This window comes from Misgurnus anguillicaudatus, chromosome 15, assembly GCF_027580225.2.
Source record: "Misgurnus anguillicaudatus chromosome 15, ASM2758022v2, whole genome shotgun sequence".
Taxonomy (NCBI): domain Eukaryota; kingdom Metazoa; phylum Chordata; class Actinopteri; order Cypriniformes; family Cobitidae; genus Misgurnus; species Misgurnus anguillicaudatus.
In genome coordinates, this window is record NC_073351.2 from 18,935,001 (window position 1) to 19,055,678 (window position 120,678).

The following is a 120,678-nucleotide window of genomic DNA, read 5'->3' on the forward strand; positions in this document are numbered from 1 at the left end:
AGGCTTTCTCAAGCCAACATAAAGTTTGTTCACAAACTTTAACCTCATCTAGTTATTATTATTATGTTGGCTTGAGAAAGCCAACATACTGTTGTTGCACTTAAACTTATTATTATTATTATTATTCTTTTTCTTCTGAGACCAAAATTTCTAACTCTAACTCCTCCTAGAGCTTTTAAGCTACAGCCACCAAACTTTGCACAGACCTTCAGTCTGATCTGAGGAGGTGTGCTATATCTTTTCTAAGGGATCGGACTTACGGTTCTCCTAAACCGTCCGATCAAACATCCCAAAAAAGTCCCATAGACTTACATTCATAGAATGTTTAGGCTGAGTGTTTATTTTCAAATTCTAACTGTCAACTCTCACTCATACAAATACATTACATCATCTCTCAACCTCTCTCAGTCTATCTCTGTCTCACAAAACTCACTCAATAGCACAGACAAACAAAACTACACACACACACACACACACACACACACACACACACACACACACACACACACACACAACCACACACACACACAAACACACACAAATACACACAGACACACAACTACACACAGACACACAATTACACACACAAACACAAAATTATATTTATAACATACTGTCATAAAAACAGACATGCACACATACATACTCACACACACACACACACACAATCACACACAGACACACAACCACACACAGACACACAACTACACACAGACACACAATTACACACACAAACACAAAATTATATATAACATACTGTCACAAAAACACAGACATGCACACACACACACACAATCACAATCACACACAGACACAGACACAAAACCACACACAACTACACACAGACACACAATTACACACACAAACACAAAATTATATATAACATACGTCCACAAAAACACAGACTCACACACGCACACACACACACACACACACACACACACACACACACACAACCACGCACAACCACACACACACACAGACACACAACCACAAAATTACACACACAAACACAATATTACACACCCAATCATACTCACGCAAACACACACATAAATGTCCCAACTGCCCTAAATGCCCCATCTGCCCCATTCTGCCCCAAATGCCTCAAATAACCTAACCGCCCCATTTTGCCCCATTTGCCCCAACTGGCCAATTCTGCTCCAAATGCCTCATCTGCCCTAAATGCCCCATCTGCCCCAAATGCCCCGTCTGCCCCAACTACCCAATTCTGCCCCAAATGCCCCAACTACCCTAAATGCCCCATCTGCCCCAAACACCCAATTCTGCCCCAACTGCCCTAAATGCCCCATCTGCCCCAAATGCCCCGTCTGCCCCAACTACCCAATTCTGCCCAACTGCCCCATTCTGCCCCAACTGCCCTAAATGCCCCATCTGCCCTAAATGCCCCATCTGCCCCATTCTGCCCTAAATGCCCCAACTGCCCTAAATGCCCTAAATGCCCCAACTGCCCTAAATGCCCCAACTGCCTCATCTGCCCCATTCTGCCCCAACTGCCCTAAATGCCTCAACTGCCCTAAATGCCCCATCTGCCCTAAATGCCCCATCTGCCCTATTCTGCCCAAACTGCCCTAAATGCCTCAAATGCCCCAACTGCCTCATCTGCCCCATTCTGCCCTAAATGCCCCATCTGCCCTAAATGCCCCATCTGCCCTAAATGCCCCATCTGCCCTAAATGCCCCATTCTGCCCAAATTGCCCTAAATGCCTCAAATGCCCCAGCTGCCTCATCTGCCCCATTCTGCCCCAACTGCTCTAAATGCCCCAACTGCTCTAAATGCCCCATCTGCCCCAAGTGCCCCGTCTGCCCCAATTATCCAATTCTACCCCAAATGCCCCAACTACCCTAAATCCCCCATCTGCCACAAATGCCCCATTCTGCCCCAACTGCCCAATTCTGCCCCAACTAACCCATCTGCCCCAACTAACTTAACTGCCCCAACTGCAGCTCCATCTATTACTCTCAGACTAGGCTTTCTCAAGCCAACATAAAGTTTGTTCACAAACTTTAACCTCATCTAGTTATTCTTTTTCTTCTGAGACCAAAATTTCTAACTCTAACTCCTCCTAGAGCTTTTAAGCTACAGCCACCAAACTTTGCACAGACCTTCAGTCTGATCTGAGGAGGTGTGCTATATCTTTTCTAAGGGATCGGACTTACGGTTCTCCTAAACCGTCCGATCAAACATCCCAAAAAAGTCCCATAGACTTACATTCATAGAATGTTTAGGCTGAGTGTTTATTTTCAAATTCTAACTGTCAACTCTCACTCATACAAATACATTACATCATCTCTCAACCTCTCTCAGTCTATCTCTGTCTCACAAAACTCACTCAATAGCACAGACAAACAAAACTACACACACACACACACACACACACACACACAACCACACAGACACACAATCACACACAACTACACACAGACACACAACTACACACAGACACACAATTACACACACAAACACAAAATTATATATAACATACTGTCACAAAAACAGACATGCACACATACATACACACACACACACACACACACACAATCACACACAGACACACAACCACACACAGACACACAACTACACACAGACACACAATTACACACACAAACACAAAATGATATATAACATACTGTCACAAAAACACAGACATGCACACACACACACACACACACACACACACACACACACACAATCACAATCACACACAGACACAGACACAAAACCACACACAACTACACACAGACACACAATTACACACACAAACACAAAATTATATATAACATACGTCCACAAAAACACAGACTCACACACGCACACACACACACACACACACACACACACACACACACACACAACCACACACAACCTCACACACACACAGACACACAACCACAAAATTACACACACAAACACAATATTACACACCCAATCATACTCACACAAACACACACATAAATGTCCCAACTGCCCTAAATGCCCCATCTGCCCCATTCTGCCCCAAATGCCTCAAATAACCTAACCGCCCCATTTTGCCCCATTTGCCCCAACTGGCCACTTCTGCTCCAAATGCCTCATCTGCCCTAAATGCCCCATCTGCCCCAAATGCCCCGTCTGCCCCAACTACCCAATTCTGCCCCAAATGCCCCAACTACCCTAAATGCCCCATCTGCCCCAAACACCCAATTCTGCCCCAACTGCCCTAAATGCCCCATCTGCCCCAAATGCCCCAACTACCCAATTCTGCCCAACTGCCCCATTCTGCCCCAACTGCCCTAAATGCCCCATCTGCCCTAAATGCCCCATCTGCCCTAAATGCCCCATCTGCCCCATTCTGCCCTAAATGCCCCAACTGCCCTAAATGCCCTAAATGCCCCAACTGCCCTAAATGCCCCAACTGCCTCATCTGCCCCATTCTGCCCCAAATGCCCAACTGCCCTAAATGCCCCAACTGCCCTAAATGCCCCATCTGCCCTAAATGCCCCATCTGCCCTATTCTGCCCAAACTGCCCTAAATGCCTCAAATGCCCCAACTGCCTCATCTGCCCCATTCTGCCCTAAATGCCCCATCTGCCCTAAATGCCCCATCTGCCCTAAATGCCCCATTCTGCCCAAATTGCCCTAAATGCCTCAAATGCCCCAACTGCCTCATCTGCCCCATTCTGCCCCAACTGCTCTAAATGCCCCAACTACCCTAAATGCCCCATCTGCCCCAAACACCCAATTCTGCCCCAACTGCCCTAAATGCCCCATCTGCCCCAAATGCCCCAACTACCCAATTCTGCCCAACTGCCCCATTCTGCCCCAACTGCCCTAAATGCCCCATCTGCCCTAAATGCCCCATCTGCCCTAAATGCCCCAACTGCCCTAAATGCCCTAAATGCCCCAACTGCCCTAAATGCCCCAACTGCCTCATCTGCCCCATTCTGCCCCAAATGCCCAACTGCCCTAAATGCCCCAACTGCCCTAAATGCCCCATCTGCCCTAAATGCCCCATCTGCCCTATTCTGCCCAAACTGCCCTAAATGCCTCAAATGCCCCAACTGCCTCATCTGCCCCATTCTGCCCTAAATGCCCCATCTGCCCTAAATGCCCCATCTGCCACAAATGCCCCATTCTGCCCAAATTGCCCAATTCTGCCCCAACTAACCCATCTGCCCCAACTAACTTAACTGCCCCAACTGCAGCTCCATCTATTACTCTCAGACTAGGCTTTCTCAAGCCAACATAAAGTTTGTTCACAAACTTTAACCTCATCTAGTTATATCTTTATTCTTATGTCGCACAAATTTCGGCGCGTAACTCGTCCCACACGGTTTGTCGTAGACCCATAAAAGAGGGCCCAAATTGACCGGTTTATTGAGGAATGGTGTGCTATATCTTTTTTAAGGGATCGGGTGCAGGATTTTCGAAAGGGGGGCGAAAAACCACCCGAAAAATCCCATTGACTTAACATTGCGCCCAACTTTGACCAGTCATAGCTCCACTCGAGGATTTTGTAGAAACACGTGGGTTACAACATTTGAAGAGGGTGGTAGACTCTGTAAGACCATGGATCACAATGGGGTGTAAGTTGTACCCCTGGGGTGTAAGAGGCACCCGAAATTGCCCATTGACTTATAATGGGGCAGGAAACATGCCCATATAAGGGAATAAAACAGTTCCAGATGGGATATCTTTGCTTTACAGTGTCGTAGAGATAAGTGGGTGGGCTCATTTCACTCGGGCATCCAATCAGTCTCTCAGGATCATCCCAGAGCTATTAAGCCACGCCCCTAGCAACAATTTTGGGCACCCTAGCAACATCTCCCATAGACTGCCATTATAAAATGCCCAGATGGATATCTTTGTAACACAGTGTCATAGAGACATGGGGGTGGGCTCATTTTACTCAGGCATCCAATCAGTCTCTCAGGATCCTTACATAGGTATTAAGCCACGCCCCTAGCAACCACTTTTGAGCACCCTAGCAACATAAAATTCAAACAGTTATATCTCGACATCCGAACATCGTAGAGACACGGGGGTTGGACTGTTTGACTCGTGACTCAGAGTGTAATCATTATGGGATGCCAATTTTTTCCCTAGCAACCAAATACAGTACCCTAGCAACAGAGTAAAGAAAGCCTTATATCTCCGCATCAGAGCATCGAAGAGACACTGGGGTTGGACCGTTTGACTCGTGACTCGGCGTGTAATCATTATGGGATGCCAATTTTTTCCCTAGCAACCAAATACAGTACCCTAGCAACAGAGTAAACAAAGCCTTATATCTCCGCATCAGAACATCGTAGAGACACGGGGGTTGGACCGTTTGACTTGTGACTCGGCGTGTAATCACTATGGGATGCCATTTTTTCCCTAGCAACCAAATACAGTACCCTAGCAACAGAGTAAACAAAGCCTTATATCTCCGCCTCAGAACATCGTAGAGACACGGGGGTTGGACCGTTTGACTCGTGACTCAGAGGGTAATCACCAGTGGATGCCAATTGTCCCCCTAGCGACCAAATAGAGTACCCTAGCAACGGTGTAAACAAAGCCTTATATCTCTGCAGAAGAACATTGTAGAGACACAGGGGTTGGACCATTTTACTTGTGACTCAGCATGTAATCACTAGTGGATGCCAATTTTTTCCCTAGCAACCAAATACAGTACCCTAGCAACAGAGTAAACAAAGCCTTATATCTCCGCATCAGAACATCGTCGAAACACGGGGGTTGGACCGTTTGCCTTGTGACTTGGAGTGTAATCACCAGTGGATGCCAATTTTCCCCCTAGCAACCAAATACAGTACCCTAGCAACAGAGTAAACAAAGCCTTATATCTCCGCATCAGAACATCGTAGAGACACGGGGGTTGGACCGTTTGACTCGTGACTCAGTGTGTAATCACTATAGGATGCCAAATTTTCCCTAGCAACCAAATACAGTACCCTAGCAACAGAGTAAACAAAGCCTTATATCTCCACATCAGAACATTGTAGAGACACGGGGGTTGGACCGTTTGACTCGTGACTCAGAGGGTAATCACCAGTGGATGCCAATTGTCCCCCTAGCGACCAAATAGAGTACCCTAGCAACGGTGTAAACAAAGCCTTATATCTCTGCAGAAGAACATTGTAGAGACACAGGGGTTGGACCATTTTACTTTTGACTCAGCATGTAATCACTAGTGGATGCCAATTTTTTCCCTAGCAACCAAATACAGTACCCTAGCAACAGAGTAAACAAAGCCTTATATCTCCGCATCAGAACATCGTCGAAACACGGGGGTTGGACCGTTTGCCTTGTGACTTGGAGTGTAATCACCAGTGGATGCCAATTTTCCCCCTAGCAACCAAATACAGTACCCTAGCAACAGAGTAAACAAAGCCTTATATCTCCGCATCAGAACATTGTACAGACACGAGGGTTGGACCGTTTGACTCGTGACTCGGCAGGTAGTCACTAGTGGATGGCAATTTTTTCCCTAGCAACCAAATACAGTCCCTAGCAACAGAGTAAACACAGCCTTATATCTCCGCATCAGAACATCGAAGAGACACGGGAGTTTGATCGTTTTACTTTTGGCTTGGAGTATGATCATATATGTTCCCCAGAATTTTGCCACGGCAAGCACCACTCACATTTTCTTCAGGAAATGTACCTATCTAGTTCTTTTTATATCTTTATTCTTATGTCGCACAAATTTCGGCGCGTAACTCGTCCCACATGGTTTGTCGTAGACCCATAAAAGAGGGCCCAAATTGACCGGTTTATTGAGGAATGGTGTGCTATATCTTTTTTAAGGGATCGGGTGCAGGATTTTCGAAAGGGGGGCGAAAAACCACCCGAAAAATCCCATTGACTTAACATTGCGCCCAACTTTGACCAGTCATAGCTCCACTCAAGGATTTTGTAGAAACACGTGGGTTACAACATTTGAAGAGGGTGGTAGACTCTGTAAGAACATACATCACAATGGGGTGTAAGTTGTACCCCTGGGGTGTGAGAGGCACCCGAAATTGCCCATTGACTTATAATGGGGCAGGAAACATGCCCATATAAGGGAATAAAAAAGTTCCAGATGGGATATCTTTGCTTTACAATGTCGTAGAGACAAGGGGGTGGGCTCATTTTACTCAGGCATCCAATCAGTCTCTCAGGATCCTTACATAGGTATTAAGCCACGCCCCTAGCAACCACTTTTGAGCACCCTAGCGACATAAAATTCAAACAGTTATATCTCGGCATCAGAACATCATAGAGACACGGGAGTTGGACCGTTTGACTCGTGACTCGGAGTGTAATCATTATGGGATGCCAATTTTTTCCCTAGCAACCAAATATAGTACCCTAGCAACAGAGTAAACAAAGCCTTATATCTCCGCATCAGAACATCGTAGAGACACGGGGGTTGGACCGTTTGACTCGTGACTCGGAGTGTAATCATTATGGGATGCCAATTTTTTCCCTAGCAACCAAATACAGTACCCTAGCAACAGAGTAAACAAAGCCTTATATCTCCGCATCAGAACATCGTAGAGACACGGGGGTTGGACCGTTTGACTCGTGACTCGGAGTGTAATCATTATGGGATGCCAATTTTTTCCCTAGCAACCAAATACAGTACCCTAGCAACAGAGTAAACAAAGCCTTATATCTCCGCATCAGAACATCGTAGAGACACGGGGGTTGGACCGTTTGACTCGTGACTCGGAGTGTAATCATTATGGGATGCCAATTTTTTCCCAAGCAACCAAATACAGTACCCTAGCAACAGAGTAAACAAAGCCTTATATCTCCGCATCAGAACATCGTAGAGACACGGGGGTTGGACCGTTTGACTCGTGACTCGGAGTGTAATCATTATGGGATGCCAATTTTTTCCCTAGCAACCAAATACAGTACCCCAGCAACAGAGTAAACAAAGCCTTATATCTCCGCATCAGAACATCGTAGAGACACGGGGGTTGGACCGTTTGACTCGTGACTCGGAGTGTAATCATTATGGGATGCCATTTTTTTCCTAGCAACCAAATACAGTACCCTAGCAACAGAGTAAACAAAGCCTTATATCTTCGCATCAGAACATCGTAGAGACACGGGGGTTGGACCGTTTGACTCGTGACTCGGAGTGTAATCATTATGGGATGCCAATTTTTTCCCTAGCAACCAAATACAGTACCCTAGCAACAGAGTAAACAAAGCCTTATATCTCCGCATCAGAACATCGTAGAGACACGGGGGTTGGACTGTTTGACTCGTGACTCTGAGTGTAATCATTATGGGATGCCAATTTTTTTCCCTAGCAACCAAATACAGTACCCTAGCAACAGTGTAAACAAAGCCTTATATCTCCGCATCAGAACATCGTAGAGACACGAGGGTTGGACCATTTGACTCGTGACTCGGCGGATAATCACCGGTGGATGCCAATTTTCCCCCTAGCAACCAAATACAGTACCCTAGCAACAGAGTAAACAAAGCCTTATATCTCCGCATCAGAACATTGTACAGACACGGGGGTTGGATCTTTTTACTTTTGATTTGGAGTATAGTCATATACTGTCGCCCGAAATTTTGCCACGGCAAGCACCACTTCACATTTTCTTCAGGAAATGTACCTATCTAGTTATATTTTATTCTTACATCTGCACGTTTTTTCGGCACCTAACTCGTCCCGCACGGTTTGTCGTAGACCCATGAAAGAGGGCTCAAATCGACCGGCTTATTGAGGAGAGGTGTGCTATGACTTTTATAAGCGATCGGGTGCAGGATTTCCGAAAGGGGGGCGAAAAACCACCCGAAAAATCCCATTGACTTAACATTGCGCCCAACTTTGACGAGTCATAGCTCCGCTCGAGGATTTTGTAGAAACATGTGGGTTACAACACTTGAAGAGGGTGGTAGGCTCTGTAAGAACATACATTACATTGGGGTGTAAGTTGTACCCCTGGGGTGTAAGAGGCGCCCAAAAGTGCCCCAATGAAAAGTCAATGGGGGAAAATCCCATAGACTTAACATTGCAAAAACTTTGACGGGTCATAGGTACGAGCGAGATTTTTGTAGAAACATGTGGGTTAATACATTTGAAGAGGGTAGTAGGCTCTCTAAGAACATACATCACATTGGGGTGTAAGTTGTACCCCTGGGGTGTAAGAGGCACCCGAAATTTCCCATTCAAAGTCAATGGGCGAAAATCCCATAGACTTAACATTGCGAAAAACTTTGACGGGTCATAGGTCCGAGCGAGGATTTCGTAGAACCATGTGGGTCACAACATTTGAAGAGGGTGCTAGACTCTTTCAGGACGTCCCCCACAATGGGGTGTAAGGTTACCCTAGCAACCATTTTGGGCACCCTAGCAACCTATCCCATAGACTGCCATTATAAAATGCCCAGATGGATATCTTTGCACCACAGTGTCATAGAGACATGGGGGTGGGCTCATTTTACTCAGGCATCCAATCAGTCTTTCAGGATCCTTAAAGACTTACTAAGCCACGCCCCTAGCAACCACTTTTGAGCACCCTAGCAACATAAAATTCAAACAGTTATATCTCGGCATCAGAACATCGTAGAGACACGGGGGTTGGACCGTTTTACTTGTGACTAGGGGTGTAACAATTGGGCACATAATTGGCCACTCCCAAGCCACGCCCCTAGCAACCAAATTTGAGCACCCTAGCAACCGAATAAACTAAGCCTTAAATCTCCGCATCAGAACATCGTAGAGACACGGGGGTTGGACCGTTTGACTCGTGACTTGGAGGGTAATCAGTAGTGGATGCCAATTTTTTTCCCTAGCAACCAAATACAGTACCCTAGCAACAGAGTAAACAAAGCCTTATATCTCCGCATCAGAACATCGTAGAGACATGGGGTTTGGACCGTTTGACTCGTGACTCGGAGGGTAATCACTAGTGGATGCCAATTTTTTCCCTAGCAACCAAATACAGTACCCTAGCAACAGAGTAAACAAAGCCTTATATCTCCACATCAGAACATCGTAGAGACACGGGGGTTGGACCGTTTGACTTGTGACTCAGAGTGTAATCATTATGGGATGCCAATTTTTCCCCTAGCAACCAAATACAGTACCCTAGCAACAGAGTAAACAAAGCCTTATATCTCCGCATCAGAACATCGTAGAGACACGGGGGTTGGACCGTTTGACTCATGACTCGGCGGGTAATCACTAGTGGATGCTGTTTTTTCCCCTAGCAACCAAATAAAGTACCCTAGCAACAGAGTAAACAAAGCCTTATATCTCCGCATCAGAACATCGTAGAGACACGGGGGTTGGACCGTTTGACTCGTGACTCGGCGGGTAATCACTAGTGGATGCTGTTTTTTCCCTAGCAACCAAATACAGTACCCTAGCAACAGAGTAAACAAAGCCTTATATCTCCGCATCAGAACATCGTAGAGACACAGGGTGTGGACCGTTTGACTCGTGACTCGTAGGGTAATCACTAGTGGATGCCAATTTTTTCCCTAGCAACCAAATACAGTACCCTAGCAACAGAGTAAACAAAGCCTTATATCTCTGCATCAGAACATTGTAGAGACACGGGGGTTGGACCGTTTGACTCGTGACTCGGAGGGTAATCACTAGTGGATGCCATTTTTTCCCCTAGCAACCAAATAGAGTACCCTAGCAACAGAGTAAACAAAGCCTTATATCTACGCATCAGAACATCGTAGAGACACAGGGAGTGGACCGTTTGACTCGTGACTCGGAGGGTAATCACTAGTGGATGGCAATGTTTTCCCTAGCAACCAAATACAGTACCCTAGCAACAGAGTAAACAAAGCCTTATATCTCCGCATCAGAACATTGTACAGACACGGGGGTTGGACCGTTTGACTCGTGACTCGGACTGTAATCACTAGTGGATGGCAATGTTTTCCCTAGCAACCAAATACAGTACCCTAGCAACCGTTTAAACACAGCCTTATATCTCCGCATCAGAACATCGTAGAGACACGGGAGTTGGATCGTTTTACTTTTGGCTTGGAGTATAATCATATATGGTCCCCAGAATTTTGCCACGGCAAGCACCACTCACATTTTCTTCAGGAAATGTACCTATCTAGTTATTATTATTATTATTATTCTTCTGGTCCACACTTTTTCTCACAGTAACTCCTCCTAGAGCTTTCAAGCTACACCCACAAAACTTTACAAAACTTTTAAGACTGGTACGTAGATTGGTGCTATGACTTTTCTAACTGATGGGACCTACCGAATTCCTAAACGGGGCGCTCAAACACCCCAAATTTTCCATTGACTTAACATTGCGACAAACTTTGACGGGTCATAGCTGCAAACGAGAAATTTGTAGAAACTTGTGGGTTATCACAGTTGAAGAGGCTGGCAGGCTCTGTAAGAACATACATCACATTTGGGTGTAAGTTTCACCCCTGGGGTGTAAGAGGCACCCAAATTTCCCCATTGACTTATAATGGGGCAGGAAACATGCCCATATAAGGGAATAAAAGCGTCCCAGATGGAATATCTTTACTTTAGAGTGCCGTAGAGATATGTGGGTGGGCTCATTTTACTCAGGCATCCAATCAGTCTCTCTGGATCGTCCCATAGCTATTAAGCCACGCCCCTAGCAACCATTTGTGTGCACCCTAGCAACATCTCCCATAGACTGCCATTATAAAATGCCCAGATGGATATCTTTGCAGCACAGTGTCACAGAGACATGGGGGTGGGCTCATTTTACTCAGGCATCCAATAAGTCTCTAAGGATTTTATTGAGGTATTAAGCCACGCCCCTAGCAACCAAATATGAGCACCCTAGCAACATAATAAACAAAGCCTTATATCTCTGGATCCGAACATCATAGAGACATGGGGGTTGGGTCTTTTGGTCATGTTAGCTTCATGCTAGCTTCATGCTAAGTCATACTAGCTTCATGCTAGTTTCATGCTAGCTTTATGCTAATTTCATAATAAATCTTGCTAACTTCATGCTTATTCATGTTAGCATCATGCTAGCTTCATGCTAATTCATGTTAGCATCATGCTAGCTTCATGCTAATTCATGTTAGCATCATGCTAGCTTCATGCTAATTCATGTTAGCATCATGCTAGCTTCATGCTAATTCATGTTAGCATCATGCTCGCTTCATGCTAATTCATGTTAGCATCATGCTAGCTTCATGCTTATTCATGTTAGCATCATGCTAGCTTCATGCTAATTCATGTTAGCATCATGCTAGCTTCATGTTAATTGATGTTAACATCATGTTAATTCATGTTAGCATCATGTTAGCTTCATGATAATTCATGTTAGCATCATGCTAGCTTCATGCTTATTCATGTTAGCTTCATGCTAACTTCATGCTAACTTCATGCTAATTCATGTTAGCATCATGCTAACTTCATGCTAATTCATGTTAGCATCATGCTAGCTTCATGCTAATTCATGTTAGCATCATGCTAGTTTCATGCTAATTCATGTTTGCATCATGCTAGCTTCATGCTAATTCATTTTAGCATCATGCTAACTTCATGCTAACTTAATGCTAATTCATGTTAGCATCATGCTAACTTAATGCTAATTCATATTAGCATCATGCTAGCTTCATGCTAATTCATGTTAGCATCATGCTAGCTTCATGCTAACTTCATTCTAATTCATGTTAGCATCATGTTAGCTTAATGCTAATTCATGTTAGCATCATGCTAGCTTAATGCTAAATCATGTTAGCATCATGATAGTTTCATGATAATTCATGTTAGCATCATGCTAGCTTCATGCTAATTCATGTTAGCATCATTCTATCTTCATTTTAATTCATGTTAGCATCATGCTAGCTTCATGCTAAATTATGTTAGCATCATGCTAGCTTCATGCTAATTCATGTTAGCATCATGCTAGCTTCATGCTAATCATGCTAACTTGATGCTAGCTTCATGCTAATCATGTTAGCTTCCTGCTAGCTTCAGGCTAATCATGCTAGCTTCATGCTAAATCAGGCTAGCTTCATACTTAAACATACTAACAGCCAGATAGCCTACTAACCTAAACTTCTGTCAAACCGTTTTAAACGTTCAGGCAAGGCTTTGTCAAGCCAACATAAAGTTTGTCAACAAACTTTTCTATCTAGTTAATATAAATATTACTCGGAAAATAAAATAGACAGAATGTTGTCAAAATTTGGATAATTTCTACTGGGTTGAGGAATGTAAGAGATTAATTTTATTGCGGTCATATTTTGCCTACTGAAGTAAAGAGCAATAACATTTCAGGTTGTCCTATGTAGGCCTTGAAAACGTTACCATATGATTGTTGTAAATGAATATTTGTGAATCGCTGCAACGTGTATGTGTCCTGTTTGAATCCTTGCAACAACAGGGAACGCAACAATTAAATTAGTGTACATACAACCTGTCGGCAGATGGCAGCAGAGAGATTTAGATAAAACTTCAGTCAGCTTCAAATGCCTGTCCATCCACTTGTTATTAGTTTTTATGTATGCAGGACGAGACTTTAAATATATTTTATATATTAAAAGCTATTATTTATGTATAAAAGTTATAGTTCCTTTTAGATATCTCTTTGGTAATGATTTCCAATAATTTCCATTAAACATATGTAAAAAACTGCATGCTTAGTTCATGGATAATGTGAATGTAGAGGCAATGTGGTTTTGTTTGACAAATTCAGGAAGCAGTTAACATGGTTGCTCTGCTCTCTGATAGCACTGTCCTATTGAAAGGGTGTTTTCTTTCAGAAATAATACTGATTAGAGGAAGATCCCATGGGATAATGAAGCTCCCTTTTAAACAATGACTCATTTCCGCTCTCTTTTGTGTTCTGCGGTTTACTGTAAAGGCACTACTCTTAAACATTTACTGTCCTTTAATGTCTATTGTACCAATGTCACATATGGGCTGTGGCAATTTATCAAGTTTTCAGCAAGTCACAGACCCATGTGGCTGTTTTGACACCGCTTTGACTACGAACAAACAACTTTTCACACAAACTTTTTGAAAAGGAGCCAACAATAGTTCAATCTGAGATTAAACAGGAAGCAGTAGCCTGACTATTGCTGTTACAGAGTATGTGCTATCAGAGAGCCAACAACACATCCAGGCTCTGTCCTTACAGGAAATAGGCCTTACTGTGCTTACTCAGCCTGTGATGGATCAGTTGTTTAGTAGGCTAAAAAGACCATAATTAAAACATCCAATAATAGGAGGTTTATGGATTTGTTTTAGTTTTTTGCTTATTGAATGGTAGTGTAAACGATTAGTTAATAGAATAGGATTTCTTATTTATGTGCTAAATAGCATTTGAGAGATTATTTGAATGATAAGTAGGGGATATGGTCATTCAACAAATATTATCAGTATCAGAACTGTATGCCTTCCTTTAAAATTGAATACTGATTAATAATATTCATATGGCTTTACAACTGGATTATGGAAATAAAAGCATGACTATTTATGCTTTTTATACACATAAGTTTAGAAAAGTGTTCATTAGTTATGGCTTGCTAATTGCAAAAGCTAGGACAAAAGCAACATTTGCAGTGTCTTACTAGATCTATTTTCATAGCATTTTTCTGCTGGCATGGATGTATATGCAAAAAAGACCCCCAGAATAATATAATGCAGCCATGCAAGCCATGTTGTAATACTGTATCCCCAACCATTTCTAAAGGAAGTGTACCCTGAACTTGGGTTTTCCTGCAAAGTAGATGAGTTGACAGTCAGTGGTTTTTGAAACACTGTCTGAAATGCCATTCTACTATCAAGGGGGGCCATCTGGAGTTATCTAACCAATCAGAATCCAGCTGGGCGATCAAGTGAAACGGGTAGGAAGTCAGCATGGCTCATACAACCCCTGGCAAGGTTCATCTTTTCACTTCCTGTACATCCTCTGGCTTTACTGTGTCCAATCCACAGGAAATGGTGGACGCCTTACACAAATTTCTAACAGCTATTAAAAAACTGTTGAAACATGCAATGTTTTATCTATGTTAACACCTTGGGTAAATCTGCTTAGAAAGAAGCATTTAAAGACAGCAATTCTTAAAACACAAGTTTCGAACACTCTCTCCATCTGCCCTCAAAATGATTTACATTTATACACTTTTTATCTGTTAGGAACTGTTCCATTTGATGATAAAGTAATATGCAGAATAATCTGAGCTGAAGGGCAGTCATTGACCTTATAGGGACAGATCGGTGTAAACACAGCCAAAATACATTATGGCTTTTAAACTGCCACTGGGATGGACCTCTAAACATTGGCACAATGATTTTTTGGCCACATTCAGTGTCCCTGGAGCGGTTAGGCAGTGTTTTATCTCCTTGTCCAGTACTGCACCAAGCACCTCTGGTAGGAGATAAGAGGAGTTTTTCCCAACGACATCAAGCAGAAATGGGTGTGAGGAGAAACATCATTAGTAAACGGTTTAAAGGGGCCAGTTGGTGTCCTTTTTAGCCTATATGGAAAAATCAGATGTAATGTGTTTTTTTACAACTATGACTTTCAGCTGTTATGTGGTGCACAAGATATTTAACATTTATATTAAAAAGCACCTATTTCATTGCTTAAAACAACATTATTTTGTGTATTTGGTATAATACAACATGTTCACATTGTTTATGGTAAAAAAGACATTATTTTCCACATATTGTACATTTTTGTAGCTCCAGATTTCACTTTCTTCCTGAAACACATGGATTTGAAAAGTGTGATTGGCCTGAATACCCACGTCAGCCGGAAATGTGATGCTCCTCACCATGTTTGAAAGATTCGGTCACAATGCAATGCTAACAAGAGTTAACTTATAGGCTGTGAGTCTGAAGCCGGAGGAATGATAATGTCGGACTTGTAAACATCACCAATTCCAGGAAGTAAACTGTTGCCTACAATCTGTGTGTTTGTTGTAGTCCAAGAAAAGAGATTTACGTTGGAGACTATATCTCGCATCATCGTTTACTTTGGGGTTTGTACCTTTTGCATATCGCTAACATGTACTAATCGGACAACAGGTGCTCTTTAAGTGTGGTCATTAGTGGAAATGGCTGATTCACTGGGTGTAGTTGGGAACATGTTTTATACTTTTAAATTACCAATGCAGAAAAGCACACTATATATGTGTATGAATTGATATAGTGTTTGAAGGCTATTGTTAAAAAAATGAAAATCCTCTACATGTTGCACTGGAATTTTATCTTCCACCCATTTCCAGCCCTGCATGTGTGTAAGGTAATGTTAATGTTAAGGCAACAATTCCTTCATTTACAGTGTTTTCGACAGGCAATTTAATAAAGTAATAGATAAATTAATTAATTAATTCACAATAAGGTGCATTTATTGGGTTTTAATAATGTGCACAATAGACAATACATATAATTTTGGTTCACATCAGGTCTGATCTTCCAGTAATAGTATATGGTTAGCTCAAGACAAAGAAAAACTGAGCACACTTGTAAAATATTTAATTGTAATCAGTTATGCAGTGGTTCTCAAACTTTTTCAGCCTGCGGCCCCCCTTGTGAACGGTGTACGGTATTCCTTTACGCACCCCCCCCCCCACAAAAATAATTTAAAACTTAACATTTTAATTAAGCAAAACATTAAATTATACAAAGTATTGCTTTTTAAGTTTAATTACACAGAATTCATGATAAAAAAATGTCGTTAAACTGGGGCCCTCTGGCACCATCTCGCCCCCCCCCCCCAGTTTGAGAACCAGAGTTATGTATTATGCATAATACAAAGCATTATGTCCGTCGCTTTACATCTTTATGAAGTAATTAATTTGCTGAATAGATGCTGCATTAGCAGAAAAACAACAGATTAGATAATCATTAAGTGCTAAAACAGAAGCAAATATATATTCATTTATGCAATTTAAATTTACCAGTGGGAGTATTTCACAGAAGTATTTACTTCAATGCTTAATAATATAATTTTAATATAATAATTATTTAATTTAGTACATTTTCGTTCAGTACTGTTGTTATATTACTTTTGTAATACATTTCAGCACTGTTTCACTTTGAGTATTATGTTTTTTATCCAGTATCCATTTTAAAAACTATTGGTCGATTAATCAGTTATCGGCAAGCAAGGACCAACTTAGTATTTTTAAAATCCACTATCGGTGGACCGCTAGCTAAAGCTTTTATAGCTATAGCTGTATACTTTAGTATTTACAAAAATGTACTGTATAAAACACTGAATAATAACCTGTCTTTAAACCTTCAATAATAAATATTAAAGTATATGAATGATCAACTTTAATAAACTACTACAGTTAATACTTATACTATAAATAATTAGTACCATTGTTAATGATTATAGGCTACTATAGTAAATACCATAAAATAGGCCTATACTACTATGTGCGTGCTTGTGTGTGTGTTTATAATAATAATAGAGAGATAATTATAATAATTTATCCTATTGTTTATGGTTAGGTCAGTTTGAACTAGTATTTCGGCCTCAGGTATTTCATGTATAATGAGTCTGTCGTGAGCTCGTGACCCCTTGAGTCACGAGTCCACGGGTTTTATAATTGACTGGAGAGCAGCGGCGTCAAGGAGCGCTATTTCCTCTCATTGTCGAGAGGTCGTGAGCAGGAAGTCGGAAAAGAAAGCAGAAACAGAGGGGGCAGGGCCATTTAAAAATACCTGCTGCCCTACAATAACGGGACCAAAAGACAGCAGCTCATACGGGACAGCGCGTCGGCGAATGCGTCGCAGAGGAGATGCCGTGCTTCACGTAAACCCTACATTCATTATGCACGTGCACTGCTGTCATGAAACAACGGAGTTGTGGAACATCAGTCTGTCAGCACTTCTTTATTCAGAAACAACATATTGCATGAGGACTGCATGCGTGGACTGCATGGTTTAGGAAAGAAGATATTAATTCTGCACATTCATTCTTGATTCAACTGAATGCATGTTGTGTACGTAAATGACGTATTCTACGGGCTGTTCTCTCTGAAAGCAAGGCAGGTGCATTTTATGCGTTGTAGCGTTTTTGGATATTTTTTACACTGATGGTCTTTCAGCAGCACTAACGTCGGGTTTGGGACATACTGAAGTGCGCACATCAAATGCACTTGATAATTGCCTAACCATATATTTAACATGGCATCTACAATAGAGAGGAAGACACTGGAGGCAAACGAGTAAGTGAGCAATTATTCTATTCATAATTTGTGTTTGCTTTTATTGATTGTAATGTATTTAAACATGCAATACGTAGACTGACTTATGTAGGCTATTGGTTGTTACAGTATAACGTCTGAGCAAGTCTAAGATATAGTGACCAAACATTCAGCGCGCAGTTTTTCATACACCAATGCACAGTGGGTTTATAACTAATAAAGTGCATTTTATCAACTGAGTTTAAGGTGGTTGACAAGGGCCTCCAATAATTTGAAGTGAGCCAGTCTTAATTTATCCCAGGGTGCAGTGGCCCGGAGCGCCTCATTTGCCTATTGCGCTTTAACGCTTCTTTTCTCCCCTGGGGCTGGGGTGAAAGCCGTTTTAGCAGTTAATGCAAACAGTTATAGCTGGTGGAGGAAAAGGTTGTAACAAATATACATTCAGATAATGTTATATATCAAAACCGTTAGCTAGCTATATACATGCTTACAGTTTGTATTGCGCGTATAACATAATACGCAGTGGTGCCACCTGGCGTTTAAAATGATTTACACGCTTAAAACTTCACTATCATGTCAATATCTATGCATATTGATAAAAACATATAATTGATAATAGCCTGTCAAATGCATAACTGTAAAAAAGTGCTTATTCGCAGTGATGCCACAGAAGAACCATTTTTGGTTCCCTAAAGAATCTTTTAGCAATCGGTTCTTAAAAAAAACACTTGTACGACAAGAAACATTTTGTGCGATAGAACAGATATTAAAGATAACAAATAACTTTTTTAAAGAGTAAACACTATCAGGAAAAAAAATCAAAATGATCCCTAGCTGTCACTGTGGAGATACCCTTTCAAAACTACACTTTTGCACCTATATTAGTACCATACTGGTACCAAATGTACATATAACCTATATCTGTACCTAAATGGCACATATTATGATCTTTTTAAAGGGTACCGCCCAAGTGACAGCTTGGGAACATTTTCTGACCACTTTTTCTGACAGTGTAGCACAAACAGAACATATTTTAATGTAATGCTAAATTGCAGGGAACCCGTGGATGAGGTGCTTCAGATGCCACCATCACTCCTGACGTGCGGCGGATGTCAGCAGAGCATCGGGGACCGTTTTTTCCTTAAGGCCATCGAACAGTATTGGCATGAGGATTGTCTTAGCTGTGACCTCTGCGGGTGCCGCTTAGGAGAGGTGGGCCGCAGGCTGTACTACAAACTTGGCAGGAAGCTGTGTAGACGAGACTACCTCAGGTAAGATGATGTGGTTTTTTATTTCAGATATTTAAAGTCTCATATATTAATTAAAGGGTTTGGATGTGGAACATGTGCATTTAAGTTGAAGAATAATATTTGCATAATGCAGTCATGTGAATTTTCAAATTCACAACATATATCTTTCTTTCTTTGCAGGCTATTTGGTCAGGATGGGCTCTGTGCTTCCTGTGAAAAGAGGATCCGGGCCTTTGAAATGACCATGCGAGTCCGTGATAAAGTATACCACCTTGAATGCTTCAAATGTGCCGCATGTCAGAAACACTTTTGTGTTGGGGATCGCTACTTGCTCATCAATTCGGACATTGTGTGTGAGCAGGACATTTTTGAGTGGACCAAACTGAATGGCAACATGGTCTAGTCTACTCCCCATCAAACATATCCCTTTATGCAGTCAATTCTAAAAAGCACAGAACTTGAGAAAAAAAAGCACCAGCAACATACAATTTATTTTCTAGTTTAAGGATTTTTGTAACAACAGAGTTTGTGTTGTATTGCAATAAAGGCTGAATGCTCTTTGCTACTTTAATAGAAAGTTAGATTTAAAGATAGGGTGGGCAGTTTCTCAGCAATAGCAAAATATCTTAAAAAGCATAAAAGGGATAAAGATCCCAAAATCATTTCAGAGCCAACTCTACTCCCAAACATATGAATGTAAACAGCCAGCAGAGTCTGCAAAGCTTCACAAGAGACGGCTTTAGTGGAGCATGGAACCCGGCGCTTTCAAATGACCTCATGTCTCATTCACCAGTAAAAGTATATAACATTACAGTAATAATGAACGTAATAACACTCTGTGACTTTAGCAATGTATCTACAACTCTGCACAGCCTTATAAAACACTGATAATGTGTGAAGTCTGCTCAAGCACGGTGCACGAAGTTTTGTTACGTACATAGACAGGCAGGTATAGGACATCACTGGCTCTCAACCTGTGCATAGCTTCATGCACCTGATAAACATTTTAAGGGTCTTGAGACTTCCACAGAGGACATAACATTAAGACCACTTTACTTATTTATTGCTATCAGGATATGAAGAGATTTTCAACCAGTATAACAAACAATTTGCCTACCCAAGCTTTAAACTTTAAGAAATATTATTTGTTAAGAATATTTTGTTATTCATACTCTGGATTTTCTCCCCAAACTGTTGTGATGCAGAATAGAGGCTTTTTTTCAACACTATAACATCTGTATATGTATATATGTGTGTTTGTTACATAAAGGTGAATAACTGAGCAATAAATTACTTAAGAAATTTATGCCAAAAGTGATAAATGATTAACATTTAATAAACTGTTTTATCTTTATCAAAAACAAACAGGTATTTTTGGTATTTTAGATCTGTTTTATGATTGTTTATAATCTTCGAGTTCAGAAATTAGTATATCTTGGTTTAATGAGATAAAAGACTAAAACAATGAAAAAGAGCAAGTCAGGGTAATTCTCAAACGTGTTTTAATTGATTTGTAGAAGATAAGGTAAACTAAGCAGTACAAACATGACAAATGTGTTAAATTTTTACCTAATCTGCCTCTAAAAAATGTTGTTATGACGGGCACTTATTTTAGACCATAAAGTAACAGCCAAACAGTTATCTAAAGTTTAATTCAAGGAAACAATGGGGCATCAAAACAAGCTTCTAATGGGAATGTGAAACTGAAATCAGGGTGTTACATTTACTGTAAACATCTAGATACTGTATCTTATTTAAAAACGAGAACAATGGTTCTGATACCATCACAGCCAGATTAATGATGCTAAATAGAGAAATTCCTCTATTTACATTTTTTTGTACATTTCAAAAGACGGCAGTTAAAATGTATTGATAAAATTCTTATGAAGCCTTTAGAAAATACAAATAAAGTTTAGAGAAGGAAAGCAACCTACACTCTTTGAAAAAAATACAAGAAGGTAAAAAAGTTGTCACTGGGGTCTGGTGGTACCTTTTCAAAAAGTACATTTTTGTACCTTCATGTGAGTGTTGACCAACATGCAAATTGAAATAGTCTGTGAAACGTATTAAGGTTGGCTTTAGTTCTGAGTTTAAACAGAGGGGGGCGCCAGAGACCAAAATACATAGATGTTATTCACATCCAGCACAGACTAACAGCCATACAGTGAAATAGTGAAATAGATTGTCTTAAGTTTTAAATATGTAAACATTTAGTAGAGAAAATGGAAACACTTTCTTCACTGTTAAAATTGTTGCTGTAGTTAAGCAGCTGTTTGCCAGTAACTTACTGTAGATTGAAATTTATGTTATTTACTGGTTGGGTAAGTTACTCAAAAAAAGTAATTAATTACTAGTTACTAATTACATCTTCAATCATGTAATTAGATTACTTTACAAATTACTTTCTCCAAAAAGTATTTAAATACTTATTACTAATTACTTTCTAAATCCTATTTAGTACATGATACAAGGATAGGCTTGAAATGGCTCGAATAAATAATATATAAAAATACATAAAATATTCTGGTCCCACTTTAGGGTCCAATTCTCTCTATTAACTAACTATTAACTACTTTTGCCTCAATATACTCCAACAACTAATACTAAAGAAGTTATACATTTTAAGTATTGGTAGAAATGGGGAGGGTTAAGGATGTAGAATAAGGTTTTGCAGAATCAGGCATTAATATGTGCTATTAAGTATTAATAAACAGCCAGCATCTCATTAATATTAATGCTAATAATCAACCAGTTAATAGTGAGAATTGTAAACTTAAACATGTTAAATCCACTTTTGTATTATAGTATATATATATAATTGTTTAGAGTCCATACACAGTATTTAGTTACATCAGAAGTAACTGTAATTAGATTACAAGAAAAATAAGACTAATCCCTTACTTTACTTTTTCAAAGGAAAAGTTATTTAATTACAGTAACTAATTACTTAGTAACTAGTTACACCCAACACTGTTTACTGGCAACAATTTGTTCAAAGTTAAATAAACATTAAACATTAAAGTCTTTATCTTTACAGAATAAAACTAAAATAACAGCCTCATGCAAAGCATTCTGGGAACCAGAAATCCTCATCAACCTTTTTCTGTTTTTTATCCTTTAGATTTTGATTCCCGACTTCTTTCCATAAGGGTTTTAGTTTAGATTTATTCTGTAAAGATAAAGACCTGTTAATGTTTAATGTTTATTTAACTTTAAACAAACTGTTGCACACATAAACTTAAATCTACAGTAAGTTACTGGAAAACAGCTGCCAGTAATACTGTAATTTCTACAGAACATTTTAACAGTATTCCATCATTGTTTTTTACACATTCAAGTTAGCCTACAATGCTTCACATGTGTGCTGCATGTTTCTGGACTGGACTGACCCACAACTGGATCTTCTTCTCTAAGACCCTGCCTGATGACATTGATTAAAGGCTTGAAGGCCCACAAGAACATCTAAGCCACCATCTCTTTGAAAAGTTTCAGTCTTTTTGGACCTGAATCGTATCTTGGGTGCATCTCTAAAAAAAGGCAGTGATGGCAAATAAAGACGCTGTCAAAGAGGACAGAAGACTCGGTCTGGGGTCCAGCTGTCTAATGTTTGAAGGCTCTATTAGACCTGAGCTGCTGACTGAAGACACATCCATCTATGGGGGAATATACAATTTAGGACTGAAGACTAAAATAGTTTCAATCTGATGAGGAACTTAAAAGCATGTGAATAGTACTGCAAAACCAAAAAACTTCTCAAGATCAAACCTCTGTCTAAAGTGTCTTCACATAAAGTGGAACTGTCTTTTAAATTTGCAAATCTGGGCATTGAAAGTACATAAAGAATCCACATGTGCATCTGAAGCCTATTATAAAACTGACTTTGTTCAAAGGTACTGTCATTTGGCCTTTTGAAACTACATATTGATGTACCCACTGCGATCCATATTTGTTTTTTGCAGCAATTATTTTTGTCTGGCAACCACTTGGGTATAATTTTGAAAATGTGGATAAGGAAACTAATGTTTGATTCGTGACTTTCAAACGTTCCAGCCAAGCCAAAAATGACAAGCTAAATGTTTTGTGAGAACAAAACTGGCTTAGGTTAATATTAAGAAATAGTTTCAATAAACGAAAAAGGTGATAAGAGATCATTAAATCCAACCCTATTTAACACAGGGATGAAATGTTTTTCATTATCCCAGGAACGTTCTGCAATCCATTATTTTTACTCTACAGTATCTGTCATCAGGCTTTTTGACTCGAGTGCATAACTCATTTCTGTGTGATACCAAAATCTGGATGTATTCTGTTCTTCTATATGCATGTTGCCATATTTTGCACAGTATTGTTTACATATAACCATTAATATAAACTTTACAGCCAGTCACCCTTATCTTTAATGATTGAGTTAACAGAAATACTTTTAAACCTTACATTACATATTTATCTAATGCTTTAAGACTAGTGGCACTCACTTAAAGTATTAGCTTAACTCATTTAAGCCAACAAACAAGACTGGGAATGGGAATCGATTATTTTCTGTTCAGGTAGGTGATGGGAAATGACAACAGTCTGGATGTAGTATTTAAGTTTGATCCAGTTTCCCTTTAGTAATTGCCCTTCCCATAACAGGCCTGCATTTAATCAACTTAAAACAGCCCTAAGCTTTGCTTCAAGACATTTGGCCTTCAGAAGAAATAAAAACTAAACATATTTCTCATTTGCCCTAAAACAAGCTTGTAATATACTGTATGCTACAGTGTGATGTCATGCAATATTGCTTACAACTGAATGGTCAGGCGACATATAGTTTGGTATACATGTAAATTATAGACTACATTAATATAAAGAATAAATTTTTTTGAGAAACAAATCTCAGATATACATCCAAAACTCCATGAAATAAATTCTGATTTAAAACATATCACAAAACTCTTGACTTTTTCTATGTTTAAGTGCTATAATTGGGCCCCCAGTGTCTCTATCAACCTAGAAAATGTGAAAAAGATCACACAGTAACTTATTTTTGGTAAACTGCAAGCATGTGAAAAAATAGGTAATTGAAGTTTGGCTCCCCTTGTGATGTCAGAAGGGGATAATACCGGCCCTTAATCTGCACTATATCCAACCACAGCCCTGCCATTTAGGGCAGAGATCAGCTCATTTGCATTTTAAAGGACACACCCCAAAACGGCACATTATTGCTCACACCTACAGTGTGTCATTTTTAACATGTTATAATAAATTATCTATATGGTATTTTGAGCTAGAACTTCACATACGTACTTTGAGGACACCAAAGATTTATTTGACATCTTAAAATGTTACATATTTAACCACATTTGGCAAACTAAAAGAAATATTTTAAGCTGCACATCATTGGTTTAATGGGTTTATTGTGAAGACAAGCTTTGCTGCCGAACCACATAATCCATTTTGACTGACAAGTTCAATAAAATTTTAGTTGTCTCACAGTATAACTTTTCCCATTTTGCCAAAATGGCACATTCTATGGCCACACTCTATACAGACTTTACAGTCTTTACATGTAATAACTGCAAATAATATTTACATTTTAATATAAAAAAGTCACATTAGAGAGCCTAAACGGTATGTGAAGAACTTATAAATTGAGATGTTTTATGTAATAATCAATGAGCACGAGTCTAAATGTAAAAATATTTCAGAGGGTCTTTTGTTTTCATCACTTATAGCTTTAACAATTTCTAAAACCAGTCATGCCTTTCTGACTCACTTAACTGCACAATGAATGTCTATTTAAGCCCTGACCTAAAGGATATTATTAAAAATAGGTTATGATTTACTTTTCTTTACTTTCACTTCAAATTCCCGGCCTCAGGCCATTCACCGGTTTGTTGGCAGAATCTATTAAGAGTCTAATTAACAATAAAACCATGTAAGACACACTTGGAAGGTTTTGCATTGGAACTTTTCATATGACAAATGACAAACAAATGGTACTTTTTGTGTTTCTTCAGAACTCGTAGTTAATAGTTAAACATGTGTTGGACTTTACTGTCTTACCCATTGCATCCTGTCGATTTGTTCAAGTGTCCTAGGGAGTGATGGGAGAGTATGACTTTCATTAGAGTATGAAAGAGCCTCAGTCTTGTCTCTGTCACGACATTCCACATAATTACTACTTGAGAAGGTCTTCTGTTTCCTCAAACCCAACGGTCAGTGTTGCTGAACCACCTGAAGAAGTGCATAAAATGGATGATCTACACTGAAAAAAAGATTCTGACCCTAATTAAATTTAACATAATTAAAATTTGCTCTTTTGCTCCATTACAATATAATTTTTGATTTTAATGAAAAATAAGTGGTTTCTATCAACAATGAGCTCAATCCAAATTTAGCAGATGAATCACAATCAATGTAAAACAACCAACCAACAGCGCAGGCTTGTTTTTAATAAAAAAAAATTTTATCTCTTTTCAGTAGTGCTCTTGTAGCTCAGTTGGTAGTGCATTATGTTTGCGATGCATGGTCAAGGGTTTGATCCCCAGGAAACAAACTCAATGTATTGTAAAGTCACTTTGGATAAAAGTATCTGCCAAATGCATAAAATGCATAATTGTAATGAATTGATCATGTCAGTTAAGAGGTGTTGGTTTATTTTCATGCAGCCAGATTGCTTCTCTGTGCTGACATGTTTAGCTCATTTAATTAAGCACAGCCTGTGGTCAATGATTCAGAAAGACTGTTCTTGATCAAGGTAGACTTGGAATCACAGCAGGCATAAAAAAGTGGAAAATTAAGAATGACCTCTGTACTATGGTATGAATTGCTAGCGAGAAATTTCCCAGATAGAAAAGCTATGTATATGACAAAAGCTTTTGGCAAAGTCTTAAAATCATCTTAGATCCCACAGATGCTCTGACTGAATTATTATACAATCTTGTCTTTGCTGAAATGTAATACACACATCATATGAACAGAGTTGACTAAGGAATCTCTTGAAACAGATTGAAGATCAATCTAAAAGGTCTAAAGTGATCACCATTTCTCTCAAAACATAAATCATGATTTCATCACAGCTCCTGCAGCCTGCAGATGAAGTTAAGAGCTTCTTGACAGGCCCAGTCAGCACTATGTTTCATTTTTAATATTTCTGGTCTGTATGTATGTCGTTCAAATCTGTATGTTTCAGTTATCTATAGCACAGTCATATACATCTGAGCATTATGTATTTTAAAAGTTCTGAGGCAAGTTATCTGAACAGTATAATTTCTCATTAACAGTAAATTTATTATAAAGATTGCATATTTATAACAGTAATTACTTACTTCATAATAATTCACTATTGGAAAATGTCTATATCAATATATAGTCTAAAATAATAAATAGTATGTAATATAATTTCTGACATCTTTTTTTAATGACATATAGAGTGATTTAAAAAATAACTTATTTTATTAGGAAATGTTATATACATTTTGTAAAACGTTTATAGACTTTGTCAAAAATAAATCGTTACAAATAGAAAGATCTTTTATATATTGTATATTTTATTTGTATTTTAAATGCATGTAAAAGGTGCAAGTAAGGGAATAAGAAACAACAGCCCACGACAAACAAAAAAATCAAATTCTTAGTCCAAAAAGACACCGAAAAAACATTTATAAACAGAACAAAAATTCACACTACGCAATAATAATTTTGGTTAGAAATGTTTCAAAATCTTAAAATTGTATCAGATAGATATCAAAGAGCAAATATGTTTTTTTTTAAACAAAAATGTTACTAAAAGCAGACATGTTTGAGGAAGGAAGAATGTTATAGGCCTAAGCTATATTCTGCACGCTACACTGCAAAAAATGATGTGTTAATTTTTTACACATTGTGTGTGTCATGCCATTTAAGGCGTTATTTCATGTTAAAATAAATGAAATGGCTAACACAAGTTGTGTTAAAAACAGTGATGGGAGTAACAGGTTACAAAGTAATTCCATTACTGTAATTCCACTCCTTTTAGCGGTAATTAACATGTAACGAAGTCTTTTTTTAAATCAAGTAACGCAGTTACAATCACCGAAATTTAAATGAGTTGGTTACTCGTGTTACTCTATTTTGTGATGAATGAACACTTGCAGACAAGACATTTCTGATCTAATGTCGCAGGGCCCTGGTGGGCAGCACAATGAATAATAACACACAAGGTTACTCCCATCACTATTTTTAACACAACTTGTGTTGGCCCTTTCATTTATTTTAACATGAAATAACGCCTTAAATGGCATGACACACACAATGTGTTAAAAATTAACACATCATTTTTTGCAGTGTAATTGGTCATAAATAATATAAATATGTCACTCTGAAAAAGGCCTAGTGGGAATAATTATCCTTTTACTCTATCGCTGTTATTTCTATTTTTTAAACAATTTTAAAGGATCAAAGCAATATTGTTCATTAAAAATAGAAATGTTACTTCGTTTGGAAGATAAAGTAACGCGCAGCCCTTATTAAAATGCTAATTTAGGGATTCATAGACAGTTATTCAGTAAACTCACTGAGTTGTTGGATGACATCATAGTAAGTCAGACGTCTTAATGCTGAAAGCAAAATAATTACAAATAAATTGCAAACTTAGAATAAACACATCAGACAAAATAAGTTGAAACATGTATACATTTATTTGTTTATACCAATTTATCGGAACTTTTTATTGTGATATCTAATGCTAAGCAGTGTTACTGTTTCATTGAATTCAAAAATAAAAATCAATTAACATATGTTTAATTCTGAATCATAATTAGCCTATTTGAAAAAGAGTAAATGAGTAAAAAAATAACCGGCATGTCTGAATACATTTTGTGTAACTTCTGAAGCTTATTTTTCAGACTTTTTGCAAGTTGAATTTTAGATATGATAATTAATGTGGTGTGCCAAAATATCGTAGGTGTATTAACATTAGTTCGGCTTATATATTATTTTACAGCAATAGAAAATTGTTGATCTATACAGAGTTTTGCTGCTCAGTTTTCTTGTTCTGTCTTTTGTCATTGTGTGTGTGTAACTGCACAAATGTTATCATAAGTTGTGTCTTCCACGTGTGAGTTAAAAAGCTTTATCCTCTACTGTTAAGGTAGGTTATCCACAGCTTGGTCTCTTACCGGGACCAATGGATCTGCCAGTAGTGAACACACCAGGGCAACATCCTCCATCCTCTCCTAAGCATAAAGTGGCTTTTTAGCATTCGCTTTGCCTAGTCTCTGGAAAACATCTGAATCATTTTAACTAACTCCAGCTGTCGTCTTGCTGTGGGTGTGTGAGAAAGTGCATGCCCGTCTCTGAATGAGAAAAAGGAGTTACGTTTTGATTTACCCCCCCTCACAGAAAGTTTTTAGTTTTGTTTTTAGTCAGTTTTTTTTCTCGGGATGAACTCAGATACGCGTGTCTCTTATCGCGATATGACATCCATGGATTCATATTATTCATCATCATCAGGTCAAGGGAGAATTCAGCAGGCCAACCCTTACAGGGCTTTACAGCCGAGCGAGGCAAAATACAACCACACTTTTCTGTCCGCCAAAGGTCAGCCTAACGAAGACAAATCGCGGAGTCCTCTCCGACAGGAGTGCCAGTCTCCTGATGATATCACACCCGAGAGCGTTTATAACAAATACCATCTTTTCATACAGAGACCCTTATGTAAAACACATCAAGACAGCAAATTACTTCAGGACGACTGCTATGGTAAGTGGCTTTTATATTTTGTAGTGATTTAAAGGTGCTAAAGGAAAAAAGGGTTCGTGTGATAATTTATCAACATATTTTAGGTAGATGGGTGTTCTTATTATAAAAACATGTTCTTCTTATTATAGGAGGCCTGTAATAATCTGAGCACAAGACATAAAAATTAGTGTCAAAAGTTTTTTGACAGGCTAGTGCACTGGTTTCTTGAAAGCCAGTAATAGTATATTTTAGGCTATCAACATTTTTCATTTGGTGCATGAGCTGAATCAGTAGGTATTAAAAAAATACATTATCTTAGACTTTAAAAGCTCAGAAGGCCTACATGTTAAAGTTAATTTACTTATTTAGTCGCGCATCTTGCTCGGTTTCAATTATTATTTTTTTTGGAAAATTAAAGAGTGTTTTGTCGAAATTCACACTCTTTTAGTTTAGCTTATTTGTCGAAAACATAATATACCATTACTTTGTATTTTAGCGAACAATGCGTTTGATAGATCATACAAATTAAAGTTATTAAAGCACACATAAGGCACTTTACAGTATCGCCTACAGGTGTTACGGTGCGGTGTCTACAAATGAATAATTGTGTTTTGACCTTAAGCAGTGGCATAAAAATCCATCTTTCTGGTTGTAAATCGAGTATGGGCTTTTAACAATGGATTTAGTAAAGGCCAATGAAAATGGACACTAACTGTTTCCTCAATAGTTTAATTTAACTGGCTTTAGACAGATATACCGTCAACCTTTGTAAACTTTTTAAAACCAATTTTTTTTAACCTACATACTTTCTAATGCACAGTTCATTTGTAATCATTAGAAAAACTAGTTTAAAAATATTTTGAGAACATTTAAGAGACAATATCAACGAATTTCGCACATCCCAAGCGTTATATAGGCTTTTTGCATCCATTAAGGTCGGAACTTGCGTTTACTTATTCACTTATCCATATCGTTGTTGTTTTTTAAACATGCAAACGTCATGGTGCCTTGTTCAGTCCATACAGTGTGTTTGTGTCAAGGGAGGCAGCATTAAGTATGGCATAATAGCAATAGCTTATAGGCCTAATACAAAGGGCCACAATGTGATGTCGACGTAAAAACTAATGTTCACGTTTTCAGTAGCCTATTTTCCGCTCATTCTTGGTAGTCACAGCTGTGCTTTATTGTTAACACGCTCTTTTAATGAATTTCCAATTTTGTTTATACATTTGATTCCAATTACACGAAAAAGTTAAAGATTTCTCAACATCAATTTTAGCAATAAAATATAGTTTTTTTGTGTGCATATAAATCAAACTGCATTTTAGTTTGTTTTGATTTTAAACCTTAATAACAAACAACAAAAAATACAGCTAAGAAGCACAATAAAACACAATAAAAAATAATAATAAACATGTTTTGACAAAAATATATATTAGGCTAGTAGTCAAATATTAGGACAAAAATAACTTTTTAACGTTGTACATTTTTTTTAGTTTGTAATATTTTTTATTATTATTTATTTGAAAAATATATTGAAGCCAGATATGTGCTGTCTAATTACATAGACTAAGTATGGAATAATATTTATTTATTTGAAATTATTCATAGAGAAACTGTCAATAAGACCTAAGTGTGACTGTCATGAATACATTGGAAATATAAGAAATAGCCTAAGGACTTCTTGCATACAAATTTTAGATGATGCACAGGTTAAAGTTATTGAGAGTTGTTTCTGTCTGTGGCTTGAAGAGCACTGTGCTCATCCCACACTAATGTTGCAGTGAATTTGTAGTCTGTGCTAGACATCTAAGATCAAGCCTTACGCAGGCCCACTAAGACATATAGAGAAACTGGGACATTGCATTTTATCATCTGTTAGAGAAACAGAGAAAGAAGATGTGTTTGCTTGTGAGAACACTGTATCAGTAGGTTGGTCATGGGCCAAAAACGACTTTTCATGCATTTTATAAACAACTAACTTGAGTTATATGACCTCTGGTCTAATTGATACAATTTCCAAAAGGAGAAAATACCAATAGTAATATATGACATCTCTGTGACGGGGTGATTTATGGATTGCAGTATTAGGGTATTATTCAGAGTCTGATGTGTTGTAAAACTCACAATGTTATTATTCATGTTTTATTACTCAGTATGATCAGTATACCGCTGCTGGACCTATAATGAGAACCAGTGACTGGTTTACATAACCTCTTCTTACAAAATGACCTGTATAAGCAAACCAGTAGTTCAATTGATGAGCTATAAGCCAGGGCTTTGTTTAATTATCTAGACTATTTCAGCTGAGCAGAAATAGAGTTATGACATTCTGCTTTATCCCTAAGATGCGGACACAACCTAAAGTTACATATTTAACTGGTGTTTCACAAAGAAGTGACACTTTATGTTCATCTGGAAGAGATAGAAAGTGATGATAGTGCTTTTACCAAATACTGAGTCAGCTGCTATAAGAAATTTTACAAAAACACAATTGAGGAGCTCATGCAAAAAGTGCATCTCACATGTTTTTTTGTAAATGAGCACTATGTTTAGGTTCAGTAATTTCAATTTAATGGCAATGGAAAGGCTATTGGTCTGTAACTGAAATGCCTTATTTTCTCAAATGTCACTTTAGTCATTTCATTGGTATTTATCAAATTTTACTTTTTTTCGCTGCAAAACCCTTTAAGTGTATGCACGTTTTTGGCAAAAAAAAAATCCACTTCTGTGGACAAGACATAGTTGCAAAATCACTAAAAACGCTTCTAGAAACATTGAAAATGATGAAAATCAGAATGTAAAATGAAAAAAAAAACCAACCACACATTAGAGGACGCTATAATTCATGTGACTGCCATATCCGGGTTGTATTCAGAACCCAAGTTTGAATGTGATCCAGGTGGCATTTAGTGGCTAAATTGTCTATCTCTCTTCTATTGAAATGAAACTTAAGAATAGATAAATACATTCAAATGAAAACAAAGAATTTGGTAAAAACAATTCACTGTCAGATTATGTTAAACATCAACATGTGCAAAAATTCTAACATATGTCCAGGATTTTCTACAGTTTCATCCATGCATAAAAACACTTTGATGCTCCTCAATGTATGTAATACAAAGAATATTTACATCCCCTTCCCTGAGCTATTTTAAGCTACAGTGAGCATCTGGGAATGAAATCCTGGTTTAGTTTATGTTATGCAGTGTATGGGACTGATGTGAGGTAATTTATCAGATTTAGGAAACACTGTCCTGATTTCACAGTATCCAGATTCCAGGGCGGCTTGTAGCCATTGATCTTCTAAGAAACATCTGGACATTTTTTGCCTTTGCATAGATACCTGCACTCTTAAAAATAAAGGTGCTACACAATGCCATAAAATTACTGTTTTTGGATACATGGTTCCATTAAGCCCCTTTAACATTTGAAGAAATGTGTTACGAAGGTCATGTTGTCATTTGTAGTAGAATAAGGTTCTTTAAACTGTTAAAAGTCAACAAAGAAATTGTTCTTTTATGGCATCACTGCAAACAACCTTTTGTAGCACCTTTATTTTTATGAATCTATATCTTCCATAATACAGTAAGTTACCCTAACATTTAATCAGATTACAAAGTTGTTAGTAGAACACTCAATGAATGATTAATATCTTCGTTTTTTACTATTGAGTGCTACATATGTGGTTAATAAATGTATACAGCTGTATACATTTTGGTACTATACAGTAGTTAAAAAAATAAACATTTGTTGGTTTAAGATTATAATTAAAAGATTTAATATATTCCTTTAAAAATACAGAAATTGCCATGCCAATTTTATTTGCAAATAATAAAGTTTTTTTATAAGATTGATGTTCCATCATCAATTATATGGCCATGTAAATCCCTCTTTGTCTTTAGTCAATAACAGCATTTTGTTGTGATTGACAATCTGATTTATAGTTTGTTAGTTATAACCAACCACAGTCTGATTTATAATGTGTCTTACAGCTGAAGCTGACCCAGACTATCACATTCTATAAAATCTAACAGGGTCCCTGCTGCTTTACAGCTGCTTAAATTACACTTTGATGTTTCTTGCAGTGATTAAATAGCAGCCCCTAGTAAACATTTGACCTCGGCTAATTCAAAGAGGAGCCAAGCCTCTCAGGTGAATGACTGACTGGTACAAACACATGCTCCAATTAAAAATCCTTAGTGTAAAATCATTTTCAAAGTATATGCGTTCAGAGTGATGCAGAGAACAACATTATAGGCAACATATACATGATTTAAGGAAAATCACATTTAATTGTTTTATTCTTTATACAAATATTGGGTGTTTTGTTTATTATGCAAGGGGACCAGGGTTTAAATACTGACCTGACAGGCAGTGATCAGTGTTCATTAGCAGTGTGTGGATAAAGCTATTTGACATTTTGCTGATGAGGTTTGAGTGATGTAGGGAATAACAACAGAATTGTCAGTTTAATGCAAATTATTTATTGTAGGTGCAACTCCCATCGACCCTTAAGCCTGACAAAGGACCTAGGAAACTTTATTAAAAAAAAAAAAGGTAAATTATGTGACCATGTCTGTGATTTTCAGGCTAAAGTCTCATAATCCAAGTCAATATTAAATATAGGCCTAACAATGTTATATTTTCACTGAATAAAAACAGTAAATCACAATAAAATGAGTTTAGCTGAGTTTTATACACATGGGTCACATATCATCTGTTAAAGGGTGGGACGCACTGCCTGTATGTAAATTTGGCTTTCAGCAATGTTTCTGAAAACTCTGCAACTTTTAAATAGACTTTTATCTCATGAAACGTGCATCTCAGTGGCAAGGGTTAGATTTTGTGTTCCATATGGCAAGCAGAAAAAAACACCACACAGCATCATTGAAATCTCTAAACATTTGGACAGTTATCAAATCCAGACTCTTGCTGTCAGTGCAAAAATGGCAGCCAAACCCAATAACTTTGGCTCTAAAAGACAAAATATGCAAAAGCACGGTTTAAAAACATTGCTGGTAGGCAGATTTCGCACAATAAAGGCTACAAAGCCAAGAAAAGACAGCAGGGAGGGGCATACAGTTTCACCACAGATTTTCTTTGGGACTTCTCTCACAAGCAGAGCAAGGTGAGACAGATGAACAAACTCGGGCCTCTGTATCAAATATGGCTGAATGAAATACACTGCAGATTTCTGGACTTTCACACCTGCAGTTTAAACTTTAGCACACAGAATGAAACCTTAAGGATACACTTAGAAATCAGAGTGTATATGATAATAGGTTACTTTATAACTATAAAGTGAATGTAATTTTGTATTCTTAAAATACTAAAAAATACTAAGTCACACCTGCAGATTATTTTCTGAAAATCCTGTCATCATCTAACATGCATGATTTTTTTTGTGGTGTCTTTTCCATAAAACAATAAGACATGATTATCACTGGCTATATTAAAATTTCCTCCTGAGACACAAAATGCTTATACCTCCATTCATAAAATCTATGTGTAAGGGGCATAACCCACCAAATAGTTGTGTTAAACTGACATTTTACAACTAATGCAGACAAAAATGTCTCTTCACAGGTAAAGATGGTGCTGGACTAACAGACACCGAGCTGTCTCAATCTCGTGGCACAGGAATGGATGCTAGTTACCTCAATGTGAAAGACCCTGGGGTCAAAAGCTCATCAGAGCGTCCTGTCTCTGAGCTTGGAAGTCATCTGGAAAAGAGCAAACTAGAAAACAAGAGCAAAAAAAGGCGTAACCGCACCACCTTTACTAGCTATCAGCTGGAGGAGCTGGAGACGGTTTTTCAGAAGACACACTACCCAGATGTCTATGCCCGGGAGCAGCTGGCTATCAGGACAGATCTCACAGAAGCAAGGGTGCAGGTCAGCTTCACAAGAACCCACATTGTAAAAAAGTACAACATCAACTTAGCAAATTAAGTTAAACAATTTCAACTTGTTTTTATAAATTATGTCAAAACATTTTTGACTTTAAGGTCTTTACAGCAGGGATATACATATTTAAGAATATTTGGTTTAGTTAAGAAAGTAATAAGTTATATAACCTATATGGACATTTGTGGCTTGCTGCAAATCATTTTGACTCATGCCTCAGTTACAAACATTTAGAGCTGCAGTCCGGCTGTAAGGGATAAGCTAACATCGCTTTTCCTAAAATCTACGTCATTTACCTTTCCACACTAATCTGCACAATACTTTAGGATGCTAAGAAAGGAGAAAAACATCAAAGCTCTTTAGGTAGGTAAAACCAGTTTGGGTTGACATAATCAATTTCCATACACAGAATGAAGCATTGTCAGAAGCTTGGCCATGTTTTGAAGGTACAGTGAAATAACTTCATTCATCCTGAGTCCAAACAGAACCAATCCTATCCTACACACATGAATCTAATTACCTCTGTAGGCTGACAACACAGAGCAGACCCTGTTGAGTTACTACAGTGTTTGACCTGTATTTCAAAAACATACCTACAGACATACGCAATTGAGATGAACCCCTCCCGTTTCCCTCCCAAAGTGCTGTTGTTTAGTGCTGGCTGTCACTCTTTATATTCCCTCTCTCTCCATCTCTCTATTTGAACAAACACGACATTGTCCCTCAACACACTTCGATAGAAACTTTAAGTTTAGCAACACAAATGAGTATGTTTCTTCATGATATAACTTTGCTAAACTAAAAACTATTTTGAGTGAAGTAAGCAAGCAATAATATAATTTAATGAACAGAAAAAAGTGTGTTTTTAAGATTCACAAAAAAAGCGAATTAGGTGCGCTTCCATCAAGTTGTTTGAGCGAATGACGATGGTACAGTATTGGTAACCTAGTAACCTTAAACAAAACAAGGCAGCTTAGAAAATGGACTGCAGTCACAATGGGAAAAGTTATTAATTTATTAGCAGTGCAGCTTATAATTGCTGAACTAAATGCTTTGCTCAGAAGAAGAAATGCAGCATTTTGATGAAGGCACCAGCTGAGCACCAGCCCCATCTATGGTAAAGACAACGACAGCGGAAACAGCTAAGGTCAGTCCCGTGGGTTTGGTGTTCGCTACGTCGGAGTTGATTCGACAAAGGTTTCCATCTCGCATTATTGGCATTTACTTTTAACGCTTAGATCAATTTTTTTTTTGGGGGGGGGGGATTAAAGGATTTTTTAATCGAAATTTGGCGTTTCCAACTCCGAAATGCGCATAAAATCATGGTAATTTTATGCATAGGGTTTCCATCCACACGTAACGATAATCTTTTCAAGATTCGCAAAAAAAAAAGAAAAAACAAACAAATGCGAATTAGGTGCGCTTCCATTAAATTGTTTGAGCGAATGACGGTGGCACAGTATTGGTAACCTAGTAACCAACCGTAAACAAAACAAGACACGCTTAGAAAATAGACACAGCCAGGACTGCATGTAGTCACGATGGGGCAAGTTGTTAATTTATTAGCAGTGCAGCTTGTATTTGCTGGACTAAATGCTTTGCACAGAAGAAGAAATGCAGCATTTTGATGAAGGCACTAGCAGCAAGGACATGAAGACGACGTCGAGCTCCATATATGGTAAAGACAACAGCTAGACGGTCAGTCCCGTGGGTTTAATGTTGGCTACTGCGTAATTAATTCGACAAAATTTTCCATCACCCATTATTGGAATTTAATTTTAACGCTTACATCAAATAACTTTGGGGGGGATTTTTAATCGAAATTTGGCGTTTCCATCACTCGTATTTGATGCAATATTCCGAACTGCGCATAAAATCATGGTGGTGGAATAATGGATAGGCTACTATGGTGGATGGGTTTCCATCCAAACATAAAGAGACTCTTTTCAAGATTCGCAAAAAAAGAAAAAACAAACATATGCGAGTTGGGTGCGCTTCCGTCGGGTTGTTTGAGCGAATGATGGTGGCACAGTATTGGTAACCTAGTAACCAACTGTAAACAAAACGCTTAAGAAAATGGACAGGACTGCATGTAGTCACGATGGGGCAAGTTATTAATTTACTAGAAGTGCAGCTTTATATTGCCAAACTGAAAGAAATGCATCATTTTTGATGAAGGCACTAGCAGCAAAGACATTGCGACGACAACCCGACGACGTTGAGCCCCATATGGTAAATACAACGATAGCGGAATCTCCCATTATTCGAAATTTGGCGTTTCCATTTTTTTTTATGCAATTCTTCAAAATGCACATAAAATCATGGTGATGGAAACATATATTGAGCAAATCTCAAATGTTTCCATCACCATTATTTTATGCACATTTTGAAGTATCGCGTCAGAAACGAGTGATACGCCAAATTTCGATTAAAAACCTCTTAATTCGCAAAAAAAATGTATATGCTTGCATGAGGTGGTTATAACTTATGCGATGAAGAGATCATGCGAATAATGGGGGATGTAAATGCATTTGCCGAATAAATTCTGACGTAGCAAACAATAAATCTAGTCTATGTCGTTGTCTTACCATATATGGGGCTCGACGTCGTCTTCATGTCCTTGCTGCAAGTGCCTTCATCAAAAATGCTGCATTTCTTATTCTGTGCATAACATTTAGTTTGGTAATTACAAGTTGCACTATTAATAACTAAATTAAAAACTAAATTAATAACTTGCCCCATCGTGACTGCAGGCATGTCTCCATTTTCCAAGCGTGCTTCGTTTTGTTTACGGTTGGTTACTAGGTTACCACCAATACAGCCGTCATTCGCTCAAACAATTTGATAGAACGCACCTAATTCGCATTTGTTTGTTCTTATTAATTTTTTTTTTGGATGAAACCCAGCTAATGTTTCTTCATTTTGATTATCTTCACATTTAGGGAAGCATATGCAGGCAATTCTTGCGTATATGTGAGATTCACACATAACAAAATAATAAATACACCAACTGGATATTTTTAGCAGTTCAGAATTTATTTGTAAATCGGTTAATTAAAGACCCCCTAAATCTGATTTACTCAACTGCAGTGTTGGGTTAGTTACTCAAAAAAATTAATACATATTACTCATACCATGAGCCTGTTGAATGCTTTATTCTGATTGGTTGGGGACATCAATATGTGTTTGCTGGGTTTGAACCCATTAACATTTTTACACCTATATAAAAAAACGATTAAATACCTTTTATCTTTGGTCATGTCTCAAATCTTTCTCATCTAGAGCACAAGTTAAGTCAGTTGACTGCCAAAGCAAAAATATTTGTGTATGACGTCCCTGTTCTGAAATATAATACTTGCATATAAGTAAATGTACAAAACATCAAATCACTGTGCAGAGGAAATGCGTCACTATGATTGATCCATGAAGTATCGTCATATATGGCAGTCTACGAGTGTGTGTCTGGGGGTCTCGGAGAGGTCAGAGGGGATGGCTCTGGAAAGCCATGGGCTTAAGCGACAGGAAATTAAACATGAAATGTAAACAAAATCCAGCCGGAACATTCTCCAGTTTCACTTTCCAACATCCTTATTTCCTCACAGGCTTTAAGCAAGAGAAGAGAATAAAAAGAATTAGGGCATGAGGAAAAAACATAAAGGCTGGTAAAGTTATGGATGACGGATTACTGTCAATTCTTTTTCTCTGTAAAATAATTTAACATAATATTTAATCAACTTGATCTCACAAAAAAATAGTTATAGTCACAAAAAAAATTGATTCATTTATTCGTGTCCATGGCATGAAATTTTGCTTTTTTCGTGCCTTGAGCACGAATGTCTTTTTTTTCATGTCACTCAGCACGAATTTCTATGAATGGTTTTTCGTGTCTGTGGAACGACTTTCTTTTTCGTGTCATTTTGGGTATTGTTTTCCCTTTCCCCCCCTATTTTTAAATCATTGTAGCTTGGGGTTGGGGTTAGATTTGGGGTTAGGGTTAAGATGTACTTTCATGTATTGATGTTTTTCTTCTGCTTTTAAAACTATTCTCGCCTGGAGTTGGGGTTTGGGTTAGGATGTCTAAAAATGAAACAAGAAGTGATTCTAACGCCAAGCGACAATGGTAAGAAAATAGGAAAAAAGAATGAGAAAACAATACATAAAATGCCACGAAATAGAAAGTCGTGCCACGGACACAGAAAGCTATTTATAGAATTTCGTGTCATGGACACAAATAAATATATCAAACTGTATATATATTATACTATAACATGACTTTCCGTGACATCAGGCTGTGTTTAATTGATAAACCATTTAATACGATACAAAATAAGGTACAACATTTTAGCTTGTAGACAAAATAAATACAAGATTATAATAAAGGTTCAAAAAATAAAATACAGCAGGGGGTTATATTGCAAAAACTCTGAAAGACCATGAAATTAACAAGCAAAATGACTTTTAACCAGAAATATCAAATTGTTTCATATAACAGGTTTCCATCTTTAGAGCCCCAATGTGGCATATGTAACTTTGGTTCCCAATTTATAGACTATGACAACGAGTGTTTTTCTGGCACAATGTCTGCATCTTATAATGGAACTCTTAGAAATACATCTCACAAATCATGCTATGATGAGACCGAATCTGCCTTTGAAGCAGCAGGTTTGTTTTAAACCACAGTCAATGAATGCATACGCACGCCTTAAAGCATAATTGCTTAACCAAGAGAGTAATCTTCTGTCCCCAAATTACACACCAGAGCCCTTTCAAGGGGTAGAGATAAATACATGAGATACAGTCTGTGAGTTTTTGGTCCATGTAAACATGCTAACGCTTTTCTTATATATAACCAGGTAAAAACAGGATCCAAAATCCTCTCTTTCATACTGTGAACTAAGTCAGCATAGCCAAAAGAAGAAGTTGTCTATTTTTTAGGAACTAGCAACCGTAACAAGAAGCATTAAACCAAATCATAAAATAGAGGGCACAAATGCAGTCAGTTGTGGTTTGAGGTTGTTGGCTTGTGTCATGCTGTGTTAACATGGCTTCAGAGCCAACCTTATAGTGATTGATGAGGTGGACCTGCTCCAGACAAGATCCAGGTTGATCCTGCTGGCAGCGGAGACAGAAGAACAGCTATGAAAATGCACCCCTGTGCTGGCAGGGAAGAGTTCAAATCCAAAGTATGGGCAGCACATTAAAGACGTCAACGTGAAGATCTGATAAATGTAGCACATTTATTTCGCAAGAAAGAAAGATCATGAAGTTGTAAGCAATACAATATGCAAGATATTTGCCCCCAGACATTTGGTCCCATGATCATGTTTTCCATTTGCTTCAGGTGTGGTTTCAAAATCGCCGGGCCAAATGGAGGAAAAGAGAACGATTTGGACAAATGCAACAAGTCCGGACGCACTTCTCAACAGCCTATGAACTGCCACTGCTAACACAGCAAGAAAATTATGCACAAGTAAAAAATACATTACTTTATGTACATTACTTTACCATTACTATTTTTAAAATTCACATGTACATTCATCTGTGTATTTGTTTTAGATTCAGAACCCCTCATGGTTAAGTGGAAGCAGCTCGGCGTCACCGGTGCCTGGATGTGTGGTACCGTTTGATACAGCAGCGTCCTGTATGAACCCTCACCCTCATTCTGCTAGCGGTGTGTCCGATTTCCTGGGCATGGGACAAACACACCTCGGCAGTCTATTTGGCAAGCCTGGAGCAGGTGGAAACTTTAATGGCTTTGAACTTAACGTCGAGCCGGATCATAAATCCTCCAGCATCGCCAGCCTGCGTATGAAAGCGAAGGAGCACAGCGCTACGATCTCGTGGGCCACATGATGCCCTCATCTGGGACACAGAAGACCAGACAACCTCAGCCCTGAGCTGTCAGCACTAATGAGGTGAAAGTTTATGCCATCTGGAGCCAATATGGACCAGAGGAATCAAGGCTAGGAGCGAATAAGAGCCTTAACTTTGAACATTTTGTAGAGAAACTGAATGGTGGAGCAGGACAGAGAGCTTAAATGCGAGAATCTGACGGACCAGTTACAAAATGTTAACTTTTATTAAGAAACTGAATTCCCAAAATTAGATTGCAGTATGCATTATGTTGCATAATATGCATTTATATTGACAGCAGTCGGAATCAAAATCTGATCAGGACACATTAAGCGATTTCCAGTCTGGTTTGGCACGGCACAATTACTTTATTAGGCACAGAATTCTTAGCACGGTTAGTATTAATGCCAATAGGCAACCTTTCGGTATCTGTCTTGGAAGTGGCTTAAACTGCAAATTCATTGACTGGGCACTCCAAAAGGGAGTTAATCCCATAGACCCCACATGTTAAAATGCCTTTAGAGCAGAAATAAATTTGTTTACTGCCTGGTACAAAAAGTATTTTTGGTCTATATAGCTAATTTTCCCCTTTATGACAACTGTGAGGGGGGTGGATTTTTTTTGTAACTCATCCATTTCAATTATATTAACCCTTAAAGTTCTGCATAATTAGGGCGTGACCACTTTAGTGACAGGTGAATTGCTGCAGCTGTCACTACTGTCAAGCTAGGTGGGCATGGTTTCAGCAAACCACGCACCTCAGCTCCACCTACGTCGCGCCTCTTTGCCCAGTTTCGGTTATACGCGAGTGACGCGCTGCCAACACAATGAGTACAGTTTGGGAAAAGTGGCTATTGATGTCAATGCCAGGTCAGGCTTGAGTAGACTTTGGATCTCTGAATGTAGCAGAACATAGTTGAGGGATATAAGGGACACTGACAGTAATTCTACTTCAGTTACTGTGCCAATGTTAGTTATCTTTCTCTGTCCTCTACTTTCTTACTGGTTTGTCAGGGGAGATTGTATTCCCATAACCCTCAATTTAATTACAGCCACATTCTCTAAACTAGAGGTAACAGGACATTGTTTCCAGATATATGTTGAAATGTTGTGGTGTTTTGTGTTAGCGGGACATGGCCCTGTCACTGAGCCGGAACATAAAGTCTAACTTCATTTATTTCTTGGCTCATACAGCAGGATCTTTGCGGCAGGGTCTAGTGTTCAGTTTCTCCTCCTGCAGTCATGGGGCGTGCAGGCCGGGTCACTCAATACGCGAAGTCCTGCTTTTTGTCAACAAAGGACTCTAGGCTGTTTTGATACAGTATGAGGACATTATAGTTCAATAGCCAACAATGTTTTGCAAGAGAAAAATCAGCTACGCCTAGTATACACATTTGTGGAGGAACAGTAAATTTAAACCATTTTAAAATTACATTTGAAACCCCCAATATATTTTAATACAACCAGTGTGAATGATTCAAATGATCTATTATTCATAGTCTCTTTAGTTGGGAGTAAATAAAGATAATAGTCTATAGTTCACTAAAACAAAAGGGTTTAAGGTGTAGGTGGCACCTCTTGACATCAAATTAAAAAGCACCTTGTTTCACAGTCTCTGCTAGAGAGCAGTTAAAAAGTTAAGTGGCCTTTGGAGACAGAATGTAGCTGTAAGATTATTAAGGATATAACTGATCATTTTTACAGTATAGCTACATTGTTCTTATGTAGTTTAAATACTACTGAGACATGCAGTTACAAAGTATATTTCATTATCTGTTTTTATTTGTATAGCATGCACTTTGGATAATATTGTGGATTGCATACGATGTGTGTTTGCCATATTTCCCTGGGGTGCTGATTATTTTTAACAATGTTAACATATTTTCTTTTGTACAATCATTAAATCCATCTTATAAAACGGCTCGTGGTTCTTCATTCTGATTGGTTGAAACGCGTTCTAAGCCGTGATAAAATACCCCGGTAAACCCATGGTTCAGACCGTATCACTGCGCCACTGTTGCTGCGTACTGATATATGAAAATAAAAACCACAGTCTTTAATCATATTTACATTTTTCTACCTTTGCACAATTATGGCGATATCCAGATAAATGTCAATAAATAAAACATTTCTTCAATAAAGAGAAAACGTTCTCGTTCTCTGAGGTATTTTTTTGTCTTATTGATATTTCTGCTATTATCCACTAGATGGCAATCTTACCCAACTTAAACACCGAGGCATTGACACAACGAGGTTGTGGTGGATTTAGCGTGATGTGTAAGTTTTGATCAGGCTCTGAATCTGATCTCTTACAAAGTTCTTTACAAAAATGGAATTATCTCCGCTTTTAGCTGAAAATTTGAGAGGTCATAACTGATAAGAGAACAAATAGGATGAAACAATTTTTTGATGTTGTTGGAAAGCGGATGGACTGTTCTTTCATTTGATATTTTATGTTTATTTAAAGAAGATAATTTCTGTAAGGCATTAAACTAAAACTGGGTGGCAACTTAAAAAAAAAACGCTGACGGGGAAAGAGTTAAGCATGCTTCCAAGCATATTTGATCATCACTTCAACAGTTGCACGATATAAATGTTAATGTATATTTTAGATGAATGTTGATATATAAAAATAAACACCACAGTCTTTTTTCATTGTGCCTTTGCTGCGTCTGTGTTGTTTTTGAACTGCGCTCTGTTGCAGCCACACTTGATTCTAAGGAACTTCTTTGTTTGGCGGAAGAGTAATATTTGTACTAATATAATTGCAACTTATTTGTGTTTTATTTTGTGAAACCCTTCTATGTATATGATGTAACCGTTTTATAAACGCCATAAACCCCGCTTCGCGTCGTGCCTAACAACGCTCCTTAGCTGTTATAAAATGCACTGTTAACTCACTGCTTCTTGGGATTTATTGCTTTATTTTAAAATTAAGTGTGTACTATTTGGCTTATAGTAGGCTATATAAAACAAGGGGCACATTTGGCCACAAATAACGTTTCTGTCTTACCTAAAATCATCTTCTTCCCGAAGCGCCCTTCGTCTGTGTATGTGCGCGTGTTTAAGTGCACTCAAAATTTCATACACGGAGAGACGTGTTTCAAAAAGCAAGGGAACATTCTTTCTGTTCTTGAAAGGACACATACAAACCAAATGATCTTAAAATACAACAGTATTCTTTTTGTAATAAAAACATTTGTTTAAGTTGTTTGCCAATAATCGACATGGCAGAAATTGTTCTTGTCTTAATTCATGTATAATGCTGAAACAAATGCATGTCAGAATTACAGTTATGCCCACGGCTGACATGGAACGTTATTAACGGGTTTGGGAACAAATTTTGTTTGTTCTAACCAGTTCAGGAACGTCAATTTTAGGGTTGAACTGAAAACGTTAAAGCGTAAGTAAACCCCTGGTCAGATCTCAACGAAGATAGAGGGGACGAACTGAGCTCGTACCAAGTGTGTGGTGAGATCATAACAAGGGCGTGGTGAGCTTGAACCGGAGTTATTTTTTGGACTCAACATCCAATAGGAAAATTCAACTGCAGTAGCCACCGTTCAACCTGAAGAGGGCAGCACTCAGACGTTTTTACACCATAAATTGTAGTATTGAAACACTTTATATCCAAATGTCAAAAAACTTACTAAAATCAATGAACAGAACTAATAAAGCCGCATTCTTAGAGATCATTAACTAAAAAAAGTTGGTTTAGGGTTTAGTTACTCTTTAAAATACTGTTTCTGTTTGGAACGACCCAATTGGGGAAAAAAATCAGGTTTAAAGGGTCTGTATATTTTAGTATATACAGGGCCACTGCAATTTAGCCACTACCTGAAATTCACAATATTGATTTATGAGCTGCTATTTTCAGATAATCTTGCTCTGTAAGTACAGCAATATTTCAATTCAATAAATGCATACATTTCAATAAACAAACATTTCTTGTGGTTTAAGATCTGCACTATAGCCAACTTACCCAGAGAAAGGGTGTGGAAAGTGAAAGAAGGATTTATATGTAAACTACACTTTAGCAACAGAACAGTTCCTAATGATGACTGACTGTAATTCCAGAGAGTTTACACGGCATTCCTATGGATGTATGGTTAACCTAGTTTAAATGATTTAATATGGCAGACTCCCATACATCATTTCTCTCTTTGTTCTATGCTACATAATTTACTATGACTGGCCATAACACTGTAAAGAATGGCTGTAGTTATGCAGCTGTTTGCCAGCAACTTACTGTGGATTTAAATGTGTTATTTACTGGCAACAAAGTTTGTTCAAAGTTAAATGAACATTAAACATCGAGTCTTTGCCTTTACAGAATAACAAGAGCCTCATGCAAAGCATTCTGGGAACTAGAAATCCTCATCAACCTTTTTCTGTTTTTTCCTTCAGATTTTGGTTCCCAGAATGCTTTGCACGAGACTGTTATTTTATTCTGTAAAGATAAAGACTTGTTAATGTTTAAAGTTCATTTAGCTTTGAACAAACTGTTGCCAGTAAATAACAAACATTTAAATCTACAGTAAGTTACTGGCAAACAGCTGGCAGTAAAACTGTAATTTCTATAGACATATTTAACATTAAACAGAATACATGTCTGATATTTTGATGTAATTGAATCATCATTTAGTTTTTTTCCTGTTTTAAATGTGAAAACGGTTTGATCCCCATTGCACTTACATTCTTTATAGGCTGTTAAGTGCTATAAATAAATACAATGCATCAAAAAGTCAAAAAGATAAACATGGGAAAAATGAACACACTATGTGGAATGAGCATATCACTATAGTGCCAAGATTTAACATATTTCACCGAGCTCAAGGACAAACTTTCTCTTCTTCTTAGTTGTGCAACAGTGTTGGTTTTCATCCAGAGCCACAAGGAGACCGCCAGCACAATGCTTGTCACCCAATAAACCCTCCACTGGGACCAGACAGCCTTCCAGATGAGGCTGAGTCTCTCCCAAATGAATCCATCAGGGAAGATGCCTGGCATTCACACAGCCCGGTTTTACTTTCTCACTCTGTGAACGGTCTGATCTCTTCCCTCTTCTTGCATTTCTGGCAGTGTTTCGGTCCCTTAGGCTTTGCTAAACTCCATGCAAACACGCACAAACAGAAAACTGAACACAGGCCAAGAGACTAAGATAGAGATTAGGACTGAAGAAGAAGTGTTTGGTGAAAAGATGCAGAGAAAAAACTAAACTTAAAGCCAGCAATATTTCAAAACCTTTTTAAGTATGATGGATGAGTTGGCTACCTGTTAATTACTGCCACCTTTATTATCTGTTTAACTCACATAACCTTCATCTGCTTTACACTATTAATAAATGTTTAAGCTATGAAGTTTATTAGCTTGTCTATTTCACTCTGCCCTTTTCAAGATTGTCCATAAAAGATAAAGTTTTCCTTTTTTTAAATACTAAAATACAGTTTTATGAACTTCCTGACTAATTTTATTTTTAAGCTGCAAAATGTAACAAGCGTGTAAGGCTTACTCATCTGATTGTGTGATCATGACATGATGTTGAAGAAATATTATTTCATATTTATACCTCTATATGCTATATGGAACAACTAAACCTGCCAGTTATTTATCTACTACGATCTTCACTTTGATTGTTAAACAGCTATCAAACATTTACATTTTACAGATTTAAAGATTTTAGATGGAATTTGCATCTAAAATTGCATCCAACTACTAAAACAAGTAATGTGCAACCGGCATGTTACTTTTCGCAAGCGCGTAGCAAAGTGTCGCGCGCCCCCTGGAGGACCTTCCTAGTGTTTACCTGAGGCTTTCATATTCTCTTTCCTTTGTTTTTCTTGAATGCATCATTGTTGTTTGTTCATTTAAATTTTATATGTGAGATTACGGGGCATAGCGAGTCCACCGTCCATAAACAACTATAGATTGTTTCCCTTAATCATAGTTTTATTCTAGCAAAAGAGTAACCACGAGTTCTGACGTATAAAAGGATTAGTCCTTTTTAAAAAAAATCCAGATAATTTACTCACCACCATGTCATCCAAAATGTTGATGTATTTCTTTGTTCAGTCGAGAAGAAATTATGTTTTTGGAAGAAAATATTCCAGGATTTTTCTCATTTTAATGGACTTAAATGGACCCCAACACGTGGCAGTTTTAGTGTAGTTTAAAATTGCAGTTTCGGGGGACTCTAAACGATCCAAAACGAGGCATAAGGGTCTTATGTAGCGAAACGATTGTCATTTTTGGCAAGAAAAATAAAAAATATGCACTTTTAAACCACAACGTTCTCCGTTCCTGTGACACCCCAGCACGACCTCACATAATTGCGTAATGATGTGGAAAGGTCACGTGTTACATATATGAAACGCACATTTGCGGACCATTTTAAACAATAAACTGACACAAAGACATTCAAAATATAACAACGTCAGAACGGTCTTCTTTCTGTGGCATAGTTGATGTGATGACAACATATTACGTGAGGTCGCGATGGCGCATCACATGACTGGAGATATACGAGTAGTTGTGGTTAAAAAGTGCATATTTTTTATTTTTTTTGTCAAAAATTACAATCGTTTCGCTAGATAAGAGTAAGACCCTTATGCCTCGTTTGGGATCGTTTAGAGTCCTTTGAAGCTGTGTTGAAACTGCAATTTTAAACTGCATTGAAACTGTAAATGAAAAAAATATTGGAATGTTTTCCTCAAAAAACATAATTTCTTCTCGGCTGAACAAAGAAAGACATAAACATTTTGGATGACATGGTGGTGACTAAATTATCTGGATTTTTTTAAGAAAATGGACTAATCCTTTAATTACCATTTGTAAAGTCTAATATTTAAAGCGTAACTAAACCCCCGGTCAGAGCCTGACTCCACCCACTGGCAATATTTGAAAAATGCAAGAAAAGTAGGCAGATCCCAACAGAGATAGAGGGGACGACCTTAGTCTCAGCCGTCACGCCCACAATCAGTATTGAAGGTCTGGCTACGCGAGACTAGGACGACCTAAGCTCGTACCAAGTGTGTGATGAGATCGTAACAAGGGCGTGGTAAGCTTGAAACTGCTTACGTCACGAGTCATTTTTTGGACCCAACATCCAATAGGAAAATTCAACTCCAGTAGCCACCGTTCAACCTGAAGAGGGCAGCACTCAGACGTTTTTACACCATATATTGTAGTATTGAAACCATAGACCGTAAAAAAATATGGACGTAGTGTCCGTGACGTCACCCATTGGCTTGTGAAGATCGCTTTTGAAGCTTAAAGTAGGCGTTGCCTGCCGTCGCCATCTTGGCCGCGCGTCCCCGCGAATTACTCGCGGAAAACCGAAAATGGGTAAAGAGGCAGGACATGGGTGAAGCTGAGGTGAAACCACGCCCGCCTAGCGCGAGTCTAGTTACAGTAGTGGCTGTTCAACCGACACTCAAGCGGCCACGCCCTTAATTATGCAGAAGTTTAAGGCTTAATATAATCTAAACGGATGAGTTACAAAAAAATTCACCCCCCTCACAGTTGTCATGAAGGGCAAAATTAGCTATATAGGTCAAAAACACTTTTTGTACCAGGCTATAAACATATTATTTTCTACTGTAAAGTTGGCCATTTTTAACATGGGAGTCTATGGGACTTGACTCCCTTTTGGAGCCAGCCTCAAGCGGCCAGTCGATGAATTGCAGTTTAAGTCACTTCCGTGTTGGCTTCATTAGAGAGATCGGAAGGTTGCCCCTCGATTGAAACACTTTATATCCAAATGTCAAAAAAATTACTAAAATCAATGAACAGCACTAATAAACCATCATTCTTACAGATCAGTAACTAAAAAAAGTTGGATTAGGGTTTAGTTACTCTTTAATAAAATTGAGATGTCTACAATGAATGTAATACAAATCATAAATGCTTTAAATCTAGGTTCAGGTATTTTGCTTTTTATGTGGGAGTGAATAGGCTTATTTGTTTTGTGCATAATTCAGTTTAGGCAAACTGCATTTTAATTTCTTTTGACAAATATTATTTGATATTACTTATTACTTGATCGTTGATTTCTTATAATTTCTTTTTAGAAAATAATGTAGGCCTATGCAGCAACCTTTATTTTATATAACAGTCACCACAAGATGGCGCAATAGCACAGGTTTTTCTATAGTTCTCATATTGCTGTTATTACATACATTTTTGTGGCACATATTTTCTGCTATTTTCCGTGTTTTGCTACTTTTCATAAATACCACTTCTACTCCTAAATATTAAATGGACTGATTCAGTGTTTTACATGTCTCTTCTGTCGTGGGCAATCCAGGTCTAGAATATGTGGGCCAATGCTCCTGACTGGCAGAAAAAGCAAAGCATTTGTAAATGATTAAATACAAAAAAAAAAAAAAAACACTGATGTGCAGATAACTGTCACATTACAGTTTTTTTTTGTGGGAACAAACATGGAACTCCAAAGATTATACTTTGTTTAGAGACATGTGAGCAAAAGTTTGCTTTAATGTTAGTCTTAACTCAATACAAATGCATACACATCAATTTTAGCTAAAATCACATATAATTACTATGGCAATTAACATCACAATACAAAAAAGATGCTGGTTTTCAAGCAGGGAGAGGGGATACCCACCCTCCACAGACACACACATAGATCTCAAATGCTGCACTCACACAGAAGAATAGATAAAAATCGAAATTCACATGACTATACAACACTAATATAATGTGCTAGTGAAAGCTTGCATTCAAGGAGTGTGGTAATGTGTTGGGTGAGAGGAAAGTGGTTTGGTCGATTTCTAAAAGCACAAATGCCTATACAAACAAGCCAGCATTAATCAGTATAAATATTCTTCATCCAAAATCAGTGCAGCACCTTCATTTTTTTCAGGTTATCTTTTGAACACCTGGTCAAAATTACACAAGGACTTTCTAACAAAAAGCCCATTTTCGCAGTATTCAAAGAATGTTCTTTTTGTCAATGTTTTATTTTTGTTACCTTGTACCTCAAAGGTCCAGCTGTGAAGTACAGGTCAATGGTTCATTTTTTTTATTAATAATCTTAAAGATATAAAATGAAGTAAAACATTCTTTTGGCAAGTGGTTCAGTTGTCTTATTTTATGGTGTTGTCCTTTTTCGAAAAGCATTTTGGTGTAACTGATCTACTGGATCCCCCTGAACAGACACATGGCAAAGACCATTGCAAAGAGCTGTTGAGAAAGCAAACACAAACTTGTTAGATACATTTATGAAATAAATAATAAAAATGAAATAAAAACTGAAATGTCCAAATAGTTGTTTTACAAAAATAAAAAAGACACAAATTTTATGCATTCAAAATTACTTTGAACCCCATGAAATGTATTGTTGGTGACTACTGCCAAAATTTCCTCCATGTTAAATGTTGAACTTTTATTTTAGCTTTGATGCTATTACTCTCACAAAATAAAGCCAACTAAATAAGGTCCTATTAAAGATTGCTATGGTGCAGTTAAAGGGCTCTTTAAAGCTAGAGTCGCAGGCGGTAAGTAGCTTTCGGTATATGAAGGATACAATACTCTTTACAGTAGGTACTCCCAAGTTAATATGAGATAAGCAGAAACAGCATGTGTTGTTATGTGAGCTTTTAAAAACTCTCAACTATTTTGCCGTCATACAATTTATTTCTGTACTTCCGGGACACTACCACATGAGGGCAGCAGATATTCAATTTAAAGGTACAGTAAGTATCTCCTATTCTCTAATGTGCAAAATATTTTCAGATTCTTTGTGTATTTGTGGTGATTCTCAAAAGATCTATGCTATCTTTATCTACTGACAGATGTTATATCAATACAAAAGCCAATGTCATACTGTACCTCAATTGTGAGTACAACAATAGCCAGGGCACCAGCGACATAAATGTACATCTCAAAGTAGTCCACAACTGATGAATAGCAGCCCTGCCAATCCAAATATAAACATAAAAAATCATAAGATTGTACAGTTAAATGAATAATTGATAAAAAAACACAGCACAGCAGTGCTAACAGATTATTTTAGCAGAAGATTAATCATTGAATAATGACTTTTGGTCTGTTATTATGAACACAAATGCATTGTTCTGTATGCCTTCAGAGTATTTTACAATATAATGCATGAGTTGCATGGACTGTTTTCATGATTTTTGTTGTTTTTAGTTTAACAAGCATCTCATAATGAAGTAATATTAGAATAAACACAACTATCAGGGTTCCTGTATACCTCAGTGGTAGAGCATTGCATTAGCAGTGCATAAGGTAATGGTTTCGAACCAAGGGTATACACATACACTTTCAGAATAAGGTACAAAACGGTACAAAAGTTGTCACCGGGGCAGTACCTTCTCAAAAAGTACACTTTTGTACCTAAAAGGTGCATATTGGTTCCTCAAAAGGAACACATTGGTAGCTCATATCTGTACCAAAATTGACCTTTTTTAAAGGTACCATACCAGTGACACCTTTTGTACCTTTTTTCTGAGAGTGTACTGATAAAAAATGTATACCTTGTAATGCACTGTACTGTTAAAGTATCTGCCAAATGCATAAATAAGACTATTGTTCCATAGATAAATAAAAATAAAGTCAATTGCACAAAATTAAAAGACATAAAAACACAAAATCTTCAGTATATAGGCTTGCAACCTTTAAGACAGATCTGTACGTCTAAAGGACCCTGTTGGCAAACCCCCGCTTAAATTTCACTCTCATTCCCTTGCACAATGTCATTTAGGAAACTCTCGCATTTGCACACATTCCCCAGACGCTGAGAATGTGGAAAAAGCTTTGGTCAGCACTAAGACTGTGACAAAATCTGAGCGGTAACAGTATTTTCCCTCTTTGTGTATTAAAAAAGCTGTGAGCTTTTAAACAGACGTGAGATTTGTTGTACAGTATCAGAGCCCACCTTGTTGTTGCGGTACAGCATGTTGCCCGAGAGGCATTCCTCCCTGTTACTGAAAACCACATCTCCAGGGTGACTGTTTTTACGGCAGCATGCCTCGGGCACCACTTCACTGGGGTTTATAAGCCTGAAGAGGCTTTCCTCAAAGTCTTCTGGACTGTTCACTCCACAGCAGTCAAACTACACCAGAGAGATGAAAGATAAATCCCAGTTAGGAACTTAAACCCTCAGTGATATTAGAATGTGAATACATTTGACATTTTTTATTGTTCTGAAACCTATTGAGTTGCCTTCAGAGGTGCTTTCAATGCTGATTCAGTACGTATGCAACCTAAGCTGCCTGCACAAATCCATCTGTTTTTATGCATAATGCATTGCACATACATACAAACATACATACATATATATTTCAAAATACACTGTGAAAAAAATCATACAGACATGTTAAGGAAAATGTTGATTGTTGCACAGTATTGAGTTTTTTAATGTAAAACATTACTGTTGCATTGGACAGATACATGTAAGCAGTAAGGCTGCTTGCTATGTTTTGGAAAATCTGTAAGTTGAAGGGACACTTTTTGAAAATATGCTAATTTTCCAGCTCCCCTAGAGTTAAACATTTGATTTGTATCGTTTTGAAATCCATTCAGCTGATCTCCAGGTCTGGCGCTAGCACTTTTAGCATAGCTTAGCATAATCCATTGAATCTGATTAGACCATTAGCATCGTGCTCAAAAATAACCAAAGAGTTTCAATATTTTTCCTATTTAAAACTTGACTCTTCTGTAGTTACATCATGTACTAAGATCAACAAAAAATTAAAAGTTGCGATTTTCTAGGCCGATATGGCTAGGAACTATACTCTCATTCTGGTATAATAATCAAGAACTTTGCTGGCGTAACATGGCTGCAAGAGGAGCAAGGATATTATGCAGTGCCCGAAAATAGTCCTCTGCTATTGAAAGTTACCAAATGGACTATTTTCAGTCACTGCTTAATATCACTACGCCTGCTGCAGCCATGTTAAGGCAGCAAAGTCCTTGATTATTACGCCAGAATGAGAGTATAGTTCCTAGCCATATCTGCCTGGAAAATCCCTACTTTAATTTTCCGTCTGTCTTAGTACACGATGTAACTACAGAAAAGTCAAGTTTTAAATAGGAAAAATATCGAAACTCTTTGGTTATTTTTTTAGGTGCGATGCTAATGGTCCAATCAGATTCAATGGATTGTGCTAAGCCGTAATAAAAGTGGTAGCGCCAGACCCAGAGATCAGCTGAATGAATTGCAAAACTGTAAGAACCAAACGTTCAACTCCAGGGGAGCCGGAAAACGAGCATATTTTCAAAAAAAAAAGTGGAGTGTCCCTTTAATCTGTGAGACTTCTTGTCTAGTAAACACTTTTATTACCTATCTCCACTCTAACCAAATTAGAAATTCAATTATCATTCATTTCTATTCATCACAACCTTTAATAGTTGCTTCGTTCGTAGTTGATGTATAAAAATAAAGATTCATCAACACATACTGTGTTCATAATGGCGTTCCACGTTGATGTAAAGACATCCGTGTTGTTGTAACCTTGGTAGTGACTCTTCAGTTCTTTAGTGAAGTATTCTCTGGTCAGCTATAGACAGAAATTAAACAACTTTAGAGATACTGCTCACAACCTTTTCTCTCAACATTTTGGAGACTCTCACTCAGGTGTTCCCGAAAGATGAAGGCAAGTATTGCAGCCGCAAGCTCTGCCAGGAATATAATGAGGATCAGCATGAAGAACTGCAGAGGGAGAGATTGTGAAGTTAGGACAATATGACACCACCTTAATTAAGATTACTGAAACACAAGAACTCGCTGATATACAACAGGACTCACAAAAAGCAGCAGACACTTGTTTTCTCGTATGGCTCCGCAGCAGCCCAGGAACCCCAGTAAGAAAAGCATGCCTCCCATAGCCAAGATGATGTAGACTCCTGTGAACAGAAGGGGGTTGGCTGCCACTATCTCCCTAAAACCTGTGGGGTCCACCACCACCCAAACCCCAACGCCAAGCAGGAAGGAGCCGCCCAACTGAGATGGAGAGAGAAACAAAATGTAACATTGTACACAAATGTTCCACTTGACTATATAAAGAGTTTGGTTCCAAAACGCGATAAACACAAAAAAAAGAGTTACCACCAAAATCAGTATTGTATCAGGTCAGTATTAAAAAGTATATTCTTAATTTTACACAAAATCAGATATCCGCCGTGTTATTCTGTCATCTTTTCTCCTTTTTTACCCAAAACACGATAAACGCCGGTCCTCCTCTGCAGAATGCAATAAATCTGCTCAACAAATCACAGCGCACCATTCCACATATTGTAAACAACAATGGCGGCGCATTAAATACACACAGTGACAGAATCCTAGTTTTCCTGATCTACTTTGTACTTCGTGATCAACAAACAAACAAAAACAAAATAGTAATTTTGATGGCATTGATAAACCTGTGGTGGTTTTCTGTGGCGGAAAGAAACGTAGGCCATTCAAATCTAATAATTTACGCGAGAGGCACTCGTGCGAAGAAAAAATGCCGGCTGTTGTTTGTTCTCACACGACAGCATCAAGCTTCTGTCATGCTAACACATTGACCTCAGAGGATCTTATGAAAAACTTTCCATTATTTTACTCAAAGTCAACAAAAATCAGAAAAGCAGGAACAAAAATGTTTACAGCTAATTGCTGTTAAAAAAGTTCAGCGACGACGTACCAAGTATAATAGCAGAAATGAAAGTGTTCTTAATGTGACAAAGTAAGTGTTTTGTTTAATGACATTAATGTTAAATTTTTTAATCAGTGTATAGCACTAGTCAACTATAGGGTGGCCATTCGTGCCAGTTCCGCCAGACACGTCCCGAACATGTTTTCGTGTGCGTTCTCCGGATACGTCATCGAGGTTCTCACATTTCAATTAAAATACATTAGAAAATTAAGATTTATTTCTTTTAAAACATATAATCATTGTAGTTTCATTCTTACCTTGAAATGTAACGGTTGCTTTTCTGAAATTGAACCCGAAATATTAAACCTTGATGACGTGTGCGGTCGACCAACGCGACTTACGGAGAACGCACCCGAAAACATGTTCGGGACGTGTCTGGCGGAACTGACACGAATGGCCACCCTAGTCAACTACGAATTTAACATGGCAAATATGAATGCACATTTATAAATTGATGTAATAGATTTATAGCAATTTGAAAAAAAACTTAATGGATTTAGTGCATTTTGCGGAAATATAATCAGTTTTTATAATAAATCTTTGAAAATCAAGTTATGGATTTGAATTTTTTATGTTATTATAACCTAAAGATGCTATGTGAAAGTTTGTAACAGAAAATAGTGGTTTTCATCTTGTCACTTTCTTGGTATAGAAAACATTTTTACCCATTAGTCAAAATGGATTTATTGCATTTTTGAACCAAACTCTTCATATATATTTCACTACAGTTGGATCTTGAAATAAATATATCTATAAACAAGTCTTAATATCTCACAAATCTTTTATTTATCTTGCTAAAATAATGTTTTACTGCAAAACAACACAAAGGAAGGAATTATACTACAATATAACAGTCATGATAAATAATGAAAACCACTGTAAGGGCACAAATTGCTGAGCTGTTTACATTTGGTACTTGCTAAAGTGAACCTGAAGGTTAAGGTGCCAGCAGGCAGGAAAACTAATGGGCTTTACTCTGGAAATAAATCACTTCTGAGTAAACGGCTACTGAAAGTAAAAGCGCAAGCTTTAAGGTAAAAGCATAAAGGCAGAATGAGGAATTTTAGCCGGGAAGCCCTGCTGTTGCCTTTGCAGCTTCCCACATCTTCTACCTGTCAAAGTGATACCCATTCACCCCCCCCCCCCTCCAGACACCTCAAGCTCACAAACACACACAGATGAAAGATCAGGCAGACATCAGACTGGTGATTAAGCAGCTGAACAACTGTGTGTGTGTGTGTGTGTGTGCGTGTGTGTGTGTGTGTGTGTGTGTGTGTGTGTGTGTGTGTGTGTGTGTGTGTTTGTGGGGGTTTCGAGATAACAGCCTCACACAAAAACATATTCCTCAGTCTCTCTCTCTTGTGAGCCAAACCTAGAAATCTTTTTCCGGAGGGAATTAGTAGTCTGCGTGTCAGGCTGAACTCTGTCGCAGGCAGGTATTTTTGTCATAAAAGGTTTGAAAGGCAGCTTTTATCAAACCAAACAGCTGTTTTATTAGTTTGAGCATTGAATAAATATGAGCAGGTGTTACAAGTTGTATAATTGTGAGCGTTGTGCTTAACATTATTCATGTTGTGTGGGAAGAGAATTTATTTAGTCAAGCGAGATGAGTCTGGTTGTGGTCCAGATATTACTCTGTCTACAGCAATCCCACAGTGGGAATTTACACTGTCAACCTAGATTACTGATCAAAGCACTTTCTGCCTATTTCAAGTGTTCAAACGGCTATTTGTGAATTGTCTACAGGCTGAATTTTGGGAGTTAAATGATTGAAGTGAATAAATGAAGTGCATCCTTCATAAATGAGTATCTTGATAGATCGCTCGGTAAAACCCCAGTGCATCTGTTTTGGATGCAAGGAATGGATGTAACTAAATATTTCAAACTGAAGAGGATCAAATGAAAAACATAAGAGCCAGTCATTGAACAACCCATACATTTACCACATTCTGAATCTTGGGGATTGTTTGCAAAAATTTCATTTCAATTTAACTAATCATGAAAGGGACACTCTACTTTTTTTGAAAATAGACTTATTTTCTAGCTCCCCTAGAGTTAAACATTTGATTTTTACCGTTTTTGGAATCCATTCAGCTGATCTCCAGGTCTGGCGCTAGCACTTTTAGCATAGCTTAGCATAATCCATTGAATCTGATTAGACCATTAGCATCGTGCTAAAAATAACCAAAGAGTTTGTATTTTTTTCCTATTTTAAACTTGACTCTTCTGTAGTTACATCGTGTACTAAGACCGACTGAAAATTAAAAGTTGCGATTTTCTAGGCAGATATGGCTAGGAACTATACTCTCATTCTGGCGTAATAATCAATGACTTGGCTGCAGCAGGCACAATGATATTACACAGTGTCTGAAAATAGTTCCCTGCTATTGAAAGTAGCAAAGGGGACTATTTCCGGGCAGTTCGTAATATCACTACGCCTGCTGCAGTCATGTTACATCAGCAAAGTCCTTGATTATTACGCCAGAATGAGAGTATAGTCCTAGCCATATCTGCCTAGAAAATCGCAACTTTTAAATTTTAGTCAGTCTTAGTACACAATGTAACTACAGAAGAGTCAAGTTTTAAATAAGAAAAATATCGAAACTCTTCGATAATTTTTTTTAGTGCGATGCTAATGGTCTAATCAGATTCAATGAATTATGCTAAGCTATGCTAAAAATGATACCGCCAGACCCTGAGATCGGCTAAATGGATTACAAAACGGTAAAAATCAAATGTTTGGCTCTGGGTGAGCTGGAAAATGAGCATATTTTCAAAATAGTGGAGAGTCCCTTTAATAAAAAACTGACAAATCATGAATATGTGTTATAAAAGATGAGTTGGCTGTTTTCTTTGAAAAGCGGGACTACATTTCCTACAACTTCCATAATGATGGCATTTTATTTTTTTTTGAGTGGTCATCTACTCCATTTCACACTGTATCTGGTATATCTAACGTACAGGATGAATAGGGAGGACATGAAAATACTCAGAAAGATAAGAAAGTTGAAGACAAACATGAGGTATTTGATGCAGCTGAGGCAGTCTCCCTCCATGCTCGTCCCCCTCGCTGAAGCCTCCCCGAGCCCCTGCAAGTAAAACAAACATGACTTCATCTCTGTGAACTTAATCAGAAACACACGAAAACGTTCATCTTGACTTTCAGACTGACACTTTGCGTACAAACATCACCGTTAATCCCGAGATAAGTGTCACAGATTTATTTTTTGAGCTCAGTTAAAAGTTTCACACTGTTTGTGACAATCCTTATACCAAAAAAACCTTCAGCACAATCCTGTATTGGAAATGCATTCGAATAATGTGAATACAGTGCATACTAACATAAGCATTCTTTGTATTTTAAAGGCACAGGCTCCCTTTTAATGTAATTAATGAAGCTCTTGTGTTTCAGCAGACCATCCCTCTACCTGAAAAAGCACTCTGTGAGATGAAGGCCTATTACGCCACCACTTTCCTTAAATGAAACGGGGCGCTTTTCATTAGTTCTAGGAGAGCGCTAACATACCCTGCCATTACTCAGATAGCGCTTAAGGAGCATTACACGTTTCATCCTTACATATGTTTGAGTGTAACCTTATCTGTACTAATACCATACGTCTTGTTGTTGTACATAAGTAAAACGCATTCAACGGTGCAAGATGGATTGGATGTATTATTAGTAAATATAATAATCATAGCAGTGGGAACTCTATGTGGAGGGGATGGCAGGACTGTTGACTTAGAGCCAGAAATAGAACTTGGCTTGGGGACAAGCGCACTAGCCATGACCTCTCCTCTCCATTCCTTTCCACTTTCATATTGTTTTGTCTTATTAAAAGCAATCCCATTACTTTCTGGCAGAACTTTATCAAATACTGTCTTCTATCTTACTCAGTGTTATAGAGTCTATAGGAGTCGTGGGGAAAATACCCTGTTTATTCTGCACTTTCTCCAGAGCCAGTCCAGATCTGCCGGCAGTTTGATTTATACTGGGCTCCGAGATGCTTTACACCAGTGTGCTCCAACTGGGAATGTATATCAGCGCTTTACACTCCATCCAAATTCTGTGCTCATGTTTTAGCAAAAAAACTGAGAATGCCTCCTTAGATGTGTATCCAGACTTTGCAGGCCTGCATGTTTAAAGCTTTTTTCTGCCATATGTCTCTGGTGTTCCCACATTCAGCCGCTTCAGAAGAACATAACAAATTATGCAAGTGGGGACATCAGATTTTGATAATGAAAACTTTAATGTATGCAAACCCTAATTAAAACCCCCTGGTATGGCCTCTATTAAGAATGAGGGTAATTTAAACAGTAATTGGCCTGAGGGTGCTATAAGCACTTTGCAGACACTTCTTATGCTAGGGAACATAGTATCCATTAAACACAAACTGCATCTCAGCCTGTTCCTTTAGGACAGCGGAGGACTATAAGACTGAAATCATCATCATCATGGTATTTAAAGGAATATCATCTTATTTTTAAAAAGTATAGTCATCACGTTATCTTCTTAAACAGTGCTCAACCAATGCTATCTCACGAGAATTTGTATATATTTTACGACCACATTTGTACGTTTTTGTACAAATTGCCTTGACCCATGTAATGTTGGGGAGGCAGTGTAATGCTGCGTTCACACCAGCAGCGGTAGAGGCGTCAAGCGTGAGTAATTTCAATGTTAAGTCAATGTGAAGACGCGTTTACGGGCATCTGGAGGTCTTGCGGCGCCAATGAGGCGTTTAGCACGGCGCGAATTGAGCGTTGCCGCAGCAAACATGCGAGTTGAAAAATGTGAACTTTGGCGGAAAAACGAATCGCGTTAACCAATCAGGAGCTTGCTCTAGTAATGACGTGATTACAGGATGCGAGCGCAGTCGCAGAAGCCCCTCCCATGACATGATCAAGACATTTCCGTGTGAATGTCTTGATGACTAGAATTTCACGCACGGCTTTCACGCGCGAATAAAGCGAGTAAACTCAAAATGTTCAAGTGGCAAACCAGACATGGTAGACGTGAATTTGACGCCTCAAACGCGGCTGGTGTGAACCCACCCAGAGGTTTGGTTTCATTGTTGTTGTATTTGCATGATAATTGTACATTTTTGCACGATTCACTTCGTATGAATTCATACGATTTAGCCAACTCGTAAAATATGTAGGAATTGTCGTGAGATCGGGCTGGATCAACACCGCGTTTCAAGTCAAAATACGTGCGTGCTACAGATGCTTTATAAGGGTTTATGCAGCTTTTGAGTGTCTCTTTTATCATGAACCCTTTCGACGCGCATGCAGCAAGCACGTATTTTGACTTTACGCGCAAACCCTGAACACATATTTTGCTTTATCTGAGCAGGCACCGGCCCTCACTGCATTTGGATTACTTTAAAGATGGAGGGATGTGCTTTTTGGAGCTTCACCGTATTGAGTGCACTGTAAAATTCAATTGGCTTACAGAAAAATTTAAGTTGAAAAAGTTAAAAATATAGGTGTTATCAATTTAAGTATTTTTTAAGTGAAGAAATTTTTTAAGTAGGTCCAACTTTCACTTTTTACAATGTGTGCAAAAATTGGAAAAAGTGAGGGAAATGTTTGTGTATAAACAGAGGCTTCTTTGTTTTATTACAGACACATGAGAAACCCAAGAAACCACCCCAAGCCCATGTCAGCATACAGTAAACCACAACAAACCCATTAAGCACTCTTTATTTGATACACTTGCAGCCATATAATAGGAAACATCTCACAATCTACTTGTTTGACTTACTAAAATCTTTAGTGTTAAAATATCATGTAAAATATTCTAGTTACAAATATTTTTTTCTGCACAATGTCATGAAATACTGTGAAACAATGCAGACCAGCTAAAGACAACAGAAAATATAATATGTTGTCCATCGATTTCTCTGTGTTTTCTTCGGCATTTATTAATGTAAAGCTGCTTTGAACCAATTAAACAATTGTGAAAAGTGTTATATAAATAAAAAATAATAATTGAAAAAAAGAATACCTATACATTTTCATAGGAAGAACTTTAATGAATGCATTTTAGATTCACATCCCAAATAATGGTCCCTTCAGGGGGGTTTATCCCGAAAATGTGTCTTTTACTATAATTAGAGGCCAATTTTAAGGCAACTCATTAGTGTACTCAGTGCAATAGTTTTCATGTGTGTAAACTTCGCATGTCTGCAATACAGAGATTGCATACTTACAGATGCAAATCTGTTGGAAAATCTGTGTTCAAAATATTTTCATAAAACAGTGCTACATAAATCAGTCAAACATTCGCATTCAAGTAATAACATATATTCTGTATGTAACATCTGTTTTACATCTGAATCAGCTGTCTGTGAAATTCCACCTACTTTTTATACAATTCATTTCTACATATCTTCCTACATAATGTAATGAACATAATGTGAAAATATAACCTTGACATCTTTGATATTGACTGAGTAAGGTCATGTCAAAAATTGAAATAAATGAGTGAAATCCAACTTTAATGCTCCTAATCTCAAATTTAGATTATGAAACTTTAGCTTAGATGTAATATATGGTATGGTCTACTATATGGTTTACAACTGGAAAATTTAAAATATCGGTAAAAACCGAGGGGTAACCTACCCATCTCTCAGATGAGGCCAATACGGAAGTGAATTAAACTGCAATTCATCGACAGGCCACTAGAGGCTGGCTCCAAAAGGGAGACCTCCATGTTAAAATGCCCAACTTTACAGTAGAAAATAATATGTTTACAGCCTGGTACAAAAAGTGAATTTGGCTTATATAGTTAATTTTGCACTTCATGACAACTGTGGAGGAGGTTAAATTCTTTTGTAAGAATTTAGCCATTTTCGGCTATCAGCGAGTGATGGCGACGACAGGCACTACCTACTATTGGCTTCAAAAAAGCTCTTCACAAACCTATGGGTGACGTCACGGACACTACATCCATATTTTTACAGTCTATATTTGTGTTTTTTCATTGCGGGTGCCACCACTTATAATATTTTAGTAACTACAAAGCACTTCAGTCACACATGCAACACTCTAATGTTATACTTTGAAGTCTAACATTGGCAAGCAACACTCACATTTCCTTCAGAAAATACATAATCTGGTTTGCAAACTAAAAGCCACTTATCATCTGGAAAATACATTTATGCATTTGCTACATGCTTTTATCGACGCTTTTGGTGCATTCAAGCTATACATTTATGAGTAATGTACGTGAATTTAATGGGAATAAAACCGATGACCTTGGTGCTGCCAGCGCCATGCTCTATCATTTAAGGTACAGCAAAGACCATACATAAATAGCACGTCGTCCAGCACACAGCTTGAGGAGGTTCTCCTTGTAGTTGACACTTTTTAACATGATTAATCCACTGTTGTCCACAGTTGTTCCAAGCCAGCTAACTGGGACAAGATCATTAGCTCAAGGACAAAGACACTGTGTGTACTGGTGGTCAGCCTTCCACGTTCAGCCATGAGCTTGCATACATCAAGAGCAATACAGCACAAGATTCATAAGAGCTCAGCACTAAATCTCCTTTTAAATCAGACGATGACCTGAAATTAGCCCTCGTAGACGACTCCTCTTGGTTCTCTTCAATGCACAGCTTGAATAGCTAATAGATAATATGTCTGTGTGTGCATGTGTGAAACGCTCATGAATACCATGAATGATAATTCACTTTAGCAATACTGCTGTGTACGTTTAAATCGGGTCTGTTAGACATTTATCTGTCTTGTAACAGATGGGCTAGGCTTATACTAAGCTTTTGCAATTGACACCAAGGAATACAAGAATATAATCAATTGAATTTACTGTTTGTCTATCCCTCACAGCCTCATTCATTCACAAAAAATAACATGAGACCCTGTCTGTGAAATCCAGGCTAAAGTCTTACTACCTGCAGCGTTGGGTAAAAAACGGGCCGAACCCAACAGGTTGGGACATTAATCAACTTATGTTGGGTTGTTTTAACCCATTGTTGGGTCAAATATAAACATTTTCTGGGTTAATTTAACCGAACGTCTGGGTTAAGGACCATACACTTTTTTATTTTTAATCACTGATTTTACTTTAATTTTAAAGTGTCATGAAATTCCCCGTTTCAGCAGTGCTTTTCAAACCAGGAAAACAAAATGGTTTAAAAAAATGGTTTCCATTTGTAGTATGATTTGTGACTATTACTGTTTTAAGAGATGTGCAACACGTATATATCTGTCAGTATCTCCAGCAGTGGCAGCTCTTGAATGCTCATCCGAGGGGTGCAAATTCAAATTAAGTGTTCGGAGTGTCATGTGTGTTGCTTGTGTTTTTAAAATATGTGTTCTGCGCGTCGAGTGATCCTATGTGCATCACATGTTTTGTCAAAATAAGTGCCTGCTGCACACGCGTCAAAACCGTTTATGATAAAAGAGACGCTCACATTCACAAAATACACGCAAGACACTCCCTTAACAGTAAACTCTGATTACACATGAGATTGCGAGTATCTGGCAAACCCGAGCATCTCTTTTATCATAAACCCTTTAGACGTGTTTGCAGCAGGCACTTATTTTGACAAGACAAGCGATGCACATAGGATCACTTGACGCGCAGAATACATACTTTGAAATTACGAACCACACACATGATGGGCTACATACATGTTGTGACAAACTTTGCATTAAGGGCCCTCAAAAAAAAGAAGTCAGCGACGCCACTGATCTCCAAAAAGCTGTTGTTGACCCTTAAACTTTGACATGGCCTTACTCAGTCAATATTAAAGATATTAAGGCAGATATCAAAGGTATTCTTTTCACATAATGTCTTTACATTATGTTTGGATGATTTTATGTAAAACACAGTAAATAAAAAGACTGCTGTGTTGTCACAGGTAGCACCTGCTTTAAAGGAATATTTCATTTTCTTAAAAGAAAAATCCAGATAATTTACTCACCACCATGTCATCCAAAATATTGATGTCTTTCTTTGTTCAGTCGAGAAGAAATTATGTTTTTTGAGGTAAACATTGCAGGATTTTTCTCATTTTAATGGACTTTAATAGACACCAACAATTAACACTTAACTCAACACGTAACAGTTTTTTTCAACTGAGTTTCAAAGGACTATAAACAATCTCAAACGAGGCATAAGGGTCTTATCTAGCAAAACGATTGTCATTTTTGACAAGAAAAAGAACAAATATACACTTTTAAAGCACAACTTCTCGTCTAGATCCGGTCGTGATGCGATACGTCATGACGTCAAGAGGTCACAGAAGACGAACGCGAAACTCCGCCCCAGTGTTTACAAGTGTGTTTAAAGAGGACCGTATACGTTGTTGTATGTCAACTGATACTAATTAATGTCTTTGTGTCAGTTTATTGTTTACAATGTTCTGCAAATGTGCGTTTTATATATGTAACACGTGACCTTCCTACGTTACTACGCATTTACGTTAGGTTGCGCTGGACCGGATCTAGACGAGAAGTTGTGCTTTAAAAGTGTATATTTGCAATTTTTATTTTCAAAAATTACAATCTTTTTGCTAGATAAGACCCTTATGCCTCGTTTGGGATCGTTTATAGTCCTTTGAAACTCTGTTGAAAAAAACTGTTACGTGTTAAGTGTTATTGTTGGTGTCTATTAAAGTCCATTAAAAATCCTGCAATGTTTTCCTCAAAAAACATAATTTCTTCTCGACTGAACAAAGAAAGACATCAACATTTTCGATGACATGGTGGTGAGTAAATTCAGTGCCGGTCCTAGATGCTGGGGGGCCCTAAGCAAAGCTTTGTGAGGGGCCCTCTGTCAGTGCATTCAGACCCTGATAGCATAGCACACAAACATCTCGGAGACGTCTATTTGATGTCTGCGTTTACATCTGCAAGATGTCTTATTTAAATTGTTTTCTCATCTGCAATACGTCTGTGAGACGTCTCCTAAAAGATGTCATATAGACATATTGAAGATGTCTGCAAGACGTTTTTGATTTAGAATGTATGTAAAGCAGCTCTTTTCCTTTATAAGATGTTTTTACACACCAGATGTATTCCAGATCTCCAGATCTTTACCAGACATCTTACAGACGTACCTGTGCTATCTGGGTAAAACCCAGTCAATGTTGCTGTTAGTTAGTTATTAACTAACCACATAGTGTATTATCTTATAGCTGTATAATATTCCCATATGCACATTACTTTGAAACCCTGACTGATAAACTTGCTGATTATAATATGAAACATGTATTTGCTGATAAGTTGTTTTGATTTAAAATGTGTTGTGAGAAGCACTAAAAAATTAACCTGATCTAAATGAATGTAATGAATCAAATTAAATTACATATAAATACATACTGTTAATACACAGGGGTTAAATTGGGATTTGTTATGTGGGGGGGGGGGGCTCTGTGGGGAGGGGTACTTCGAGGGGTAACATGTTTAATAATGATGACAGCAAAGCCACTGGTGTGTTTCAATGACATTCTGGACCTCTGATAGGATTTGATCAGTTTCAGCTTTAAAAGAGCATTTCACCCGTAGAAACATTAATCTTTATTGAAAGTGTTATATTTGTAGTCGAAATGTAACATACATTTACAATTTGGTGCCTATTTTACAGAGAAAAGGGGTGTTTGTAGTCTCATTCCCTCAACAAAGACATTGCACTTCCTTCTTTCAATGACGCAAAATGATGATTTTTACATCATTGAAAGAAGGATGTGCAACACTGAAATCTGTATTTCTCCTGTCTCAGCGGCAACTGAGGAAATGATGCACGACCATTCAAAAACATGACTGGAGTTCTAACTATACAAATCTTAATGCATATGGGTGAAGTGTCCCTTTAAAGCTGTCACAGATGTTGACCCCAAATATTTTAAAAATAGTGTCTGATTTTAAATATTGCAAATCTATGAGTTTGACACCCTATATCCATTTGTTGCACATGTCATTATGCACAACTGATCAAACTTTAAAGGAAGTTAAAAGAATCAAGCTCCTTGAATAATTCTAGGCATAAGATGCCCAAAAAGACTAAATTAACAAGAAAAGGTACAACACACAGTACTGTATCAGCAACATGTCTTATAAATTAGCCATAGAGATTCCCTATGTTGGTCAGCAGCTACAATCATATAGTTAGGTTTGATTTGTGTAATCAAAATACATTATTTTATTATCTATACAATGAGTTATATCCAGTGTTATCCAGTTAACATACTGTAATTAAACGAGTGACATATACTTTAATCCTTTACAAATTTCAAGTCTTCTATTAAGTTTTCTCGACGTGGGCACCATTCTTACCTCTCTCTCTCTCTCTCTCTCTCTCTCTCTCTCTCTCTCTCTCTCTCTCTCTCTCTCTCTCTCTCTCTCTCATTGTGACCCCAAATTATCCTGCACGAGAGCGCGTTCTTGAAGTTCAAAGGAAAAAGCGCGTGTTTTCGCGGCAATTGCGTCACCCAATTCGCGTCATTTGAATCGCCCCATGCTAGGACGCGTGTCTTTACATTGACTTAATCTGCTTGCGCAAATCCTTTATCTTTTTCCCTTGCTTCACGTTTTTTTCCCTTTATTCTGCTCCAGACGGATAGCTTTGTCTTTGTTTTAAATCAATGGTGGGCATATAATATGCGCATCGTTACCAAATCACTCTTCTGCTTCATGCACGCGGCCGTTTCTAGATTTGAAGGCTGCAACCTCCGGATCATGTCGCATATGCGCGCTGCATACGTCATCAAGCCTGATTTATTTAAGTTAAATAAGCATTTCATTTGCAAGTCATAAGCATAATATAACAATTAACCATTAACTAAGAATAATAGTCAACATTATAATTGTTAATATTCTAAAATACGTTTTTATGACGCATATGCAGCCTACAAATGTGACCTCTGAAGGCTGCAGCCTTCGGATTGAGAAACTGCCTGCATGTTGTCCGAGTACATATCAGTGATTTAAGAAATCATTAAGTATTTTTAAAAACCCGCACAAATTCGGAAGTTTGCAAATTATTTAAATTATAGCGTCTTGTTTTCATTAAACATAATAATAATTTTTCTTTGATATAATGGTTTTAAATAATTCTGAGATCAAGGGGGCCCTCTAGTGGTGCGGGGCCCTATGCAAATTGCGTACTTTGCGTATAGGAAAGACCGGCACTGAGTAAATTATCTGGATTTTTCTTTTAAGAAAATTGAATATTCCTTTAACTTCACTAAAGCTTTTATCTCTCAGCTCAGCATAAGCTATTTTAACAATATATGTGTAACCAACATCCTACCATAAGTAAAAAATTGATATTTTAGCTTGATCTACCCAGCAGGCATATAGTGTCCCTTAATGAACCTCCAATTAGAGCAGAATAACTCACCTGCTTTGATGTCTGCAAAAGCTAAGCAGTTAAAGCACGTTCACAGACAGGGCAGCTACCTCTCGTGTATCAGGAAACTGTCTAATGAACGCCATATGCAGCTCCATAATTCATTAAAACGGCCGTACATAATGAGCCTAGAGCTTTTAGTGGTTCATCAATGATCATTCGAATGAAAAAGTGACTTACTTGTGTAAGTATAGGAACCATTGGATTTCTTGGCCTTTGAGTGAGAATTTAAATGTTGGATGGGACACAAAAGACCTGCAGTGCTAAAGCTCATTCAACAGGCCAGCTGACACACAAAAACAATGATCTCATTTAGAGAATGTCTCCAATGAAATCAAACATGACTTACTCGATGCATGCTTATATGACAGTATTAGTATTCAAGTGCACTAGTGGTCGTAATAAGATATTGAATATATCAAAGTAATTCACTTTCTTAAATGATCTCGGATAAGAAATAGAGTTCATTAAAGAGATCACTGTTCAGATGCAGGTGCTGTTTTCAAATGAATAAAGCCACTTAATCTTTGTCAGCAGATTGATGAATGCATGGCGTTCACTGATCAAAAAAAAAAAATACGGATTTGGGAAATGGTCAGTGTTGGCAGAGAGAAGAATTTGCCAACCAGCAACTTATTGTATGAATCATGATTGGCAAGCTGTTAAATCTAATCCATTTACATGAACACTAAATGTTGTTAATAGGAAAAATGCATGACCATACATGAATACTAAGTGAGATGAATTTAGTTTACAGGCTTCTGCAATGCGTATACTGTTAAACTATTTGCTCTTCTGTCTGGTGAACTTATCAATCCCATGTGGAAAAAGATCAATAGCTAACCTAGATCAATAAGACATTCATTGGCTGAAACATCTCCTTTTGTCTCGCATGCGTCTTTGTGCTTCTCAACACAATGTGGCTTTGTTATCCCACAGTGAATGTGATCACATCAACAGTAGTTTAATAGTACAACAGGGACTTCCCAAGGCACTGTACTTTCCCTTTATATCCAATTAAACTTTCACTTAATTTGCTTGTACTTTTATTGGCTATTTAGCTAACACTCTCTTACCATTGCATGTAATTAAATAAAGGTAACATTTAGAGAATCTGGCCAGTGATGTTTATTACAATAATTTTTGTTGTGTTCATACGGTTGTAAGCCTTTACCTCAAGAGAAGATGCATGATAAAACAAAAAATCCCGCGCTGCATAAGAATCCGATATGCTGGCCAAGGAATGTCCAACAACTATACATTCTAGTAATTTAGGGGATGTTCCCAGCAACTTTAAACCGCAAAACCCCAAACAAAAAGAACTGAAATTTTCCGCAGCCATGGTTCTTTGGACTGATATGCAGACTAAAGCCTGATTTTTACTTCTGCGTCTGACCTACATCGTACCCTTTATGCCGTGCCCTCTACGGAATATATATATATATATATTTGTAATGAGAACATTCATTTAGCAAAGAAAATGCTAGATTTGTAAAGTATTACATTACCTAGTACAGTTTAAAGTCATAAAACACAGGTATTATGCTTTTAAACCGTGCTTCCTTACATTTCTTCGACTACCGGATCAACATCACCAGTTTTGGGGCAGTTGCTACTCTCATTTATAGACATTTGTGTGTCACATAAAACGACGGAAATGGCAGAATTATTGGGTGCACAAGGACCACGTGAGGTCCGGCTATGCTCCACCTGTGACCGTGGGTTCACACTAGACACATGTGCTTGAACATTTTGAGTTTACTCGCTTCATTCGCACGTAAAATTCTAGTCATCAAGACATTCACACGGAAATTCGGGACATGGGAGGGGCTTCTGCGACTCCGCTCACTTCCTATAATCACGTCACTACTAGGGCAAGTTCCTGATTAGTTAACAAATTATTCAACCCGCGCGTTTGCCGCGGCAATGCTCAATTCGCGCCATTCGCGTGAACTAGACGTGCGAATGAGGGGGAATCGCGTCTACCGTGCCGCGCTAAACGCCTAATTCGCGTCGCGAGACCTCCAGACGTGCATCAACGCATCTTTACATTGACCTAACGTTGAAATCACTCAAGCTTGACGCCTCTACCGGGGCTGGTCTAAACGCAGCATGAAACTGTCCACATTTTGCAGCTTTCTGTATTTCTCACACACACACAACTGCCACGTCCTGCCTGAAAGGGTTCATTAAATATGTATTTAATAATAATTAATCATGCGGGTCGGATTGGACACCTTTGTGGGCTGTGTTTGGCCGTATGTTTACATGTTTTGACCCTGCTCTACGCCATAGGCTACGCATCAAATTTCATCTATTCTTCATTTATGCGGCGTTGTCCGCATTGACATGCAGACCACTAGTAGGCAGTATCGATGTGCATGCTACTAGTGTCACCCACAGCATCAAGGCAAAAGAAGGTGGAGAAGTATCAGCAGTAATTATGGTAAATAGCTACTTCTGTTACAGCATGAGATTTTAAACATCACTGTTGGGTACGTGACTTTGCGTACACTCGACACAGAAGTATAAGTGGTGGTTCACATTTCGCGATCGCCGGTTGGTTCTTAACACATGACCTGGGGTGCGCTTGAGGCATTCTGAAAAGTTGAAATGTTAATAACTTGATGCGGTGTGGACGCGCCTGGAAAAAAACGAGCGTGTTGCACCGCGAGCTCGTCACGACCGCATCGCTTCCATTATGAGCGCACGCCTACATTTGAAATAACGAACTTGAGCGCACAAAAGACGCGAAATGTAAATTGCCCCTAAATTGGGGTTGAAGAGATAACTAGCTTCCGGTATCAGCCAAGGCACATTCATGGAGCTTCTTCTTCTTTGTTTAATGGCAGATAGCACCAACATAAAGGTGCATTATCGTCACGTACCGTGTTGTCGTGGCTTCTATACTCTCTGATGAGAGTAGCGTTAGGTGGCAATAATGCACCTTAACGTTGGTGCTACCCGCCATTAAACAAAGAAAATTTTGAGAATCCGCCTTAGCCGATAACAAAAGCTATATGATAATTTTCATTTTTCGTTGGAATATCACTTTAAGTGTGTTTATTAGCACAAGAAAATGAAGCAAAGAGAGGCATTCAGACTAACAGTAATATGCCGCAAAGCAAAAGTGTGCAGATGGCTCTTCGCTGTCTGACACAACTGGATACAACATTTAATTGTGAATGCCTAAGCACCAAACCTTCAGTGATTTCATCATTGTTAGCGTGAACAGCTTTAGCAATTTAGTGCTGGTTGACTTGTTTCCTACAAACATTAACAGTGACACTGACATGACGCATAGAGCAAGGCTGTCATTAATGGTGTTAAGGGAGAGACATATGTGGATAGTTTGTCCACAAATACCGTGTTAGGAAAACGTCAATACAAAGTGATCAGGAATGTCTAAGTTAGGTTTGTTTTCCTACAGAGCCCATATCTCCTTCCCTCCTTCTTGCCTCATGCCAAACATCACACAGACATAAAGTTCAAACACTCCACACCCCCATACTTTTACTGAGCTCTGAAGATACTTCTTACATCTTAGACACGGTTGATCTTGGATGCAGGAAAAATTTATAGTTTTGCCAAGAAGTAAAATCTGTAAAATACATAAATATGGGAGCACAAAGCAGTTTTTTACTTTGCGGCTATTTCAGCCAGTTAAAGTCACTGGTAAGGGATTTTAGGAGATACGCTGAGATGATTTTCAGTGCTAAGAACCAGAATATTTCCATGATGGGTTCCAGTTAGGAAGTCTAGAACAGAGGGACACATGGGTGGATAGTCCATTGTTTTTAAATGCTGTCTGGCATACTCACTTAACACTAGTTTCTGTCAGAGCAAACACACGGTCTTTCACAGATGGAGCACAGCTTGGACTAGTATTTGTCTAATGACTAATCACTCACAGGCCTGTCAACATGCCATCTGGATGAGATGCTCGGTTGTTCAGCATTATATCCCCTTTTTGATGTTACATGTTGCCGCAGACCCTCAACTGCATAGGTACGGTTATGACAGTAATAAGTATACATGCCAGACAGTATTTGACAGTGATGTAATTATTAGTAAATCCTGGGAAATTTAGCATTGGTATGCATTATGGTTTGGGGAATTGGGATGTACAAGTATTCGATTGAGAGGATTATTTCCTCCAGGCAAGATTAGATTTCTGAAGCATTTGTGCCATAATAAACATATTAACTTAAATCATGTGCCTTTCCAGTCACAAAGACCTCACAGAAAAGACTATAATAAATGAAGTGCATTTTTCTAAAAACCTTATGTTAAAAAGTACACATGTGCTATATACACTCGTTAAAATAATGTTTTTTTCAACCATATAACCTTTGCACAAAACGTTTTTACAGACCATAATAAATGGTTTTCTTAGGAACAGTGACTAAAAGGTTTTTTGGGAAACCAAAAATTATTCCATGGCATAACTGCAAAGAACCTTTTAGCACCTTTATTTTTAAGACCGTATAAAGGGTTTCCTTAGTACACCCATAATATAACAAGATCAAAGGACTGCATGGTTTTCATTCAATGTGCTGATGTGTGTAGTTTATTTCTTTGTTCAAATGCTTTCACCCAACCAACTTAATATGCAGAGACAGCTATGGGGTTATTTACTTATTAATAAAAATGTATAATTGATGCATATGTAATTTTGCCCAAAAGTGAAAATATACTGCATTATTGAGCATCACAACACGGTAATATCAGGGGTACAAACTCATCAGGGGTGACAAAGACACCTTATATCACAGTTTATATATAAATTATTATTTGTATTTTTATTTAAACATTTTTATTAATTATTTATTTATTGTAAATCTTATTAATTTTAGGATTTAAATTTTTTTTATCAAAGTTGAAACTGTTAACATTAGTTAATGCACCATAAACTAATATGAATAACTGTACTGACATGAACAAGAATTCATAAATTCTGAAAAACTATATAGTTCATTGTTTGTTCATGTTTGATAATGCATTTGTAATGCTAATTACAAATATTGCTAATGTGAACAAATACAACCACATTGTAAAGTGTTACAAAAATGTGCATTTCATATTATTCAGTACGTAAACCAGCGCACCTTTACTTGTTGCTTAGTGACAGTTATTCAGACATAAAAGCCAGAAATGCTGCACAATTCGACTATATCTAACAATATGTTTACATGCACAAAGTTTTGCCAATCCGATTGCAGGTTACGACAGTACAGTTTACTTGCACCCTAAACATTGTTATCTGATTAAAATGTTTGTTTACATGTAGATTTAATCCGAAAACGTCTGTGTAAGCACAGGGTTGCCAGATTCGCATATCAAAACCAGCCCAAAATCATTCCTATGACTATTCACAGCCCAAATACCAATAACTAATGAACGAAACCCTTTTATCTTTAACCTGCAGAAAAAAATCAACTATCAACTCGCTGAAACAGTTTAAAAGTAGAACAAATCTGAGATCTGCAAAAAAGCAGCTGACTTGGCAATGCAGCGCACATCATCGCTCATCATGTTCACACTCTGGATAAATGTACAAAGTCAAAGTTGAGTTGGAGAAAGTTGTTCTTAAGAATTTTTGAGATATAGTCAAAGAAAACACACTTTTCGAAAGGCGCAACGGTATTTTATTTCTTTATGTAATATTATGAAAGACATGAACGCTGAAAAATGTACAGTGTGTGACCCCATTATCTTAATAATGTGTGTTGCCATTGCCTTGCTTTTGCATGTTTCTGTGACTTGAATCATGTTGTACATAAATAACAGGGTAAATATAAGAGGTGAACTTCACAATTCTTCCACGCATGTGCACAAGGTATTTTTTGCATCCGATTAAGAAAATACTACGAATTGAGTATGCGCGCTCAATCTCCACAGACTGTTTAAAGGTGCAGTGTGTAAATTTTAGCGGCATCTAGTGGTGAGGTTGTGAATTGCAACCAATGGCTCAGTTCACTGATCACCCCTTGCTTTTGAAACGCATAGAGAAGCTACGGTAGCCGCCACCGGACAAACATGTTGACAACTTAGTTAGGGGCTTCTGTAGAAACATGGCGTCACAATAGCGACTTCCATGTAAGGGGACCCTCGGTATGTAGATAAACACGTCTCATTCAAAGGTAATAAAAACATAACGGTTCATTATAAAAAGGTCTTTATATACCCCTGACAATATAGTTTATATATTATTTAGCATTTCTGTCAAGAGATTATTTTAAAAATTACACACTGCACCTTTAAACTTCGGCAGAAAATAAGGTGACTATAAATTGTAAAACATAACCAGCCAGACTGATTTGACATCGTTACCACAATAGATGGACATAATTATTTCATGGATTTTATTATTTCATTTACTGTGACCCTGTCGCAAAGATGTTTATTATGGACACTTTGCATCTAATGCAACCACAAAAGGCATATAGGGCATTAATAAAAGTCAAACCAATATAAGATTTTGCTTATGTGGCATTTGAGGGTCGAATTTAAGGACGATGCATTTCTGTCAGCAAGACCTTTAACTTCAAGTGCACATATGACTACTGCTGATGTGTGTGTTGAATTTTAATGCACTGACTTTTAATGCAAATCAGTTTCACAAAGACCGGCAGCTCACAGCCATGACAGAGAGAAATAATAGATGCTGCCTCGATATAAGACAAACACCTCCCGCTGTTGACAGTGTCACAATGGCTTTGTGCACAGACAGCCCTAAGCCAGTCAAACAAGGCTGTCAACAACTCGATTCAAGTGCATTGCCATTCAGTTCATTTAACTGCATTTCTTTTTTAATTAAAATGTGTAAATATTGTGCAAGAAGCTATGAAACTGTAGAGAAGCAAAAATAAAATTCAGGGACTGAATTAATGTGGTACTGATAAATCCATAAACCCTTTTAATATGTATAGTTTAATCCCTGTCCCCTGACCTCGCCAAATCCTATTTAACAGGTAAAATGCACGGGATATTGATTGTGCCCATTACAGCTTTGAAAGCACAAAGAAAGATTTAATACATTGGAGGCAATGTTATAACAATAGTTCACTTAAAAATCTCTTCAAATATCACTCCAAACCCATAACATTTACATTTATGACTTTGGCAGATGCTTTTCCCAAAGGGACTTACATTGCATTCAAGATATACATTTTTTATCAGCATGTGTTTCCTGGGAATCAAACTCACAATCATTGCCCTGCTAGCACAACACCAAATGAGGAAAAAATCAAGAGATATTGAAGCTATCAACACAAAAACTACACAAAGCTTGATAGCCTTGCTGCTTGATAAAGCTTGTTTTTTTAAACAGCACACAGATTCTTGCTCCACAAAAGAAAAAACAGCTACATATTTGCAACGACATGAGGCAAATAATGGCATAATTTTCATTTTTGGCTGAACAATTCTCTACAGTAGCTCTGTATATGTAAATAAGCAGAAACACCTACCATGAGTTCTTTTATGCAGTTCAGGATTGAGGTCAAAGGATGCTGTTTCTCAGCTCTCTCTCCTCTTGTTCCTATTAACTGTGAAAAGAAACACAACCAGAGGTCACGGCACATATTTAAAGTCACCAAACCAACACCTGAGCACATTCATATGCATACGAGCAGTATGAAGCATGTTCGACAGAAAAAAGCAGCACTCCTCCACACTGCCGACTCGGAGGAAAGCTTGGCACAGGGCGGGTAGTAAATACAACTGTTGGAGTTTGATGAGATTGAAGATTCATTATTAATGACACTCCCTGTGGTGCACAGCTCTGAAACAGCATGAGCGTGAATTTTTCACTTTGTCGCTCGGGTACAAATAATGAAATAGGACAGAATGAGCGTCCCACTAGGTTTAATCAAAGTAAACCCAAGACTAAAGCAAGTACAGTATTAACTGGCGCCGTTACTTATCAGCTGAGTTAAGTTAATTGCTCTTTTTTGTTAGACGGCAACCTGTTATGTTCTCTGCTACTTATCTTGGTTAGTGTCAGAGATCATGAATAATTTATCACCTCCAGCATTCCTGTCTAATTACCTGCCGTGAGAAGAGCCGATCACCAACTGTGTACAGCTAACAAGCTTTAACTTTGCCTGCTCATAGCGTTTGGCCACAAGTTTCTCCCGGTTACCACAAGCTAGTAGCCAATTAATTTGTAATGACCTGTAGCCACAAACACATCTCTGCAGCATTGTTCAAATGGCAACAGAATGCTCTGGAAAGTCCTTCCTTAAAGCTGTATGTTTTATTTGGTTAAAAATAAACAAAGATCAGCTGTTGAGCAAGTACATAAAAATCTGTGTTCAAAATCGGTCTCCCTTTTCTTACTTTGATTCGCAACATTAGCTTTAAGGTCCCGTTCTTTCTGTGTTTTTGAAGCTTTGATTGTGTTTCCAGTGCCCAATATAACATGTGTTCATGTTTCACGTGTAAAAACGTGGTATTTTTCACACAATTTACTTATCTGTATAGTGCTGTTTTCACTGTCCTCAAAACCAGCTGATGTCTTTCTTGTTCTATGAAGTCCTTTCTTCAGAAATACGTAACGAGTTCTGATTGTGTAGTTTGTTTAGTGTGTTTTGATTTGATAGCAGCTTAGCTTGCCGTTAGCTTAGCTTGCCGTTAGCTTAGCTGGTGACTGACGTATTCCTGTGGGCGGAGTTTAGTCGAAAAATTGTTTTTCTGACGTCATTAAAGCATGAAGTAGAGGGGTGTAGTCCAAACTGGACGTTCGCTGTTGGCTTTGAAAGGCAAATTCTGTTAAAGAAAATATGTCGCCTGGCAGTGAACTTTGATCTTTATCATTTCACAGGTATTATTTATACTATTATAGCAACATTACACACTAACTAGGGTTTAAAAAATGGGATCAGAAAGAACGTGACCTTTAATAATGATTTATAATTTGAGCTGACAGATCTCTTGAAACTTCAATCTCGCATAAAGGTATGGAAAGTGACCTGCAATCTCAAACAGAAAAGGCAATAGAGCGGCAAAAATTATGTTTTATCTTTAAAACAAGGGATGCATTTAAAATCGACTAATTTCATTCTGTTCAGTAGGTGAAAATCAGTATATGTAACAAGTAGTGTCCAGAAATTTAGTATGCAATAAACAGCAGACAAAAAAATACCCTGATGGTCAACTACTTCCAGTAAGACATTTCAGTTTGGGTAAGATGGACACTATTTTATATCATAATGCAATCAATAAAAACAGGTCCCAGAATGGATAAATCTGAACATGAAACCCTTGTGGTTTTGTGTGTATCCATATATTTTGTGATACAATGATGTCATCAACCCACGTCTTTTGACCCTAGTCAGACACCGCTACGCCATATAACAGTAACAACAATAACAATGACAGACTATGCTTGAGTTCATGCTGCAGAAGGTAGTGTGCCTATTAGCTTTACTAAAGCAAAATCTTCTGCTCCTTTACTACTACGGTGAGCAACAAACCGAGCTGGGTAGATTACTTATGAATTGTAATCAGTTACCGATTACGAATTACATGACAAAATTTGTAGTCATTGGTAACGTAATCTGACTACCTTTGAATTACATTTAGATTACTTTTGACAAATCTTATTTGATTTCAAATATATAAACAGGAAAAAATATATTAATTTCTTTTTCACCAACAAGAGCCTTAAAAACTCAGTTAATACTTCAGAATACTAACGATTTACTTTGCTATTAGTGTCAACTGATAGTAACACAATGAATAAAACAAAAACAAACTTTATGAATTTAAAACATAATTACTTAATTTTAATAATTACTTAAAAAAAATTCATGAAATTCACTGCAACAACCTAGCCTGGTCCAACCAGACTCTCGTACATTCATTTAATTTGTACAGAGAGTCTGGCAACGCTCCATTGCAAAGCGTTACTTCCGTTAAGGAGGGTCCTCTGTTGAAGTTTAAAACTATTGGATCTGCCCAGAGTCACTCAGGATCTGCCATAGCCAATCGCTAACGTGTAGTCGTGACGTATATCATGCGCCGAAACCAGCCGGAAACAACAAGTCAGAATAATCAGGCAAACAAAACTTAGCAAACCTGGTTCTTGCTCCGGCTTTAACTTCTGTATATTAGGCAGTTTTGCAACAACGGACCGAATAGCTTTTCTCATGTCTTTCTCCGCTGCCATTACTGAACTGAACTTAGCCACCCCCATCTGTTCGCTGATTGGTCCTGCAGATTTTTGCAGGAGAAAAACGAAACTCTACAGAGCAGTCCCAGACGTAGTACTGAAGCAAAAAGAAAATTAAGCGGAAGCACGTAGGAGGGCGGAGCCAGGCTAGCAACAACCCTGCTAGGTCTAAAATTTCACCTCCCAAGTAGTGTTTCTTTAAACCGCAAGTTTCTTTAAAAATGAAGTGGTGTCCCCTCTCGCCGGAAAAACTCGAACAATCACAAACGTAGGTACATTTATTATGAAAAAAAAATAGCAGATTTACTAAATAGAGGTTATGCACGTGACTTCACCTTCGGCGAAAGTGACTGCGGTTACGCCCACTGAGTGGCAAAAGACAGAACGGCAGAATTTGTGTTCAGTGTAAAATCATCGAAAACACAGGAAAATGTGTCTAAATGGGAAATAGTGAGATAGACTGTACTAACAGATTAACAAAAATTCGGAGCTATTGTTTTACAGACTGTGAAAAAACGCCTAAAGGAGAAAAAAATGGATCATCCATGCCAACGTCCATTGACCACAGGTGGGTTGACAAGTTGCTAGGGTCACTATCAAGTCCAACTCCGGCTCCGAAGTGGTCATGTGGGAAAGTGACGTCAATGCAAACCCTCTATTGTGAACATACAACATTGTGTTGCCAAAGTGTGAATAATATGTAATCATGTAATCCATAAATAAGTAACGGTAGTCTGATTACGAGTATTTTAAAATGTAGTTTAAATTACTTGATTTCTGGAATCTGATTACGTAATCCAGATTACATGTAATCCGTTACTACCCAGCTCTGGCAACAAATTATTATGAACAACAACATTTATGCGCATGCTCCAAGTCTTCTATTCCATTTTAGTGTATCTCTGGTGCAGAATAACAGCACCACATACTGGTCTGGCATGTATATTATACAATTCAAGTCGGTTTTAGTGGTTTCATGGGTACGCAGATATTTTTTTGAGACAATATCGTATTTAAGAACTTTTTTAGAATGAGGAAAACAGATTGGATAGGGAACGCTCTGGCTTTGTGTGGATGTGGCTCTAGTGAAGCATAACATTTCGAAAAAGAAGTACGTCTAGAGGCTACGTGTAAGTAGTCCATTGTCACAGAGAGAATAGGTGTTACCATTCGGTTTCCATAGCAACACAGTGAAGAAGAAAGTGAGGCTTGCAACACTCTAGTTCTGGAAGTAAAAACTTAATTTATATTCTGCTTAGAGAAAACGATTTTACAAATAACATATAAACCTTTCATACAGAACTACAGCGAGCCGAGCTTAATGATAGCATATATTTTTTATAGAAGCCACAAGCCTGCTTTCAAATTTAAAAAGGTCCCTGTCTGTAGTAGTCCTGTGATTTATCTCAGTTTGTTTGGTTTGGTCCAAGGCTTAATTCCTCTCTTTTTAACAAATGTTTAGAGTGACAATAACTGGGAAAAAACTTCTGGAATTATATCCAATGAAAACTTTACGTCCACATAAAAATCTTTATATTTCCGTTTTACTGTAGATGTTGAATTGTGAGCACAGGAAGAGATAAATCCACACAGGCTCTTGAGCATATAAATGAGAAGCAGGATCTGACAATAAAGAGAAACAGGTTTCCGTGGGTCAACCGGAGGAACCTCAAACACAATACGCCTCATTTGCATCCACTCTAGAAGCAGCCTTTAAAAAACGCTTTCACTCCCAAATCAATGGCATTTAAGATCGACCTCGGTGTACGCATATCGCGCATCGGCTGCTACATTGATTTGCTTTTACAGTCCGAGGGGACAAGAGATCTTTAATTGTGTTCTCGACATCAGCAAACATTGTTTTTCATCTACAAAGATCACAAGGGGTTCGAACAAAACCTCTCAAAGGGCAACCACATTATGCTTATCTGCCTCTGCGCTAAAGGTGCCTATTTAATCTACGTACATTGTTGAAAGGGAAAGTTCACTGCTAATAAAAAAGTGTTGGCCATTGGTGGGTGGGCAATGAAAGATGTGCTTGTTGTTATTTGTCATTATACACATCCGGCCAGCTTCACAGCCCTTCCCTCTTGTTTTTATGATTGTGCTACACTATTCACAGACATGATGAGTGACACATCCTACAAGACATCTGTCTGTCTCTCTGAAGGAATGTGATGGCCAGAACTGTCTAGTCATCGTTCATCCTTTCATTTAACTGCAAGTTAAGGTGCAATGTATACATTTTTAAATTGCAGTCGGCTCAAAAACTGTTTCAGCTCAACACAGTTTTAAACCTGATCTATGCGTTTGATTGAAACACAGACCTTTCGCTGTCAGGATCTGCTTGACAGGTCTTGGCACTATCCAGGTTTCCTGTGACTTGGCAGCAGGTGTTTAACAGGGGCTTTAAGCACAATCCCGTGAGGAAAGGAGTCTGTGAACGTGTTGAGAGAGACCTGTGGTACTACGGTGCAGCTTCTAGCAAACACATAATGCTGTGATAATGACCAGGCCGGTAGATGTTTTCTTCAAGCATTCTGTTCTTGTCTTTCACCAAAACCTTTCTGCTCCTCTCCCTGTTTAGGCCTCAAGGCTAAGCAGTCAATCTCTTTGGGGAAATGAGCTTCGGGGGCATCAAAACGAGCCTTTAAAAAGGAGCGATTTTAAGGGAAGGGAAGAGCATTTGGACTGGGCCAAATGGGTTAAAAGGTGTTGGGGAAAAACTTGTTAATGTGCAAGAAAAAAGGTACACAAACCTCCGCATTTCCTCAGAAAGGGTTATGTATACTTTATGCTAAACAGTTAAAGCGATACTCCAGCCAAATATCAAAATTACCCCATGATGTACTCAACCTCAAGCAATCCGATGTTCATCATCTTTCAACACATTTGGAGTTATTTTCGTAAATGTCCTTGCTTTTCCAAGCTAATAATAGAAGAAAACAGGCCTGACTTTAAAGAGCAAAAAGTGCATCCATCCTTTACAGAAGTAATCCACATGGCTCCAAAGGGTTAAGAACGGTCTTTTGTGGGTAATTGATACAATATTGTAAGAAAAATATCCATATTTGGAACTTTATAAACTATAATAACTAGCTTCCGATACTAATGCCATCATTCAACGTACCTATGGCAACCAATGCTCACTAAGCTAAAACTCTCTGAATCATGTGAGTGCAAGATGGCGTGGTTTCCGTTAGCAAGTTATTGCAGTTTATAAATATGGATGTATAGTCTTAGCTGGATTTTTCAGTAGGGATGCCAACATGCTACCATTAGATTTGTTGTTTTTGCAATTGTATAGTGATCATATATAATTGTTTCTCAGTCTCTTTATTAGAATACAACCAGAAATTACAGCAAATGTTTATGTAGTATTAAAAACAGTATAAAAGTATAAGCTGAAGTGTCAAGTATTTAGGGTAAACTCCCCTTCCACTTGAGCAATAACAGGCAGCTGCAGGATCTCTTAAACCTAAATGAAATTAAATCCTCATTTCTAATTCTAATCGAATTTCTTCAGGACTTCAGTCTCCTCAAAAAAGCTCAAGATATGTTTTCTGCCAAGAGAGGTCACACTAAAAACTGACTGAGTCCTGAAAGTTGTTTTGTTATTAATTTTGTGCACATACTTCCTGTATTTTCTGTTTGTATCTTAATAAAAAGAGTGAAAAATAAATATGGATGGACATTAAAACTTTGCTAAAACAACAAAGCTGGTGATGGTGGCCTAAAACATTTGCACAGTACTGTATGTACTGTATATCGGTATATATTACCTTTGAGGCCAGGTAAATCATGGGGTCATATTGATATTTGGCTGGATTATCCCTTTAACTGTTAACTAGAGATTAAAGCATGAATATGACAAGTCTATGACAAATTGCTTTGCTGTTTTCCTCACTTTATTTTAAGTTGCTTTGGATATAACTATTTGTATAATTCTTAAATATATTTAAATGTAAACTATAATGATGGAGAAAATATGGATATCTTTCCTTATTAAAAGATCATAAAGTCTAAAATCAACATTTCAAATGCCACATTGCAAAAAATGTATAAAGTAACAAAATAACAATTGCTCTATCCATTCCTACTGTATTTGTTGCATCAAAAGGTTTACAAAATGAAAAACAAAGCATAAATCACAGAACTGTAAACAAAATGATGGCTGGGTGAAGGATTAAAAATTCAATGTTTGTAAATGTTGGGCAATCAAAACATTTCTAATTTAAACATTACACTACAGTCGTGTTTCAGCTCATTGTTAAAGTGTGTATCTGTCCCTGGTTTTAATAAAAGCCTTTATCGAATAACGTCTCAACTAAATAAACACAGTTATAAAGACTGGTTATAAAATGATCTTGAAGAAATAAAGCAATCTTCTGTTAGAGGAAACGGCAATGAGATTTAGGCCACACAAACAACTGAAAGAAAAGCAACCTTGAAAACCACAGGAGTGAAAAGACAGAAATACATCCAGAAGATAAAATCCTTTTTATTATCCTGATTATTTTCGACAAACAGCACAAGCAACAAAGAATCACCCCAATATCCTTTACTAAAAGATGACCTCTGCGAGACCTTTTATCATGATACAAGCTCTTCAATTCTAAAATTAGTAATACACATGACCCTAGATTTCATATATCTGAACTACTGCTGTTCTGAAGGCACCAACATTTTTAACCACATTTTCAGCCCTACGTAACACTAGTGTCTTAAGTATGTGTAAAGTCCACATCTGTTTTCAATTTCAGGACCTCATTAAAACACAAGTCAAACACCACATAGCAGTCGTGCATGTGGAGCTTTACAGTGGCAAACTTTTTTTCACCAACATTAATATTTTGTTAAAAAAAAGGCAGACACTTTGATGAGAAGTCGAGAAGTCTAATTCAATGTAAACACCTTTCCCATTGGTACCTCGTAAGCTACTATTTATTTAGTCGCAGTGACAAAACCTGTCGTAAAAATTTGTCAGGAAGCACACTTCTGGCTCGCCAAGTTTTTCCTATAATTAAAACCATGAAGTACTTTGGGTTAAGTCACTTTCACAAACACAGGTCCTTCCATCAGCCGGTTCATGTCGCCAAAGCTATCAGTCTGAAAAATGAGCAGATTTTGCTGTTTGGTCTCAGGAACAGCGAGGGATTTACAGGACTAACCGAGCTGCATGCTGTGTCAACAACACCAAGCATTCTCTGCTGTGAGTCTAATCCCCTTTACCATGAGAAAACAGCAAAGCAGATCACCATTACAGACGGAGGAGAGATTTCACTGGGAATGAATCGCTCTCGCTGATGGTGTCATTTGTTTGCACTTGCTGTCGGAGTTAAGTGGCCGATTCGCTAAAGGAATGCAAACCAGATATAGGCGCAGATGCGCCCGCAAAATTGGTGCTGAATGCAATTTGCATGGCACAGTTCTTCATCTTGTGGACCAGTTATGATTGATATGGGTTATGGAGAATGTAGCAGCCTAGAATACGATCCTGGCCCTGTACAGCATCTCTCCACTGTCATCAAGGTAACTGAACAGTCCTTCCAGAACGTTTTTGTGATTGTTGCGGGCACAATCTTTGATTTTGCGGCACATTTTCTTAAAAAATGCAATGGAATATGCAGGATAATTATAGCTTTTCATTGATGTTCACGTTGCGTAATTACGTCACTTCCTAACATTCTCATGACAACAGAGGACATGGCTGCGCATGTGTGAAGTAAATGCAAAATTGTTCAACTTTCTGCTAAGATATAGCTAAAAAAATGCAGGAATTATGAAATCTTGCAAGCCCCGCATATTTTGCAAACAGAAATCTGCAATTTATGCGGCGAAAGTGCGGCGTATTTAAAAAATGCAGCCCCCACATAAAAAGGGCGGACTTTGGCTGATTATGCATTGAATCATGCGATCGCATTATTGCGTTTTTCTGAAGGGACTGACTGAATCAACTTTACTACTCCACATGCCTTTAAACGTTATGTACTGGGCTAAGATGCTTTTTGGCATCATTTGATTAATAATTTAAAAAGTAAACGCCAAATTAACTACATTTTAATGCAAAAGGGAAGTTCTATATTATATTAGGTGCATTGTGTAACTTTTAGAAAGATTTCTTGACATAAATGCAATATAATACATAACTATATTATCAGTGGTGTATAAAGACCTTACAAAATGAACTGCATTGTTTTTATTACCTTAGAATTTTTATCTCCATACACCGCGGGCGCGGGTCCCCTCACATGGAAGTCTCCATTTTGCGCCGCCATGTTTCTACAGTAGCCCTAAACCGACGAACTGTTCTATAGAGCGTGTTTTGTCACTCATTTGTCTCTCGGATGATGACGTGTTTGTCTTTTGGCGGCTGCCGTCACTATGCGTTTCAAAAAGGAGGGAGGAGCTGTGGACTGAAAAATGTACAGTCTCACCACTAGATGGCATGCCACTAAAAATCTAAACACTTGACCTTTAAAGGAATAGTTCATCAATATGATTTTCTTGTTGAATCTCACTGGTTGTTGTGTGTCGTGTGACTAGTTGGTATATGTAAATTTCATCACGTGACACACAAGAACCAATGAGATTCATAGCTACCGATATGCCGCCATATTTGACATTCCCATGCAGATCATGATGTTGGTATTATTGATGCACAGATCAGGGTTTATTCCAACCCGCGGGTCCCACGTTTATAAAATTATTTGGCCAACCCCGCACCACAGTATCTATTTTTACAACCCGCCCCACACCCCAACCATTAAATAGACATACTAGGCATTGGAATCTAAGTGAAACAGGATTTATTTCAGACTAAAAGTGCTTGGAAACAGCCATTAGGGGTTGTGCACACCAAAACTTTTAAATGCTGCTGAAAACGCCTAGACAACGCCGAATGCCAGCTGTTTTTCGGCTGAGTTCCATCTTTCTTCAGCTAAGTGCTTTGGTAGCTCTGATACGTCAGGAGCATTTCACCCATATAAACATTAATCTTTATTGAAAGTGAGTCATATTTGTAGTCAAAATATTACATACATTTCGAGTTTGGTGCCTATTTGACCGAGAAAAGGGGTGTGTAGTCTCACCCCCTCAACAAAGATATTGGACTTCCTGCTTTCAATGATGCAAAATGATGATTTTTACATCATTGAAAGAAGGAAGTGCAACACTGAAATCTGTATTTCTCCTGTCTCAGCGGCAACTGAGGAAATGTTGCATGACCATTCAAAAACATGACTGGGGTTCTAACTGTACAAAGCTTAATGCAAATGGGTAAAGTGTCCCTTTAATGCCGTAATTTCCGAACATTACTTTCCTGCACCTCGTTTTTCACTTTTCTTTCCCTGTTTGTTTTGTTGTTGTGGCTGGCGGCGAAATCTGCTTGGCGCTTTCGGGTTTATGAGAAGATCCACGCATCACTAGTTGGTATAGGGATGTGCATCAGTCGCTAAATGAGCTCACAATATGAAATGTTTTCTCTCATAAATCTATTGTTTTACTTTAGAAGATATATATTTAACCACATGAATCATTTGTATTATTTTAATGACATTTCTGGTTTTTGGATCCTCACCATATTAGAAAGTAACAACATTTTAAAAGATGATGCCATTTTAATATTGTTTGTGTTCAACTGAAAGGAAGTCACTGGTGTAAGTAAATTATGAGAGAATTTTCATATTTCGTTAAATTATTCCTTTAATAAGCTTATAAAAATATGCATGCTAAAGTGGCACAACAGTGTTCACAGTGAATTCACCCCAGAAAGCGAGAAATCTCATATAAGGTGCAGAACTCAAATTAGGTCATTGTTTTTGAAGGTTAAGTGCTCCTTGTATATACATTCACTCCTTAACAAATGACACAGACAAAATTACCATCCTGAAATCCTCTCCACCCACGTTCCACTCTCAAGGCGCCTAATCAGTGGTTTTCACGTGTATGAATATGAGATTTTGATACATGCATTTATAATGGCGGCATCTGTCAGACAGGGATTCGGAAGAGAAGCTAGAGGTTTTAATTGATCTAGACAGAGATTTGACATCGCTGGAGGCTTGAATAGTAATGCTGAACAGCACCGAGTTCATGGGCACAACCGGTGAGGCACAGGGAGCAGAAGTCATGCTGGGATATAAACACATCAGGCTTTAGAAGTGGATCACTTGCTCATCAGGGAGAAGCTCAACGGTAGGACCAACTCATAAATAACGATTTAAAAAACTGTTCACATCTATAAGGCTGTGTCCCAAACATGAAACATGCAGACTTTACATGCAGTATATGGCGATATGCAGGCATGGGGCATTACCAAATCGAATGTTGGTGTAAAATTCAGTCTGACTACTGTGTATTATGTATGTAATTTATACATTTTATTATTTATTAAGTGGTTAAAAGTGATGCCTTTATCTTTATTTTGTGTCAATTTCACACTGTCTTAAGCAAAGCCTTTCATTCTGAAATGATAAAACAAGTGTTACATTTTATTTTCTGTGTTCCTTTCAACACCAACAAGGCTTGTATTTCTCTCATAATGTGTTCATAAAATGTTCCTGCTTTGCAATTTACTGCAAACCCATTACTGCAAAGGAAGACGAGAACAAGAAAACCTAGGGTAGATTTCCTGTTTTTTACTGGATCTCAGGAGGAGACTGAACTGTGAGGGGTGATGCAAAATGGCCAGACGTTTCCACAGTAAGGTCTTGTAAAAATCTCTCTGTGCTTTTAGGTACATTCCTCCCTCTGGCCATGTGATAAGCGACGTCAGGAGCGATCACACTCAACATAAACACAACTACTAACATCAGATATAATCTTCAGCAATAAATGCAGGTACCAGAAATAGACACTCTGGTGTAAGTTCAACTTTTGTTTTGAAACAAAAAAGCAAAAAACGTATATTTTACATATTTTTGGTAAAAGAAAAATTTATCACCATTAAGAGGTCTGTGATAAGGAGAAACATAACTGTACATTTTTATTAGACTATAACCCAATCCCAGAATAAGCTAAGAAAATAAATGTATATAACAGAAAATAAAGCACAGTATTTCAATGTAGATGAAAGAAAAACAAGTAACTTCACGATTTATCACAAGTGTTCAATAACTATTTGCTAAACATAAGTGGCGGCTTGTGACTTCTCTTCCGAGGGGCGCAAATGCAAAATATGTGTTCGGAGTTTCATGTGTGTTGCTTGCGTTTTCAAAATATGTGTTTGTTGCGTCATGTAAACCATGTGCACCACGTGTTTTGTCAAAATAAGTGCCTGCTGCACACGCGTCAAAACCGTTTATGATAAAAGAGACACTCACGTTTACAAAACACAAGACACTCCCTTAACAGTAAACTCTGATTACGCATGAAATTATGCGAAAATCTGGCAAACGTGAGCGTCTCTTTTATCATAAACCCTTTAGACGCGTCTGCAGCAGGCACTTATTTTGACAAGACATGTGATGCACAAAGATTCACCCGAAGCGCAGAACACATATTTTGAAATGACGAACCACACACATGACAGGCTACATACATGTTGTGGCTAACTTTGCATCATGCGCCCTCGAAAAAAGAAGTCACCGGCCGCCACTGCTAAACATACATAATAAAAACCTGCGCTGTAGACTTAAATATAACAACAAATCGCCATGTCCCAGCAGTTTTCCATCCTATGTCCAGAACTTTGCATAAAGGAAAGTTTCCAGTAGAAATGAAAAGAAACTGGCAAAAAGTAAAAGCATACAGGTTCGTGTGAATCTGGCGAATCTGACCGGTCAACTTGATCAGATTTGAAAGCATAGGGTCACTAAATGGTCACTGTGCAACACTCGCTCAAAAAGCGCTTTAACTCACAAGCTGTGGGAACGGCAGTGTGTGAGATTACATCACAGTGATTTATGGCACATGAGGAGTCAGAGAAACTATGGAGCATGAGATCATCTGGAGGGCATCCAAGAAGAGGTCTCAGAAGAAACACAAGTCAATTGGTTTCCACGCAAAAAAGATGATGGATATGCAGCGAGACAACAAATAAATGTGCTAAAAAATGTTAGAAGAACGATCCCAGGCTCACACATACCAAAACACACACTATTATGTGATTTCTAAAAAACTGACATGGAGGAAATCAGCATCTTCAGCAGAGGAAAAAAACGGATCAAGACTTGAGTTGGGTTTATGGATGTTTCTTCCACTATGTTACGTATTCAACTATTTCTTCTTGTGTTTTTGCTTAATATGCAAACACAATTTCCTTTGAAGCTGGTATTCACTGAAGAGCTTTCCTGCTCTAGACATTTAGTTCATTTTTAGATTAATTGAAACATGGGAGGTTAAAACAAATGCAGTGTATAACTGATCTTGAAAACTAATGCTTGTGCACATGTCTCAATTGCCTTTAAATCATCCAGCCAATTCTAAAAATGCAGTCTCTTCTCTCCAAAACAAGCGTAAACAGGGCCACACAGATAACGTGAGTCATTTTGACTCAGACCTGGATGTCTTTTTGGACTACAAAACTACAAATCTGCTTAGTGAATAAAAACAAGATCTTTTCAAAGTTATACAATTTGCTACCATGACGTTGAGCAAACTAGCAGTGATTTACAAAATTATCACATCTACATGGTCCACAAGATGTTGTTTAGACAAAACCTTAAAAAGCACACCCAAAAAATGAGAAATTTGCCATCATGTACTCACCCTTACATCAGTAAAACCATTATGACTTTCTGCTGTGAATAACTTTTCTCTATGTAATGAATGTACTGTCAAGTTTCGAAATAAGTTGCTTTATTATGTTCTTATGAATTTTTACGTGTTTCATTGAAAACAAGAAGGTCTGAAGGACATGAGGGTGAGTAAATAATCTCATAAATAATCATTTTGGGTGAACTACTCCTTTAAATGTTGCACTTCTCTCACCAGGCAGTACAAAAAGACAGAATCTGTTCATAGGTAATTTATTCAGATCTGTGATGGTTTATGGGACAGAACTGAAAAGGGACTTTATCGTTACATCAGCTTCAAGTTATAAAGAGCTTTGATCAATGATGTGATGTGACAAAGATAAAAGAAACAAAAAAATAGATATCCATGTGCACAGTAAAAGAAGGTTGAAAAGAGGGATGAAATGTCTACACAGTATTTGATCATAAAAGAGACTGAAAGGTTATCCTGAGGTAACAATATGGGGCTCGAGCAAGGTTGTGGCCGCATGGCCGGGTGGATCTGAACCATCTGTTCTGAGTTTCATGGGCTCAGAATGAAAATTAATGAAAAAATAATAATATTATTCATTCAAAATTATTATTAATGTAAACACTTAACAAATAAACAAACTAACTACTTTAATGGAGCACATTTTTCCAGAGTGTAGAAAGCGTTAAGCAACAAAAATGATTTAATTTTTCCATTGTTAATCACAACTCAGATTTAAGATATTAGATAAACAATATAGCTATTACGTTCTGTTCCTATTGTTTGTTAATAAAGTTTCATTTGACTTCACACTGGAAACTAAAACCGCTTAAGGCACATCTTGTATTCTGTTTTAAGAGGTTCTGGCAGAAAAGGTCTATAGAAGCTTCAACAGCCCAGCACTGAAATATAATTTTCAGTTGATTTACACCAATTCAGATGCCAGGGTTTCACAAGACCCAAGAAAAACATAATAACTTGCCAATCATAAGATTATCCCGAAAGAGCAACAGCTGGAGGCAAGCCACAACTGCTGGGTCCAATGCTTATAGTATTACCATCTCAAGCAGGTGGTTGTAATTAAGTCAGCATCATGTGGCCACTAACTGGCAGAAGAACATGTGAATGATTATTGGGACATAAGCCTAGTTTTATTAAGCTTATATCCTGACACTATTTGTCTTTGACCTATTTCAAGACTTAGGTGGCAAATCAGGATGAATATCAAAATATGCACCAGTGGAAAAATATATTGCTTTAATCCTCTGTCAAAAAACAATCCTATTCTCTTTATCATCAAAAAGCAAGTTGGCACATTCAATGTATGTTAAAATAATCAGTAACATGCAAATGATGTTAACAAAGTGTTTGAAGCCACTCAGCTTTTTCCTCTGGCTGTTTCAAAATACGAGAAAGATTAGGAAAGGAAGAGATTAGGCTTCACGGTCCATTTCATCCTTTCTCTAACTTAATCAGTAGGGAATGATATCATTGCCCTAAATACTTCCTCAGCAGCTTGTATGGAGAAATGTGTAGTTTTTCTCATTAATGGCCACACAAAGCGACAATAGACCACCTTTCTTTGATCACCTCATCTTATGATTAAAGACGACTGTTCTCTACTTCACTGAATTAACAAACCTGATTGTTGGTCGCTGTCTTGCAGAATTATGACTGAGCCCAAACCGGTCCCAACAGCAATAAGATGACTTTAACTTTACTGACCCTTAAATCTGCTGAAAGCCACCTCAGGCCTTCAGAAAAATTTATAGCAGCTCATAAAAAAACAATGAGAAGTAAAAAATAAAGTAGTGACAGAGAATGTCAACTTATAGTCCTGGTAAACACAGCCTGGAGTGGCATCTGATGTGGCTGACATGTATGAAGCTGTCATATTTATTATAAGGCAAATGGGGAAATGTTCTGTATTGTTTCTCCTTAAAGAAACAAATCTGTGACTTGACATACAAATGTTTTTGTCAGTTATATTGCAGTTTTGCAGGTCGGTTTTGGGTGTTTGTGGTTCTTTGTGCGAGCATTGTGGTTCTTAGTCTAGCTTTTACTGGCTTAAGGGCTCATTATATTCTGTGTAGGACCTACAGCGTAGCCTCTGCGCCTTAAGCTAAGCTTCGGTTTTTATATTTACTTCTGCGGTGTTGTCTGCATCAACGTGCAATTGCACATGCAGACCACTAGGCAGTATCCAGGCGTGTAACCCACAGTAGCAGTGCAACAATTAGTTTGGCCACTAAACCAACAAACGAAGAAGAAGAGGCAGCTTGTTGTGTATGATTTGAGAAAACTAGCAGTGATGGAGGTAAATAGACAGCGACTTTTGTTGCAGTTTGAGTTAAATCACTCCTCAACTTGGCCCATCTTACCATTGCAAGCGAAATGCCTATGATGAAATGCAAAGCAGATTTTTTTTATTGTCTCTGTGTAAATGTGAATCTGTGATTACGGTGATGTCATGCGCAAGTAACCAAAACAACAATGGCGGCCTACAGGACTTTGTTTATGCTGCCCATGATACCGCACTGTAAAAAATTAGTTGTCTGTTTGCCTTAAAATTTTTGAGTTAATTCAACTTAAACATATTAGTTAACTTAAACAAAATGTGTAAAAAAATAATATTTTACTTTAATTCAAATTTTAAGGCAAACAGGTAACTTACTTTTATAAGTTGAACAAACGTCTTTTTAAAGTGTGAGTAAAATATCAATTCTCCAACATCAAGTTTACACAATGTTGCTGCTTAGTCCTGGGTCACATGTAAACCTTTCTCATCATCCGTATGTGAACAGGTTTCCTCACAAAGTAAGATCACCATCTACTTGCCTGGCACGGATCCAGTGCTATTAGTTGTTTTCACGATAAACGCTAAACTTCCCCATATACTCTCAGAAATAAAGGTACAAAAGTTATCACTGGGACAGTCCCCTTTCAAAAAGAGTGCATATTACTACTTCAAAGGTACAAATTGGTAGAAAGATACATATTTATTTTGTACCTAAATTGTACATATTAGAACCTTTTTAAAGGGTACTGCCCCAGTGACAGCTTATAGCTTTATTTTTGACAGTGTAAACACTGAACTTTTTGACCTCGTTGTCGGGTGTACGTTAAATTTCCAAAAACACGAAAGAAACTATATTTGCTACATTGGTGTTGTGTAAACGTAGCCACAGTCACTTTCCAAAACAACTGTATTAACGGACCTCATTCGATTTTATATAGTAACTGGTCTATACAGAATTCTTGGCATAACCCTAAACAGAACAGCTCTTTAAATAATACTGTATCAAAGCACAAAGACTTTAAACACATGCTTGGCTTAATAAATACCGAACTGAGTGACTTGGTTCACCAACATGAGGCAGCTGTTCATTGTTCTCTAATAGGAGTTTGTGAATGTGTACTAATGTCCTCGTGTGTGTGTGGGTGGTATATAAAGCGGCACAACATCAAGAGCTCCAAACAAGTGAAACAGTGCGCATCTAACACCAACGGACACAGAAACAGACAAATCTACCAAACACTTCTCACAAAGGAATGTCTGTCTGAGGAGCTGTGGCTTCTGAGTTTGCTGTGTGCACCACAAATATGTTACCAAAAACCAAAGAGAAAGGAAGGCGGTTGAAGAAAGGAATCTTAGGAATAAATGTTTACTGGAGTTTAAAGCTGAGTCAGGACTAATGAAGCAGAGTTAAAAGGATTAGTCAATTTTCTTAAAAAAAAATCCAGATAATTTACTCACCACCATGTCATCCTTTCTTTGTTCAGTAGAGAAGAAATTATGTTTTTTGAGGAAAACATTTCAGGATTTTTCTTATTTTAATGAACTTTAATGGACCCCAACACTTAACCGTTTTGATGCAGTTTAAAATTGCAGTTTCAAAGGACTCTAAACTATTCCAAACGAGGCATAAGGGTCTTATCTAGTGAAACGATTGTCATTTTTGGCAAGAAAAATAAAAAATATGCATTTTTAAACCACAACTTCGTCGAAAGGTCACGTGTTACATATATGAAACGCACATTTTAAACAATAAACTGACACAAAGACATTAATTAGTATCATTCGACATACAACAACGTCGGAACGGTCCTCTTTATCCATACATGTAAACACTGGGGCGTAGTTTCGATATGTCATCCGTGACCTCTTGACGTGATGACGTATTACGTGAGGTCTCCCTGGCGCATCACAGGACCAGAGGAAGTTGTCATTTAAAATTGCATATTTTGTATTTTTCTTGCCAAAAATGACAATCGTTTTGCTACATAAGACCCTTATGCCTCGTTTGGGATCGTTTAGAGTCCTTTGAAACCACAATCATTAAAACTGTTTGTTTAAGTATTGGGGTCCATTAAGGTCCAATAAAATGAGAAAAATCATGGAATGTTTTCCTCAAAAAACATAATTTCTTCTCGACTGAACAAAGAAAGACACCAACATTTTGGATAACATGGTGGACAGGTGGAGAGTAATTTTTTTTTTAAGAAAATGGACTTACAAAAAGTCTTATTCAAATGAAATCCGTTTAGTTTGTTGTAGTCTGAAATCTGTTTTTTACAAACCCAGAAATCAACCATTAAATCAGATTTTATCCGATACAAACAACAAAATGTGTCTCAGTCTAAAGTATTATATATTTATGAACAAGTCATTGTTTTCAGACACAAATGTGTGAATTCATTGCTGCTCTCTCCTGCATCGGATGTCATGATAGACATATTCGTCTGATCCACATTTTAGTTTTAGAATGAGTTCTCTTGGTATGGAGCTGAAGCTCAAACTATTACTATGGCAACTGATGGAGATGTCTACACTGTCTGAACAAACACATCAGATTTCATCACATACAAAATGACAGTGTGGGCAGTCAGTCTAAAATGATCAGATGTGAAAAACAACATTAGATGTGTGCAGTGAGAACAAAGAGCGAGTGTGTCAAATGAGAAAACGAAAACACCCCAGGACTGTGAACTAATGTGAGTCCATATACAGAGAGAGATACAACTATGAGTGATTTGGCCATGTGAATTATTCAAATCAATGGAGCGTTTTAAACTTAGTTTAAAGGATTAACATTACCAAGGCTATTTTTTGTGTCTGCATCCGAAATGTGATGCATGCAAGTCATTACTGATTCATGTAATTGAGTAACAACTCAAACCTAGATTATCAGTATAATACAAATTCAAAGGCTACATGAGGCTTTGCATTTATAGTGATGAGATCTGACTATAAAGAATTTTTGCTCTCGCATAATAACATAACAATATCTCGTATAAATATATAATTTCAGCTTAAATCTGTTTGTTTGTCTATTGTAGTTTGAATAAAAAACATTCTTCTTTCTTTCCACTACGAACGTGACTTTTGTATGACTCCTGCCATTGTGCAGATGCTTCAGTCATTTCTATGGCAACCAATGTAGATATACCAGATATTGCCTGCACAGTCTGAACAAATGAATCCATTTTCATTACTGGTGAAATGACAGCGCAGACAGTCCTAGATTGGATTTGAAAAACAAATGAGTTATGTGCAGTGTCCCGCCAGCTATCAAGCCGCCACCAACTTCTACCCCTCATGCCAGTCATTACAGCAAATCTTAACATGAACTATAATCCCTCTTTACAGTTAATGAGCAGCGACTAGCAAATATACAACATTATTTGTAGACCTTGACTCTTACTTTCTATTCTTATTATTACTCTGTTTTATCAATGCCTAGATCTCTGATTCAGTACATAAAATACCCGTGCTACTTATAACTGGTTTTGTGGTCCAGGGTCACATATTGTGTTCTTCCACACAAACCTGTTTTTCAAAAGATGTACTGTCAACAAATTACAGTATGAGCGAAGTACATAAATCTGTATTTCCCACTGTGGGTGGAGATTAGCTGCATGTCAGATGAGCGTGAGACTCTCAGCTATCTCAAGGACCCAGCTTGTTATATGCATACTTTCACCTCATTACGTCCAAGGCGCACTAATATTGAAGGAAATTGCCTGAATAATAGATAAGCATGAGGAGTCTTTGGGCCTAACACAAACAAGCAGTCTGTTTCCCTCAGATAAAGAGGTTCTGTTATTTACCCGGGCTACTGGACATCCTTGTCTTGAATCGACTTTGGTACCTTCAACCACAAAAATTTCTCAAAGTCATCAATGCAAGCATAAAAATATAGATTAACAGTTAGACAAGCTTCTAAACTCAAATTCATGCAGTTTATTATGGGTTTCAGTGAATATTTTTCATGTGACTTAATTAACCCTAAATATAGCTCATAAGTAGGGCTGCAAGATTTTTCTGTATTGAAAGTGGAAATCTCCAGTCCCTATTCATTGGATCTGCATGGAAAAAGCGACCAGTACATTCTTAAAAATATCTCTTTTAAAGTCATTTAGGTGTGGAGCAAAATGGGGATGATTTGATGAACGGAGAAATTTCCTTTGTTGTGTAAACTGCCCCTTTAACAAGCAATGTCTGAAAAATCTATGACCAAAGAATACATATTTTTCATGGTAATTAATCTACGCAACTTCTTAGCAAATTTCATATATCTCGGAGGCAACAAGGCCCCTAACTCATTACCGGGTGAAGCGCCCCATGTCACACACATTAGATGAGAGCCCTCCAGTAAATGGTGGGAAAAAGCAATTTTCTTTTCAAGGCAACAGATACTCCATCTCATTCCACATCCTCTGCAGACTGCACACTGCCAGCTTGTGTATCTCTGATGCCTGAAACTCGAAAGAAAGTGATGACTTGACCTCCTTTTCTCCCAGGGCTTTTGCTCTACTGTCAATAAGAGCATTTCACTGGAGACTCGAGGGTAAGAGCTCATGGTGGAATGAATCACCTGCACAAATTAGATATGTGGGAAGTGCGGCGAAGACCAAACCAGCCCTGACGGCCGCCTCATTTACCAGAATGTCAACTGATATTAATATTACAGCCAGAAGACAGGTCTCTTGCTCTCAACAAGGACTTCCCACTACAAACAGCACAGATTCATTTCCAGTAGCTTTATACTTTAGTGACACAATGATTTTGTGTCCGCTCAAGCAGAACAATACCGACTCCTTCTACCGACTCTGAGAAATGAGTGCAAATGTGAAGCACTGCAGATTTAAGGTCAGTTTAAAACTTTGAATTTGGTTGAGAGTTTCACTGTCATTTTACAATATTTACCATAAATATTTTTGAATTATTAAAGCTCACATAACACACACTGTTTCTGCATTTCTGTTAATCTGGAGTACCTATAGAGTGGTATTACATCCTTTATACCTCCGACGAGTCTTTAGTTTTATCAGATTTATAAAAGAAAGATTAGCTTTACAGATTCTTTCCGATAACATACGAAAAAATGAAAAAAGAGAAGTTACTACCACTGGAGAAGGGAGTATGAGCCATGCAACACTATACAACACTGTTTAACTTATGATTCACTACATGTTTGTGTCATTTATATAATATGCATGCGCCTATTTTAAACATAAGACAGAAGTATTACTTACCACATGCAACTCATGACCCGGATGGGACTTTTCAATAAAATCCAGCGCATCAAACACACACGCAAAACTCCGCTGCTACCCCGGATAATAAACTACATCCATTGTTTCCATAAGCTGGCTTTCTTCTCCTTACATCCAAAAACACACTTCTTGTGATGTTATGTTTATAAGTTCTAGCGTCTCCCGCAGATTAACGGGTGGGCGGGGTTTTCTGGGGCAGTGCCCATATAAATAAGTGATACGTATAGAAACCCCTGAAACGTCATCTGGACCCATAATCGAAAAAAACTTTCCGAAACTTGTACGAACCTTGGCACAGAAATACTCTATAACACGTCCAATTGCTTATTTGACACTTTGCCTACGTTTAGCATGAGGAAACAACTCTATAACTGTGTTAATAAGTCAGAATGCATGAAATACCATTGAACCACCCCTTTAAAGTAGAAGGCCATCTTTTTTTCAAGAAAAACTCAAAATCATCATTTCTTCATATGACAAAGCTTGTACTTGAGTCAAAACATTATTGCTTCTACTGTAGATTTCTAATGTCCACTTGCCCACAATCAAATGGTTAATGTAAAATACCAAAATAGCTTAGAGGGATGTAAAGTTAATGTTCCTGTTGTTTAAACGAAGTAGTTCTGACATCAGCATTTATCTAAGCTATAAAGCCACCAATGGCCAGCATTAATGGATCCCTCAGAGCCAATGTTTTCATGCACAAGTGCCTGACTAATTGAAAACCGGTCAGGGTTGTTTTGCGGAACAAGTGCAGTGACTACAACAACAGTCCAAAATACGAACGATTTTAGCAAAACCCTCTTGTTTATACAGTTACAGGGCAAAATAAAGTCAGCCAATAAATAAAGCTGATAAAGACAGTTGGGATTAAAGATTTAAGGCCTGTGTTTTTGCAAATCTTTCAATAAACGTTTGTGCAATTATGACATAGCCCTGTTCAACAAGACACATAATAAATAGCTAATTTGCTTATCCTTCAAGAATAAGTATTTAGAAATACACACTGCAAATCTGTTACAATATAATACAATTGTTAAAGACTATATATATAAAAAAATGATCATATTTAAATGCACGAATGCATAGATTATTGGCACTGAATTATGCTAGCTACATTATACAGGAAACATCAGCCTAAACAGTTACTGTTGCTTCTGGGTTAAGGCCAAAGATAATAATATTCATTCTGTACATAGTTTGAGTTTTCAGGAAAATCCCTATAATTCATGTGTAATGGTGCAGCATTGTTTTCGAATATGGAAAATCTCACATTTGCTAACAGAATATAATTGTATGGTTGCATGGATGTATGGATTGTGTTGCTGTGGCTCAGTAGGTGGAGAATAATGTTAGCACCGCAAAAGTCATGGGTTCGATCCTAGATAATACAAACAGTGACAAAAAAAATGTATAGATGTAACTTATAAGTATGTAAATCGTTTAGAATAAAATAGTCTGCAATGCATATGGATACACACACACACACACACAAACGGCGCGCGCGCGCGCGCACACACACACCAACCACACACACAAACACACACACAGAGCGGGAGAGAGACAGGTAGATCTAATAGATTTAGATGGGCTGTGATTGATTTAGGCTGGCACTGAACTTATACCCCACGGCAGGAGTTCCTCCATCTGCTGACCCTGCGTGTCTGGGGAGATATAACTACAGTTATGACGGGACCTCGTGGACAACACACGCCTCCTGTTGTCCCAGCCCGTGAGAAAACCGCCAGCTTGAATCCTCCTCATCCCTCCCAGGCTTTCCGCGAGCTTTACTTAACTAATTACACTGAAAAGAAACCGAATCACGGTGACAGCCGCCGTCACCAGTTCATATATAATCACCATAACAGACCGAGATACCATAAAATATTTGCGAAATGTGCTGCGTGAAGAGAATAAAGTAACAAACATTTTAACAAGCATTCGCTTTTTCTGTGTGTGGTACTCAACCCAATGGCTTTGCGTTTAGCTTTCTGTCTACAAATCTTCTCTCAAAGCAGTCGTTACACTTTAATAAACTATGCTACAGCGCGTGAGTGATAAAGCGATTGAACCCTCGGGTCTCATTCCACTAATCAATGTTGTTTTCACCTTCAGTCGAGAAGAAACTCTTTGATTTAAACACCTCATTCACTCAGTACTGTCAAAATAATAAACACTTCAAGTGCTCGTGCGTTTCATTTGCTATGCGCAACCATAAAAGGAACCGTTGCTGAAACAATTAAACCGCACTGTTTTCTAGTTGACTTAAATTAAACAGATCGTTAAAAAAACAAAGTCCTGACGATCCATCATAACTTTGCCTTCGTGTACACAGTAACACCCTACGGAGTTAACAGGTTAGCATACCGATAATTCTTAGCTCAAATCCCAAACAACGCGCGCGTCCTTCTCCGCTGTCCCGAGCACCCAGATGATGACTGTTGTGAAACTGCTGTGAGTAAATGTAGACTGAAAAACTGTCGGACCTGTAGATCTGCTGCTCCAAATCCAGAGAAAAACACCGAGCTAATAAATACCAGAGACCCCCAAACTATACTGCCCTAATCTCGCCGTCCCTGCTCTCCACTACACTTCAGCTGAAGGGAGGGACGTACTACTCCAACTCCAACGGCAAATCTACTCACTGTTCGCGCCCTATCGCTCTTAATCGATAGGTTTAGTATTGTTATATCGCTGTAAGCACATTTAGAAATCCGTCTCTAAACTCCTCCCTGAACACGAATTTAGCGCTTTGCTTTTTCAACTCGTGGGCGGAGATTTAATGGTCAAATTGTTTTCACGTCCCTGGCCCCCCTCGACACGACCACAGATGGTGGGTCGGATAAGAAAAGTATCACGATCCTTTTGTCTACATGCCCCCAAAGGTCGCGACACTGACATTCCCTGTGGCACACATGATATCCCACTGCAATTCAAATCCAGACCACAACCTATTATTGCATTAACTTGCTTTGTTGAAGTCATGCTTATTGTTTTGCTCCTATCAATCGCCATACAAATATTCTGTCAATCAGTGGCACGCATTGCTTCACAGTTGCTTCAAGTCATTTAAAGTCTTTGTTGGTTATAAGGGTCCTGTACGTGGCACGTGACACTGACAGTACATTTCAGAGACATCTGTGCACGAGGAGACGTCTGGGTATGTGAATGCATGCCATATACTGTCTGTGTGCTATTTGAAATGGCTGTTCTCTACGGTGTCATGATTTGAGTAGAAATGGGGTGGGGGTCTACAATGACTGTTGGGGTGGTCAATGCGGGTATATCATGATCGTTTCTGCTTTCTTAGGACATAAGATCACACTGTTGTCCCTTAAAAATTTTGGAAGGTGGGTTATCTCACCTTAATTAAGGTATCTGCCTTTTTCCCTTTTATTAAACACCATGCCATCTTACATAGTTATGCTCATGGTGAGAGCCAGGTTTAGTTATTTAAAAATTATATCAAATAAGATGGTTAAGATTTATATTTACCCAACCATGAACTAAAACATTCCAGCATTATTTGGAGTGTAGGGACTAAAGTCTTTTTTTTTCAGAAGTATCAATAAAACTTGATAAAAATTTAAGTGTCTTGTGTTGCATTGTTTGTACTTCACAAATGCTTCACTTAACCCCTTTCGAGCTGTACTCGATCTTATTGTGTTTTCGAAAATTACTTTACAAAGATGAAAGATGCCACCTGTCACCACCTCCTCCCCCCGTCTGCACTGCATACTAGCACAAAACAATGACCAACATGGTCACGGCCTGCACACATGTATACGACTGGCAGGAAACTAAACCCATTCTTCAACTCGCCCCCTATAGTCCATAGTCTCTTCTCAATCCCGGCACCCTCATTCTGTCAGGGGCCATCAGAGAGATTTTCATCATGCTGTTTTGTCCAAAATGCCTGCAATGAATGTAATGGAGGCAAAACGATATTTCAGAGTGACAAAACATTTACAGGGATTTCAAAGCCTTGAAAACACAGCTGCCTCATTCTGACTATAATAATGCCAGAGCTGACACTTTTAGCAAGGAAGACCAAAGACCTATTAAGTATTATAAGGTTTCCTTTTACAGAATTATTGTTATTGATAACTTTTCAAATACACAAATAAAGTAAATCTTACAGTTGAGTGAAAAGTAAAGGTGCCGTTTTCGTGATCCCATTTTTCAAACTTTAGTTTGCAAAATTATAAAGCTCAGAGTTCAATGCCAAGCGATATATTTTCTTTAACAGAATTCGCTTTTCAAGGACTACAGAGAATGGCCAGTTAGAACTACAGCCCTCTCCCAGGTATATGACGACAATATTCAAATTTTTGACTAATGCCATGTTCCAGGCAACCTGTAACCTGTGTTTTTCCAACCTTCTACCCATGAAAGTGCACTGCAACGGCAGTCAAACCCGTGATTTCCCACCCGTAAACTAGAACGATTTACTCCCGGTTCCGAGTTTTGTTGTCACATAGCCCGCGAAACCATAGAAAACAGCAATGGCAGCAATAAGCAGTGTTTCTGCAAGTGGTACATGGTGAGAATACACTTCAGGACAATAACGTTGCAGTCAAATTAATAAAATAATAATAATAATAAATAATACACACATGATTATGTATTACAATGTTATGTGTCTGAATCAATAAGTATGTCATGAAAGTATATCGCCGCATGGAAATGTTAAGGTGACATGAATTCCTTGCACTCAGGTAGTTTTGCGTGACTTGCTTGGAACGCTAGAAAGTCGTGAGTCATGGTTTGAAGTTGTGATTTACGTGCTTAAAAACCTGCCTGGAACGCCGCATAACCTCTGCCTACAGAAATATGCTAAAAAGGGCGCTTATTACGCTTCCACTGAGAAGTGGAAGAGTTGTGTTAGTAGAGTGTTTTTGTCCCCATGCCATCAAGGCTGTTATTTTCATTCTGGAGTCAAATTCTCTTCATTTGGCTTTTGTTGAGGACAGCTTCCTCAATCTGGCGTGTCATTTCTGGACAACATGCGAGTTGAAATTAAAACAAACTACACAATCAGAACTTGTTACATATTTCTAAAAAAGGGAGTTCATAGAACAAAGAAAACATCAGCCTGTAGGACAGTGAAACAGCAGTATAGAAAAAAAGAAAACACACGAAATCTGAACATGTGTTAAATTGTGCACCGTAAACACAATCAAAGCTTCGAAAACAAAGGAAAAAACATAAAAACTGTTTTTTCCATGTTTAAGTGCTAATTGGGTCCTCAGTGCTTCTATCAACCTAGAAAATGTGAAAAAGAACAACCCAGTAACTTAGTTTTGGTTCTCTGCAAGCATGTGAAAAAATAGTTCATTGATATTTGGCTCCCCTTATGATGTCAGAAGTGGATAATACTGCCCATTAATCTGTACTATCCAACCAAGGCACTGCCATTTTGTGCAGAGATCGGCTCATTTGCATTTTAATGGACACATCCAAAAACTGAACATATAAATCCCAAAATACAATAAAAAGTATTCCAGTTATCAACCAAATATACAGTTGTGTTCAAAATTATTCAACCCCAACTGAAATTGATTGTTTTGGCCGGTTTGACATTGATTTTGATCATTCAGTCATCCTGCTTACAATTACATCAAAGAGGCATGTGTAGGTCAGACAAATATAACATAACATTTATAATGAAATAACCACAAATGTCTTTTCTGTGCTCACATCATTATCAGTTTTATTCAACCCCCAAGTGACATTCAATCTTAGTACTTAGTACAACATCCTTTTACAGTTAAAACAGCTTTTAAACGTGAAGCATAGCTTGACACAAGTGTCTTGCAGCGATCTACGGGTATCTTCGCCCATTCATCATGTTCAGTCACATTCTTAGGCTTGCGCACTGCAACTGCTTTCTTTAAGTCCCACCAGAGGTTCTCAATCGGATTTAAGTCTGGTGACTGCGATGGCCACTTCAAAATGTTCCAGCCTTTTTTCTGCAACCATGCTCTAGTGGATTTGGAGGTATGCTTGTGATCATTGTCCTGTTGAAAGGTCCAACGTCTCCCAAGCCTCAGGTTTGTGACGGACTGCAACACATTGTCATCCAATATCTCCTGGTACTGAAGAGAATTCATGGTACCTTGCACACGCTGAAGTTTCCCTGTATCTGCAGAAGCAAAACAGCCCCAAAGCATGATTGACCCCCCACCATGCTTCACAGTAGGCAAGGTGTTCTTTTCTTCATAGGCCTTGTTTTTCCTCCTCCAAACATAGCGTTGATCCATGGGCCCAAACAGTTCTAATTTTCCACAGAACACTATCCCAAAACTTCTGTGGTTTGTCCACATGACTTTTGGCATACTGCAGTCGACTCTTCTTATTCTTTGGAGACAGCAAGGGGGTGCGCCTGGGAGTTCTGGCATGGAGGCCTTCAGTACGCAGGGTGCGCCGTATTGTCTGAGCAGAAACTTCAGTACCCACATCTGACAAATCTTTTCTCAGTTCCTCAGCAGTCGCACGGGGACTTTTTTCCACTCTACGCTTCAGATAGCGCACAGCAGTCGCAGTTAGCATCTTTTTTCTGCCACGACCAGGAAGCGTTTCAACAGTGCCCTTTGCCTTGAATTTGCGAATGATGCTTCCTATGGTGTCTCTTGGTATGTTTAACATCTTTGCAATCTTCTTATAGCCATTGCCCTTCCTGTGAAGATTAATCACCTCTTCTCTTGTCTTCCTGGACCATTCTTTTAACTTCACCATGTTTGTAACCACACCAGTAAATGTTTAGAAGGAGTTGAGTATCACAGTCATTTTAAAGCTGCCTAATTGGTGCTTATTAGGCTTTATTGCTGTTCCCTGACATCCATAGGTGTTTTCAATACCTGATTGAAAACACTTCAATGAACCTCTGTTCTTCAGAGTGGTAGTTCTTTAAGGGGTTGAATAATTGTGTCAATGAAGAATTCACAAAAGAAACATATACTACTATATTACAAAACCAAATGATGTCATTTTAGTGGCATATGGTTCTTTAAGAAGTAATGGTAGGATTTCATTCTGAATACAATTACACATGTAAACTAAATTCCCTAAAACCCTTAACAGCATTGGGGGTTGAATAATTTTGAACACAACTGTAGATAATACACCACATGAACATAAATATTATGGCACATCTAAAGTGTACCCTTTGCAGAACACCCACCAATTCACTTAAACATGTGTATCCTACGCGCTACTTAACAGGAGAGCTGTCTTTGTCCATCTGATTGAGACGGATGTGAACACTGTTGATGATTGCTGCTTGAAGAGCACTACAAACTACTCTTTACTTGAACTGAGTACTTATGTTTACCTGTTACTTAGCAACCATCAAGTTCAAAATAGCATACAGGATAAAATTTACCTGCTTGTACTATACCCTATTGTTTTTGTTATAGGAAAGTATACACATTATAGTGCATAGCGAAAGAGTGTGTAAGCATTGGGACGCGTAACAGAAGTGATCGTTGCTGTCTGCACATATGTTGATATTGTTTACAGTCAAACACTATTCATTTTCATTTAATACTTATTATGAAACATTTATTGCTATGTAGCTTAATTAAAATAAAAGTGAAGCATCACTTATTTAAAGTGCACCTATTTCATTGCTAAAAAAACTTTTTTGTGTGTATTTTTCACCATCTGGGTATATAGTAAACTAACATACTACATTATGGGACATACTAAGTCTAATGAACTTTTTCGGACAGATAGTGTGAGATGGACAACCCAATCTCACGGCAATGTTTGATGACACAAATTTACACTGTTTTTCGTGTCTCTGGAGACGAATTTTCTTTTTCGTCCTTCCCAGCATGAATTTCTATCAATGGCTGTTCGTGTCTGTGGCACGACTTTCTTTATCGTGTCATTTTATATTTCGTTTTCTCATCGTTCTTTTCTATTTTTTGACCATTGTCGCTTGGGGTTAGGGTTAGAATCACTTTCTGCGACTTCATAACCCAAATCCCAACTCTAACCCCAACTCCAGGCGAGATTAGTTTTAAAAGCGGCCGAAAAACGTAGAAATCAATGAAAAAAATTACATATAACGCAAACCCTGAATCTAACCCCAAGCGACAATGATGAAAAAGACATTCGTCTCCAAAGACAAGAAAAACAGCGGAAATTCGTGTCATCAAACACGAATAAATTAATCAAAAATTTTCGTTACTATAACACGACTTGCCGTGAGACTGTGTTGCGATGGAACAAAGAGGAATATTGAGGTTTTTTTTACAAAATAAACGGTCTATAAAGTGAATATTGTTACCAACTTTATTTGCTATATTGTACTTTTGACTTGCGATTCTTTTGCTTGTTAGCACAGATAAAACCAGATTGGTTAGATGATATACTATAACAGCTTCTAACCTGTCAACTACTATGAATTTCCTCTGCTGTCACTATCTGGCAGCTCAGTATTTAGGTGAATAATGGCAGTTTGAGACAAACTGGGATTGAATGAGCCAGGTCGCATATCAGCTGGATACAGACTGGAGCCTGCGGAAACATCATAATTGACTGTACTGGGATCTGAGAGATCCATAGGGAATAGATAGCAGGATAGCCGCATGACAATAGACTTCAGCGTACCGCATTCTGTCTACAACCAGGTAGAGAAATTTTTACACAATGATTACAGCATCCTCTGAGAAACAAGAAGATTGAAATTAACAGTCTTTGCATTTGATATAATCTTTTTATAGTCAATAAAAAAAGCAAAATTGTTTTAGATAATTAATGCTTCTTGCATGGAAGAGGGCTTGTTCTGCAATTCTACATTAGAAGCTCAGAACACAAGACAAGTTCATTTCTCATGAAGAGCAAATTGTGATTCAAAGCACTGACATTCCTCTTAAGAGACTTAAAAGCTCCATCGCAATTTCTGCTGTTATATTGACTACAACTCCTTACTGTCACCTCTATGTGAACCAACATCACATCTCAGTGGTATTGAGAGCCTGGCTTTAGCTCACCAATCTCACATATTGCAGGCAATCCCAGAGGAAAATGTTATTGCCGGCTCTTTATAACTCTAAGAGATTTAATGCAGGTTTTCTAAGGTTTTTCCTAAAAAAATAAAAACAGATGCAAATGAGACAATTGTTGAAAAAACAGATTTTTGATATGTTTAACATTAAAACTCTGAATTTTGATTGCATGATCCTATACAGGAGGTACTGACATCTCTTCTGAAACACGTACTGTACTTGGATCTATTTCAGTAGAAAAATGGAGATAAGCAAAGCCCCCTTTCAATGCAGATCAATTAAGATATTACAGAAATATCATGGGTTCATGTTAACAAACCCACTTCCTGATGTGCAAGCTGTAGACATAGCTTGGATAGACAATGGCGACAGTTTAAGGGAAGGCATGGGCACAGCACAGTATGGGACCGTGTGAAAAGGGAAACTGAATAAGAAAAGCATAGCTGAGCATTCTCATTTAACAATGTTACCACCCTTCCCCCTCCCTTTGCGGATGTGACAGGCCATGCGTGGCAGAAAGCCTCTATATACCTCCTGTGTTCAGTGCACAAGGGCTGCCTGGATGGCGATAGGAGAAAAGTAGGGCACGGCAACCGTGGCTCGTCCCCGCAAGTCCGCTGATTCACTGCAAGGCAACTATCAATTATTTCTGACAGAGTGATTTCTTTTTCTTGCTTGCACTGCATTTCAATTCATAATCCATTTGTCATATATTTTAAGTTCGATTAAATGAACTTTCCAGACTTTTATGTGTGGTTTATTGTGTCATGCTGCCAGATGCAATGAGAATATGCCCATTTCATCCAGTATAGATCCGATATAATTTACACCCTAGTTTGTACGCAGCTACTCAGGATAGAAAAAGCTCTGCATGAACTTTAATTTTCTGGCTTGGTGTTCTCAATAATGTAGCTTTAGGGTAAGACGACAATATTGCATATATTGCAACATACATCAACATATATTGCAATTATAGACAATTTGTGTGCCTTGTAGCACATTTGGGAAGCGTTCATGACCCATAAAGATTGTTTTATGTATGTTTTACAGTATATTGAAGCAAATGCTTCAAACTAATTAGAACATTACAGGGTATACATTTTATCAGTATATATGTTCCCTGCGGATCAAACCCATGACCGTATGTGCTATTAACGCAAACTCCACCAGTTGACCTATAGGAACACTACAGAGTTTTATGCAGAACTTCACTGACCTGTAAAAAGCCCAGATTGCCATTGAACACCCCAATGGGACAAAATGGACTGCTAGCCGTTCCCCATCTCCCATCAGTGCCTGACCTTACTGAATGAGAGCAACATTCAGTGGAAACCTTCCCACAAGCTGTTATGGAGGTCCAGCTTCCCATGAATCCCAATGGTCCTGAAATTGAATTTTTAACATGTTCATATGGGTGGGGTGTCCATATACAGTAGTAGTGTATATAGTTTCAACATATGGTGAATACGTTACTGTACCATTTCATGCCTGGAAACCAGACCTTCCTTAGCAACCGCATTGCCGAAGGCTACATCTGGAAGAGGTCCACACAGTTGGGTACAGCTGTCAGGAGGGACCGCTTACTCTTACTTTTCATTACTGTAACCTCTGCCAGCCAATTCAACTCTGCACTGCAGAGCTCATCTGGGATGCACTGCTTGTCTGCATCTTCAGTCAATCAAGCACAAAGAAAATACATTTTGTCATGTCACTGCTTCATCTCCAGGCAGGTTCTGGAGAACAGCCATTTGTGAGAAATCTGATATATGGAAATGCATGTAAGAGAATTTTGTATGGATTTAACATATATATATAGCATATATTTCAGATACGTATAGACTTTACATGCATATATGCAACAAATATTAAAGGGGCCATGGCATGAAAATCTGACTTTTCCATGTTTAAGTGCTATGATTGGGTCCCCAGTGCTTCTATCAACCTAGAAAATGTGAATAAGATCAACCCAGTAACTTAGTTTTGGTACTTAGTTTCTCTACAAGCACATGAAAAAATAAGTCGTTGAAATTTGGCTCTCCTTATGATGTCATAAGGAGCTCTTATTATAATACCACCCCTTAATCTGCACTATCCAACCACAGCACTGCCATTTAGTGCAGAGAAAAGCACAATTGAGTTTTAATTGCAACAAACCACCATCATTGTGATCCATTGTGAATTTCATCAGCTCATTTGCATTTTAAAAAACACACCCAAAACGGCACATTTTTGCACACACCTACAAAGTAGCAATTTTAACATGCTCTAATAAATTATTTATATGGTATTTTGAGCTAAAACTTCACATATGTGCTCTGGGGACCCCAAAGATTTATTTGACATCTTAAAAAAGTCTTGTGCCATGGCCCCTTTAAAAAAATTATATGTATATATTCGAAAATATAAAATACAAAACAAACACCATGTCTGTAAAATCTAGGCTAAAGTCTCATAAATTTTCGATTAGAAGCATCACGGTTAAATTTGGCTCATTGATTTCACATTGATTTCAATCTTCGACATGGCCTTACTCGCCAAATATTAAGAAGCATCCTCAGACACGTAGAAACACGTACACTGTTCCGTGTAAACCTCCAAACCGCTGGTCTGCAGAAGCATGTGAGGAATGATGACGATCCGCACTTAATGGTCCCTTTCCTCAGTCTGTTTTTCTACAACATCTGGATTCTATCAAAGAGAGGCTATCTGATCGCTGCTGTCAGTGAGCAAGAGAGAGAAGATAATGAATGGAGGAGAGTGAAAAGAAGAGTGATAAGCTGAAAAAGAAAAGTGAAAGGGTGCGAACAGAAAAGCATAGTCAGAAAATAATAGAGAAACATTTGATCTTACAAAAGTAAGATATTTTAAAGTTGTTTTACTGAATACATAAGCAATAAACCAATGCTACCGATCATGAACAGTTTGATGGAAGTGGATAGTAGAAGATTATGCTCTTGTCATGGAAGTGTCTGCCAGGCGTCAGCTCCTCTCGGCATAGTAATTCAGCACGCATGCCATCATGGCACCGGGGGAGAGTGTAAATTTCTCTCTGCTCATCCAAATCTGCACACTCCCCACAAATCATTTCAAGATGGATGTTTCAGAGATTAGACCGAATGAGGAGAGAACAGAGAAGATGAGAGAGATAGATCAGCTTTCACAGAACGCTCAAGTGTTATCTTTGCAGTTTAAATGAAGATGTGGTTTCTGCAAACGCTTCTCTCACCAGAATTCAGTTCTCTGTTGTTTTATTAAAAGCGCCGTTCCTAAAATTCCATCCTCATTTATGTTTATTTTCATCTTTGTATACTGTTATTTTACCAGCCAGACTTCGGACAGGTTTCTTATTTCACAGTGGCAGCCTGGCAAGTTTGTCTTCTTGAGAAAGGGAAACGAGCAATTAGGAATAAATTAGGGTTAAAGTATTGCTTTTCTTTCCTAGACATTTTAAAGCACATATTTCTTTAAAAATGTGCTTTGAAATGACTGGTCTAGAAGCATAAATATCCAATTTGTTTCGTGCAATTGAATCCAATCATTAAAGGCGGAGTGCACAATTTTTGGAAAAACACTTTGGAAAAGGGCTGAGTACCAAAACACACTTGTAGCCATTCAGTAGTAAGTGGCGTGTCTACTAAATGACTTTAGGTGTGTTCAACATCGGCTGTGGCTGGATGTAACCGATCGGCGAGATTAGCCGCGTACAGGTGGGGAGGAGCTGAAAACGGAGACGTGAAGTCGCACACGTTGTGGTTCCCGTAGTTTGCTGCATTAACATCAGGCATGGCTGAGCACGTGCCGTTTGTTTGCTTTATTGCATTAAACATGATTTGTAAGATGTAAATAACATAAAAAGTGAATTAAACTGTTTTGAATGTCCGTGTATGAGCATGAGGGAAACTGAAGAGGCTTACAGCATTTGTTTTTACAGGAATAAAGTTTTAGGTGACTTTAGGTGTGTTCAACATCGGCTGTGGCTGGATGTAACCGATCGGCGAGATTAGCCGCGAGATTAGCCGCGTACAGGTGGGGAGGAGCTGAAAACGGAGACGTGAAGTCGGACACGTTGTGGTTCCCGTAGTTTGCTGCATTAACATCAGGCATGGCTGAGCACGTGCCGTTTGATTGCTTTATCGCATTAAACATGATTTGTAAGATGTAAATAACATAAAAAGTGAATTAAACTGTTTTGAATGTCCGTGTATGAGCATGAGGGAAACTGAAGAGGCTTACAGCATTTGTTTTTACAGGAATAAAGTTTAACATACGCATATATTATTTAAATACCAATGTAGTGGGGTCTACGTTTTTTACCCATTTTATTTTGATGAACATGACACAATATAACATCGCCACTACATGAAAAGAGCTTTAACTGTCATAAAAATACAGATTTGTGAGCATTCGTGAAACTGAGGGCATGAAAATAAACACGAAAATAAACACGAAACACGACCAATCGTGAAACAGCTGTGTGGTCATTACAGCCCGTGCAGCTCCTCTTCGGGAAATGCGCTGGCTGACTCAGGAGGCTGATCTCGAATCGCTCTCGCGGTTCTTTAAAACCATGTGACACAGTCACGTGCCTGCAGCGCCAGCTCAAATCAGACAAAATTACTAACCGGAATGCACTGCTTCAAGTCATCTGGCGATCGGTCTGTGCAGCGCTGCGTGAAGTCGAACACACCTATTGTTGCATGGGTTGCGTATGTGTGTGGCGAAAGAAGGTCCAGATTCTATTGGGGTAGGGGTGTGTTTGTTTAGGTGATTTCAAATATCAACATTCAGGCTTTCAGAGATCATGCACCCCGCCTTTAAGTATCAAAAATAAGCACAGCTCACATTGTAAATAGGTTTTCAAGACTTAGATGCGACCTGTTTATATACCTATCTACATGTGTCACAGTTTTTTATGCAGCCCTGTTGCCAGGCCAACAGCTTTTGTGGGTCAGGTTTAATTGGTGACCTACAGAAGTAAGACTGGATATGTTGAGTGATGGCTCTGCTTCTGTATGTGTGCGCGCAGGTGTGTGAGAAAGTTTTTAATCCTTGCCATGATTCACGCTGAACTCCAAACACTTAACATCTCTCAGCGTGCGTCTGTGTGTCATAAGTATGGGAGGCCGTTTGAGACGAAACACAGCGAGACGCTCGCGATACACAATGAAACACTCGCGATACACAGTGAGACGCTCGCTATGCACAGTGAGACGCTTGCGATACACAGTGAGACGCTCGCGATGCACATTGAGACGCTCGCGATGCACATTGAGACGCTCGCGATGCACAATGAAACGCTCGCGATACACAGTGAGACGCTCGCTATGCACATTGAGACGCTTGCGATACACAGTGAAACTGTGCATATGAAAAAAATGTGGTTAAATAGAAACTCTTTGCATATAGCCTACTATGTAATTGCCCACGTAGTTGTACCTGTGCACATTCATTCTCGTGTGTGAGAGAGTATAAACATTTTCAGTGTGTCCGGAAGTCGTTTCATTGCAACCGGAAGTTAGAGCTCAAATATTCTTCGCGTGTATTTCTCCTTCCAAACTTGTTTTAAAAATGAGGTATTTGTTGTTATTCTTTACAATAGGCTTTTTCATATGTGATCACTCGTGTGTTATTGCCAACTCTGACGAAATTATTAATTTTCTTTCGAGTGTTCTTCGGTGCATAGAATGTTTACAAACCGACCCTGCAATCCCCTACTTTACTGAACTAGAGCACCATGCACGGACAGTTCGTTCAATTACGAGTGTAGTTACTCGTGCGGGAGGGCACGGGTCTGAAGAATGCATTATTGTTCTGGAGTCATTATATCATAATATCAATTTAATTCTACAGCAGTTACAGTACAAACTTAAACTACTTCAACCCCGGTTACTATGGAAACTTCTGCTTGGAAACTAGCCTGGTCCGGGGCAGGCTGTTGTTGCTTAATTTCCACTAACACTAAACTGTGAATGTCATGATATTACAGCTGACTCTTTGACATTTTATTTGACTTTATTAACCACTATCATAAGAGTGACATGAACAGTCTGTCCAGATGTGCCACTCCTGCTGTTCTGTGAAGTGGGCTTTGCGTGAGAAATGCATTTTTGCGTGAGAATGTCACATTTAAAAATGAATCAATCTTTGCTTGTTTGTTACTTCAGAGGTTGAGTGTTTCCTGCATGACTTGCTGTGCCGAGCTTGCCCGTTCGGTTTGTACCATATGAATCCAGCTGTTCAAACCAGGTGTAACTGATGCTCTTAACTTAAAAGATTAATCAATTTTTTTTAAAAAAAAATCCTGAATCAGATAATTTACTCACCACCATGTCATCCAAAATGTTGATGTCTTTCTTTGTTCAGTCGAGAAGAAATTATGTTTTTTGAGAAAAACTTTGCAGGATTTTTCTCATTTTAATGGACTTCCTCTGCCATCGCGACCTCACATAATACGTCATCACGTCAAGAGGTCACAGATGACGTATGCGAAACCACGCCCCAGTGTTTACAAGTGTGGAGACACACAAGAGGACCGTTCCGATGTTGTTGTATGTCGTATGATACTAATTAATGTCTCTGTGTCAGTTTATTGTTTAAAATGGTCTGCAAATGTGCGTTTCATATATGTAACACGTGACTTTTCCACGGCATTACGCAATTATGCGAGGTCGCGCTGGCGCGTCACAGGACCGGAGGAAGAAGAGAAGTTGTGGTTTAAAAGTGCATATTTTTTCTTTTTCTTGCCAAAAATGTCAATCGTTTCGCTAGATAATACCCTTATGGCTCGTTTGGGAATCGTTTAGTCATTTGAAACTGCAATTTTAAACGTTTAAAGTCCATTAAAATGAGAAAAATCCTGGAATGTTTTCCTCAAAAACATAATTTCTTCTTGACTGAACAAAGTAAGACATTAACATTTTGGATGACATGGTGGTGAGTAAATTATTTGGATCATTTTTTTTAAGAAAATGGACTAATCTTTAATTTCATGTTCCTTTTTTTCTACTCATGCTATTATTATCATCCTGTGCCAGTGTTTACTCCGGGGTTTGCTCACATAGGCCAAAAACATGCAGGTTAGGTGAATTGTAGATGACAAAATCCCCAACGTGTGTGTGGATTAACTTGTGTATGGATTAACTGGTTCTCGCCATGAATATAGCCATAGATGCTGGAATGGCGTTAACAAAAAAAAAACGCAGCAGCTGGTGTATCATGTCCACTCTAATTGCAGACGCTTGTCGTTTTTGTCCGTGCACTGAGAGTTGAAAAATGTTCAATTTGGGAGAGAACGCACACATCGTCAATGTCACTTGACTTTTCACTTAGCGTGATGAATACCACACCAACCAACTGGCACATCGTACAACGACTGATAAACAAAACAGAAGTCTCATAGCAACCAAAGTGCTCTGCAAAAGAAATGCTGGCAGGTGCCCACAGTTGGCATGCGCTTGGCTTTTTCAAACACGTTCAAACACTTTGGTGGACAAGGGGTCTTAAGCTCTTGTGGAGTGTGAATTTGCACTTAGTAAAAAAACATAAAATAACCCAAAACTTGGTTCTGTCTAATATTTACCCAACCATGATTTAACCCAACTCAATATTTTTTAGAGTATGTGTAAAAACAGCCAGATCTCCTCATTATTGCACTCCCAGAATCTGATGCTCATTTCCTCTTCACTGCCTCTTAGAAAGTGTGAAAAAGGAAAAGAAGGAAATACTGTTTTTACTGAACAAAATGTCCAATGCAGGAATGTGAAACCTGGCCTTGAAGTTCACATTTAGAACAAAATAAGCACATTTAGTTTTTTTTTAAATAGTGAGGGAATAAAATGATTCTTCTACTTGGCCTCCTCATTCTTTTTCTTATTTTATTTTACCTTTATTTAACCAGGAAAATCTCTCTGAGATTAAAAATCTTTTTCACATGAGCGTCCTGTTTATAGGTGCTTCCTTACGGCTCTGATGTACGTTGTTGTGAAATGGATTTCTATTAGAGTTACTTTGAAAGCAGGTTTAGTAATTGTCATTGTCTGGAGTTTCAGCCATAACTCACCCGGCTTCTCCTGAGTCGAGTTACGTGACTAGCTGTGCTACCAGTCATTAATAACACTCAGCGCTTGCCCTGGAGTATCTAGTCTCCCCCTTTCTCACTTTTCTTTGCTCTTTTTCTCTTTCCTTTTGCTTTTACCCTCTTCCCTTGGGAAATGTCAAAAGCAAAGAGAAATCATGTTTCTGCTCAAAATGTCAGTACTGGCAGCGTCATCTCAGCGTGTAATCAGTCTGTAAGTGTGTGTATGTGTGTGTTTACATGCCTACCTGTCAAAATCTTTTCATCTCTACATGGTTTGACAAAAGTAAATATGTCACATAGCTTTAAAGCATCCATTATCTTTCCATCTCAATTTCAGTTTTCAGTGTGCTAATATTTGAAAGTGACGTCACATAATATTCGATGTTGTTTGTTTGCAGTTCATTGTTTAGGTACTTGAGTGTTTTGATTTAATTTGAAGTCATAATAAAACATCATCGATGTTTTAAAATAAATATGCATGCTTTGTGCGGTTGAAGACACGTTGCTTGTATGTTTACAAGAACTTTCCATGCATTTGTTCGAGTTCTGCATCAGGACTTATATAGCCCCGGTCTTACTGTGAACTCTCTGTTGTCATAGCGACAAAGAAATAGTAGCATGTATAACTCTTAAAGGAAGCTTGTGCTCCTGCCTAATCTTCAGGTGTACAGATAGATAGCTTTTAATGATGCTGGTATCGTTATTGCTTTGATCTGCAATTGAGTGAAATCTTTAATGTTTATAGATGCATTAAAAATTTTGTGCATGCATATTTTTAGGTAATTGTTAAACCCATTTTTCATATAGATAAAAAGAGTTTCCCTCTTCACACAGAGCAACAGAGCGTAAAGCATCTTTCCTTTTCATTTTAAGTAATTGCCGTGTTAAGTGGACTTGATCATCTATAACCACTGTGAATTGAGTTGTCATTAGTCAGATTGTCAAGTTCAATCTATATCTGTATACTTCATTTTTTTATAGGTTTAAAAGGAAATAGTGAAACATTAAAAGTTTATTAACCACCATTATCCCTTTAATATGATAAACAATTTACAGCATAACTAAAAATGTTTCTGGATCAAATGAGATACCCTGCCTTTAAGGACAACACTGTTATTTTTGGAATAACAATTTTTTTGTTGTTTTAACACATCTTGTCCCTTTTATTTATTTGAACGCAAAATCAAAACAAAATTAAACGTAATGTGTAAAATAGGATAACACAAAACAATGTGTAAAAATTAACACAACCTTTTACAAGTTGCTACTGTAAAACAAAAATCCCTTTTTTACTACATGACATCTGTTTTCTTGAAAATCTTTTGTTGTCACTATGTTTCAAACTATGATCGTTCTCTTTGCAATTACTGTAAACCTGACCCGTCTATGCAGATAAGCCGAAGCAACCTGTAATGTCTTTCACATACACCCACACGCACAGGAGCCGCCATAATGAATCATATTACAGAAATTTTGCAATTTTATTTTGGCTTGGCGTATGACAAATGTTGCATGGGCATTCCCCTCAGAGGCTGTTATTATTATAATGACTCATATCTGTTACATTCTGCCAGAGAGGGGCTGAGTTGAAATCCAGGCCAACAAAGCTGGAGCTGTGTCTGAACAGGAAAGAAGAGCTGTGTCCAAATGCTTCTTTGGCTCAATTCAGTCAAATCTTTTTTTTATAAATAAGATATGCATTTACACATTTTTTACTTCATAAAGGTTTTATTGCTACCATAGTTTTTATATGCTGTTTGCATATAGCATTCAAACCCTAAACAGAAAACTGATACAGGTGACCTTTCCGTGAAAACCCAGCTAAGCTACATCGTGTACAGATCATTCTGTGAAAATAAAATCTTTAAATCAGACAGTCAATAAAACTGGGTTATGATAGATTTACAGTCACTCTGATGCAAATGAGATATGTTTGATTTTTTATTAAGTCCCTCTTGAGCCGTGATTGGGTTGAGACGAGTGATATTTGGCTGAGCTGAATGCATAAGTCAAATAAAGTCACTGGTGTAACACAGGAGACATTTTAATGTCAGTACTCACAGTGAATAATGTCATATAAGAAACAAAGTACACTTGACATTTTCAGTGTACTGTAATACAGGACCATCTTCTCTTTAAAGGGGTGTTTAAAGTTATTTCTCATCATGTAAGTGCCAATAATGTAAATGACACAAACACAGTATCATAAGTTATTCAAAAATAGTGGGATAATGTTTTGTGTGTGTTGTTTGCTTGAGACTCGCTCCACCTGTGGTACTCCTCCAGGAGCTCAAGCTTATCATGAAAAAAATGGTGCAGCTGATCTGTCTTTTATTAAACTGATAAAACTAAAAACTCAAAGGATTTAATACTCTTCTATACAGTAAGTACTCAAGATTAATATGAGATTAGCAGAAACATGGTGTGTTATGTGAGCTCTTTAACATTAGGCTTTATTTGCTACCGTGTCTTTAAAGGGACAGTTCACCCAAAAATGAAAATTCTGTCATCATTTACTCACCCCCCTGTTGTTACAAGCCTGTATAGATTTTTTTTGTTCTGATGACCACAAAGGAAGATCTTTTTATTTTATTGGGTGAACTATCCCTTTTGCACATTTAAAATGAGAAACAGGTACATCATCCTTCAATAAAAACTACTTTGCAAAGAGTTAAACTGTGACAGGATCACAAACAATCCATGCTGCAATGTCCAGCACAAAAAGGTCAGACTTAAATTAATAATCATTATGATTTTGTATTGCAAGGCTAAGTGTAATTAATTATATTGAATAAAACTAGTGTACAATTGTACATTTGCTAAAATGTATTTCAAATTAAAATAAATGAACATGCACATCTACACTCACAAAAAATGCTGGGTTATTGAGTTGTAGTTTAACCTATATTGGGTTGTTTTATTAGTTGATTGTTAGGTCAAATACAAACATTATCTGGGCCATCGCTGGGTTGAAAATAACCAATCAAACTTAGTCCAATGTATTGAAATGTTCATGGTGATGGGTCAGTGACAAAAAATTATTTTTTAAACTTGTTTTAAAAGTATGCATCAGATTATATCAATGCACATGGTGTATTTATGTTAATTTCATGCAATAAAAAAGTACATTTGCACCATTTTTATGAAAGTTAAGACTGAATGGCACTGAAAATGTCAAATGGTGTAGCCTAACCACCAATTGTGCCAAAAACTGAGAAATATTAAATATTTTATCCACCTTGACGGCATGTAAGTGTAATCATCATGATCATCATCAAAAAAAAAAACATTTTAAAATATAATTTTATTCTAAATGCAAGTTTTAATAAGTTTTTGTAATATTTGTCCTGACATATGCTGAAAACAGCTCTGTTTTTAAATAATCTTTGACAAATTATGTAAATATGTATGTTAAAAAAATTATATTACACTAAACTAGATGATTATATTGTATTCAACATTTTTGAATGAATATATTTCTATTTTAATTTAAAAAAATACTAGTTACACCAACTGACACTGACCGGTTACACCACATTGACATTTTTGCAATTATCCCCCAAATATTCTTTCAAGATGAAATAAACCCAAAAATTTTAGACTCGGTCCTCAAAAAAGAGAATGTATGCAAGTAATCTGCAAATTTATTTTGAAATTTTAACCCTTTTACATTTAATTTATCCATACGGACACAAAATAATTAACATCACCCTGATAATGAAAAGGAATCTGTTTTGCAAGTTTTTCACATAAATGTTAAAATGAGACTGAGAAAAAGATAGCAAGATAGCAAGTGAGAGATGTATCAGTAAATGGGGCGTTAATGATCTATTCTTCATAGACTACAAATTACAAATTAATGCGATAAAATAAAAAAAATGACCCGCTTTTATTACAAAGACTAAGTTAGTTTAATTGTCATGGCAGATTTATTACATTCTTGTTAGGAAATACCCAGAGTCAGAGTCTCAATGCAAGTATAGTTTTAATAGAGTAGAAGAAACACTTGGATGTAGACAGGGAAATATAATCCACTATGAAAGTCACAGTTGTCTCAGCCGTCCGTGAAACACACCGAGCCACACAATAATCCTCCTCGCAGACACAGAGTCACAGTAAATGACTGGCGTACGCTTGAAGGCAAAGCATCCAGTCCAAAAAGTAGGAGACAAACACAATCGGGAACCATATAGCAGAAACCCGAACACAGGATAAGGATCCCGAATATAGAGACCGTAATCCAACACAGGCAGGCTGAACCTATGGCGAGAGCAGAAAGGAGATGTTAACCTATGCGTGGCAGAAACACTTGGACGGGCGGCGAGACAGAGATCTAACAACGAGCGCGTGACGGAAAACAAAACAGAAAGGTATAAATAGACAAGAGGGAACAAGACACAGCTGGACACAAATCAGAGAAATAGAGGGAGGAGCCAGTGCGCACGTGAGGATCCTTCACCACAGAGGTAACACAAACAAACACAAACACCCACACAACCGATCACCCAGGAGGCGTGACAGGACCCCCCCCCCCAGGACCGGCACCAGGACGGTCCCGAAGGAGGCTCACCTTGTCGCAGACGAAGATCCTCAATCAGACCAGGGTCCAATATCCCTCGAGCCGGAACCCAACACCTCTCCTCCGGACCGTAGCCCTCCCAGTCCACTAAATACTGGTGACCTCTGCCCCTGCGACACACATCTAACAATCTCCTAACCGTATAGGCAGGAGCACCATCCACTAGACGGGGAGCGGGGGGTTTAGGGGCAGATGCAGAGGGATTAAGGTGGGAAAAAAAACTGGTTTAACCCTGGAAACATGAAAAACAGGGTGCACCCGACCAAGAATAGGTGGTAACTTAAGCTTGACCGTTACCGGACTAACGACCTTAACAATACTGTATGGCCCAATGAAACGGGGAGCCAGCTTGCGAGAGGGCTCCCGGAGAGACAAATCCTTGGTGGAAAGCCATACCTTCTGACCGCACACATACCGAGGGGCGGGTCGCCGGTATCGATCAGCCGCAGCCTTGGTTCGTCTGGCGTTCTGTAATAAAAGAGTTCTAGCTCGCTTCCAAGTGCGTCTGCACCTGCGGACGAAAGCTAGAGCAGACGGAACCGCTGCATCGGGTTCTTGTGATGGAAAAAGGGGAGGTTGAAACCCAATCGATAATTCAAAAGGGGATAAATTAGTAGATGCGATGGGGAGGGAATTATGTGAATACTCGACCCAGGGAAGCTGTTGGCACCATGAATTCGGATAACGTGACGACAGACAGCGGAGCGTTCGACCGAGATCCTGATTAGCCCGTTCACATTGTCCGTTGGTCTGTGGGTGATAGCCTGAAGACAAACTGGCAGTGGCGCCTATCTGTCTGCAGAACTCCTGCCAAAAACGAGAGATGAACTGAGGACCCCTATCTGAGACCACGTCAGTTGGAAGACCATGCAACCGAAAAACGTGTTTGATCAGAATCTGAGCCATCTCCTTGGCAGAAGGGAGTTTAGGTAAGGGAATAAAATGAACCGCTTTAGAGAAGCGATCCACCACAGTCAGAACAACAGTGTTACCTTCAGAAGCCGGTAAGCCAGTGACAAAATCAAGGGCTATATAAGACCAGGGGCGGGAGGGAATTGGTAAGGGCTTAAGTAGACCATGAGGGGGTTGATTAGCCGCCTTATTACAGGCGCAGACTGAACAGGCTAATACAAACTGTCTGACGTCCGTAGTCATCGACGACCACCAAAAACGCTGGCGGATGGCAGCCAGTGTTCTCCGAATACCCGGATGGCCGACAAACCTAGACTCATGACCCCACCAGATGACATCGGAACGTAACAGCTCAGGAACCCATAGACGACCCGTTGGGCACCCCTCCGGAACTTCCCCCCCTCGGCCGGCCTCTCTCACCCGCTGCTCGATTCCCCAAATGAGGGCACCGACCACTCACCCCTCTGGGAGAATGGTTTCGGTCCGCTCAACCTCAGAACCATCGAACAGACGGGAGAGAGCATCAGGTTTAACATTCTTGGAGCCAGGCCGGTACGAGAGGGTGAAGTTAAAACGGTCAAAGAAAAGAGCCCAACGAGCCTGTCTAGATGTTAACCTTCTGGCCGAACGGATGTACTCTAAATTCTTGTGATCCGTCCAGACCAGAAAGGGCTCCGAGGCTCCCTCCAACCAGTGACGCCACTCACCTAAAGCAAGTCTAACCGCCAACAGCTCCCGATTACCTATGTCGTTATTTCGTTCTGCTGGGTTCAACCGGTGAGAGAAAAAAGCGCACGGGTGCACCTTACCGTCAAGAACAGATCGCTGAGACAAAACGGCGCCTATGCCGACATCAGAGGCATCCACTTCCACAATAAATTGGTTAGCCGGATCAGGAATAGCGAGGACCGGAGCAGAGATAAAACTGGTCTTTAAAGCATCAAAGGCTTCCTGAGCCTCGCTATTCCAACAGAAACAGATCTTAGGGGAAGTGAGAGCGGAAAGAGGTTTAGCGATCTGACCAAAATTTCTGATGAAACGCCGGTAAAAATTGGCGAATCCCAGAAATCGCTGAAGCTCTTTACGGGTGTCGGGCACTGGCCATTCGGCGACCGCTTTGACTTTGGCGGGATCGGAACGAATCTCTCCCTCGGCAATGACAAAACCCAGAAACGAAACCGACTCCTTGTGGAACTCGCACTTCTCCGCCTTAACATAAAGCTGATTCTCTAAAAGCCGTTGTAAAACCTGGCGAACATGCTGGGTGTGAATCTGCATGGAGGGAGAAAAGATGAGAATGTCATCGAGATACACAAAGACAAATCTGTTAATCATGTCTCCCAGCACTTCATTGACCATGGTTTGGAAGACAGCTGGGGCGTTACAAAGACCGAATGGTAAAACGCAATATTCCCAGTGACCAGTAGGGGTGTTAAAGGCTGTCTTCCACTCATCGCCCTCCTTAATACGAACCAAGTGATAAGCGTTGCGGAGATCTAACTTGGTAAATACACAAGCTCCCTGTAATAACTCGAAAGCTGAAGACATTAAAGGCAAGGGGTATTTATTCTTAACAGTAATGTCATTCAACCCTCTGTAATCAATGCATGGACGAAGAGACCCGTCTTTCTTTTTCACAAAGAAAAATCCAGCACCTGCTGGAGACGAGGAGCGGCGGATGAGCCCGGCACTAAGCGCATCATTTATGTATTTGTCCATAGCCTCTCTTTCTGGACAGGTAAGGGAAAAAATACGACCCTTAGGCGGAAAAGTACCTGAGAGGAGTTTGATCTCACAATCATACGACCGGTGAGGAGGTAAAGAGGTAGCCCGAGCTTTACTGAACACCTGGGACAGATCAGAATACTCCGCCGGAACCCCCGAGAGATCGGCAGCAGGGATCTGAAACGTAGAACAAACAGAAGACAAAGGAGCAGGACCGAGACATGACACATGACAAGAAGAACTCCAAGACAAGACAATACCATTCTGCCAATCAACGTGAGGGTTGTGTTTTACCAACCAATCATGCCCTAAAATAATGGGCGATTGGGATGCATGAAGTAAAAAGAATTCGATTACCTCACAACGATTGCCAGAAACATAAAGACTCACAGGGTGTGTGCGATGAGAGATCACTGCCATATGCTGCCCTTTTAATGTCCAAGCGGATAAAGGAGAATCTAAAGGGATAGCAGGGATACCAAAAGATTCAGCCAGACCAGCATCTAGAAAACTTGCCTACGCACCGGAATCCAATAATGCCTGTGAACGGAAATCAGACTGATTAAATTTTAACATAACAGGAAGAACTGTGCGGCTAGAGGGAGAATTAGAGGAGAAAACGCCCACCGATACTCCCGAATCTACCGGCGGGCGCTTCCTTTTACCGGACATGATGCGGCCAGATGCCCCGCTTTACCACAGTATAAACATAGTCCATTCGTCAGACGACGCTGTCTCTCGCTGTTGGTGAGGCGCAGCCTGCCTAGCTGCATAGGTTCCTCTGGCTCAGGTGCAGACACGGGTAAAAGGACCTCAGGTGAAGAAATAGCCTGACGAAACGACCGGCGGAGATTACGCTGACGATGGCGGGTCTCAATTCTCAACGCCAGGTCGATCGCGGCTTCCAATGACGCAGGGGGATCCCGTGCAGCGACTTCATCTTGGATGTTATGATCGAGACCCTCAAGAAACTGGACTCGAAGAGA

General features: G+C 38.3%; 3 protein-coding genes and 1 long non-coding RNA gene across 6 annotated transcripts; 2 read left to right on the forward strand and 2 right to left on the reverse strand.

The window, feature by feature from the left end:
* Positions 1-17,533: 17,533 nt before the first annotated feature.
* lmo2 (LIM domain only 2 (rhombotin-like 1)) lies at positions 17,534-20,778 on the forward strand. Of its 2 annotated transcripts, XM_055174845.2 has the most exons (4): positions 17,534-17,769; positions 18,068-18,184; positions 19,219-19,434; positions 19,594-20,778. In XM_055174845.2, exons 2-4 carry the CDS (start codon positions 18,144-18,146, stop codon positions 19,814-19,816), a joined length of 480 nt encoding a protein of 159 aa, XP_055030820.1. In that variant the 5' UTR covers positions 17,534-17,769; positions 18,068-18,143; the 3' UTR covers positions 19,817-20,778. The 2 variants fall into 2 exon arrangements, with proteins under 2 accessions (XP_055030820.1, XP_055030819.1); XM_055174844.2 differs by having other exon boundaries at positions 17,537-18,184.
* Positions 20,779-28,550: 7,772 nt separating this feature from the next.
* Positions 28,551-42,789, forward strand: alx4b (ALX homeobox 4b). The gene is made up of 4 exons (XM_055174871.2): positions 28,551-29,136; positions 34,705-35,012; positions 40,366-40,494; positions 40,581-42,789. The coding sequence occupies exons 1-4, from the start codon at positions 28,818-28,820 to the stop codon at positions 40,875-40,877; spliced, it is 1,053 nt and encodes a 350-aa protein (XP_055030846.2). The 5' UTR covers positions 28,551-28,817; the 3' UTR covers positions 40,878-42,789.
* A 6,550-nt stretch (positions 42,790-49,339) lies between these two features.
* tspan18b (tetraspanin 18b) lies at positions 49,340-98,193 on the reverse strand. 2 transcript variants are annotated; one of them, XM_073853537.1, is made up of 9 exons: positions 97,759-98,193; positions 74,411-74,484; positions 57,553-57,648; positions 53,671-53,865; positions 53,496-53,574; positions 53,324-53,418; positions 51,799-51,975; positions 50,730-50,813; positions 49,340-50,081 (listed from the first exon to the last, which is right to left on the reverse strand). In XM_073853537.1, the coding sequence occupies exons 2-9, from the start codon at positions 74,411-74,413 to the stop codon at positions 50,034-50,036; spliced, it is 777 nt and encodes a 258-aa protein (XP_073709638.1). In that variant the 5' UTR covers positions 74,414-74,484; positions 97,759-98,193; the 3' UTR covers positions 49,340-50,033. The 2 variants fall into 2 exon arrangements, with proteins under 2 accessions (XP_073709638.1, XP_073709637.1); XM_073853536.1 differs by having other exon boundaries at positions 74,411-74,488; positions 97,763-98,192.
* Positions 98,194-104,885: 6,692 nt separating this feature from the next.
* LOC129419843 (uncharacterized) lies at positions 104,886-107,511 on the reverse strand. Its single transcript, XR_008636706.2, has 4 exons — positions 107,308-107,511; positions 106,976-107,176; positions 105,878-106,067; positions 104,886-105,782 (listed from the first exon to the last, which is right to left on the reverse strand). It is a non-coding gene; the product is annotated as an uncharacterized lncRNA (long non-coding RNA).
* Positions 107,512-120,678: the final 13,167 nt, after the last annotated feature.

Bases quoted from the DNA above. Each gene is read 5' to 3' on its own strand.
- alx4b (XM_055174871.2), top strand. From the start codon at position 28,818: ATGAACTCAGATACGCGTGTCTCTTATCGCGATATGACATCCATGGAT. The intron at 29,137-34,704 runs GTAAGTGGCTTT...GTCTCTTCACAG, and splicing joins ACTTCAGGACGACTGCTATG to GTAAAGATGGTGCTGGACTA. The intron at 35,013-40,365 runs GTCAGCTTCACA...CATTTGCTTCAG, and splicing joins TCACAGAAGCAAGGGTGCAG to GTGTGGTTTCAAAATCGCCG.
- lmo2 (XM_055174845.2), top strand. From the start codon at position 18,144: ATGGCATCTACAATAGAGAGGAAGACACTGGAGGCAAACGA. The intron at 18,185-19,218 runs GTAAGTGAGCAA...GCTAAATTGCAG, and splicing joins AAGACACTGGAGGCAAACGA to GGAACCCGTGGATGAGGTGC. The intron at 19,435-19,593 runs GTAAGATGATGT...CTTTCTTTGCAG, and splicing joins TGTAGACGAGACTACCTCAG to GCTATTTGGTCAGGATGGGC.
- tspan18b (XM_073853537.1), bottom strand. The intron at 53,575-53,670 runs GTGAGTCCTGTT...CTCCCTCTGCAG, and splicing joins ACAAGTGTCTGCTGCTTTTT to TTCTTCATGCTGATCCTCAT. The intron at 53,419-53,495 runs GTGAGAGTCTCC...GTCTATAGCTGA, and splicing joins CATCTTTCGGGAACACCTGA to CCAGAGAATACTTCACTAAA.